Source organism: Lissotriton vulgaris, chromosome 11 (genome assembly GCF_964263255.1).
Source record: "Lissotriton vulgaris chromosome 11, aLisVul1.2, whole genome shotgun sequence".
In the NCBI taxonomy this organism is placed as follows: Eukaryota; Metazoa; Chordata; class Amphibia; order Caudata; family Salamandridae; genus Lissotriton; species Lissotriton vulgaris.
In genome coordinates, this window is record NC_141699.1 from 743,390,258 (window position 1) to 743,521,833 (window position 131,576).

At 46.4% G+C, this 131,576-nt stretch overlaps 1 long non-coding RNA gene across 1 annotated transcript; it reads left to right on the forward strand.

The window, feature by feature from the left end:
• Window positions 1–17,338: 17,338 nt before the first annotated feature.
• LOC147683430 (uncharacterized) lies at window positions 17,339–81,309 on the forward strand. The gene is made up of 4 exons (XR_015301045.1): window positions 17,339–17,809; window positions 17,899–17,961; window positions 18,053–18,249; window positions 80,495–81,309. It is a non-coding gene; the product is annotated as an uncharacterized LOC147683430 (long non-coding RNA).
• The last annotated feature ends 50,267 nt before the right edge of the window (window positions 81,310–131,576 follow it).

Genomic DNA, 131,576 nt, shown 5'->3' on the forward strand with positions numbered 1-131,576 from the left:
TTTATTGCGATTCGCAAATTGTGAATCGCAATTAAGGAATAATGAGGAATCCCTAAATTAATTGCGATCTTTTAATGCATTGCCGTTTGCGATTCCTTAATTGTGATTCCTTAAATTTTCGCAATTAAGGAATCTCAAACGGCCACAATGATGCATGTACCTGTAAATTTGTACAGCGCGTAACTACCCGGAGGCCTCGCAGTGCTTTTAGATGTTACAATGGCGGGCTACAGGGTAGATTAACACGCTTTTGCGAACAGATGAGTTTGCAAAGCTTTTCTGAATGCCATCCGGTTGTTATTCTCTCTAATGTTCAAAGGGAGAGAATTCCAAAGTCTCATTGATAACCTCCCCCCTGCACCTGGCTGTTCGATCCGGTCCCAGGCCATAACCGGCCCCTGCAGATACAGTTTATTGCCTTGTACAGTAAGAACACGCTCCCCATCAAAGGGGTCGGAATCAATCAATGCCACCACCCCCTTAGATCTGACCGATTGCGCATATCTCAGACCCTGCCGGAATGCCCAGCTGCGCGATAACAATCACCTGCTGAGACCGGGGTGGGGGACATTTACTGTTGGGTATGTGTGGGAACTAGCTGGAAGCGGGGATTCTGGGAATGTAATAAACTACTGTCAGGAATGTGTTACCCTGCAATAAAGAGTTGAAACTGTGTATAAAAGGCTACGCCACGGAGATGCAGTTAGAGCACCTCGAGAGGACATTTAGTTTGTCCGAATTGACGTGTTCTCCTCCGGAGAAATAAACCTGATTCCTCGTTTTCCAGAACCCAGCGCCTGCCTCTTTATTTGATTAGCTGATAACTAAGAGAATTAGAGGCGACTAACGCCAAGCAGTGTTTGATGACAACTAGAGAACAACTGCTTTTCTACACTGTAATAGACACGACGGGCACAATTCTGTTGTTGGCTTGAACCATCTGCTAGAGAATGCTCTAGTTGGAAGGGAGCCTACCCTAAACTGGTGGTAAAGCTTCCTATCCATCGTTTTTTAAATAATATCCCATTATGGTTCGAATCCCTGGTCAGAGTTGGCCTTGTAATGGAAGAAAAACGCTTTGTCTTCACCATGTCCATGTAAACAGCCTTACGCTCTTTTTTTGTCTGCAGTGGAATCGTTTCTGGGTTCTCCCACAGTGTACCCATCCCCTTTTTTATCAGGGTTTTTTATATACTGAAGCTACTTGATCTTACTTAGGTACCCTACTCCCTGAAGTCCAAAAGGGCTTTGGCATACAAAGAGAGCTCAGGGGTTGCTCAAAGCCTTCTCTAAAGGGCAATAGGCCTGAATCGGGTCAGATCCTCAATACAGAAACATCCCAGGTCCAGAAATAAGGGCACCAATGGAGTTGATTGCGGCAAACCAATTAATGCCCTCATAAATTTATTTTGAGCAATAACAAGGATAGTAATATCCTGATGGCCCCCCAATTCAGCGCCCTATAGGATTGCGCTAGCAACTTTGGAGTTGTATATTTTAAGGGCGGGAGCTATGCATTTGGTGAAAGAAAGCCTATGCTCTTTTAGAAGAGCCCCAGCCAGCTATGCATGCTTCAGAGCAAGCATGTCGATCTGAGGATTCCAGTTTAGCTTTTCTATTTATGGTTATCCCCAGGTAAGTAAACACTTCAGTCTACTCTAGAAAAACATTATTCATGTAGTCTTTGCCCTTAATAGCTTTGTGCATGTGGAGAACTATGAACTTTGTCTTGTCCACATTGACCACCAGCTCATGATCACGGCAGAACTCCTCAAAATGGGACAGGGCCACCTGTAACCCAGATTGAGGCTTGGATAAAATCAAGGTGTCGTCCTCGAACATGAGTAGGGGGATTTTCAAGCCTCCCAAGGTTGGAGCATCAGTGGGGCATGTGGAATAATACTGTACAACCCTGTCGATAAATAGAGAAAACAGGGTAGGAGCGAGTACACATCCTTGGCGCACACACTATAACACCGGAAATCTATCTGTGACTTCTCTGTGTGTGCCCCATCGAACCTGTGCGTGGTTGGAGTCATGCAATTTGACTAGCATAGCTAGCAGCTCCAACGGCATCCCCACATCCAAAAAAGCTCTCCACATTTATTACGAGGGACCAAGTCGAAAGCAGACTTCAGGTCAATGAAGGCTGCATATAGCGCGCCCCCTCCTACAATAACAACCCGCCAGTAAATCATCACAAACCTGAGCACCTGATCAATTGTGCTGGTGTGGGGGCGGAAACCTGCCTGCACAGGTGATAATATCTTGGATTCCTCTATCCACAACTGGATTCGACTAAGTACTATCCTGGCAACTATTTTCTGAATAGAATCTATAAGGCTCATGGGCCTATAGTCCCCCCTTTTTATATACCGATATAATAACTGCACCAGACCAGGTATCAGGAATGCACGCACCTCTAGCGATGGCGTTAGCATGATAGGTAATATACACCACCCAATTGCCCTTATCATAGACAAATAGATCAGCCGGTTCATAATCGAGGCCCGGGGCCCTTCCTCTCGGGATTAGGGAAAAGGACTGTCTCAACCTCAGAATTGTTAATTTATAGGGTGGGTATCGAGGGAGGGATTTTAAGATCTTCCAAGTTATTAGCGGGGGTAAAGAACTGGGCCATATAATAAGAGGCCTACTGTTCTGGCGGAACGTAATTAATAGGTGTTTAATGTGTCCCACCACTTCACCGCTTCACTAGCTGCCAGAATTTTACCATGCTTTTCTCATTACTGGCTAAAAGCAGGTCATGCCAGCAATTATTATCCCACTCCTTTTCAGCTTTTGATTGGGTTGCTTTGTAATATAACCTGGTATATTTAACTACTCCCATATATTTGGATCTAATAGCCCTCGTCAATAAACGATATGCCTCTCTACAGGTTTTATTGTACCAGGTGGCCATTGGTACACCTGCCTTTACCTTCTTTTTACTGGTCTTAAAAGATATATGTTTTTAGGTTTGAAAACAGGTCTCTATGAACCTGGAGGGCAATTTGGTTAATATCCTCCTGTGAGACACAGCTTTGAAGACAAGTTATTGAATGGGCAACTAGGGCCTTCATCACGCCCAGATCCCCTTCATTCTCAATAAGCCAAGACCATCTTACTCTCCTCGTATCATTTGAAAGCAATACCTCAGATGGTATGTCATCTGCGACCTTTTTAGAGATGTTTAGTAAGCCTGGGGCCTTGATTGTCAAAATTAGCGGGTCGTGGTCACTTTCTGTGAATTCCTGGACAAACATATCAAGAAGGGAGTGCCATGATTCAATATTGAGGAGAATAAAATCGACACGGCTACTCCTTATACCATTGTTAAATGTATGCGCGTCCTTCCTCTCCAAGTGGAACCTCCCGTTCACTGCTCACACACCCCTTTCCAGGCATAGCCCCTTAAGTTGCAGTGCAGCTTCTGTCCATTTTTTAATTGGGCACAGATCTAGGGACGGGATATTCCACTGTGAATCCTCATCGGAACTTAACAGCAATCACTGTACAGTAACTCTGCTATATTTTATCTAAATGATCCCTATGGATGCAGATCAGACGAATGACTGCCAATTCTTTCTGTAAATGATGAAATATCAGATTGAATATATATAATTGAGAATCCTCCCTTGAGAATTAATTGTGAGACTCCATTCGAGAGGCAACAGGATTCAGACATCTTTTGTGTGGCGATCATTCAGATAAAATATAGCAGAGTTACTGAACAGTGATTGCCTTCACTCATCAACGGAAGTCGACTACATAAACTTTGTTGGTCTTCTGGATCGCTTGAAGTATATTTCAGGGGTCAACTGTTTTATACACTATAGTCCAGAAGATGGTCTAATCGACGAATCCTTAGAGACCGAAATGTCGACTTTTACACTTTTTTCTGGATAACAATCTATGATAGAAATAGGGTATACAATTGTGACATTGAAGGATCCAATAACTGTATTTGTTTTCCTCTTGTTACATTGTGTGTCTAATTTTGGAGTACCCTTTATGAACTTTAAAAGATAAAATTATTTTTTATATACACCCGTGTTTCTGTATATCCTTTTTTTGTATATCTTTTGTTGTGATTTGGTCATGGGTTCTTACTTTGTATAAGGAACTGAAAATTCTAAATTATACTCTATAAAAGGCTCTGAAAAGAAATTAATTGGCAGGTGGATGAAAAACTCTTGCATTCAATAATACACAAAAGCAATATAACTAAGTATTGTAAATAAACCCATTGAAGGCACCTTTACCCGTTCATTTGATTTTGCCAAGGCCCTCAAGGGTAAATTGGGTTTTCCATTATATTTAATTACGTTGGGGGAATGGCAGCAGGGTTTGGCAAATTGTGACTCCGGGAAGTGGCGTTTGATCTGTGCAGGTGCCTGGTAGACCCAGTGTAGTATGAAAAACTTGACATTTTTGAAGCGTGAATTCCAGGACACCTTTTTGGGGAATTCTAGAGCTCACTCCCATTCTTGATCGTGGAGCGGCTTCCCAATCTCAGTTTTCCTTTACTTTGGAATAATTAAAATAAAAGAAATATGTATTACCTACTGGCGGTCGCCAGTAGGTATATATAGTTAGGATTTTTTTGAATAGGGATTTCTGAAAATTCTATGTTCAATAACTTTGGCGTTGATGGACGGAATTGGCTGAAATTTTCAGGAAAATGGCACATTTTGTTTCTGAGCGTCCCCTGAAAGTTTGGGGGGTTTCGTCAAGGGGGGGGCAGAGAAAAAAGGGGGTCCCAAAACGTGTTTTTAACATTGAGTTTTCCATAGGGCAGTTGGACTCACTTTTAGCTCGCACGGCTGAATGAATTTCCACAAAACTTGGCAAAATTGTAGGGACTGGTAGCCCAATGTGCCTTTGCTATGTCTCAAGATATATGCTCCAGTGGTTTTTACGAAAATTAACTTTGAAAAATATATATTGGGCTACATTGGGCTATATATATATGTTAGAGCCCAAATGTAGCCCAATGTAGCCCAAAGATGGCCACCAGAGACAAAAAAAAAACAAATGTAGCCCAAATATCAGCCAGATGTAGCCCAACTATAGCCCAGTGACAGAATGTCCCAGAGTGTTCTAAAGAACAACTAGAGCGCTAACAGTCTTACTTATGACAAAAGTATGGCACACCTGAAGTCATCTTGATTGGAATAAAGTGTTAACACTTAAAACATTTAATTTGCAAAGGAACAAAATGAGGGGGTTCATTTTGCCATAGAAATTATGATTAGTGCTGAAGAAAGAAAAATTAGGGCACATTTTGAGTGACTTCTCAAATCCTCGTATATTTCATTAAAAAAATTCTGATATGTAGACTCCCAAGATGGCCACCAGAGACAAAAGAGCCCAAATGTAGCCCAAATATCAGCCAGATGTAGCCCAACTATAGCCCAATGACAGAATGTCCCAGAGTGTTCTAAAGAACAACTAGAACGCTAACAGTCTTACTTATGACAAAAGTATGGCACACCTGAAGTCATCTTGATTGGAATAAAGTGGTAACACTTAATACATTTAATTTGAAAAGGAACAAAATGAGGGGTTTCATTTTGCCATAGAAATGTTATATATTACCTACTGGCGGTCGCCAGTAGGTATATATAGTTAGGATTTTTTTGAATAGGGATTTCTGAAAATTCTATGTTGAATAACTTTGGCGTTGATGGACGGAATTGGCTGAAATTTTCAGGGAAATGGCACATTTTGTTTCTGAGCGTTCCCTGAAAGTTTGGGGGGGTTTCGTCAAGATGGGGGCTGAGAAAAAAGGGGGTTCCCAAAACATGTTTTTAACATTGAGTTTTCCATAGGGCGGTTGGACTCACTTTTAGCCCGAACGGCTGAATGGATTTCCACAAAACTTGGCAAAATTGTAGGGACTGGTAGCCCGATGTGCCTTTGCTATGTCTCAAGATATATGCTCCAGTGGTTTTTACGAAAATTAACTTTGAAAAATATATATTGGGCTACATTGGGCTATATATATGTTAGAGCCCAAATGTAGCCCAATGTAGCCCAATGTAGCCCAAAGATGGCCACCAGAGACAAAAAAAAACAAATGTAGCCCAAATATCAGCCAGATGTAGCCCAACTATAGCCCAGTGACAGAATGTCCCAGAGTGTTCTAAAGAACAACTAGAGCGCTAACAGTCTTACTTATGACAAAAGTATGGCACACTTGAAGTCATCTTGATTGGAATAAAGTGTTAACACTTAAAACATTTAATTTGCAAAGGAACAAAATGAGGGGGTTCATTTTGCCATAGAAATTATGATTAGTGCTGAAGAAAGAAAAATTAGGGCACATTTTGAGTGACTTCTCAAATCCTCTTATATTTCATTAAAAGAATTCTGATATGCAGTCTCCCAAGATGGCCACCACAGACAAATGTAGCCCAAATATCAGCCAGATGTAGCCCAACTATAGCCCAATGACAGAATGTCACAGAGTGTTCTAAAGAACAACTAGAACGCTAACAGTCTTACCTATGACAAAAGTATGGCACACCTGAAGTCATCTTGATTGGAATAAAGTGGTAACACTTAATACATTTAATTTGAAAAGGAACAAAATGAGGGGTTTCATTTTGCCATAGAAATGTTATATATATATATATATATATATTCACTGAAAAAACCATAGGTTTCACACCAGTTATAGTTAGCTGGAAATTTTACTGATATAAAACCATTGAAATTCCCACGTTATAGTTAGATGGACTCACTATAACTTGCGCGTGCAATGCACTGCTGATGACATCACATATTACATCACTCATGACATGGTCAGTGACATCACTCATGACATCACTGATGACACCATCCAGTGAATGTGTGTCTTTCTGAAAAATAAATATATTTTATATATGTATATGTAAAAGTTGATGGAAGAATAAATGTTTAAATAAGTGTCTAAATGGATGGTTTTTAAAAATTGATTGGTTAACTGGCTTAATAAGACATCATCAGCAGTGCATTGCACGCGCAAGTTATAGTGAGTCCATCTAACTATAACGTGGGAATTTCAATGGTTTTATATCAGTAAAATTTCCAGCTAACTATAACTGGTGTGAAACCTATGGTTTTTTCAGTGAATTTAATAGGTTTTTTAAATGCTAATTCCTAACTATAACTGGTGTGAAACCTATGGTTTTTTCAGTGAATTTCATAGGTTTTTTAAATGCTAATTCCTTTGTATATCGAGTTTCTAACCTTTTTTTTTTTTTACAATTTGCTGTTTTTTTTTAAGTATTCATGTTTTTTATATAATTTTTTTCTTTTGCGCTCTGGGTGCGCGCTCCGGGAAGCTTTCAGATAAGCTCTCCGGTAAGCTTTTCCGTGAGCTCATCTGAAAGCGCACCCAGAGCGCAACTGTCGTTCGTGAAAAAAAATATGAATGAAAAGTTAATAATAATGCAAAACATTTCGTACCATACAAATAAAATTAGTTTTTTTTAATAAGGAAAATGATTATGCATTTCTGTAAAAGATTGATGACGTCACTTCGACGCGCAACGTAAGTGCCCTTGGAAGCGCCTACGTTCGCGGCGCATAAACGCACGCAAAAGCGCCTACGATCGCGCCACGTTTGCGCCCCGGAAGCGCCTACGATCGCGCTGCGTAAACGCACCGGAAGTGCACCGGAGCGCGCAGCGTAAACGCGTCGGGTCATGTGACCCTAAAATAACACTTTTCATTGGTTGCTAACAGTTTTTTTTTACAATGAATGAAATCCCCACCCATTTCCTTCACTTCTTCTTTCACTTTTGTGACTGAAAGACCTGCCTTTTTTGCTGCTCCATATTCCTTGATTAATCATGGCTGCCAGACCATCCAGCAGTGAAGATGACTCCAATGATTTCATTGATGAAGAGCCTCCTCAGCCGAAGATCAAAGAACATTTCATCTGGAAATTTTTTAAGTTTCCAGCAGACCAGAAGAAGGTGAATGCACCAAAAGTAGAGTGCAGGATCTGCAAACAGGTCCTGTCACGGGGTAACCCCCCAAAAAAATACTCTTTTGGCAACTTCACCATGATTCGCCATGTGGAGAGGAGGCACCCCCAGAATTTTGCCCGGGAAAGTGTCAGGGCTCTGGCACAAGATGTTCCCAGAGATGGGGCCTCTACATCAACAGGAGGAGCAACTTCTTCTGGAAGAGAACAATCACAGGAGCAGGTAGCAAACATTCAACCTGCATTTAACCATGGGGTCGTCAGATGCAGATACTGCAATCAACTCCTCACCTATGGGGAGCAAAGTGTCCTGCTCATGGTTCGGGCATTGGAGAACCATCGCTGCCCTTCCCACCCCTAATTTTTTTCTTTTCTTTTTGCTCCTGTTGAGCAGTTTCTATTCCCTGTTTTTGTTCCTGTTCAGTTAAAAGAAGAAAACCAAAAGTTCTTTTCAGAACTACCTCCAATTCTCATCAAAGAGCTATATTCTTAAAAAATGAAGAGTAAGTGAAATATAGTGCATTGATAATTGAAAGGAGAATGAGTAAGAAAGAACAGAAAGGTATGAGAGGTGAAAGGAAGTGAAGTAGGAGGAATGAAAGAAGGTGAGTGTTAGAAAAGAAAGTTACGACACAGTGAATAAACTGGAGGCCTCATTTCTGAAAAGTGACGCATCGCTACGTGAAAACAGCGATGCGTCACTTTTCTGGACGCACTCCTTATGACATTCCAGATATGTCATATTTAATATATGACTAATCAATTCGCAAGGAGTTACAGATATGTCAGTATTTCTGACATATCTGTAAACACAAAAGTAACGCATTGCAGGAGTGCGTCACAAAAGTGACGCAACTCCAGTAATGTGTCCTTTCACATGGAAAAAGCACCATGTGAAAGGTTTGCTGTGAAGCAGGCGCAAGATTTTGGCGCAACAGCATCCTAAAAGTGACGCACTGCGTCATTATTACCAAGCTTTTTGCAAGGAACACCCCCTCTGCATGCATTATACCTGACACTATTTTTTAAAAAGTGACGCATCTAGGTACATGGGTCACTTTTTAAAACTCTGCGCCACATTGTATCTACATCAGGTATAATGTATGCAGAGGGGGCAATCCCTCGCAAAAAGCTTGGTAATAACGACGTACTGAAATCTATGAGATTTCTCTGCGTCACTTTTAGGATGCTGTTGCGTCAAAATCTTGCGCCTGCCTCGCGTCACTTTCATGTTTACAGATATGTGAGAAATACTGACGTATCTGTAACTCCTTGCAACATGATTCGTCATACATTAAATATGACACATCTGGAATGTCATAAGGACTGTGGACAGAAAAGTGACGCATCACACCAGCAGTGTAATAAAATGTGCCTCGTTGCACTATATTTAAAGGATGCAACAACATCCTAAAAGTGACGCAGTGAAATCTCAAACATTTCACTGCGTCGCTATTACAAAGCTTTTTGTGGGGGAACACCCCCTCTGCATGCATTATACCTCACGCAGATATAATGTGGCGCTTGATTTTAAAAAGTGACCCATCTACCTAGATACGTCACTTTTTAAATATAACGCAACGAGGCACATTTTTTTACACCACTGGTGCGATGCGTCACTTTTCTGTGCGCACTCCTTATGACATTCCAAGTAACGCATTGCTGGAGTGCGTCACAAAAGTGACGCAACTCCAGTAATGTGTCCTTTCAAATGGGGAAAGCAGCATGTGAAAGGTCTTACCTCAGTCTAACACCTGCTGTAAAGCAGGCACAAGATTTTGACGCAACAGCATCCTAAAACTGACGCAGTGAAATCTCAAAGATTTCACTGCGTCGCTATTACAAAGCTTTTTGCGGGAGAACACCCCCTCTGCATGCATTATACCTGACGCCATTTTTAAAAAGTGACGCATCTAGGTACATGGGTCACTTTTTAAAACTCTGCGCCACATTATATCTGCGTCAGGTATAATGTATGCAAAGGGGGCATTCCCCCGCAAAAAGCTTGGTAATAACGACGTACTGAAATCTATAAGATTTCTCTGCATCACTTTTAGGATGCTGTTGCGTCAAAATCTTGCACCTGCCTCGCATCACTTTTATGTTTACAGATATGTCAGAAATACTGACGTATCTGTAACTCCTTGCAACATGATTCGTCCTACATTAAATATGACACATCTGGAATGTCATAAGGAGTGCGCACAGAAAAGTGACGCATAACACCAGCAGTGTAATAAAATGTGCCTCGTTGCACTATATTTAAAAAGTGACGCATCTAGATAGATGCGTCACTTTTTAAATATTGCATAACAATGCGCATTTTTTTACACCGCTGGTGCGTCACAAAAATTGACGCACAGGAGGCGCAAAACTAACAGCGCAAGGCCTTCATAAATATGGTCCTGGATTTTCCCTGTGCTTCGCCGGTGCGCGTACCATGCGCTTCCCCCGCGCAAAACGAAAAAAATTTTTTAATGCCCTGCAGGACCCTATTTTAGTCCCTACATCAAACCTAGGGGGTTAGAGGGGGTCTACTCTTCCCCCTTATGGTCATTTGCCCCTTTTTTTTTCAAACCCCTTGTGTCTCGATTTTACCGAGACACAAGATGGCGGCCGCTCCGGACTGTTTAGAATGTTTACAGACACCCAAGAGCCAATCAGCTTTCTGCGCGCAAGTCGCGTGTCGCGTGACACATCTGGAATGTCATAAGGAGTGCACACAGAAAAGTGACGCATAACACCAGCAGTGTAATAAAATGTGCCTCGTTGCACTATATTTAAAAAGTGACGCATCTAGATAGATGCGTCACTTTTTAAATATTGCATAACAATGCGCATTTTTTTACACCGCTGGTGCGTCACAAAAATTGACGCACAGGAGGCGCAAAACTAACAGCGCAAGGCCTTCATAAATATGGTCCTGGATTTTCCCCGTGCTTCGCCGGTGCGCGTACCATGCGCTTCCCCCGCGCAAAACGAAAAAAAAATTTTAATGCCCTGCAGGACCCTATTTTAGTCCCTACATCAAACCTAGGGGGTCAGAGGGGGTCTACTCTTCCCCCTTATGGTCATTTGCCCCTTTTTTTTTCAAACCCCTTGTGTCTCGATTTTACCGAGACACAAGATGGCGGCCGCTCCGGACTGTTTAGAATGTTTACAGACACCCAAGAGCCAATCAGCTTTCTGCGCGCAAGTCGCGTGTCGCGCCTGGAGCGCACTCCGGTGCGCGCACCGGAGAGCGCCTATAGATATATATATTTTTTTGAACCTAAATTACTCAAAATCCACTGCAGCACATATCTTGAGACATAGCAAAGGCACATCGGGCTACAAGTCCCTACAATTTTGCCAAGTTTGGTGTAAATCCATTCAGCCGTTCGGGCTAAAAGTGAAATTGACCGCCCAATGGAAATTAACATGGGGAAAATGTGTTTTGGGACCCCCCTTTTATCTCGGCCCCCGCTTGACGTATCCCCCCCAAACTTTCAGGGAAGGACCGGAGCTCGACGAGGCCATTTTCAGGAAATTTTCAGGCAGATTCGTCAACCGGTGCCAAAGTTATTCCAAATAGAATTTTGAGATTTAACATTGAAAAAAATCCTAACTATAACTACCTACTGGCGACCGCCAGTAGGTAATATATATATATTACCTACTGGCGGTCGCCAGTAGGTATATATAGTTAGGATTTTTTTGAATAGGGATTTCTGAAAATTCTATGTTGAATAACTTTGGCGTTGATAGACGGAATTGGCTGAAAATTTCAGGAAAATGGCTCATTTTGTTTCTGAGCATTCCCTGAAAGTTTGGGGGGGTTTCGTCAAGCGGGGGCCGAGAAAAAAGGGGGGTCCCAAAACGTGTTTTTAACATTGAGTTTTCCATAAGGCGGTTGGACTCACTTTTAGCTCGAACGGCTGAATGGATTTCTATGAAACTTGGCAAAATTGTAGAGACTGTTTGCCCGATGTGCCTGTGCTAGGTCTCAAGATATGTGCTCCAGTGGATTTTGAGAAATTAACGTTCAAATAAATATATATATCTGTGACAGCGTCCCTGTTAGCGCCCCGGTTCGCGTACCAGACGCGTAACGGAACTTCGCGAGGCGAAGCGGATTGGCTCTCCGGTGACTGTCAACATTCTAAACAGTCCGGAGCGGCCGCCATCTTGTCTCTCGGTAGGATCGAGAGATAAGAAGTGGAAATAAACGAAGGGGGAAATGAATGAAAGGGGGCAAGGTAGACCCCTCCTGACCCCCTAGGATTGATGTGTGGGCTATTAAAGTGCCCCGCGGGGCAAAAAAATAAAAGAATTTTTTTTTCTCGATTTTTCGCTGTGGAAGCGCTACCCGGTACGCGAATTGGGTAGCTCACTGGTAGCGTAACGGGAGTCTGCCATCTTGTGTTTCGGACGAATTTAGCCACAAGATGGAGGATAAACAATGTTGGGAATGGGTATAAGGGGGCACGGGAGAAATATCCTGACCCCCTAGGTTTTCTGAGGGTGGCTGAGGAGGCCCATATATATAAAAAAAAACTTTTTTGTTCAAATTTTTGCACGGTTAGCGCCCGGTCCGCGCACCGGGTAGCGTTCCGGAAAGCGTAACAAGGGGAAAACCAAGGGAAATAGTAAAATAATATTTTAGAGTGCTTTGAGGTAGGGTAGCTCTGAATAGAGCTGTTGTGTTGTGTGGGTGATGTAAGTACCAACATGTAGGTATCAATGAAGAGTCTAAAATTCAATGTACACCGTCTCCTCTGTTGATATTTTGTATGTTCTAATATGGGTTATTTAAATGTAAATGTGTGGAAAAGCACTTCATGCTTTAAAGCAATTGTATTTTTGAACTGATTGTTCTTTCCTTTTCTTCAGCATGATAGTTGATAAATTTGTTCCCTCAAAAAATTTATATACATAAAAAAACTATATTAAATACATATAAAATATATTTTTCCTTTAAAAGAAGAATACATTTTACAGCTTTTGATATTTGCTATTAAAAAACCATTGAAATTCACTGAAAAAATCATAGGTTATAGACCATATATAGTTAGGAATTAGCATTTACAAAACCTTGAAAATTCACTGAAAAAACCATAGGTTATAGACCATATATAGATAGGAATTAGCATTTACAAAACCTTATTTTACTCACACAAAACCATTGAAATTCGCATATATAGTTAGTTGCACTAACTATATATCGCGCACCCGCAATCCACTGCTGATCATGTCACATATTACATCATTCATGACATGGTCAGTGACATCACAGCCCTAATCGACACAGTAGCCACCATCAACCTCATTGCTGCCAGCGTGTACAGGGCATTGCCGAACCCTCCGATGCTACGCCCCACTAGGGTGCAAGTCTTTGCCTATGGTACCAGGCACCCACTCCGACTATGTGGAGTATTCCATGCAGACCTCTACCATGACACGGCCCGCCAGCGAGCCAAAGTGTATGTCTCCCAGGAAGGGTCAGGGTTTCTACTAGGATGCAGAACAGCGCAAGACCTTAGCATGATCCACTTTGCCCTCAGGGTCAGGGCCAATGACCTCGATCACCTGCTACAAAGATTCGCGAACCTGTTTGATGGTATTGGATGCCTGGGAGGACCCGCTGTCTGCCTCCACATTGACAGGTCGGTCGCCCCGGTCGCCCTCCCACACCGGAGGATCTCCTTCCACCTTCGGCCCAGTCGAGGCAGACCTACACCTCCTTGAGCAAGCGGGGTTTATTGAGAGAGTGAGCGGCCCCACACCCTGGGTGTCACCCATCATTGTGGTGAAGAAACCAAAGAAGCCAGACGCAGTCCGCATGTGCGTGGACATGAGAATCCCCAACCTTGTCATCAAACGGGAGCGCCACCTTACCCAGACAGTGGACAACATCATCGGAGAGCTATCAGGCTCGAGGTGGTTCTCGAAGATGGACCTTCGGTCGGGGTACCACTAAGTTCCGCTCCACCCGGATTCACGCCCAATTACCACATTCTCTACACACGCCGGGCTCTGGCGCTATACACGCCTCAACTTCAGAATATCGAGCGTTGCAGAAGTGTTCCAGAACATCATTAAGAATGTCCTCCAGGGGCTGGATGGCGTCCTAAACGTCAGTGATGACATCCTGGTGCATGCGCCCCCACTGGAAGAGCACATCAGTCGCCTCCAGGCGGTATTCACGCGGCTCCGGGATCACGGCCTCACCCTTCACCATGAGAAGTGTGAATTCCTTCACAAGGACATCAGCTTCTTTGGATACCGCTTCTCCGACCAAAGGATAGGTCCGGACAAGGTCAAGGACATTCAAGATGCCCCCGCACCAACATCTGTGACCAGTGTCTGCAGCTTCCTGGGCATGGTCACTTATTGCGGGCGTTTCACCAAAAACCTATCAGACCTGACAGGCCCCTTGCGGGAACTCACCAAGTCTATCAGCCACTGGGTATGGGAAGCAGAACAGGAAGAAGCCTTCCAGAGAACCAAGGCCGCTCTCTCGGCCGACACCACCCTGGCCTGGCATACTTCGACCCTCGGCACGAATCGCAGCAGGTTGTGGACTCTAGTCCAACAGGACTCGGAGCCGTTCTGGCCCACAACAAGCCTGGGGCGAGTGGGCCCTGGTTGCCTATGCGAGCAGGACACTCACACCCACGGAGCAGCGCTACTCGCAGATAGAAAAGGAAGCCATTGCGATCCTATGTTAGTGGCGCCACTTCCACATCTATCTGTATGGACACCCGTTTGTAGTGATAACTGATCACAAGCTCCTCATCCCGCTGTTCCAAGGATCCGTGTCACGTCCTCCTCCTCGAATAGAAAAGTGGGTACTACAGCTCTAAGAGTTCCAGTTCACGGTGGAGTACCCACCAGGCACCCGAAATCCCACCGACTTCCAGTCGCGACACGCCCGTCCAGCCACCGAGCCAGAAGCAGCGGAAGCCACAGCTACGGAAGAGTACGTCATGATGATCATAGAGAGGTCCCGATCCCTCCCGATTTCCCTGGATGCAGTGGTACCTGCCACAAAAGAAGAAGACTGTCTCCAAATCGTCATTCAAGCACTCGCCTCAGGAGACTCAAAACCCCTCCAAAGCCCAACACCGTTCTGCACCACCGAAGCACAAGCCAGACTGAAAGCTTTGTACCAAGTATGCAACGAACTGTCTGTATCCACTGAAGGTTGCCTCCTGAGAGGATTGCACCTCATATTGCCAGAGCTCCTGACTCCCCAAGCAGCCCTCCTAGTGCATGGGGTGCACCAAGGGATAGTGAAATCGAAGAACCGTCTCCGGAGTAAGGTTTGGTTCCCGGGGTTGGACCTCCAGGTGGAATCCATTGTCCAGTAGTGCCCCGTATGTCTAGCGACCAGCCTCCCGAATCATCACAGAGGATGGCCCCACCTCTCCCTGGGAAAGAGCCAGCGCAGATTTTGGTAGTCTCCCTGGCGGAAGGTACATGCTAGTTGTGGTGGATGACTTCTCACGATTCCCGGAAGTGGAGATCCTGGCGTCAACCGCAGCTGCGGAAGTCATACCCAAACTGGAGAAGGTGATAGCCACCCATGGCCTTATCGGCGAGCTGCGCAAGGATAACGGACCACCGTTCACCAGCACAGAGTTCTCAGAGTACCTGCTGTCCCACCAAATCAAGCACCACCGGGTGACCCCCAGGTGGCCCTAAGCGAACAGAGAGGTGGAACGTTTGATGCGTACACTGAACAAGACACTGAACAAGACAATCCAAATAGCTATAGCAGATGGCCAGGCCCTGGAACTGGCGCTATACCAATTCCTCCTAGAGTATCGTCTAACGTCACACTGCACCACCGGCATCACGCCAAGCCGCCTCTGTTTCGGCAGAGTCGTGACTGATACCATCCCGCACCACCCGGCGTGGACCGCGTCTCCAACCCCTCCCAATCAGTCCTTGGAGTGGCGGACAAAGACCAACCAAGACGCGTCCAGAAGAAGGAGGGCGGAAGACCGCCCCATCGCTGTAGGCGACCAGGTGCTAGTGCGAGACCGCCACCCTGGCGGGAAATTCCGAATGCCATTTGAGTTGGACCCATGGGCTGTGGTCGCAATCAAAGGCACCATGGTCACCGCCTCCCAGGGAGCCGAGAGAGTGACCAGGAACATTTTGTTCTTCAAGAAAGTCCCCCAGGATGACTTCGAGGAATTCCCAACACCAAGTAGGTCTGACCACGAGCTGCCCAGGAACCCACAAGAACCAAGAAACAACCGCGACCACCACCCGGCCCTATGTGGGGCCGACGTCCAGATCACCACAGAGCCGGAAAGATCACCACGCCCGGCAGCACGCAGCGACCAAGAGACCCCCGAGGCGGATGGCTCGGAGGACATGTTCCTGAACCCCTCAACCAGAGACAGTCAGAGCCGATACAGACTTTGGCCCTGTCCGCGGCCGTCCCAGCTATATCGAGACTTTGTTGCCTGCTGCCGGCCGCAGTGAACTGATGGGTGATGAGCACAAGAGTGCCAAGTAAGACTGTTCCTAATGTTAATGCGTAGGAGACTGACCTATGTTTGTTTTGCCCCGTTTGCAATTGTTACCCTGTTTATAATGTTTCACTTCACTGGGTAAAGGAGGAATGTAGTGTTGTCAGCGTTGCCGACGAGCCCACCTGACATGCACACAGAGGGGGGTGGCAGGCAATGACCCCGAGGGCGCTGTTGAAATGGGCTAGCCCAGCGTGAGTACGGCGCACGCATTGTGTTGAATAAAAAGCCCAGGGCTCTGGGCGTGGTTCCAGTTTGGTTTGCTGGCCACTAACCTACTTCATGTGGTCCCGTGTCTGTTTGCGGCAGCCTTGCCCCACAACACTACAGAGACAAACTGCCTTAGCAGTGGTGGACAGAAACAACATAAAAATACACAAAAACTTGTATCTGTGAAGCTGTAAGATATGCTGCAAGTTAGACATTCCATAGCGGATCACTGCAATTGTGCAAAAAAGTGCTGTCATCATCAGTGCACTAGATTCTTATCCTAATTGATGTGTATTAGCATCATGAATGGATTGGTGGGGGTGCGTCCCTGTTGTCTCTGTACATTACGAAGGGCAAGAAACCCAGTGAAAATTATCCTCATGCTGCCGTCTTGTTCGTGAAAAAAGCAAAAATTAGTTATTTACCTTTCCAAGGATTACACCACACCATATTGTCATAACTGCTCCATCCCGGCTGCAGTCAGCGGCAGGGGCAGAGCGCCACCCACATAAATATCCCCATCCGGACAGGAGGCGCGCTTCGCGTTCCAGCTCTTGCGAGCATTTCCTTCCTGTCTGGGTTCACAACAGCACTTCTGGTTCACGGCAGCAGTTCCCGTCTCTCCGACGCCCAGCTCCTTGGGTCGGGCACTCCTTCTTGTCGCTCTCCTCGGCTCAGCCTTTCTGTGGGGCCTCTGCTGTAAAAACAAAAAATGTTTACAAAGGCTGTAACGCGCTTGCGCTTGTGTGTATGAAAGACGCCTGCAAATGATTCTGCAAAGCATATACTCATCTGAAGGAATCTTTGTGGTGTACATGGGCATCTGCATTTCTTTGGTGGCATATTTCTTGATTGTATGAAATCATTGCAGTCTGCATTACGAACTCCTAAAGTAAAGGGGACACATTACAATCAATCCTTCCTGGCTGTATGAATCCCCAGCAGTCAGCATCACAAACTCGTGCATTTTAAGGAGACAAGTTTGGTTTAGCATGCACCTTTTTGCATATTTTTTGTTACCTTATCTCTGCTGATCACTTAGTCAGCCTTGGGTATTTTTGGGCTAAGTGCTATTTTCTTTAGGGTAGCTACACTGGTAAGCACTAATTATTATAAAACCATTACACAACAGAATAGTGTACCCTCAGTGATTTTATCTCTGTTCTTTATTTCTTTATTATGCAGAGTTGTTTGTTGATTCCTGAATACACTTTTCTTGGACACTAGTGGAAGAGGGGAACAAATCAGGTAGACAATATTGATGTATAAATATTGGTTATCTATTGTTATGTTTTCCATTATTCATTAGAATTGTCTATTGACGATATTTTGTTTACAGGATCACAGAAGTCTCCAGTGACGAATCCTTGCTGCCCAGGTCGTGTCAAGGGCCCCTCTTCAGCTTTCTCCTCCCCTTTTTTCCCATTTCCCCCTGTACACTGGTCCTGCTTTGACTCCCTTGGGAGGACTATGTGGTGGTGGGAAGTTGGGACCTATTCTTCAGCCTCCTGTCTCTCGTTCCTGTGGGAACTTCAGGTGAGCCTTGATACATATTACCTACTTTGGCCAATGATTCTGCCGTGCCGATATGAAGATATCTGCTACATGTTGGTTATATGAGTGTTGTTTCCACCAGTGCTGGGCCTTCCAGGCACGGTTGCATGATTACGCACACATACTGACATGACAGGAGCATGTCACATGGCCTGATAGGGAGCTGGAAAATGTAGTTCCCTAACAGCCGTAAATTCAAAATTGCCTCTTTCTTTGGTTCTCGTATGAGTTCACAAATTAAATGTCATTATTTTAGTGATTAGTGAACATTTTATTCATTAGTATTCCATTTGAGTATTGCTGTTATGTTCCACATCCCTCACCTATTAAGGGTAGAGCCTTCTCAAAGGAGATCATGGAAAAAGCAGTGAAGATTGATCGATTTATTGAATTCTACTACAAGAGTGACAGCCAATTGCTGAAAAAGTATAATAGTTAATTATCTGGTCCACCGGTTACTCTAATAAAAACCGACACAGTTCGGTTTTTTCAATTGGGTTTCTATGAGTTCCTTATTTATATTGCACTGATACTTTATCCCAGCGACAGTAAGAAGATGCCGCAGGGTATTCGCTATATTTATGGAGGGACTAAATCAGAATCCATGGGATCTCATCATTTAGCCCATTAATATGAGTCGTGAGTCTATATGCCCCTCAGTGTCTTAATTACATTTAATGTCACTGTCACTTTCTCGATTACTGTCCATGCTATGTCGTTTTCACTATGACCACTGGACAAAAAGTATTTGTAATTTTTGTTGGCTATGACGGCATCTGATAATACTGCAGTGTTCAACAATTTGTAACCTTATCTTTCCGCTCGTCATGCCTATGTACATTAGGTCGCAGGGACATCTTATTAAGTAGATTACATTACTTGATTTGCAGTTAGTGTGACTTTTCTTTTCCCAGAGATATCGGTCTTAGTATGGGTTGTGTATGTGCACGCAGATCAGTGGCCACATGGGAAGTGTCCTTTAACCAGAGGGAGGCCTAAAGCATGTTTTCCTCTCTTCTTTCTTTTTTCCTTGGGTGTGTGTAAACTAACATGTCGCTCAAACTGGTATATTTTTTAAGGAGAACTTGGGTTTCTCCAGATTGAGAGTGTTGCTGTTAAGTATCCTCCAATATTTATTAATTATTCTTTTCACTTGGTTCAAATTGTTTCTTTATGTGCTAAGGCAAATGAGCTATTCCCTATTTCTGTATTTAGCCTTCTGTGTTTTTTAATCAGGTGTTGCAGATAGTTCCTATTATTCAATTTATCAGTTGGTAGTTTTGCCTCAATTTCTACACTCATCAAAATTGGAGCACTTTCATGTTAGACCTAAAATATGACTTATTGGTAAGTTTTCTCTTAAAGCACATGGGTGTGCCTATTAAATTAAATGGGGCTGTTTCTGTCTGTTGGTTTAGTATACAATTTCGTAGTCGACACCCCATTTGATGCCCTCATTAGTAAGTCTAGGAACGAGAGTTCTCAGTTACTTATTGTCATTGAGTGTTATTTAACGCATCCGATAATTATTGAATGCATTAAATACCTCAACCTTCGTAAATTTCGGCAGGTAAAACCTGCCGAAATTTAACTTGGAAAAGCATAAGGTGTTTACAGTATCATGCAGATTTCGGTGTGTTAAAATCCAAAACCTGCATGTTATTCCCCAGAATCTCCTCATAGGTGACTGGCTTTTATGGTCATACTTTTGTATACCGTAAAAAGATTATCTACTACTACTAAAAAAAGGTGCTATTTACAGGGGCGGCTCTAGGCTCATGGCGGCCCTGGGCAGGGAGCGTCGGTAGGGCGGGGCGGAGCACAGAGGCCAGTGAAGAGGGGGGGGGGTCAGGGTGTTTAGAATGGAACAGAGCCAGAGGCCGCCAAATCCCTGCCAGGGGCCGCCACGCAAATATGTATCCATCCTCAGAGGATTATTATATTAAGGATATATATTGGTGTGGTGGCCCCTGGGGTTTGGTGGCCCTGTGCAGGTGCACAGCTTGCACATGCCTAAGGCCGGCCCTGCTATTTATCGCAACCGTATTGTTATTGATCAGGTGCGATAAATAGCAGCTATACTCGTAATTAGGCCTCTAGGCTTTGTTCCCACCAAGAAATCAGACAAGTTCTATCTAACATGCGAACTGGCAACATGTTTTAAAAAACTTCAGGTTAAAGCTTTTCTCCCAGATATCCCTGATGGAAGCCACTAAAAAAAATACCCTAAGGAAGAAATTGTTCTAGAATCCTCCTGCAAACACGGTACCACTAGAGGTTTTAGCTTTTGAACAAGTGGTTATAAAAGATATTGATGCACTAAACGCTAACAAAGTATGTTACCATAATCTCCCTTCCAGTGAATAAAAAGCCCTGAATGACTTGAGGTCCAGGGAATACAAAGCAATCAAGCCCACCGACAGAGATTGGGCTATTGTAATCCAAATAGCTGAAGATTATAGGACAGTGTGTATCGAACTGATGAATGACAGAAAAAACAACAAAACAATGACAGAAAGAGAAAATAAATACTGTTTAAAATGCAAAAGTATAACAATGGATAACCAATAAAGAGGCTGAATTTTTAATCAATGAAACACCTAAAACCCCTTACTTTTCTACCATTCCAAAGATCCACCCTGGCGCTAACATAGATTACAGAGGGGTTGGAAAATAATGACAAACTCGTAATCAGGTCCTAAGCCTTTGTTTATGATGCATATTTATTTTACTGAAAAGTCGATTGATGTCAAATTTACCACCAAATCTAGGTAATTCATGTCCACAGTTGTGGTTGTTGTTCCCTGGTCTTGCTCCTGCTTACTATCACTTCCTGCTCTTCCTATCTGACATCCCGATCTGTTTTTCTTCCCCTCTAGACTCCACGCCCTAAACATGGACGGCTATTCAGGAGAAATGGAGGTTGTGTTGCTGTAGTGGCTGGACTGTAAGGTGTTGGCCAATAGCACATATGTGGAAATGGTGGTTGTGGGGGGGGGAATGGTATTGGACATCTTCCATTAAGCCTTCTACCCCATCTTTGTTTTTCTACTCTTGTTGCCTCCTGCAGAACTATCGCTACTCCATCCTTTGGTGTCTGAGAAGCGCTTTATAGTTTAGATCAGCCAACCTGTGCTGCATCTCCGTGCTATCAGGGACCAGTGCTTCCTGAACTGGTTATCCTCCAGAAATATCCTTGATTCATTACTGACTATAAATCCAGTGGTGCTGTGTTTGATGGCAAATGTTATATCATTATAGCCTTGTGAAAAAGTGCTCTTGTTTGTTATTTCTTTAGGTTGCTGAGGCTATCTCACCATTCAGCCTGTGCTAGAGCCGCTGTTATGTTACCTTCACTCAGCAGTGGAGATTATAATAATATTTGCGCTACCATTTCATCTGTGTACTTAAAATCTGTTTATTCAGTCATTTAAAAAATATTTAAGGAAGTTTTTTCATCTTACACGTTTTCTCAATTTTCTGATAATTACCCACCCAAATTAGTGTGTGGATGCAAACCCCAATTTAGTCCCTAATTTCCTGTGGATATCAGTATTGTGAACCAGCAATTAGACCCTCCAGGTGTGCGTTACACTGTATACCTAAAGTTTATTTCCATATAGCCACGTGGGGGAGGGGAGAAAGAGTCTCTGTATGTCTAGCGTAAGTGCAGGATACTACCTCCCTACCTCATTCTTCTAACACTAAGGTATTCCACCACCCTTAAAACAGAACCTAAAAAGTTTTTATGGACCCTCTCACACCCTATTGGTGTTGTGCTTCATCATTGGGTCACCCACTGGTCCCTATAAACCAGAGTGGGCTCAACCATAATCCAGGGAGCTTTTTGAATATTATGCCAAACAGGGTCTAGAGAGTAAAAATACCGAAAGGACCCCCCCAATATCCCTTTATTTTGACTGCATTTGGCATAGTTAAAAAATAACATATGGGTGATTTAGGGGGATTACTACCCTTACATCCTAACGACTCGCTGACATGTTTTAGACATCTGAATGGCCTGTTTGTTTTATTTTTTCAGACAATAGGCTGTCACCATTGCAGAAGTGTTCAATACAATGATCAATCTTCACTGCTTTTTCTATGATCTCCTATGAGAAGGCTCTATCCCTAATATGTGGGGGATGTGGTAAATGCCAGCAAGTCCCAGCCGGGATACTAATAAATGACATTTTCACTTATCATTTATTGAGTGCTTAACTCTCCCTTGGCCTGCATTAGTTAGATGCAACTGATGAACAGCACAGGAGTCTTGACTCTCCGCTGGATGTCTATGTGCCTCGGAACTGTACAATACAGGGACTAAGCTGTGTTGGGCAGTACATGCATGGTTAGTGCATGTACCGGGTGTAGGCATACCTGCGAGGGATGCCTTACATGATAGTTGTACTGCGGTGCAGTGCAGGCGCAGTGAAACCCTGTACTGGGTGTATGTGTGCCTGTGAAAAGTACAATACATGAAGGGAGAAGTGCTGTGCAGTATCATGCTGAATGTATGTGCTGGCAGTGAGTATGTTTGCAAGTAGCATACTGTGGCACAATTAAAAAAAGCTACAGTACAGAACAGTGCGCACTGCAGGAATGTGTGTGCTAAATGTATGTGTCTGTGAGGGCACAATGCATGGAGGAAACAGCAATGAATGGTGTGTGTGGTGTGTCCACACGATGAGTGCAGATGTGCCTGTATTTGTATATTACTATGCCGATGGAAACCCAGGAGCTCCTCGGATCGCTGTTGGAGCCACCCATGCTGCTCAGGGAGATCCTGCCCCTATTGGGTACTGCCATGCGTTCCTCATGCAGACCAACTCGACTAAGCAGTACTGGAGCATTGCAAGTAACCGTAGGCAGGGCACCCACTGAAATACTGAATGCTTCCTCACTGCTGAAATGCGCAGGACTTGTTACCGGCCTACCGGCCCAGCAGACTCGCTGCTGAAGGTGCTGCGGCACCAAAGACACTTTTGACCATTTTCTAAGAGTCATTATAGACTCTTGAGCAAGGCCTACTAGTGAAAGATCCATGGATGTGCCCTCCAGGGACTGTCGAATAACTTAGACCACATTAAGAGAATCAAGTGGGACAGTGGTTTGCCAGTGGAACACCACACCTCTAAACTCAAAGGGATTTTTTTATTCCTTACGAATGTCTTAAAACTTCTTTTAATGCATATAGGTAAAACTGAAATACTTATTTTTAATATAAAAATAAATATGGAACTGGAGATTGTTGTGCACATTTGAGTTGTGTCTACTAACCTGTATCTACACTTCCCCCCTGAGGGAGCCTGTGACTGCTTGTCCACAGCTACAGTGAGAATCAAGTGCAGACGGGGTACTTGGCCCAGTTGCTCAGGATCCATAGTAGGTCAGGCCCCTGCACATTATGAGTAAAATGCCTCAACCACCACGGTGGGGCCCAGTAGGCCCAGCGTGCTCCTTAGCAGCAAGTAGTGGGGTGTCTTAACGGTTAGGAGCCTGGGTTCACAGGTGGCACTGGCCATTTCCAATTTGCGCCAGTACTGCAATAAGTCCAGTTTTTCTTTCTTCTATGCACAAAGGCTGCACGCATAGGCAGTAGAGAACACAGTTAGGAATTGACCTCAGCACCATGTCCATAGATCAGATAAAGGATTTATGTTGGGACAAAGGTTGGGGGATTCCCAGGAGTGGGGATAGAGAGTTCTTCGCTAATTTCATTAGGGACCAGTACGAGGTAATGGGTGAAAGGGATGAGGCTGTTGTTGACTCTGGGGAGAGAACCAGGAAGAGAGTGCTTTGTATTCAGACTGTAGGATTCCCTTGACAACGATATATCCCAGACACATGGCGAGTATGTCCCCTAATGCATTTTCCAGAGTTTCACTAAGACACTCACCACCTTTAGTTTCTAGAATACCTTAGTACACCACCTCCAATTTCTAGGGTACCACTGTCACCACTTCCAGAAATTAAGTGCTTGGATGGATGGAGTCTAGCAGAGACCCTGAGTTTACAGTTGGCATTTCAGAAAGCTAAGGCTGAGGAAGATGAGAAAGCCAGAGAGTTCAAGAGCAAGAAGCTAAGACTAGCACACTGGGAACAAGAGGAGGAGAGGCAGGAGAAACAGGAAGAATGAGCCCAGGAAGAGAAATTGTGAGAGAGGGAGGAGAAACTGAGAGAAAGGGAGGAAAAACACTTAAAGTGCTCCAATTCCATCGGTTGGTGTTAGCACTATGGCAAGATGAAGGATGGAACAAGCACTCCAATATCATCGGATCGTGCAAAAAAAAAAGAAAAAATTAAAGCACCAGCGACGAGGGAGGAAGTGTGGGGAAGGGTCAAGGAGGGAAGTAGGAGGGAATGGTGAGATGGGCAAGCAACAACGGCAGAGGGCGGGAGGAAGGAACAATGAAAGGGAAAAAATACCTAAATTGAAGCAGGATCAGTGACAAAAATGAATGTGTTGTTGTGGAATGTAACCAGTGATCAATTAAAGTGCTCCAATACCATCTGCTCGTGTTTGTGCTATGGCAAGACGGAGGATGGAGTGAACACTCCAATACCATTGGATCATGCAAAAAAATTAAATAAACAAGTGTTGTTTGTATTTTAACAACTTTTAATGAATGCATTTGTTTATGTACACATGCATGCATTTTAGAGTTATGTGGGTATGTGTACAAGGGAGACTGCCTGAGAACACAAGTACTCCTATGGATTGTTTGAAAACACAGAAAAAAATAGCTCTGCAAACCTGGAGCAGTGTATGGAGACATGTACCTTATCCATGTGCTATCGGAGGGCCAAATACAAGAACAGGGCTTGATGCCCACATGCCATGATGAATGGCCTCGAATAAAATATGAGTGACGCTGAAGTTTACCAATGGTAGGAGATGGGTGGCCTGTAAGCCCACAGATAGAGCACAACACTTCTCTTCCAGACAGTGCCTTCGCTGTCTAGCCAAGACCTAAGATCACAAAAGCATCTTAAAAAGATGGCAAACAGAACTTCACTGAAAATGTAAACAGTGACAAAAGCAAAAAAAGGTTACTTTATTTTATGTGAGCTGAATCATGTTGCTGCTGCTTTTCCAGTTTCATTTGCTTTCTTCTGCTTCCACCAAAGCTCTTAAATATCTCTTCTTTTAATCTACATTATATGACTCAAGAAACAAGTTGTTTAATGCATGCCCATGAACAAAGGTCATATACTGGACAAGCCCAGAAGATTATTTTAGCCTCAAGGCTTTTCTTTTATCTAGATGAGTATGCCTTCTGGGGTGCACTGGAATTCCCCAGAGACTATTTTACATCTGAGTCGCGTATGATAGCACAGGGGAGTAAACACCAACAGAACCATATGAAAAATGGATGCTACTGAAAATAAAGCAACTTTTTTCTGTTGCCTCCATTTTTCAGGTGCTCTTGTCCATACATTACAAAGACTGTGGCCGGAGTTTGCTTCGGACTCCTTCAAGGTCTTAAACCTATGTTGGGCTTCTTTGAGACCAAAATCCGGCATCTCATCATCCAGGCTACCATATTGTCTAGGCTGGACTATGGTAGTGATCTATATTTGGGAGTTAATAGAGCAGAGACACAGTGCCTACAGAGAATACAGAATGCGGCAGCCCGACTGTTGTTTGGGCTCCCCAGGACTTACATATCTCAGAATTCATTAATAGATTCCATTGGCTCCCTGTGGAAAAGTGTGTTTTTTTAAAAGCTCTGTGTATTACTCACCGGATTCTAAATGCCCCATCCCCAGAAATCCTTGCAGACCTTCTTACACCGTACAAACCATTCCGCCTCCTGCGCTCCTTTAACCAGCACTTGGCGGTTATACCGCGGGTTAAGAAAGCCAGAGCCGGAGGACGTTCGTTTCGAGCTTTAGCTCCTAAACTTTGGAACTCCCTCCCGGTGAACATCAGACGCATTTATGACCACATAATTGTTCGTAAGGCTATAAAAGCATATCTGTTCTCTAATTAATTGGTTGGGGCGTTGTCTCTGCCCGTCTTCCTGTTGCTGTTTGTGCTTAGTGCTGGGACGCTCCTTTGCTTGGGCAGCCATGCGCTCTACAAATTGTATAACATAACATAACATACTTTAGTACCACGAGATTGACATGTCCATGCAATGGGCATGCATTGACACTGCATTGGAATACCATATAAATGTCAAACCGATTGGCTTAACCAATGTTGTTTTTAAAGTGAGGTCAGAGAGAGACAGATACGTGCTGGCAAAGCAACATGTAAGAGCCAAGAAGGTAGAGATGTCTGACAATCCACACACAACAAGGCAACACCTAGGTGCTCTCTTTCAGTTCAGTTCAATTAACTTTATTCGATTCAAAGGAGTCATAAAAGTTTACAAGAAATTCAGACGTTCATTTTAAAATACAAGATATTTTAAAGTACAGAAAGTTTTAGCAGGCAATACACAAAACTTAGCACCAAGATAGATAAAAAACAAAACAATTCATAATTCACATTGGTTCCTGATTAAAAGAGCAATTCTAATAAAACTGAGCACAGAGCTACAAATAGTGGCAGTTGATAATGACCTCAAATATTCGAAATCTTCTTTGTAGGTACAGGGGCGAATATCCTGTAAAATTGGTTTAATGAAGCGGGCTCTTGGGTCTTTGTAAAGTGAACAAAAAATTATAAAGTGCATTGTGCTCTGTTGGGCTGCGTTATTACATGGGCATGGGGAAAGTCTCTCACCTTCCCCCCTGTTTCGGAAAAGCCACAAGGAAGTGCAGTGCATTTAAACAAAATATCGTCGTTAAAAAACGCCAATGAACCTGAGTGGTAAAAGACAAGTAGAATTGTTGTTGTTTCAAAACTACATATTCCACTGTGTTACTAACCTGTCTAGACAAACTAAAAACAGTATGATATGCATTCTTAATGAGCATCTTCATATTAGGTTGGATAGACTCCGGGTTTTCATAAAAATTATCAAGGCCTATCTTATAAAAAGTTTCCTTGATATAGCGTAGCCAAGGAACCACCATTGCACTGTCAAGGTTCATGCAATCTCTTAAAATGCCTCTTGAAAATAACAGCTCTTCTGAAGTCCAAATTTTCCCCCATAAAAGCAATGGGGAAATATGGATTCTGTCACTCACATATTCTAAGCCCACCTCGGAATGGCAGAATAATGTTGGAGGACTGCTGTGGATAGATAAGAGGTGTTTTAAAAATGTATTCTCCAGTATTTGATTCTGGGCACCTTTATGATATCCACACAACCCTGCCCCATAGGTGGCTACTGACAGACATTTGGATCTGTACAGTATTTTCATTTCAGCTATCGGCTTATGGCCAAGTTTACTGGCAAATCGGAAAAATCCCTCTATGGTTCAACTAGTTTGTTGCAATCTAGATGTGATCAAGTGATCCCAGCTCAACTTTTTATTAAAAAGATTCCCCAAATAAGTAAAATTTTATACTTTGTCAATAGCTGTGTCGTTAACCATATAATTACACGTTTTAGTTTTATTTGGGCCACACACCATGATAAAAGATTTACTAGAATTGACCTTAAGATCCAATCATGACATGAACTCATTAAAAGCATTCAAACATTTTTTCAAGCTGTTTGCCGTTAGAGTCATCAGCACTGTGTCGTCTGCATAGGACAATAAGGGTACCTGTTTACCATCTATTCAGAAAGTCCAATCTTTGTTGCAATAAAAAATGTTCCAGACTATTTGTATATATTAAGAATAGGAATAGAGCTAATATACAGCCTAGGCATACGCCCTCAGTTGAGGCAATTGGCTTGGTCTTTTCACCACCTGGGCCATACCGAATGACTACAGAGGTAGCTGCATGCAATCTACGCAGCAGGGTGATGAGCGGTTCCCAAGGCCAGACTGGCCAGCCGGGCAAGTGGGCAATTCCCCAGAAGGCTGGAGCCCCAGGAGGCCGTTATTGACACGTGGAGGCCGGGTTCAGCCTCTAGGAATGGTGGTGCTCATTACCGATCCCGGCCGCAACTTGAAAGAATTGCTTTTATTCTCGCGCACATTAGGACGTCTGCCCATGCGGGCTGAATTTTTAATTGTTGGCAGTTGTTTTAAGTTTCCAGTCCGGTTGTGGAAGTTCCTCGAATCCCATAGTGTCCATTAATGCTCTCTTTCAATTAATACATTTTTGCAATGGTTCCATCTACCTCCCTGCTCAGAGGTCTAGCCTGGAGACTCTCTACCCAGCTAGTGCCTGCGCACCACCAATATTTATTCTCACAGAAAGGGTTAAAGTACAGATTGCTGGTGTCTCCCTGCAGACTAGAGGCTGAGTGGAGAGAAGGAATGAAAGCTGCAGGAGGTGAGGCTAGTGAGAGGAGTTGCTTCACCTTCTTACATACATGTAGGAGCTGTAAGAATAAAGATGATTACTTCAAAGAGGCTAAGGTTTTGACAAACAAACTCACAGATAGGGGCTACCCTATAAGATTAAACCGGAAGGCCCTCAAAAGGGAGAGTCTGCTACCATAAAAAAAAGAAGCAACCTCAAAAGAAACATCTGATTATGTGGTCCAAATTCAATCCTGTTAGCAATGAAGTCCAGAAAATAGTGAAAAATATGTTAAAACTTATTGGAGGATGTAAATAAGAAAAACCCATATTTTGCGTTCAAATGCAACAATGTAAGATACTTTGTGGTTTGGGGAAATGGAGAACAACCAAAGACATAGAGCATCACACAATACTGGGACCTAGCACCAATCATTGAACCTTTGAAAAGTTTGAAATTCATATACAATACTAAGGTGTTGGAAGTAGACACAAAGAAAAACTCTACTATGGATCCTGAGTTAATGGGCCAAGTACCCCTTCTGCACTTGACTCTCAGTCATAGCTGTGGAAGAGCAGTCAAAGGCTCCCTTGTGGGGGAAGTATAGATACAGGTCAGTGAGCACAATTCGTAACTCAAAGTGCGCACAGTAATGTCAATAAATCCATACCCAGTCCAATACTTTTAGTATTTCATTTTGAACTCTATACATTCAAAGAAGTTTAATGACATTCATAAGCAATAAAACAATCTCCTTGAAGCCATGGCTCTAGGCTTTCACTGTGAATTCCCTGTCCCACCCTCTCCTCGTAATGTATTCACTATTCACTGTAGGTGACATCTAGGGAATGCTTACTAGTAGACCTTACAACTCCAGCTCTTAGAAAACAGTTCATTGGGGCCCGATACTCACGTAACAATTCTTGCACGCTCCAGCAGTGAGGAAGCATCCAATGTCTCAGCGGGTGCCCCGACCGCGGACACTCGCAGTGCTTCAGTACTGCTCAGTCAAGTCAGTCTGCACACAGGACGAGCAAAAGCACGTGGCATGATCAGGCTCTACTTGAGTTTCCCAGCTGACTCAAACAGCGAACAGAGGTGCTCCTGGGTTTCCATCGGCACTGTAATTTCAGTATTTCCCCAAGCAGAAGGGAGGGTTGATTCTGATGCTCCCACTATGGTCTTAGCAAGGAGAGGATATCCTCTTGTTGCCCCCCTGAGTCCACAGGACAGGTCAAGGGCATGTTTTGATACCTGTTTTCACCTGCAGGCTGCAACTGTCAGTTCTCCGGCCCCAACTTCTCAGTACCTGGTACTGGCTGCCCCTCCTGGCATACAGGGTTGCCACAGTACGCGTATGCAAGGTGGCAGTCTGCGCTGCACAGCAACCTGATTAACACGATGGCCCCTCCTGGCACACGTTGTCGCAACTATAGCCAGCACAGGTTGTTGTGCTTACTTGACAGCAATGACTTCCATGGTAGCCCCTCCTGGCATACGGTTGGCTCAAAGAGGCGGTACAGGTTTCCGGTACAGCACTCAGTTCACATCTGATTTATTGGCAAATGTCTCCTGGTGTATGGGGGTCACCAACCTGATCCTGCACAGAGGCAATGCCTGTTCTTGGCAATCCTCCTCACACCTCACACTCGGACTCCTCTCGGCAGAGCTTCCCACTCGATGTTGCTCCCTCCTATGCTCTCCTCTTCCTTACAGGGCATAATGGTCTTGCCAAGCAGACAGGAACTGGTTCCCCAGGCTCCAGTGCATGTGGTCTTGGGTTCAACGGATGATGCCCTCTCACTGAGTAGGGAGGCTGGAGGTCTTGACCCCCAGTCCGGGTCACAGGCAAACGTCTTGCAGAGCTTCTCCTCTTCACACAGCCCATCTGGCTGCTTGGCAGATTACAATATTTGTGGTCTCAAGCTCCCCGCCTTATAGTCTATTTCCAGGCACCAAATGTGAGTTATGGTCTGGGGTTGTGAACGTTTATATTGGGACTCTGATTCTTTTAAAGTACACCCTTCTCATCTCTCTCTTCCTCTTAAAAGCCTGTCTGTCACAGCAGGAGAAAATCTGAACCTGATTGTCCCACAACCCAGGCCATGGGAGAGACTAGAGTTCACACATGAATATAAGCCACAGTGATATTTGCATGAAAAGGTTATTCCTGAGCTTCAGTCCTAATCATTATGATGATTCTCTTATCAGCTCCATTCCCTTTCTGAAATGTGTTTAATTCCTTGTTATCTCTCACTGAAGCAAAGAGCAACCTTTGAAATGTATTTGGAGAGTCTCTCTCCCCTCTCCAGTGTATCCCACCCAGGCTCACACAAATGCAGCAATACACAAATCTGTCTGGGGATACCTCTACTTCTCATGTCTCCACCAGGCAGGCATGTGCTTCGCATATAGAAACCCAGGGCCTCTATGGAATGAACCAATGAAGACACACTTGCAACTAGTGTAGGGACACATCACACACATAATTCAGTACTGTTACATCCCAGTATTGTTCCCTCACAGAGGCACATACATTCAGAACACACATTCCCTCTGCACACCCTGTTCAGTACTGAATCTTTTCAGTATTGGTCTAAGGTTTGCTATTTGCAAACACACACACTGCCAGCAAACACATTCACCATGCATGTGCTGGACAACACTTAAGCCTTCATATTTGGCACTTTTCGCAAACACGCATACAACCAGCACAAAGTTTCATTGCACACGCACCGCACAGCACCATATTTCTCATGTAATGAATCCCTTAAAGGTATACACAAACCAAGTACACATTCACTTACCATGCATGTACTGTCCATCACTGCTCTATCCTTGCGTTGTGCCCTTCCCAGGCACATATACATCCAGCTTGGAGTCAACACTCCTGAACTGCGCTGCACTTTATATCTAACTGTGTAGGCCAAGAGTGGGATAGGTACACAACAGTGGAACTTTCACTGTGTAGTCCATAAGGAGGCAAGTCTTAAGCCTGTTCATATGGAAAACTATCTTGTGTTCATTGTGGCAACTGTGTCCACCAAGTAGTTCACCTCAGACATCTTCTGAACTACTTTGTATGGCCCACAAAATTTGCTATCCAAAGTCCTGAAACAAATAGGCTTTATCATCAACACCTCCAGACCTTCCTGATACCCAGTCAGCGTAGCTTTCATGTCACACCATTCCGTCAGCAGCCTGGCTAGCTTGAAGGTTTTCCTTTTCCTGACTCATGTTGTGCCATTAACTTCCTGAGGCTAATCACATGGTTCACCACACCCCTTTGTGGTGATTCTGAGGTTTCTTCTTACTCATCTCTGACTAAGGTGAGTGGACCTCACTCAGATGTTCATACAGAAGTTCGAAGGGACTGAACTCTACTCCCTTTTACGGAATCTCTCGGTAGGCAAATAAGAGACATGGCAGGAGAAAATCCCACTTCCTCCTGAGGTTCTCTGGCAGAGTTTCCATCATGCTCTTTTGTGTCTTTTTGAATCGCTCCACCAAACCATTGATTTGTGGGTGGTATGCCGTGGAGAAGTGGTATGTCACACCACCTTGCTCCTACATCTCTCTCATGTAAGAAGAGATAAAGTTGGTTACCTGGTCAGAAATTCATGTGCTTGGAAATCTGACAATAAATAAGATCCCTAAGAGAGCATGTGCTACCACCTTTGTAGTCATGCTTCTCAGAGGCTCAACTTCAGGGTGCCTGGTGTCAAGATCCCACATAACCAAGATACACCTGCTGCCTGACTGTAAGAGGGGGGTCGAATGGCCCGGCTATGTCCATGCCCACCCGCTCCAATAGAACACCTACAACTGGTGGGGGCACTAATGGTGCCTACTCCCTCTTGGCTTTACCACTTAGCAGGCAAGTGGGACAGGTTCAACAGAACCTCTCTGTGTTGCTGCATGCATTACCAGTACAACAGAGAGTCCAATATATCCTTCATTTTTCAAATCTCTCAAGTATCCTGCTACGGGCACTTCATGGCCCAGTGACAACAGGAAGTTCCTGTGCATTAATGAAACCACTAGCCTCCCACTAGTTCCTGGCTAACGATTTATCTGTTCACTATAAAGTAGTCATGCTACCAGCCAACATTGTATTTTCCAACCACTGCTTTACTAACCTGTTCCTGGGCTAACTTCTGAAGTCCCAAAGGGGAAGGGCTCTCTTCCTATGCCTTGCAGAAATCATCCCATGTACACCCTCCACTAGCTAACGAACCCTGCAGCTCTGAATGCCAACAACTGGTCTGCTTCTGGAGCCTCATCCTCCCCTCCCTCTGGAGCAGAAGCAATGGTTTTCCCGGACATTGCCTTCCCAGAACCTGCCTGCAAACTATCTTGTCCTGATCCTTGCAAATCAGAGATGAACCCAGTCCCACTCTGAGACTGATATGCAGCCTATGGGCTAGTTAACACTGCTGACATTGTCCAAGCCATTAATGCTTCTGGTCCTGGCACCCAGCCAGGGGCAATCAAATAATTGCCCAAGAGACATCCAGCTCCTTGTTTTTGCTTTATCCCAGCATCAATCATGGGCACTTTACCATTGAGCTCTATCTCAACTGTGGCAAGTGGATACTCTATAAACTCTTCACTAGCTACCAAACCTGTATCCTTGGTTCTAGGGAGTGTCTCCTCATGCTTAAGGTACTCTCTCTCGACAACCATGTGGAAAGCTCCATGATGCCTTGGTGCAGTCACTTTCCTCCCATTGATACTATCTTCCTGCACAAATCCCATTGTGTTAGGATGAATGTGCTTGAGAGCATCTGGTGCCCTTTCCCAAAGATCCATAGCTACTAGGTAATCGCCCAAACAGACTAATGAGAGCTTCCTACATTCGTTCACAGACCATTGGTCTTCCACAGGCAATCTCCCAATGACAGCTGTCCTTTCCAATGGTGTTCGCCCCATTAAGGTGGCTGCCTTGAACACCTCATTTAAGGCCTGTGCATTACAAGCAATTTCAAAGCTCACCCACCATTCCAAAATATCTTCACCTATCACTTACACATGAACAATATCTTTTAGTACATAGACCACAACCTGGCCTGAAGTGGATGTAGAGTCACTTATCCCACATGGAGTTGTCATTGCTACCATCCTAAGCTTCTCTCTCTCAAGGGCTATCTTTTTTTAAACATTCGCTGTTGTACGCAGGGGGAAGTGTAAGTGATTTGCCAAGAATCACAAAGTGCTCAGCTGACCCGAGATTCAAACCTGGTAGCCAGTTCCGCTGCCAGCAACTCTGGCCTTTATGCCACATCCTTGCTTTACTTTGAAGCTCTTCATCTGTTTTTCGCTATCACTTCCACATTTGCTCAGCAAGCTCCTGTCAACACTGAACAAGTATGGGAAAAGCCAATAGATCTCGGCAAGGCACGAGCCATTGGCCTTGTTTTATGTACATAATCTCTCTGCGGAACTAAAGACACCTCAGTCTTGAACACCACCCACTCCACCCTCTCTTTTCCTAAGTTTGTTATAGCCCTTCAAAGAGCTGATAGCACCAGGCCGCATTGTTATGAAAATAAACATTTTGCTGTGGGAAACATATTAGAGATTTCTTTACATGCATCTGCTTCCAGAATTCGTAAGAAAAAATCTGTCTTTTTTCAGTCTTCATTCACTTCTCCGTGCACAATGGTGATTTATAAAGCATTAGAACTAGTAAAAAAATATTGGGCCCGATTCACAGAATGAACTTAAGACTCAATCCTAAACTTACTACTGTTTTGGTATTCACAGATTGCACTTACTACTTTTGGTATTCACAGAATGAACTTACTACTTTTGGCATTCACAGAATGCACTTACTACTTTTGGTATTCACAGAATGAACTTACTCATTTCGGTATTCACAGAAGTTAGGACTCCTAACTTTAGGACTCCTAAATGCCTTCTGTGAATACCGAAAGTCCTAAAATTATGATTTTTCTCAATTTAGTAGTAGTAAAGTTAGGACTACTAACTTTAGGACTCCTAAATGCCTTCTGTGAATACCGAAATTCTTAAAATTAGGATTTTTCTCAATTTAGTAGTAGTAAAGTTAGGAGTCACTTTACTACTACTAAATCGAGAAAAATCCTAATTTTAAGACTTTCGGTATTCAAAGAAGGCATTTAGGAGTCCTAAAGTTAGTAGTCCTAACTTTACTACTACTAAATTGAGAAAAATCATAATTTTAGGACTTTCGGTATTCACAGAAGGCATTTAGGAGTCCTAAAGTTAGGAGTCCTAACTTTACTACTAATAAATTGAGAAAAATCCTAATTTTAAGACTTTCGGTATTCACAGAAGGCATTTAGGAATCCTAAAGTTAGGAGTCCTAACTTCTGTGAATACCGAAATGAGTATGTTCATTCTGTGAATACCAAAAGTAGTAAGTGCATTCTGTGAATGCCAAAGGTAGTAAGTTCATTCTGTGAATACCAAAAGTAGTAAGTGCAATCTGTGAATACCAAAACAGTAGTAAGTTTAGGATTGAGTCTTAAGTTCATTCTGTGAATCGGGCCCACAGACTCTGGCTTACCGGATAACACTACCTTTTCAATCAATCAATCATTTGAAAAGCGCACTACAAACCTGCGAGGGTCTCAAGGCGCGGGGGGGGGGCGCTACTGATCGAACAGCCAGGTCTTGAGTATCCTAGTGAAGGTCAGCAGGGCTTGGGTCTGTCGTAGGCTCAGTGGGAGGATGTTCCATGTCTTGGCAGCGAGGTGGGAGAAGGATCACCCACCGGTGGCTGTTCTTCAGATGCGCGGGACGGTGGTGAGTGAGAGGTCGGCAGAGCATCGCTGGCGGTTAGGGAAGTAGAAGGAGAGCCGTCTATTGAGGTAGGCTGCGCCGGTCTTGTGGAGTGCCTTGGGTGCGTGGGTGAGGAGCTTGAAGGATATCCTCTTGTTGACGGGGAACCAGTGCAGGTTTCTCAGGTGGGTTCTGATGTGGCCGTGGGGTGGTGCGTCGAGGATCAGTCATGCCGAGGCGTTTTGGATGCGTTGTAGTTGTTTGATGAGCTTGGTCAAGGCTCCCGCGTAGAGGGCATTTCCGTAGTCGAGTCTGCTGCTGACGAGGGCCTGGGTGACTGTCATTCTTGTATCTGTTGGGATCCATCTGTAGATCTTGCAGAGCATGCGGAGGGTGTTGAAGCAGGAGGAGGAGACGGCGTTGACTTGCTTGGCCAATGAGAGTGTTGAGCTGAGGAGGATTCCCAGAATGCGTGCGTGGTCGGTGGGTGTCGGTGCTGCCCCCAGTGTAGTCGGCCACCAGGAGTCATCCCAGGCTGAAGGGTCGGAGCCGAGGATGTGTACCTCCGTCTTGTCTGTGTTCAGCTTCAGACGACTGGTCTTCATCCAGTCAGCGACAGCCTTCATTACTTTGTGGAGGTTGGCCTTGTCGGTGATGGGGTCCTTGGTGAGGGAGAGGATCAGCTGAGTGTCGTAGGCGTAGGAGATTATGTTGAGGTTGTGCTGTCCGGATACGTGTGCAAGTCGGCCAGGTAAATGTTGAACAGCGTCTGGCTGAGGGAGGATCCCTGGGGTACTCCGCAGATGATCTCGTAGGTTTTGGAACGGAATGGAGGGATGCGGACGCTCTGGGTTATGCCGGAGAGGAAGGAGAGGAAGGAGGTGGTCCAATCCAGAGCCTTGTCTCGGATCCCTGCAGCATGGAGGCGTGTGCATAGTGTGCAGTGGCAGACGGTGTCGAAGGCGGCAGAGAGGTCTAGGAGGATGAGTGCTGCGGTCTCGCCGTTGTCCAGCAGGGTCCGGATGTCATCGGTGGCGGCGATGAGGGCAGTCTCGGTGCCTTGGTTGCTGCAGAACCGTGACAGGGAAGGGTCCAGGTTTCTGTTTTCTTTGAAGTATCGGATTAGCTGTCTATTGACGGTTCTCTCAATGACCTTGGCCGGGAAGGGGAGCAGAGAGATAAGCCCGAAGTTCTTGAGGTCTCTTGGGTTTGCCTTAGGTTTTTTTAATAGGGCGTTGATCTCGGCGAGTTTCCAGATCTCTGGGAAGGTTGCGGTCTCGAAGGAGAGAGTGATGACTTTGCACAGGTGGGGTGTGATTGAGCTGCTTGCTCTGTTGAAGACGTGGTGCGGGAATGGGTCTGACGGAGAGCCAGAGTGGATTGCGCGCATGGTCTTGATGGTGTCATCGATGCTCACGCTGGTCCAGGCTAGCAGGTGGTCGTGGTCGATGGTGTGCGGAGGGTCTGTTGTGTTGCTGTCGGTTGGGGCTGTCTGGGTGTTGAAGCTGTCGTGAATATCTGCTATCTTGTGGTGGAAGAAGGTGGCGAGGGAGTCACACAGGGCTTGCGACGGCGGGATGTCGTTGGTGTTGGAGCTGGGATTGGAGAGTTCCTTCATGATGTTGAAGAGCTCCTTGCTATTGTGTGCGTTGTTGTCGAGGCTGTCTTTGAAGGAGGTCCTATTGGCCACCCTGATGAGGTTGTGATGGTTGTGGATCGTGTCCTTGTGTGCTGCATGGCTGTCTGGAGTTTGTTCACTGTGGCATTTCTTCTCTAGTTTCCTGCAGGCTTGCTTGGAGGCTAGGAGTTCAGGGGTGAACCAGCTGGCCCTCTTGCTGGTGTCTCTGTAGGGGGGTTTCTTCAGTGGGGCGAGGGTGTTGGCGCAGTCCTTGATCCAGAGTCTGAGGCTGCGGGCTGCGTAGTCTGTGTTGGAGGGTTCGGTCGGTGGGCTGAGAGCGAGGTTTGCGTGTAGTTGGTCTTCGGTGATTTTTCTCCAGCAGCAGCGGGGGATTTGTTGGGTGCAGTTGTGTGTGGTGGGCTTCTGGAAGGTGAAGTGGATGCAGCGGTGGTTGGTACAGAGGAGTTCAGTGGTGTGGCTGACGGAGACGTGCAGTCGTGCTTGCTCGCGGAACAGGTGTTCAGTAGTATGCATCGGAGGTGGTTGGGGTCTTTCTTGGCGGGTGGTTCGTCAGCTCTGAGGCTGGTGTAGCTGCAGTTCTGGCAGGTGAAGGGGCTGTGTGTGCGTTTCAGGGTGGCCTTGAAGCAGGTGTGGCTCCGTCTGGAGTTGAGAGCATGCAGAATGCTGGCGTCGTAGTGGCGGCGGTCATTGTGGCGGGTGCGGGGGCCAGGGGTTCTGGCGCTGGGCTCGGTCCAGGTGCAGACAGGCGCAGACGGGCTTGCCTTCAGCACGTCAGCGGCGCGGCCGCAAAGCAGCCGGCATATATGGGGAGGTGGGAGGGAGGAGCATCTGGGAGGAGGGAGGCGGGGTCAGCGAATGGGCAGTGGGCCGTCAGGGGGCAGGGCCGCAGGGGACGTAGTGGCGAGGGCAGTGAGGGACAACGAAGGTAACAGAAGTAAAAAAGGGGCACAAAATCAAGGGAACAACAAGTGGCACAGAAGGCAAAAGGGCACAAAAAACAAGTGGAACAGAAGGCAAAAGGGGCACAGAAACTAGGAAAAAATGATTGGCACAGAGGGCAGAAGGGCACAAAAAAAGAGTCGAACAGAGGGCAGAAGGGCACAAAAAACGAGTAGAACAGAAGGCAAAAGGGGCACAAAAACAAGGGGAAAACGAGTGGCACAGAGGGCAGAAGGGCACTAAAAACGAGTGGAACAGAGGGCAGAAGGGCACAAAAAACGAGTGGAACAGAAAGCAAAAGGGGCACGAAAACAAGGGAAAAACGAATGGCACAGAGGGCAGAAGGGCACAAAAAACGAGTGGAACAGAAGGCAAAAGGGGCAAAAAAACGAGGGAAAAAACGAGTGGCACAGAAGGCAGACTTTCACAAAAAATGAGTGGAACAGAAGGCATAAGGGGCACAAAAATGAGGGGAAAACGAGTTGCACAGAAGGCAAAAGGGCACAGAAATACCGGAAAAATTAGGGGCACAGAGGCAAAATACAGAAAACAGATATACAGGGGTAGCTAAGAACAGAAGGCAGGACGGGCAGAGAGGCACGGGGCAGCGAGGGGAACAGAAGGGAAAACCGGGCAGAGACGCAGGGCAGCGAGGGGAACAGAAGGGAAAACCGGGCAGAGACACCGTGGCAGCGAGGGATACAGAAGGAAAACCGGGCAGAGAGAGCACAGATACAGCAAGGGGAACATAGGGAAGAAAAAGGGGCACGGGCCACGTACAGGCTGCGGGGAAGGCTGACAACAGCAGTCACAGACACAACAATGAAAATACAGGCAATACAATAAAAGCAATAAAGCGTAGAATGAACAAACCTACCTACAGCCTACCACTGGCCACCAGGGATGAGACGCAGGTGGTAGCCTGCGTGTGGTGGAGGACCTCGAACTTCTTCAGCAGCAGCAGCTGGGGCAGGGAGACACAGGCGGTGCTGTGCGGAGGGGGAGCGACCTACCTGGTGGGTTCAAGGGTCGCCTTCTGAAATTGAACTATTGCCATGAATTATATTTCTCTCCATTCAATTTTTCCACAAAACCGTCTTTTGATTTATGAAAACTAAATTCCACCTTTCTGTGGAAGTGTGTATCTGTTGAACAGGTTCTTAAATGAATGCGAAATATATAGAATGCAAGTGAAATGGTGAAAGAGTGAAAATGGAGAAAGCAAGTTGGACTGAGATAGTGAGTGTGTTAGGATGTTAGCATAACAAGAGTAGAAGATGGGACCAATAACGAGAAGGATGAGGAGAGATATTAAGACAAAGATTAATAGAGGGCGATAGAGAGATGAAGTATTAGAAGCCGGGTTAGACTGTGAGAAAAAGGAAGTGAGACTGTGATGGATGAAATGGGTGAAAGAATGTGAGCAATAATAACTTAAGTGTGAAATATTGAAAGTAAGTATAGTAAGGAGAATGATGGAGCTAGAGAGCAAGTATGAGGAGTTGTGCTAAGGATGCCAATGTGGGAAAGAAGGAGAGAGTGAAAGGGAGACATGCTGAAAGACCTGTCGAAGTAGAAAGGTAGAAAGAGAACATACATGGCACAATAAATGATAAAGAGATATCCTGTTGGAAGTAACTGATGGGTCAGAAAGATCTGAGTGACACCTATGATATACAGAATACTTTGCGGGTTTACCATCTCCAGGCACAATAGGTGAAGGACAGTAATTCTTTGGTACCCTGTTGATCAGTCGTTCTCCAGCAAAGTAATAGACCACCAAAATAACTGGTGGCATGCTCTGTAGCCATTTTGCCAGGAGAAAAGAGGCAATATAGGATTCAGTTTGACAGAATCTATGATATGGTAATTCTGGTAAACATATTTCCCAACCACATGCATTTAGATGGACATATCAGGCATGTAGGAGAGTAGGATCTGCTTCTTATAGTTACCCCCACTTTTTGCTGATGTTTTACTGTTTTTCCACTTTAGTCTGGCCGGGGCCCTGCTAACCAGGACCCCAGCCTAACTGCTTCCTCTCTAAAATTATTGCATGTACTTTAGGTACACTCCAGATTGGATTCTGCTGTACCCTTGTGAGTCCCTAGTATATGGTATACTATGTACCCAGGGCATAGGTACCCCAGAGGTCTACCAGGGGCTGAAGCATGCATTGTGCCACCCCTGGGAAGCCTTCCAAAATGATACCACAGGTCTGCTACTGCAGCCTGGATAAGGTGGTGTATGCAGCCTTTACTGAGATATAGGTTCACTATATCTCCATATATCACTACACATGTAAAGCTATCAGTCACCCCTATGGCAGGCCTTCATAATCCTGAAGACAGGGTGCTGTGTTTCATGTGAGAGGGTACCCATGCATGAGAAAAGCCCCTCTGCAGCGTTCGAAACCTTGATTCCAGGGTTGTTTGTGATGCAGCCAAAGCATATACTCTTAAGTGCATTATAACCTTGCGGTAAATGATAACTTTGGGATGGCTGCATGGAAACATGTTGTGTTTGGTGTCAAAGACTTTGGAATCATACCCCCACACCAGTAACTGGTGTGGGGGTGATCCCACCCTTCTAGAGGGAGCGACATGACAGCACTGGTATACCCGGTACCAGCTAACCGATCCCTGGCATCACAAAATGGATGCTGCCAGCCACAGACCTGAGTCTAGCCTCCTTCTGCTAGATGAAACTCCGGCAGGGGAGGCCTGGACAATAGGTTTCCAGTCACAGGGAGGTGTAACCACCTCCCAGACAGGCTTCAGTGTACTTGGGCTTGGTGGGTGCACTCCAAGAGTGCTTTGAAGTCTGCACTGGGGGCACATTTGGTGTCCCTGTGCATAGCCCAGTTCAAAACGTTTGCAGGGGCTACCAGCCCCTGCTCTGGTGCGAAACATGACAAACTAAATGGGTGTAGCGACCCCTCTATCCTTTTTTTTTAAAATACAATTTTTATTCAGAACTAGTACAGACAAGAGTCAAAATACATTAATTTTGCGCAAAAAAGAACACAATCAAAAAAAATGCAGATAACAAGAAACATAATCATATATGATATATTCTCACATTATTTGGAAGGGTAAGGTAATTGCCAAAAGAAAAAGCGAGACATCATACGAGTACTTCACTTATGGAAATACATAATGTGATCATGAAGGATACAGCTTATATTTCATTTAAGTCCGTTCTTCCAGTCAGTGATTGGCTGCCAGATCGCCCTACAGAGTCTAGCAGATTTTATCCCTTTTGTAGCATAAATGGCATTTTCTTGATTGAAGACACCATGAAGGCGGGTTAACCACATTTGAAAGCTCGGTGGATCTGAATCTTTCCACCGTGCAGCTAGTATTACCCTAAGCACTGCCGATCCTATGAAGAGCATTGCCTCTTCATCTTGGTTCAGGCTGAGTGTATTATCAGTGCCTAACAAAAACAAGGTAGGGGAGTTGGGTATCTTATGACCAGAATTCAAAAATATTTTTTTTTATTAATGTTAAATGATCGCTCTCACTGAACATGTGTATTAATGTTGCTGGGCCTCTACGGCATCTAGGACAGTGATCGTTCTCCCTTTTGCCCCAAGCATATAACTTGGCAGGGGTATAGTAGAAGGTAAAAATAGTTTTATATGTCTGGGCCTTTAAGCTAGCGGACATAAGTAGTCGTGAAGATAAACGTAGGCCCATATCGATATCTACATCGTGGGTTGTTGAGTTTGTCTGCCCAGGTATTTTCTGTATGTTCTATGTCATCTTGTAGTTTGTCCAGCAATAGGCCGTAGATAATACCTATTCTTGTGTTTTTTCTAGCTATTGTATCAATAATTTCGCTTCTTCCCAAGTTAATGTTTGGTACCTTAAGTTTAATATTGAAAATACCTAGATGTATTTGAGATAGTGTCCATTTGGAAGATTAAATTTATGTTGTAATTCATCAACGGTAGTGGCATGGTTTTCCTCCATAAGGTCTCCTATTGAGGTAATTCCTAAGGATTCCCATTTCCTTGAGATGCATCACTCCCTTGCTCGTGTCATAGGTTAGAGTGCCATAAGGGGGTATATCTATTACATTTTGGGATGTGCATATGCTTAACGGTTTTTAAACAAACTTTACAGGCACTGGAGATAATTTAAAATTTTGTTTTTTTGTAATAACTACCCTCCAGTTCCCTCCAAAAGACACCTTAAGCCTTCTGACATAGGGACAGCTCGTAAATGGAGGGGAGTGGTAGAGCTTCGAGGTCATCCGAAACAGGGCTAGAGTGAAGAAGCGGAGCCATCTGTTGGGGAAATGAGGCCCAGAAGTAGAGCACCAGATTGGGGACTGCCAAACCACCTCTATTATGAGGGAGTGACAGTAGTTTTAACGATCTTCTAATTTTACCCTGTTGCCAAAACGGATGGTGTGTGTATCAACATTTGGGCCCCACACACACCCTCTCCATAAAATCATTCGCAATTCTTGGCACCTAGTGGAAGAGGTCCTTCCTGACGTCGGATCATCCCAATTCGCACTTAAGAAGAATAGGAGCATAGGGGAGCAGATTACATCCACACAACCCCAAAAAAAACGTGATACCCAGAGTAGCATATTTGGTATGAATCCGGTGAAGGGTCATCGTAAATGTGGTACTTGTTCCGTGTTTAACCTAACAGTGGAAGGATCTCTGTTCACAGATGGAACGAAATTCTGGCGACATGAGGAACATACTAATTGCAAAACCAAGTATGTAGTATATGATATTCAATGCCCATGCCAAAAGGTGTATATTGGCAAAACAACACAAGAGGTGCGACAAAGGATCATTCAACATCGGTCCAGAATTAACAACAAAATTCTCACTGCCCCGCTAGTGACGCATTTTTTACAGCATAACAACAAGGTGGAGGAATTAAAATGGACTGTTCTATCAGTGATCAAAATAGGTGGAGGCGGGGACCCAGAAATACGTCTATCCCAGAGGGAAGCATACCTTATACTGAAATTTGATACAGCTAACTCCGGACTGAACGATCTGTCCGAAGTAAACAACCTGTGAGATGTCTTATGCTGACATCAGATGACCCACTCCCTTGCCGGTGTTGACCTGTCTCCATGTTAACTACCCAACACAGCGCTACACAGCGGCATGAATGTCCATTGTAGTTTCGGTTCGAACGTGTTCCTATTTGTCTTGATCAAACCATTGCAGTGCGAGTGCTTGAGACCTCTGGAGTAGACTCATTGTAGCCTCTTTAGTCCGCGGCATGCTTTTCCTGAAACCGCCCGTGATTAGGACTACGTGTACCATCAGTCCCGGTCACACGCGGCCCCTTTAATTAAGTTTTCCTTGCTCGCGGCGTGCTAATGCCAGACCCCGTTTGCGAGCAAACGGAGCAGGTCACCTCAACCAAACAGTAAGCTCAATCGGTGGTGATAGCGCCGGTACATGTCTAATTATGCATTAATAACGAGCCGGTACACTTACAAAAAGTCTCAGCTATTTTCTAGGCAAGTTTGTTTTGAAAACTGTCAACGAACTACGAAGTCTTTGAATTTGTATTGGAGATTCGCGAGCAAACAGAGCAGGTTGCCCCAACCAAACAGTAAGTTTAATCGCTGGTGACAGCGCCGATACAGGTTTATTTATGCAGCAAGAACGAGCAGGTACACTTACAAACACTCTCCACTATTTCTTAGGCAAGCTCGTTTTGAAATCTGTCAACGAACTACGAAGTCTTTGAATTTGAATTGGAGATTCATGGAAACTTCTCCACCGATTGCGTACACGACGCAATTTGATGCGAAGGTATGCTCCTGTCCATGTATAACTTGCCTTAATAAAACGCTGTAGCACCTATTGCATTTAGAGGTCCTGATTATTACTCCTGTCCGGTTACAGAATTCCAGCACCCGCGAGGCCGTCCATCTAACTACAACGACACATGAGTGACATTCAAGTGTCATGTTCAGGTACTTTTTGATACCATTCATTGAGTCTCAAGTCTGAGTTTTTAATTAATTGTTTAACATTCCTATACAAATTTTACACCAACCTCCATCATTATTATCATTTTCAGCTTCGGCTCCATCCAGTCCGTGTCCTGAGGAGAACCCATACTAATATTGTGGTTCGAAACGCGTTGACCCCAAGCCTGGGAAAAAGAAGAAGGGTGCCACTAGGGTCGTTTAAAAATAAATACATTCTGTTATCCCTAGTTCTGCAACCCTATAATTTACTTTCCTATCCCCCGTTTAGTAAGGCAGGCAGGCAGTGGTTATGAATTGTTTGTCCGCCTGTCTTCTTGTACCTAATACAAAGGACTGGTTCCTAGCGTGAAATAATTGTTCGGTATTTGATTAAACTGCTGTTGGTGTTGTTTCTAAGAACTGATAGCATTGATTGTATAGATTTTGAACACTTGTATATTTATGCACACTTTATTTGTCTGTATGTATTTTTCATTGTTCGATGACTGTCTGTTTGATGACATATACAAATCAAATGGTAAAATGTTTTTCTAAAAATATATAAAAAAACTAAAATAAAATAGGTGATCCCCCGGAACTGATAGGATGGGTTATATCGAAAATTTAAAAATAAATCTGTCTGGCTATTTTGTTTGTTGAGTACAATTGAGTGGTCCAAGCCAGTTCAGATACAGGACCCAAACCTTCTTTCTTGCCCTGCCACATAAATTTAGACATGATAGTTTCTAGTATTTTAAAAACCTTCTCGTCCGGAATCAAGGGGATAGCTCGAAATAAATAGAGCACCCTAGGGAGGATATTCATCTTTAAGAAATTTCCCCTGCCAATTATTTATAGATGTAGACTGTTTACTCGTTCTAGGTCTCTTTTAATAGTGTATAATAAGGGGTCATAGTTGAGTTTTGGGATTTGTGTGATATCCGGACTAATGGTTATACCAAGGTATGTAGCTTTTTTTGCTGTCCTGTGGTCATTGCAAATGACGTTATCCGTACACAGCAAGATTGTTTTTTCTTTATTTAATGAATAGCCAGAGTAATGGAATTGCAATGGCTATTAAGCTGTGCTATCCATGCGAGTGGAAGGCCTTAAAACTCCCAGGATGTGAAAGTGCTCTTTTTAAAATTTCGTTCAGCCATCACTTTACCTTCTCTGGCCTATTAATATATCGCCCTCCGGGATGCGATTCTGCTATAAGGGCTGCTCTCCCGGATCTAATTAGCACGGAAGCACTAGGATTTGCTCATTTCAATGTTCTCAGAGACCTTAATCTTCATTTTGACTGCCCGTCCTCGCCCCCTATTAGGAACATTTTGGCTGATTTAGAGGCCTTGCAGCTTTCCCAGCTGGTCATTTCCCCCACTCATAGAGATGGCCATATCCTTGACCCTTTTTTTACTAACTTAGAGGGAGTCAGGGCTCTCTGTCCCACCCAGATGGTCTGGACAGACCATATGCTGGTGAAAATGATATGCCCCATATCTGAACATCTGAACCTCCTTTTATACCTCAGGACAGATTAGTTCTTAGACAACACTGGAACAAACTGAAATTGAAGGACTTTTACCATCTGTTGGAGGAGGCACCACTGGGCCCTTTCACTGATGTTGACCGCCGATATGATTCTTTCTGTGAGTGGATCTCCCGTGCCCTTGATTCTTTGATCCCCTTGGTATGGTCCAAGTGTTGTTCGAAAGAGCCCAGCCCATGGTACGACAGTGCCTTAGCGTCTCTTAAAAGGGCTACGGAGGAAATCGTTTGATCCTGAACTGAAGGCCTGCTACCTTGCTAAAACTAAAATTTACCATAGGGCGGTGTGTAGAACATGAGCAGCCTTCTATGCCCAAGAGTTTCAGAACAGTTCGAATCCTTTGAAACTCATTTTTAAGGTTCTAAAGGATCTGATGGCTAAGAGGACAATGGCGGCGGAAATATGTTCGGACTCCCACTGTGAGGGTCTGGCCTCCTTCTTCCTCAAGAAAGTACAAGCCATCTATCGAACCTTCTCGATGGGCTCTCCAAATTCATAGCGGGTCAGCTGCACCTTGGGAAGCAGTGAGTGTCTTACTACCCTGCCCTCCCTATCTATGGAGGCCTTCGATTCCCTGAGCCTTAAAACTAAGTCAGGATCTCCTGCAGATCCGTTGAAACCGGCTCAGCTTAAGAACATGTCGCCATTATGCCGCACTCCGGTGCTGTCCTTGATCAATCTGTCACTTTCCTCAGGTATAGTTCCCATTAGGTGGAAGCAGGCTGTAGGTGCACCTACTTTGAAGAAGGCTACCCTTGACCCCCTTAAACCTGAGAACTACCGTCCTATTTCCTTGCTTCCTTGGGCTACGAAAGTTGCTGAGGCCCATGTGAACGGCATTCTTGCAGACCATCTTACCAGGGCTAACATTCTTGACCCTACCCAGAATGGGTTCCGTGCGGGCCACAGCACGGAGACGGCCCTACTTTCTATGGTCGAACATCTGCGTTCTGTGCTTGATGCGGGTTGGACGGCGGCACTATTGCTATTAGATCTCAGTGCCGCATTCGACACGGTCTCACACAGGATTTTGCTTCAGCGACTTTGAGGAAGTAGGTGTCACGGGCTCTGCCCTATGCTGGTTTCGATCTTTTCTTGCGGAAAGGTAATTCCAGGTTGCGATCCCACCCGGTAAGTCTAAATCCTATCCGTTGGACCTTGGGGTCCCACAGGGTTCATCATTAAGTCCCACTCTATTTAATCTTTACGTGAGGCCACTGGCTGCGGTCGTCAAGCAATGGGGCTTGACGATGGTTTCATACGCAGATGATTCGCAGCTGGCGGTCACGCTGAGTGGGGGCTCAGACATGGAGGCTCCCAGGTTCCGTGACGGTTTATGGGCAGTGGCCAACTGGATGAATTCCAACTGTCTCTAGTTAAATACCAAGAAGACTGAGGTTATGGTGGTCGGCAAGCAGGCGGTGTTGTGGGGTGACAAGTGATGGCCTTCTGAACTAGGTGTGACCCCTCTCCAGCATCGGAGATAAAAAATCTAGGGGTCTGGCTTGACCCGACCCTAAGCTTCATTTGTCACACCAAGAAGGTGGTGGCTTCTTGCTATGGCATCATTAGAGGACTTAGACCTATCCTTAAATTCTTTGACGCCTCCACCAGACAACTGGTGGTTCAATCATCAGTGTTGTTCCGGCTGGATTATGCCAGCTCGCTTCTGGCTGGGATTAATCAGTCAGAACTTATCCGGCTGCAGCGAGTTCAAAATGCTGCAGCCAGAGTGGTGATAGGTCTGCCTAGGCGGTGCTCGGTCTCCAAATCTTTGCACTCTCTCCATTGGCTTTCCGTAAATCAGAGGATCAAATTCAAGGATCTTTGCCTTGCGTTTAAAATCCTCAAGGGTACGTCTCCCCAAATTCTGGAGAATCTGCTGACACCGTATGTACCCCCGCGAACCCTTAGATCTCTGGGTCAGAATCTGGCACCTCAGGCTGAGTAGAGCTGGTGGCCGCTCTTTTCGAGCGCTAGCGGCGAATTGGTGGAATTCTCTTCCTTCTCATATCCGGGCTATTGATGACCTTCTTCAGTTTAGACGTGCCATCAAGACCTTTCTATTTGTTTAGCTCTCATGCTGTTCCTGTGGCCCTTCTGTTTTTTTATCGGTGTTGTGTTGTGCTTGCCTTGTCAAAGCGCCAGGACGCCCCTTCGCTGGGGCAGCTGTGCGCGGTATAAGTAAAAATAACATAACATAACATAACATGGCCGTAGGCTTGGGTTACTGCCTCTATTTCCAGCAATGTCTCGGAGGGGTTAGGTGTTAGTACCCCAATATCATCGGCACAAGCCAATACTTTAGTTTCAAAATGATTAACCACTATAGGTGTGTCAGTCAAGTAAGTTTTATTTCGACAATCGTCATAAAAGCATGTTCCACATATAAAAGTACATGTATAAACTTCTAGTAATAAAACCCTTTTTAAAATCAGAAAATTATTTTCATGGTTAAATAGTTAAAAAAGAAAAAAGATCATTTAAAAACTGTACAAATGAGCAAAATATTGTTCTTACAAAAGGTATCCGGCCGACAGCATTAAGTACTGTATTATTCCTTCAGAAGACGGGCTCTAATCGTCCATGCCCAACCTAGGTATTTTGCCACCGCACTATACACAGACATATTAGGACTGGTACGGGTGAGTCTAACCGCAGTCATTCCTTCCCTTGTTCCCAATAACCTACACATCGGCTTTAGCCACTTCCGCCTTGGTGCTACATACATTGGGCACTCAAAGAGAAAATGGCCTACGGTTTCAGGAACACTTGGGCAAGTTGGACAGTCCACCATGCCACCACTAGAACATCTATTTGAGAACGACCTTACAGGTAGGCTTCCCACTCTGAACTGAAAATAGAGCTTGCGGTCAAGAGGCTTTGTAATGATATCCCAGAATTCCTCAAGTTTGGGACAATCTTTGATTTCCAAAAATGAACCAGCAAGGGATTGTGAAGGTGTGGTACTAAAAATCTTTGTAGCCACCATGTTCCAGTACAATGCTTTAAGTGTCTTTTTCGGTGGGAACCTGGCATGCGATGGATCCTTCCACAATTCACTTAATCCTAATTCATTCAGAAGATTTTGAATATGACCCAACCATTTGACTTTCCGGGAGCCATCACTTTTAATCACATCCATCAGTCTCTAGTGTATGTTTCCAGTTCCGGTGTGGACCAAATTTGCCGCCAGTATAGTATTGGGCGCAGAGATGCAATTAGGGCTATAGGTGTTATACCCAAGTCATAGAACAGAGGATACAATGGGGTGCTTTGAGGTAGCCTTATAAGTTTTCTAAGAAATGTGTTTTCAGAGACAGTCATCCCCTTAGCTTTTCACTTCCCCACATTTCCACACCATACAAAGTAGAGCTAACTACCTTACCATTGTAAACCTCTAGCACCGGACTTACTGGTCTAGTCAGGGACCTAGAATGCTCTACAGTCAAAGCCCCTGATAATTGACGATGCTTCAGGGTGACCAAATCAATCTGTTGTCTCCAGGAGAGATCCTGTTGAATACAGATACCCAGATAGCTAAATGCCTCAACTTTCTCAAGAGGGCCGGTACTCATATCTACAGTACCCCTGCTTACTTTGGGTGCATTAAAAGTAAGCATGGGCGAATTTTGCGAATCTCGTGTTCGCGAATTTTGCGGATTTGCGAACTCGCAATCCGCAAAATCCGCGAATTCTCGCGAATTTGCTGATTTTTTTTTTGTGTGTTTGCGCGGGTTTCTGCCAGTTCGCGAGGGTTTTGTACAATGTCGCAAATTGCGAATTTACCTGTCGGGTCGCAAGTTTCGCGAACTTGTTGTTTCTACGTGTCCAGCCTGTTTGCGACACTCTTCTTCATCACTGCCACTCTCTGTCACCACTGCCACTCTCTGACTACTCATGTCACCCTCTGGCCCACCCATGCCACCCTCTGTTTCATCACAGCACCCTCTGGTTGTCCAGTCAGTGTACATTATTGTGGCAACGCAAGCACACCTTCCCTGCCTCAAGTGACCTGAATTAATTTGGGGCTGATTAATGTGTCACAGAATATTTTTTTAGCTGGCACCTGCTTCCTTAGTGCTTCCTGATTAGTGATCTTTTGCACTTGCTAAGTGCTTTCATTGTTGCAAAATTAGTTACAACACCTGCCCTGCCCCAACTGACAATAATGAATTAGGGGCTGATTAATGGATTTGAACTTCCAGCCTGGCTCCTGCTTGTCTCCCTTAGCTGTAATTCAGGACCTTTGTGGCATATGTGTAACTATTCTGAGGTTCAGAGCAGGGTCACATAATAGTTTCAACTGGCAACTGAACTCTGGGGAGGCCCCTCAGGAAGCACTACAGGAAATGGCTACTAATGATGAGCCTAAACTTTTGAACCTGGTAAGTAGTTTCAGTTTTGCTAAGATCGTATTTCTGCAATTTTGCACTTATTCGCGGGGCGCGAACTCACGCGAACAGTGCGAACAGTGCGAGCAAAATCCGCTGCTCGCGGATTTGCGGATTTTGCGGGAGATTTGCAAATCTCGCGGATTGCGAATTTACCGAAAATCCGCAAAATCCGCGAGCGAAACGGATTTTCCGCCCATGCTTAATTAAAAGACATGTACTTAGATTTAAGAACATTAACTTCCAGACCACGGGCGGCACAGAAGTCCTCGAAAATTATCAGAGCCTTCTGTAACCCGCTCGGGGTCTTTGAAACTATAAGACAATCGTCTGCAAACATTAATATGGGGATTTTGCCTCCAGCAAGAATAGGAGCGTCAACATTAGAATCAATTAGAATTTTTGCAACGTCGTTTATATATAAAGAAAATAATGTTGGCGCCAGGACACATCCCTGACGGACTCCTGTTTCTACAGGGAACTGTGGTGTAACATTGCCAGGACTACCCCACCTAATCTGGGCAAAGTTCTCCTGGTGGAGCCTAACTATCAAGGACAAAAGATCCCCTGGCATTCCCATCTCAGTGAGTACTTTCCATAATGTATGGCGAGGGACCAAATCAAATGCCGCCCTTAAGTCTATAAAGGCGGTATAGAGGCTGCCTTTGCCAATTAGAACGGTTTTCCAATATAGCATAGTGAAATGCATAATTTGGTTGACCGTGCTAACGCAACTTCTGAAGCCAGCCTGCAAGTGGGACAAGATGCTGTACTCCCTCTCCCAAACCTGGGCCTTATTTAAAATAAGCCTACCTATGATCTTCTGGGTAGTGTCGATCAAACTGATTGGTCGATAGTTTCCAGGCAGGGATCTGTCCCCCTTCTTGTAGACAGGGATTATTTCAGCCCCTGTTCATGAATTAGGGACCGGTGCTCCCCTTGCCACTGCATTTGCCAATAATAATATGTAAGCTCCCCACAAATCTCTATCTTGTAGGAATAGATCAGCTGGGATACCGTCAATTCCTGGCGCTCTACCAGGAACAACGTTATCCAATGCCAACCGAACATCCCCCAAGGTAAAGGGATCCTCCAAAAAGGGTGAGCAAGACACCTCAACAGGAGAGTCTTGCCCTGTTGCCTTCGCAAACTGCGGTTTGAAGTGGGATACCCATTCATCCTGTGGGACCCAATTCTGAGGTTTATCAGAGTTGCTATCCACACCTTTCCTATAGGTGTTCCAGAACTTTCTTGGATCTTTGTGATGTCCTGCTTCCAGCAATTCTGCCCACCTCTGCTCATCCCACAGGCGCTTGGATTTAAAAATGGCTGATTTATACGCTGCCCTGGCTACACAAACGTCTAAACTCAAACCATTTTTAAGGGCTCTGCCTAGCTCCAAGCGAGCCTGCCTGCAGTCTGCTGAATACCAGCTTGTAGAAACTTGTTTACAAGGACCACTTTTTTGGGAGGGCTTTACAAACACTGTTCTTAGGTCCTTAAAAAAAGCCTCATGAATCCTGGTTGCATATTCATTATTAACAGTTGGACGCTCCGCTACCAGTATCTCCTTCATATCATTTGTTGCCTGCGTGAGCTTACCAGCTATAAAATCAACGTTCTCCTGATCGACCGCAACCTTAGCCCAGCGGACGTGACGCATATCGTTAGTGATAACGACGTCAACTGGGATAACAGCATCAGTCGTCCTAATTAAAGCTACTGGTGAATCCCAATAGGATATTTTGGCTGATAGAGGATTATGATCACTCTCTAGTCTATCCATAACATGCATATCCTGCAGATACCTCCACAGACTCAAGCTAACAAGAATATAATCTATTCTACTCTGTCGGGGGCCGGTCTTATAGGTATTTGCCCCACTTTTGTCACCCGCTGTTCTACCATTGGCAGATCTAACTCCTTTGTTTAGATAAAAAGAGTTCAGTTGGATAGCAATTTGCGTCCATCTTTTAATAGGTGTTAAATCCAGTTTAGGGACCCCCCATATCCTATCTTCTTCATCTGAAAGGTCCCAGTTATCATTCAGGAGAGGTTCAAAAGTTACATTAAAATCACCTCCTATAATAATATTATTGGTATGGAGAGAATTGATTTCTAGGAGTTCCTCCAAGAATGTTAAAGTTTCCGAGTTCTTACCCCTGGTACTTCTAGCATATACATTGTATAGACAAATGGGGTCTCGCTTTGGGAACTCAAGCAGGAGTGCCTGTAGATCCCTGTGCCTGGTAGGAATTACCTTAACTGTTACATCGAGATCTTGCCTAATCCAGACCGCCAGGCCGCCTGATGGTCGGCCTTTCCCTTTCTTTTCCACCAGGATTCCATAGTTCAGGAACCCTGGGAAATGTAACTGATCTAGAGCCCAGGTTTCCTGGAATAGACATATTTCATGTCTATTGATAAAGGAAACCCACTCCGGAGAGTCCATTTTCACTCTAAGTCCTGCGATGTTCCAGGAAAGAAGAGCCCCTGTAGTAGCAGGGGAATTTACAGAATTATTAATATCCTGGATGGTACCTGCTACTCTGTTCTGTACACTTATCATCCCTAGGGGCGGTAATTCTGAGAAAGAGAAAGAGGGGTCCGTTACAACAAGTGCAAGGTTTGGAGCCTCATTGCTACTTATCTACCTGGGTAATACTTCTCCAATCCGGAGTCAATCGTTGGTATCCAAACCTGAAGAAACATCACCTAAAATCCTCTCTGACATTACACTAGTTTGTGTCATTCTTTGGTAGGGTTGAGATCTCATTTGAATCCGGGAGTTATCTGGGGAGCAGGTCCTGTATTCCAGGGCTATCAAGCCCTCTGCTATCTTTGGATTTTTTAAAACTACCTCGATACAGTTATAGGTGTCACCAGGAGTTGTAAATCTTGTGGTTTTTGAAATATCCTCCCTGATAACAGACCTACAACCCCTGATATATCTAATCCAATGGATTGTCTTGTCCGGAGATTCATGGTCTCGCCCCTTAGGTATTTTAGGAACATTCACCATATAAACAGCCCTAGTGTGATTAGGGTAGTCATTGTGGTGAAGACTGAAAGGTTTGAGGGAGCTCAATCTTGGATCTTGCAAGAACCCCTCCTTTCTATTCTCACCCCTTCTGCTTCCATCTACTTGTAAAGTTTTAGGTATGGCATTAGGTTTTGTGGGCACGCTTTTGGGCAAGATTGTCGTAGTTTTTCCCTTTGCGTGCAAATTGCCTACCGGTTGTGTATTTCCCCTTTCTTTCCTAATAGTCAAGGAAGGTGTCGGTAGAATAGCAGTTAGCGAGGCAGATGGAACACAGTTCTTCCCTCTAGCTGTGATATTGTTCGTAGGGCCTGTCAGTCTCGCTTTTGTTGGGTTAAGGGTGTCAAGTCCAGGAGTAATCTTTTTGGGATTAGCTAGGGCCGTCAAGTGATCCACTTTTACTTGCAATGCCTCCACCAACCCACACAATTGTTTAATAATTACCCACAGGGGATCAGTTGAATGATCCGGAGACATCGGAACGTCAATAGGACCAGGCAGAGATGTAAGATTTTCACTAACCGTGGGCATCATCAAGTCTCCCACTGAATCCTCACATCCTATCTGAGACAAAACTGAGAACCTGTTATTACTAATTAACGGTTCTAGGTCCACCACGCTACCATCTGGATCTATGGGTGGGGTCGATTGATCTACACATGATTCTTTCTCAACATTTGGTACAGTGTTAACCTCTGACCCCAACGCGGGTTTACACAAGAACATGTCAGGAATTTTCACCGCCCCCTTGTCTAACCTTTTGTGCAGCTCAGACCCTGTTTGCATAGACCCCTCTTCTGGTATCTCAACAGTTTTGGGTGCTTGGGTCAGAATGTCTCCACAGTCTTGTATCAGATCGTCTATTCGGTCCATGACACAGTTTGCTCCAGCGTTAGGCATCCGTTTGGCCAATTGCTTAATTTTACATTTTTTTGCTTTTTTCCCACCCTTAGCTACACCTCCTACTAAATCACCTGATTCTTCAGCCAGCTTCCGTTTTCCCATGGCTCCAGAACAATTGCCAAAACTAGAGAAATAAAAGACTCACAAAGTACCTTAATTAAAGATCCAGGGGGGTTGACCTAGCCCAGTCCCTGCCTGTCCCGGACTGTCACAGACTGTCCGCCCTTTGTCCGGGCTTCGTCCGGTGTTGGTCCAGCGCTGCGTCCACCTGACGTTGTTTTGAACACCAGGGGACGGGTGGGCATGGCTCCGCTCCGAGCTGGACACGCACGGGCTCCTGGGCTATGGAGGCCCCGTGCGGTGCTCTCGCAGGTGGTACAGTGCTCCTAGGGGAGCGGAAACTGCCTCCTGGCGTTGTTCTCTGCTGGCGCTGCGGGACCCGCGCCAGCGGGTCCGGCGAGGTCTTTTACACACCGGAGGGCGGGTGGGCGTGGCTCCGCTCCGAGCTGGACACGCACGGGCTCCTGGGCTATGGAGTTCCCGTGCGGTGCTCTGGCGGGTGGTACAGTGCTCCTCCGGGAGCGGGAACTGCCTCCTGGCGTTGTTCTCTGCTGGCGCTGCGGGACCCGCGCCAGCGGGTCCGGCGAGGTCTTTTACACACCGGAGGGCGGGTGGGCGTGGTTCCGCTCCGAGCTGGACACGCACGGGCTCCTGGGCTATGCAGTCCCCATGCGGTGCTCTAGCGGGTGGTACAGTACCCCTCCGGGAGCGGGAACTGCCTCCTGGCGTTGTTCTCTGCTGGCGCTGCGGGACCCGCACCCGCGGGTCCGGCGAGGTCTTTTACACACCGGAGGGCGGGTGGGCGTGGCTCCGCTCCGAGCTGGACACGCACGGGCTCCTGGGCTATGGAGTCCCCGTGCGGTGCTCTAGCGGGTGGTACAGTACTCCTCCGGGAGCGGGAACTGCCTCCTGGCGTTGTTCTCTGCTGGCGCTGCGGGACCCGCGCCAGCGGGTCCGGCGAGGTCTTTTACACACCGGAGGGCGGGTGGGCGTGGCTCCGCTCCGAGCTGGACACGCACGGGCTCCTGGGCTATGGAGTCCCCGTGCGGTGCTCTAGCGGGTGGTACAGTGCTACTCCGGGAGCGGGAACTGCCTCCTGGCGTTGTTCTCTGCTGGCGCTGCGGGACCCGCGCCAGCGGGTCCGGCGAGGTCTTTTACACACCAGAGGGCGGGTGGGCGTGGCTCCGCTCCGAGCTGGACACGCACGGGCTCCTGGGCTATGGAGTCCCCGTGCGGTGCTCTAGCGGGTGGTACAGTGCTCCTCCGGGAGCGGGAGCTGCCTCCTGGCGTTGTTCTCCGCTGGCGCTGCGGGACCCGCACCAGCGGGTCCGGCGAGGTCTTTTACACACCGGAGGGCGGGTGGGCGTGGCTCCGCTCCGAGCTGGACACGCACGGGCTCCTGGGCTATGGAGTCCCCGTGCGGTGCTCTAGCGGGTGGTACAGTGCTCCTCCGGGAGCGGGAACTGCCTCCTGGCGTTGTTCTCTGCTGGCGCTGCGGGACCTGCGCCAGCGGGTCCGGCGAGGTCTTTTACACACCGGAGGGTGGGTGGGCGTGGTTCTGCTCCGAGCTGGACACGCACGGGCTCCTGGGCTATGCAGTCCCCGTGCGGTGCTCTAGCGGGTGGTACAGTACTCCTCCGGGAGCGGGAACTGCCTCCTGGCGTTGTTCTCTGCTGGCGCTGCGGGACCCGCACCCGCGGGTCCGGCGAGGTCTTTTACACACCGGAGGGTGGGTGGGCGTGGCTCCGCTCCGAGCTGGACACGCACGGGCTCCTGGGCTATGGAGTCCCCGTGCGGTGCTCTAGCGGGTGGTACAGTACTCCTCCGGGAGCGGGAACTGCCTCCTGGCGTTGTTCTCTGCTGGCACTGCGGGACCCGCGCCAGCGGGTCCGGCGAGGTCTTTTACACACCGGAGGGCGGGTGGGCGTGGCTCCGCTCCGAGCTGGACACGCACGGGCTCCTGGGCTATGGAGTCCCCGTGCGGTGCTCTAGCGGGTGGTACAGTGCTACTCCGGGAGCGGGAACTGCCTCCTGGCGTTGTTCTCTGCTGGCGCTGCGGGACCCGCACCAGCGGGTCCGGCGAGGTCTTTTACACACCGGAGGGCGGGTGGGCGTGGTTCCGCTCCGAGCTGGACACGCACGGGCTCCTGGGCTATGCAGTCCCCGTGCGGTGCTCTAGCGGGTGGTACAGTACTCCTCCGGGAGCGGGAACTGCCTCCTGGCGTTGTTCTCTGCTGGCGCTGCGGGACCCGCACCCGCGGGTCTGGTGAGGTCTTTTACACACCGGAGGGCGGGTGGGCGTGGCTCCGCTCCGAGCTGGACACGCACGGGCTCCTGGGCTATGGAGTCCCCGTGCGGTGCTCTAGCGGGTGGTACAGTACTCCTCCGGGAGCGGGAACTGCCTCCTGGCGTTGTTCTCTGCTGGCGCTGCGGGACCCCTATAGGTGTGATTAGTGGGCTTTCTAAAAGTTTCAAAATTAATGGATTTATATATAGGGCAAATAAAATTGGGGAACATGGACACCCTTATCGTGTGCCTCTGAATACCTTAATTGTGCTGGACTCAGAACCCATAATTTGTAATTTAGCCTTAGGGTCTATATACATAGCCAATATGGATTTAACAAATTTGGGGCCGAAATTATACAGAGTGAGTGCTGCCCATAGGAAGTTCCAGGACATGCGGTCAAAGGCCTTCTCGGCATCCAGGAGAATCATCGACATCTGGCCCCCAGTTGCAGACATTGTATCAAATAGGGCGATGGCTCTTCGAGTGTGATCAGTCGTGCCTTTGCCAGGGATAAACCCATGTTGCCACGGGGCGACCAGATGTTCAATGATCCGCCCGAGCCGGATGGTGATTATCTTGGCATATAGGGGCCGATTATGATCGCGGACGGACTTGCGTCCGTCCGCGATCACTGAGGAGGAGGGGACGTCCGCATGGGCTGTGGAGTCCCCTCCTGTGCGATTAGGATGTGACCGCCACCTTGGCGGTCACATCCTCTATTTTTAACATTGCGGCGGGTGCGGCTTCAAGCTGCACCCGCGGCAATGTTAAAAATGCAGTCTTTGCATTTGCATGCAGAAAGAGGCAGGCACCGCTCGGTGCCTGCCGCTTTCTGCATACAAATGTAGGGGGGTACCATAGGTACCCCCTATGTTCACCCCCCACCCCTCCCCTTCACCTAGGGGGCCCGCAACGGGCCCCCGCAGTGAAGATCCGTATGCTTTTCCATGGCGGAAAACCCGCCACGAAAAAGCACTTTTTAAAGCCCATCCTGATATGGCGGACAGTGTCTGAGAGACATCGTCACCATATCAGAGCTTTTCCGCCGCGGTTGTAAGCCGACAGCGGCGGAAAAGCTGCGGACGGAAACCAGGACCCACCAGCCATCCTAATGTGGCATGGGTCCTTGGTCAGTCCGCTGCGGTTTTTCCGCATCCTCTGGGCCGGCGGTGGCTTCCGCCGGCCCCGAGGATGCGGAAAAACAGCAATCATAATCGGCCCCATAATTTGGAGTCAGAATTAATTAGGGAAATTGGGCAATAGGATGATAGTTGATCCTGAGGTTTGCCCTTTTTTGGAAAAATAATAATGTTTGTTTCTCTCCATGACAAAGGAGGAGTCCCACCCCATTGAATTCCCAAAAATAGATCGTGTATAAGCGGACCCAATGTTTGGCTAAGGATTTGGTACAGTTCTAGGGGAATTTCATCCGGGCAAGCAGCCTTTTCCGGAAGCCAATGAGGACAGGGCGAGCTGAAATTCAGCAAATGTAATCTCTTTCTCTAAGTCGTCCCTGATGTTATCTTCTAGGGTAGTGCTTTCCTCAGGATGGTCGAGAAGATTGTTCAAAAACACTTCTACTTCAGCACTACTTGTTCTGTTATCATCCTGATAAAGAGTCTGGTAATATAGCTGGAAGGCCCTAATCATTTTAGGTGTTCGCGTGAATGTCTGCCCTCCTGATTGTATACTTGTGATGGCATTATATGTAGTTTTCTGGCCTGTGTTTAGAGCCAGTTGCTTGCCCACTCTTTCCCCATTTTCATATAGTTCTTTCTGATGTGTTTTATATATTTCTGCTGCCTTCTCAGTCAGTCCGGAATTAAGCTTGGTTTTTAAAACCAGCAGTTGGTACATTGCAAGTTTCCCAACTTCTCCTTCTGCTATTTTCAAAATATGATCTTCCTCGGCTCTAGCAAGTTCATACAATTTCTGATGGTACCCCATACTATTCTGCTTCCGTGTTCTTGCTTGGTAACTCGTAGTTTCACTTCTTAGAGCTGATTTAAAGCAGTCCACCACAGTATTCCTTGAGGCACTGTATCTGTTTATGTCAAAAAATTCCCTAGCCCACCTAGTGATATATTTATTGTAGTCATTGTTGGCTAGCAGTTTCCTATCAAAGGTCCAGCTACTACGTTCTCTCTTAGCAGTTGTAATATTGACTGTAAGGGTTAGAGCGTTATGATCAGAATTGATTTTAGGTTCTTTAGTAGTTGTGACGTGACTGGCCAAATCCTTTGTTGTAAATAAATAGTCAATCCTGACGTATTTACTATGAGACCCAAGGGAGTTAGGTCCTTAACGGGACAGGGGCCGGCTGGACCTTTGTACTCAGAGAAAAACAACAACAAATTGCCCGCCCCTCCTTATTTATTATAATAGGATTAATCTAATCAAGACCAAACAACTACTCAGTTTTGTTCGATCCGGTACTTTGATTTATACCACTTGATTTTTATTTTTTGCAAAATCTCAAAACGTGCTTTAGGCAGAAAAAAGGATACACCTCATCATGTGGCGTTTGTGTGTACATTTCATACATTTATATACATTACATATAGGACAAAGGAATTATTCACAAGATGAAAAACATTTTATGGAAGAAAACATCCAACAAATATTTAAACAAAACAATCAACATTTACAAAAACAACAAGCATCAGCAAATGCAATAGGTTTCGCCTATGTGAATAATAAAACATTTTTTGTAAGTGTGAGCAGTTGGGTGTCTGGGTTAAGGATGAGCGGTGTTTTTGTGCAGTGTCAGTGGTGAAGGAGTGTAAGTGGAGCACTAGTTGAGAGCAGAACTTCAAGAGTGCAAGAGACGCAGTGTGTGAATACAGGGTATATAGTGGGTGAGTCGTGGGTAAGAGGAGAATAAGGGAAGGGTACTAAGTTTGTGATTGCAGGTTGAGAGGCGAGTGGTGTGCCTGTGCTATTGCAGGATGAATAAGTGTTAAGGTGAGAGGTGTACCCATGTGAATTCAGAGTGAGTGGCATCTTTTGTTGAGTGCATTGTGTGGCACATTCAATTCAAACCTATTAGCATTGTCAGTGCTTGTTTTTAATGCACATCCACCACTACTGTATTCCTAGTTATATTTCAATCGCTGTGAAACTAACAGATTGTACATCTGCAAACGGAGAGGCTTTAGTGCGCTTGCAGAGTTGTAATGTGGCTGTTGCTAAGCAACACACATACAGACTCCACATGTTTACTGAGAAAGATGTCATCAAACTCGTTCCAGGTATAATCTCCGAACACCATGCAATGCATGCTAAGTAATTTTAAGACCTGGGCTTTCACATCATCTTTCTTGACAGCGCTACTAATTTCTGATAAACTTTGATGTGAATCTGCATATATTTGGCAACGCCTGTTTCAAACCACGGCCTGCGTCTTCCATGGTTAGTGCAATAGTTGTGTTTGCCGCCGATATAAGTCCCCAATCAAGATCACTTTGCCTGATTGAAATGCAAAACAATTGTTGAGCAGAGGGAGTGAAACTAGCCCATGCTGTATTTCCAGCGGTGACTGACAGGAACAGGTTGATAGGGCGTTTCACTATATTATCCCATGACACAGAGACGTTTTAAGGCAAGGGCAAAGTGGGCTCTGGCCCAGGGCCCCAGCCTTTCAGGGTGCCCCCTGAGAGACTCAGCTCTGTTCTGCAGAGTCTTACCCTGATGACCTTGAATAATTCTTAAACTAATAAGTTTTCCTTTAATTCATTTTTAATGTGGATGATATGTGAGAGCTTTTTACACACATTTTGCAGAGGAATTCTGTTTGTTTCAAGCAACATTCATACAAAAAAGTTTCTTTTAGATCGAAACAGGACTTCAAATATAAGAAATGAGAGGGTGTCACAGAGATTATTTGCAGTAATGTTAGTGAGCTGCTATTGTTGCAATACTGGAAATCCAGGTCACTATTCTTGAATATTAGATGTAAACAATTTTAGAATTTGGACGAGTCTGCCCGTCAGAGACCTGACTGAAAAGACATGAAAGAGTTGAAATTAGATCATATATTCAAAGATGTTCCGAACAGGGGCCCCCAAAATACGTTTGGCCCAGGGCCACCAAAATCCTTAAGATGTCCCTGCCTTGACATGCCAAGAAAAAACAAAAACAAATAAGCGGACATATTATGGGACAGTGCACTTATGCAGTACATACAGTGCGAACACTGCAGGTGGCATTCTTTATGCACTGTGCTAGTGAGAGATCTTGCACCTGTAGAGGAAAACATCCCTGCATACACCCTGCATCAGATACCCAGCAATATATTCATGTAGATTGTTCGGCTATTTCGTCAAATTTAAAAACAAAAGTCTGGAAAATGCAGAAGAGGCCACTGGAGCCCTGAGGAGACACCCCGGGGCCTGTCCACTCACCGGTTGTTAACACCTCTCATATCAATGTCAACTGTGGAATTACCTGGATGCTTTGGTTTGCAGGTGCTAGTGCTGTGTGCCACTCTGTGTGGTTACCCTTTAAGATGCCAAAGAAAAAGTTGGTACAAAAAATGAAGAAAAAAAGCAATAAACAACACCTCCTAGATCGGCCATAATTTCGAAATTGCCCAGTGAATGCTTGAATCACTTCGTTCAAAACTGTTCTTGACTATAACTGTGCTCAGACTCACATTGGTAAAAGACAAATTGCTGGCCTTCACTGTTTTTAAAATCAAACAGCATTGTGATGTAAGTGACAAAGTAAGAAAAAAAAACCTGATATTTACAAAGAAGAACACGCAAACCTCTCAAAGGAGAGACTTTTTCAGTAATGCTGATGGGTATATTTATGTTTGAAACAACGCGTCGTAGCCACCGTCCAACAGCCACACCACCCCACGTCCACATATGTATACATTTTCCTTGTCACCTTACATGCACCTCTCCAAGTCGTTCCATGATTGTACGAAGTACAAACCCACTCATGTACAGTGAAAGCTATGAACTTAATACCACCAAAATCAGATCAAATGTGCGGGGGAGCCTTACCATCCTGCATGGTGCAAGCACAATCGGCGACTGATAGAAATGTTGTGCAGCTGCCGCACAAACGTTTTTACATTTTGGAGAAAGTCTGCGAAAGCCATTTGCTCCAGAGGCGGGTTCCCAATGCCAATACACTTCATGAATATCTTGAATAGTGAAATGTTCCCTAGGCAGCCAGAACCATGCCAAAATAGCTGTCAGAAGAGAGAAATCGTATAATAGGCTCAGCTGTATTTTACCCCGCCAACATGATCATACCATCTTGCATTATGTCGCCTTAAAGCTCTCTGATACCTTTGCATTGAGTTTGTCCTAAAATTGCAAAAACAATAAAAACAAGTTAACATGTGAAGAAGTTCTTTGCTCAGGAGTACCTCTGTGTTTTTTGGCACTTTCTGCTCTGTTCGACTCTGTGTGACCCTGGGCATGAATTGGTTTGCTCTTTGAAAAGTTTCCTCTTCTAGTGCGGCTCGCACCGATTCACTTTGGTGAACCCAGTGAGGGGTCAAACACGAGGATTTATTTGTCTGCCTGTATGAAGGGCAGGTTTTGAAATATGCAACACTGTCGGACAGCGGGCGGGAGGGGGCAAAAACAAAGTCACGGACAGAGGGCGTGAGGGGGCGACAACAATGACACGGACAGTGGGCGGGAGGGGGGGCAAAAACAAAGGCACGGACAGCAGGCGAGAGGGGGGCAAAAACAAAGACACGGACAGCGGGCGGGAGGGGGGCAAAAACAAAGACACGGACAGCGGGCGGGAGGGGGGTGAAAAAGACACTGCACAACTTACCTCATAAAGGAGAGAACAAACAAACAAGTCAGGTCCCGGGCCGGCAGACAATCACAGCGCGGCCCGGGGAATGACGTCACGGGGGTGTCCCGGGCGGCAGCCAATCACAGAGCGGCCCGGGACACACGGCAACAAGGGGGCGGGGCTTAAAAAAGAGTCAGAAACGCCCACGATCGCGTTCTGACCGCGAAAAAGTAATTGACAACAATGTCTTCCAATGGCTAGCCTCCATTTATGGAGCTAGCCAACGGAAGAAGGGGAGTGTTCAAGTCCCCCATACTGTAAACAAAAGCTTTCGCCCTGGGCGTAGCACCTGCACCTGGGCGAAGATTCAATTTAATAATGACCCATCTGCCCTGAGTGTCAACGTGTTTATTGATGGCTTGTCCTAGGAAGGTTTTTGCCAGCACAGCCACTCCCCTAACATTTGACGTTTGCGTGGTACAGGCTAATAAATTATATCCCCTAATTTTAAGAAGTTCCCTCTTATCCCAGGGCAGTTGTGTCTCCTGGAGACAAATAATATCTACTGGATTTTGGTGTATTATCTCGCTCAGACATTTCCGCTTTTCTTAATTCAAGAGACCTGAGACGTTCCAAGTTCGTATAGTTAACTTCCCCATGATAATATGTTTTGTAGCTTGTGATGTGCCTGTATCCTTGCCTCACAATATATTTCAGAGTGTATCTGTTCGGATTTAGCCCTAATAGCGCTGTTTGCTAGGAATAGTTTTGATAGAAAAGAAAATGTTGCTCTTGTCTCCGTTCTAGTTCTGTTTTGTCTTTTTTTATTCTTAGCTCCCCCACCCCTTTCTCTCCCTACACACCCCAGAGGCCCCCACCCCCCTCCCCACACCTCCTATTGAGGCGTCCTGGGTCATAGGGCACCCAGGTGTAGATGTCAATGAGGAAAGTACGTCTCAGCTTGCTTCATGACCTGATCATCAGTAGATGCATATTGGGTAAATTCAATAAGGATATGTTAATTCACTTGTTATAAACCAGCCCAATTATTTACAAAGTGTTTTACCCCCACTGCTTAGATTTTTAGCATTGTACTCCCAGCATCTAGTCCAATAGCATAGGTGTTTTAATGCTTTAATTTATTAGTCATTTTTACTGTTCTTTGCAGCTTCTTTTTTTTATTATTGTTGTTTTTTTTCATTTCCCTTGTTATTTTCCGTTGTTTTGCTTGGCTATCTCTGTAATTTCCTTCAGATAGGATTCAGCCTGGACCTCGCTTATAAAGTTTTTAGTTTTTCCCCTTATAGATGACTTTGAGGCGGGCCGGATTTTGAAGGAACACCGTTGCTCCAATTTGCTCAAATGGTGTGAATAATTGCCGCATTCTCCACCTCCTTTCTACTGTGGCGTGAGCGAAGTCTGGGCGAGCGAAAAAGGAGAAACCTTTGTATTCACTTTTGCTTGTGGGTCTGGCAATGCCGTAGATTGACTCTCTTAAGAGGAAGGTCCTAAAGTTGACCAACATGGCTCTCAGGTATTGTGGGGTTTTATGAGTGCGTTTAGGGGATCCCAAAGGGAAGCGATGAGCACGTTGGATCTCGCTACTCAAGTCCCATGCTTGAAGTTCAGGAAATGTTGTTTTTAAGAGATTGGCCATAAACCCCCTTGGATCAGTTCCCTCCGCGCCTTACGGGATCCCGAGAAAACAAAGGTTATTTCTCCTTCCTCTGTTTTCAAGATCCTCTACTTTTTGCATCAAGTCTTTGATGATGCCTTTGTGCTCTTTCTCTTGACTTTGGAGCTTAGTTACATCAGACTCGAGATTTTCTGAGCGTGTTTCAACGGATGCCAACCGATTAGATATTTCAGAGCAAGTTTGGCCTACTTCTTGAACAGCACCTTGGAGTTTTTGAATGGCAGCTGGGTTTCTGTTGCTGTCCATTTTAACATCTTGATGAAAAAGTTTGATGGAATTAAGGATTTTGCTCAGGGATGGGTCACTTGAGTTGCCCAAGCCACCACAGTGGTCTTCACTGTGTTGTGCATTTTTCTCTTCTGAATCCTCCATGCTGCGCCTGAATGATTCTGATTCTACAGCATATTTTGTGGTAGAGTCATTCCATGTGAGATTTGATTTTTCTTTGACTCGGTCCGCATTGCTTCCAGGGTCCGTGGTTTCATCATAGGATATTTTACGATGTCGTCTGTCTCTAGTTCTCTTTTTTTCCAGTTTTTTCTTTGGAGTGAGTCAAGTCAAGTCAAGTCAAAACATACTTTATTCGATTAAATAAAAATCATAAAAGTATACTATGCAAATACATAAAAACATCATACAGAGCTGTTAAGAACTGTACATTTAAAATTCATTAGCAATACATAGGGGTTGTGTAACACACATGATTTACACCAAATATCAACAATGTTTCACAATTCATTATAGAGCGTATATAAAATTAGGCAGAACCTGGAAATTTAATAATACTATCAGGCATATGGCACACATTCAGCTATACTCGTCTGAAGTCTCTTCCGTCTAGCGCGAATTGATGCAATCAAAAAATTCGCTACACAGAACATGACCCGATGATTTTCCATTAATTGAAGAAACAGCAATGCAGGTTTTAACTGTAAAAAGCCCATTTCTCTTAGAAGGGGCTTGATATATTTTGCCCTTCCTTCCGAAAAGAAGGGGCAAAAGAATACGAAATGTATCAAATCCTGGTCAGAGAAATTGTCACATTCACATGGCACATTATCCATTGGGGCACACCATTTCTTGTAAATACCCAGCAAAAAATGTGCCTGATTAAATCTAAATTTGGTCAGTAACCAGCGATGATATGGGCGTGTGACAATGGTCAGATATGGTTGCACTGATATTGAAGTAATCAGCATAAAATGTGACCTTACTGTGGGTTTAGAGATTTCAGACGATTCTCTCTCCATTTCTCTGATCTTAATAAAGTTCAGTTTTACCCAGTTGATGTCTTCTTTTTTCAAGTTTTTCGGGTCTAAATATAGTTCCGGTCGACCTAAAGTTGCTGAAGATTTTTTAATGTAGGCCAGCCATTTAATATCAGCCCCTTTGTCCCGCCCCAGACAATCAGTAAGAATCTTATGATTCAGTGTAAGTTTGGCGTTAAGCCAAGTTCTAATCCATAATAAAAGCGGTGCCATATTTAGGATGTCCGCGATATATCCCATTCCCAGCTCAGAGTGAACCGCAAAGGATGGTGTGGATTGGGGAAGGCCCAGAAGGGATCGTAAAAATTTGTTTTCCTCTCTCTGTAACACAGTTAAATCTTTGTAGCCCCAGATTGCTGCCCCATACCTGGCTATGGCTATTGTTTTGGCTTTATATATCGCCAGGATTGCCTCTGGGGGTTTCCCACCCAATCTTTTCGCAAAGCCTAGGATAGCGGCCGATGATCTTTTAACTGCCATTCTTTTATTGGTAACTTGGGGGACCCAGCTACCCAGCTCATCAAACACTACCCCCAGGTATGTAAAGATTTTTACTTTTGATATTACTGCGTCATTGCAAGAGAGGGTCTTGATCTTATTTCTACCTTTCCCAACGAACATCACATGCGATTTTTCTACATTAATCACAAGGTCTAGATTTCGCATAAAATTCCCAAAGGAATTTAAAAGACGTTGTAAGCCTATGGGTGTCCTCGCCAGTAGTACTGTATCGTCAGCATACAGTAGGACTGGCAATGGGGTACCCCCCATGCATGGAACATCTACAGATGTTGCAGTCAGATTAGCACCCAAAGAGTTAATATATAATGAAAATAACATTGGGGCCAAAATACAGCCCTGGCGTACTCCCCTTCCGGACTTAAAATCAGCCGTACACTTCCCGTCCTGCGACATGCGTATGGCCGCTGTCAGATCTCTATGCAAGTCAGCCAGGAAGTACACCAATGCCTGGTCTAACCCCATTTCCAGCAGCATGGTCCACAGCCTTGACCTATTGACTAGGTCAAAAGCTGTGGACAAGTCCATAAATGCCAAATAGATTGATCCCTTTTGGGCCACAGTGTACTTGCTGACTATAAGATGTAAATTGAGGCACTGATCTTCAGTGCCTCTGCCAGATCTAAAACCATACTGTGCATCGCACAAAATGTCATTGTTAGTTGCCCATGTAGAGATCTTGGCTAGGATCACCTTCCCTAGTATTTTAAAGGACGAGTCCAACAATGATATCGGCCTATAACATCTTGCGTCCCCTCTCTGGCCCTTCTTAAAAATTGGGACTATTATAGACCTAGACCAGGTTTTAGGCAATCTACTTTTATCCATACTCGCTATATTAAAGATATTTGCGAGGACAATTGACCATGTAGTGGAGTTAGATTTGTACATGTCTGCTGGTACCCCGTCAGGGCCCGGGGCCTTATGAGCAGTTGTGTCCTCTATAGCCTTTTGGACTTCTTTAGTGGTGAATCTCAAAGGTAACACTAATTGTTCACTTACTACTGGTACAAATGATTCTATCTGAAGGTTGCTACCATATATCTTTTCAAAATGGTTCAGCCATTCCTTTTCAGATATGTTCAATTCCAACGGGGAGTTATCCTTATCACTAAACAATGGTGTATTTACAATTTCCCAAAATTTGGTACTATCCCTTAATGTGGCCTTATCATAGAGCGAGACCCAAGCATTTTCCTTGATCTCCTTCTTACGGGATTCTACTGTGAATTTATAATTTTTCCGTAGTCTGGCCACTGCTTGTTTATCCCGGGGAGACCTTTTTAATTCTGCCAGTAGATCTTTATGAGCCTTTGAGCATTTTTTGTCGAACCACCCATACAGCTTTTGCTCCTTGGGATTCGTCTTAGACGTTAAATCCGACGCTACTTGCTGGCAGATAGTTTCAAAGGAAGTAATGATATCGCCCCCGCACCTAAGCGGGTCCATACAGATGTTAATTTCATCTCCCACCTCCTCGGTGAGTTTGGAGAAAAATTCTTCTGGGATAATTTTACTCCACTTAACCCGTCTCCCCTGGTCTTTGGCAACTAACTCCATACGTGGAGCAGTCCTGGTATTTGCAGATAGTATTGCTAGGTTTTTATTACATAATTCCATAACCACTAGGTTATGGTCACTAAAAGTTGTTTGCACAGCATTATAAACCTGTTGATATAAATATAAAGTCTATGATAGTATTTGCGTCCCTTGCACTAAATGTGGCTACCCGGTCATTGATTTCAATGAATTCTGGTTCAGATAGATCAACATCTGCCAACAATTCTTCTAGTGCAGCCCCCTTTATAGAGTGTTCAAAGTGAGAGTGAGGGAGACAATCCATATCTGCATACACCCTATATTGACAGTTTAGCTGACACAAATGTATGTTAAAATCTCCAAACAAAATCAAATGGACGAAAGTAGTTTGACTCTCCTTATAAGTGGTTAAAAAATTTGCTAAATCGCAGATATTTACATTACAATGCGTACCATGAGGGGCATTATAAAAGTTAACGTAAAGGAATTTAACTTTATTAGGTAAGGTTATTTCGCAGGCCAAAATGTTATGAGATGTTGTGCTTACAATTTGCGCGACTCCCCTGTGTTTAACAGAGATCAGAAACATGAGCCCGCCTCGATCTCTCCCTGAACTGGAACCCTGGGCAGCCTTAAAATAAGAAGAATACCCGTCCAGCCAGAAGTTACATTCCCTATCCCAGGTTTCTTGAAGCGCTACTACCTCATAACCCTTTAATTGTTCCAGCCATATTGCATCGTCTCTTTTAGAGCGGAGACCTGCAATATTCCAGCTTGCCATTTTAACAGTCTCCCTATTTTCCCTAGCAATGGTGGTAATACAATTAATCTGTTCTAAATCAACAGCATCACCCGGGAGTCAATCATTTGCCTCTACGTGAGACAGAGCAGTGAATCTATTTGTTAATTCCAAAGTAGCCCCATGAGTGGATCTGGTGGGTACAGTATGACCAGCAATAAAATTTGGTGTTTGCAATGCCCAGGCTGACAGCACAGTACCCCCTCTGATGGTCCCTTGCTGCTTTTCAATGCCTGGTGGTAAGTTGGGGATGATAGGCCGTGGATAAAAATAACCGAGTGGAACAGCTCGTATCCTTCCACCCTTTATATCCGTTGCATCCCAGAATAAACGGGCAGCCTCATGGGGTCTGTTAAAATTAACAATAATACAATCACCAGAAAGATTTTTTGGCGTGTACCCTAACCAGTCAACTCGTCTCCCCATAGTGATGTGGGTGGATATATCCCTTGGCCCTGAACAGTTTTCATCACACCATGCTTTGATATTTGCTAATAGGGTATACTGAGACTCCACCTCCCCTGGGTTCAAGTGTGGAATATTTACAAGGACGGCAACAAAAGGGGTTGCCTCAGGTGGTAGATTGGTACGGGGCTTCCCCCGCAATCTCCTTACTCCCTGCAATTGTTCACTTGAATGTACATTGGCTTGCCCAACTACAGTGTTGACCTTGTCCCCCACAACGGTCAACAACGAAGGGTTAGTGTGCCCGGCCAAATTGATGGTAGTTTTTAGATTTATTGGCTCAGGGGGAATTGGGGGGGGAATTGGGACAGGCAGGGTAACAGACTCAATCCCTTCCATAGATGGGTCATATTGAACAATAGGGGCAAGCGTGGCCGGGAGAGGCGATGTTGCACAATCAGGTACTTTATGACATATCAACGTGCTTAACCTATCACATTTCCCCACTATTTTCGAGACACAATCTTTCAAAGTCTCTACAATGTCATTGGCAATCTGTACAAGGGTACTTTCGATTTTGTCTGTAAACACTTTTTCAATCAAGTCTCTAATACCTTTTTCAAGTCTCCTAGGCGCATAGCGCAATGTGGGAGCCGACTGCGTAAAAAACCTTTTTGCTCTCTTTACGCGCTTTTTAGTACGCTTAGTAACTGTGGTAGCAGCATCTTGTGCACAACTTGGAAGATCAACAGTGCCCACCGTGTTGAGATCATCAGGGGCCATTGCAGAACGTTGGGGTAGTAAAGTCAGATCCTTGGTGGTAATAATCTGGACAGTGGGCTCTATAGGTATAGCTTGTCTCCCCGACAGTGGGGGCACCGGGTTGACCAATAAAGGTGTATCTAACCCCAGTTCACGTTCTGTTGCCGCAATCTCCTGGTTCAATTTCCCCACAGCAGACGTAAGATAGGACAAGATGCTAGATGAACCCAGCGCCTTGCGGGGAACCTTCGATTTGCCAGCCCCACCAGTGAGTGATGTTTGGAGTTTGCGCTTACCCATGTTGCAGTTGGAGGCTTTAGGGGGGTACCCGACCCGTCCCTCTTCGTCCCTAGACGGCCACAGACGGCCCCGCCCTTGTCCCGGGCTTCTCCCGCGCGCGACTCGCGGGGCGAGAGGGCGCTGTGTGTTTTTGTAGCGCCTCCGGGCGCTCTGCTGAGGCGTCTCAGGTGCGCCGCCCCCAAGGTTGGTGGGGCTGCTGGGGATTGTAGGCGGGAGGGAGTCTCCCGGTGTGCGAAGCTCCTGCCGTTTCCCTCACGGCGTGATGCAGCGCCAAGAGCCGATGCCCCTGCGCTGATGTGCTGCGTGCGGCTAGATGTCCCCCTGGGCTCACGGGCGCTGTGTGTTTTTGTAGCGCCTCCGGGCGCTCTGCTGAGGCGTCTCAGGTGCGCCGCCCCCAAGGTTGGTGGGGCTGCTGGGGATTGTAGGCGGGAGGGAGTCTCCCGGTGTGCGAAGCTCCTGCCGTTTCCCTCACGGCGTGATGCAGCGCCAAGAGCCGATGCCCCTGCGCTGATGTGCTGCGTGCGGCTAGATGTCCCCCTGGGCTCACGGGCGCTGTGTGTTTTTGTAGCGCCTCCGGGCGCTCTGCTGAGGCGTCTCAGGTGCGCCGCCCCCAAGGTTGGTGGGGCTGCTGGGGATTGTAGGCGGGAGGGAGTCTCCCGGTGTGCGAAGCTCCTGCTGTTTCCCTCACGGCGTGATGCAGCGCCAAGAGCCGATGCCCCTGCCCTGATGTGCTGCGTGCGGCTAGATGTCCCCCTGGGCTCACGGGCGCTGTGTGTTTTTGTAGCGCCTCCGGGCGCTCTGCTGAGGCGTCTCAGGTGCGCCGCCCCCAAGGTTGGTGGGGCTGCTGGGGATTGTAGGCGGGAGGGAGTCTCCCGGTGTGCGAAGCTCCTGCCGTTTCCCTCACGGCGTGATGCAGCGCCAAGAGCCGATGCCCCTGCGCTGATGTGCTGCGTGCGGCTAGATGTCCCTTTGGAGTGAGTCTTGAGAGGGTGCCCCTGATTTACCTGGGGCTCTGTTGTCGGTGACTGCTAGTTTGTGGCTAGAGATTCTTTCATTTGAAACACATTCCTCGCCTTCCTTATTTGAGTCGCTTGTTGCGCTTGAGCTAGAGACTCCTGTCTCATAAATGTCTGACTCAGACTCGTCGGCAGATGTTTTGGATTCTAGGGGTGGTTGTCTTCCTGGAGAGGATGTTTGTGCCATGCACGAAGGGTGCTCGAATCTCCTGGGTTCACTTGGATGTATAGGGAGGAGTTTGCTTTCCTCGGAAATAATTGTAGGTGATGTAGCGCTTTCAAACTCTTTCCCTTTTGCGTTATTAGCTAGTTTTTTCTGCTCTTCTTTGGAGATCGGTCTAAATATGTTTGAGATCCGGGGCTGAGAATCTACTTGCTGTCCAGTGATTTTTGCAGCCGCTTTCAGGTTTTTAATAGTCTGTAGCCTCTTTGCCTTCTTGGCCAATAACTCCAAGTTTTTATTATCATCGTCATAATCATGATTGTGGTCTTTCCATTACCTCATCCTTTTTATTTACTTTCTCTTTGCCTTTTATTTTTTCCTTGCCTTTTTCCTTGACTTTATCCTTGTCCGTATCTGTGTCCTTTTCTAGTTTCTTATCAGGGATCTTATCTGAGTTTTTCCCTATATTTTTGTTTTTGTTTTGGCCCTTGTTTTTAGGTTTGCCCATCGTGTTGTTGCTGTTTTTCTCCTTGTCATTTTCTTTGGCCTTGGAATCTCTAGTTTCTGGTCGTCGCTGTACATCCCTTGTTTTCTGAGTATTATTATAGTTTGTATCTCAGAGTCTACTTTTGGGGATTCTACGGGTGCTGTGGGCACCTCAGGTATTACCAGATCCGTTAGGTGCCAACAGCCACCCCTATTTCCTGACCCTCCCACAGGTGAGTCCCTAGAGTTTGTCCCACCCCTTCCTTGGGTATAAGGTAGGAACCCCTGGCTACAGGACTTTAGATTTACCTGGATAAAACTCTGATACAGAATCCTGGAACTTCGACGATCTACAACGCGCCAGATGACAGAATAATCTCCCTTGGAGTAAAGGAGTTACTCCCCTCCAAGGTAGGCACCTAAGCTGATCATACCAAGAGGAAAAGATTTGGCCGCCCTTCAGGGGGAACTATGACGCTTATCTCAACAAAAGTACTAAAAAATGTAGTATTGCTAGAAGTGCAATGTAAATGGTTATTGGCATGCAGGTTAAATCTCCTGACCCGGGATAAGAAATATGATTTGATAACTGTCATAAATGTATACATGCAGTGGGACAACTTGGGAGAATATGTAACTGAAATGGGGAATTTTAAAGAGGATGTAGACTCTTTATTAGAAAAGTATGCCTCTGATGTATTGACAATTATGGGGGATTTTAACCATAAGCTGCACCCAATGAAGGCTGACCACTGGAATACAGATCTGTTAGAGGCTTATGGAATTAACAATGCCAGCTTCCCAGTATGTGATCCCTCTAAACAGGATTTGGAATTGGCTAATTATTAAGGGGGAAAGGGTCTTTTCTGCCTCAACTACAGATTTAAAACAGACTGCCCAGACTGGTGGCCGTTGAGCATGTCTCCACCTTCTTCTTCCTCTGTGGTCGCGAAAAACTTGGGGATCAAAATCGACAACACCCTTTCGTTGAAAGTACAGATCACAGGTCTCACCAGCACCTGTTTCGGTCTGCTAAAAATGCTGCGAAAATTCCTTCCTCTGCTTCCTCTAGTTCACAGGAAGCTGACAGTACAGGCTTTGATTTGTTCGAGGATTGACTACTCGAATGTTCTCTACCTGGGTTTACCGGATTATCTCCTGCATAAACTTCAGGTAGTTCAAAACTCCGCGGCTAGGGCTATTTTTGGCCTACCTCGGCAAGCTAGGGCATCAGAGCTGCTTTCTGCCCTTCATTGGCTTCCTGTCAAGAAGCGGATTACTTTCAAGGCTCTCACATTGACACACAAGGCACTCCATTCGGTTGGGGCCTCGTACATTCAAAAACGGCTCGATTTTTACAAACCCACCAGATCTCTCCGATCGGAAAGTCTTGGCCTGGCAACGGTTCCTCCCATTAAGAGGGCCAGGATAGGAGGACGCTCCTTTAAACATCTTGCCCCTAAACTTTGGAACTCCCTTCCTGTTGATCTCCGTCGTACCTCCAATCTTTTTGCCTTCAGAAAAGCTTTGAAAACATGGCTTTATAATCAGTAAGCTGTTATGTTCTGTTTCTCCTTTTCAGCTGCGGGTTAGAAAGCGCCGGGACACTCCTCGGAGTAGCCGTGCGCTATATAAGCAACCCCATTAACATAACATAACAAAAGACCTTTAAAAAAGGTTTACAAAATTGCCCAATTGACTATGTATTCATTTTAGCCTGGAACTTCCCCTTAAAGCGGGAATTTACATTACACCAAAGCAAAGGTAGCGAGCATAATTCGCTACATTTGACGGTACATGGGGGAAGGATGGAACCCAGAGAAAAGGTTATCCCACAAGAAGTTGATTACCCAAAACGGGCGACAACAAGACTAACAGAGGAGCACCAGGAAAAGGTAAAGTCCTTTCAACTAGAGGTTGAATTAGTAAATCTCGGGAGTAAAGATTTGGAATGGTACAAGGAGAAGATAGCTCAAGTAGTACAGTGCCTTAGGATAGAGTTAAAAAAGGATAAAAGAAAAAGTAAAATATTCCCGAGCTAGCCGACTGAAATGGTTTTTCACGGACTGTCAAACTAAAAATGGTAAATAAGGACAGAAGCTAGAAGGCAAAGGAAAAAGTTCAATCAAGAGAGGCAAAATTATCTCATGAAACTGAAATCTGAGTTCAAAAAGATGGTCACCGACGCAAAAAGGGCATATAAAGAGAGATGCTTGGTAAATCTGCTAGAGTCAATTGAGACTAAGAATCTGAGACAATTCTGGAAATTGATAAAAGCAGCATCTGCCCCCTCAGCTGGAGAAATGAAATGTGTAGTAAGCGAGTCAGTCTGGGATAAATACTTATGGGAACTGTATGGAGCCCGAGTACCCCCAGGAGATATAATCCCCCCAAGGTTGGCAGGGACTCTCAGAAGAATTTAAATTAGATTTTACGGAGCAGCAAGTAGAAGATACGATAAAGAAGCTGAATCTAACCCGAGCCGCAGGGCCTGACAATCTCCCAGCGATAATACTAAAGTCGTAAACAAAGTGGTGGGCAAGATTCCTATCCCAGCTGTTTTAAGTAATATTAACAGAAGGTAAAATGCCATTGAATTGGAAGGGTGCTGTAATAAGACCAATCCACAAAAAAGGCAGTATGGTCGAACCTCAAAATGACAGATTGATAAACATACTAGATATAGGGGAAAGGTATTTTCAAAACTTGTCCTAAATAGATTAAATGCATGGGTTGATGAGTTATCAATCGTACCCATTGAACAGGGAGGATTTAGATAGGGGCACTCCACAATTGACCACTGTTTTTCATTATGGGCAATGGCAAGGAAGTCAACGGAACAGAATGGAAAGCTCTGCTGCTTCATTGACTTTCGTGCTGCCTTCGATTCAGTGGATCGGGATTGCCTCTGGAAAACACTTATTAATAGAAATATTCCAAAAGACCTGTTGAATAAAAGAATTACACCGAGGCAATTGGGCTCAAGTAATTAGGGACACCGAGGGTGCATTAACGCCATAAGTACCTATTGAAAATGGCCTGAGACAGGGCTGCGTATTGGCCCCCCCAGCTATTTTCTATATTTCTGTCAGATTTACCAGCTTGTATAAAAGTGGAGGGTAGTGCCAGCCCAAGAATGAATGGTAATAAGGTGCAGTGTCTTTTATACGCGGACAACCTCGTAATAGTAGACCAGACTGAAATAGGCCTTCAAAGGAAGCTGAAATCTTTTAACGAATACTGTGTAAAGAAATTTTTAACGGTACAGTTAGACAAGACAAAAATCCTATGCTTTGGAAAGAAAGCGGTTAAGTTAAATTGGTTTTTAGGTGATCTTAAATTGGAATCCGTTAATGAATACCGCTACCTAGGGGTGTGGTTCGACAAAACATTAAACTGGCATACATATTTAGAAGCCCAAAAAGCGAAGGCACACACATCAATCGCTGGTTTAAAAATGTTTAATCGTGATTATGGGGATATGTCTCACCGACCATTACTAAAGGCTTTCAGTGCAATGATACCCCCGCAAGTACTCTATGGAGCAGAGATCCTTTATTTGAGCGGTAAAGGAGTCTGGGACTTGGAGGAAGGGAAATGCCTGAAAAACCTTTTATCACTGCCCCCATCATCAATGGTCCAAGCAATAAGAACAGAATTAGGAACAACGGCTTGAGAGGTACAATCACAAATAGCAGTGATTAGATTTTGGAAACGCTTGGAAAATGAAAAAGGAAAAAAAGTTGCACAATGGTGTCGTAAAGAGATACAATTAAGTAACTTAAACTGGGAAAAAATGTGTAGGAAGAAAGTGGTACAGGCCTGTGAGAACATAAATGTGGTCATATGCCGAGATTCGCTGAGGATAGAGTGTACAAAAAATCCTTAAAATTTAATGGAGAAGAAGTCTCTAGAAGATCTGATATATAATACCTTGGCAAGAAAAAATCAGCAGAGTTCACGATGAACTCTTGGGTAAAGGAAAACTGGTTCCTTATTTGGTCACCCAACCAAACCCTTGGTATAGACAGGAGATCCTAAGGATGCAAATTGGTATTAACCCGTGGCTAATAAATAAAGAAATTTAAGCTAAAATGTTGGATCCCAAAGAGTTTTGTAAGTGTGGGCTGGGCACAAAAGAGGATTCTGTGCACGTCCTGCTGGATTGTATAACCATTTTAGAACTGCGTAAACTGTGGCTGCGTCCAATATTTTTAAAATATGGTATAAGAACACGGGCGCAAGCGACCGATCTCCTTACAGAAATGCCCTGTATTGAAATCGCAATAGCGCTAGGGAAGTTCATAAAGATAGTACAGAGATTCCTAACAAGTCAGAAATAATATTTTAGAATTTTATATTGAATGAATTTATATCTTTTCTATGTGAAATTGGTGGTTTTTATTAACCCGCAAGGGATAAGGATTTTACTAAGAAAGTGTTATTCTATGAGTATCCCCTTTTAAATGATATGTATCCAGGGTGAGAAATTTTTTATAAATTGTTGAACAATATTTTAACTTGTAACTATTCTGTGTTTTACTGTGGAATATATAAATTAGTATTTACTGCAATGCATTTGTTTAAAGATTACGATCTAAATAAACATACTTTTTGACTTGACTTGACTTGGCATCTGACCGGTTTGCACCTCCGAAGCTCCCGCCGGACTCCGAAGAATTTTGCAACACAGAAGGTGGGTGTCTGTGGTCTCTGAGGTTGATCTGTGCACTCAGCAATTCTGAGGCTCAGATCCCTCGTGGAAGACTGTGCAATCCGAACCCCTGGACACCACAACCATTTGCAGAAGCATCAGCTTTGAGGCAACCTCTGGAGCTGAGCTTTGGGTTTCTTGTAGCCCTGACTCCAAGCAGTATTTGCACTGAAGATTGCCAGCCTACACTTTACGAGTGTTCTGTGAGTTTGCCCTTTGTGTTTTCTCTTGATGTCCTGTTTCGATCCCTAATCCATCAACTGGTGGGTCCCTGTGAAGACAACAGTAACTCTGATTGGATTTCCTGGTTTCTCCAGACCTGCCCTGACTCTTCACCACTTGAGGAGTCCCTCAGACCTTGCTGGGCCGCACCGAAGCATCTTTTCTCTTCCTGCATGGGTTGCAGTTGCCAAAGCTTGTTAGGTTCAATCCAAGCACCAACACCACAGCATTCTACATCCTTAGTGGGACAGTTCGAATCCAGCTCCTGCTTATTGTCGACACCTCCTGGTGCTCGTGGCTGCAGAGTCAAGCTTCACCTCTTCATCCCTGAAACACCTGACATCGGTGGGCATTCGTCTATCATGCCCCTGGTCACTGGCAAGTGACCCAGACTCTGTCCCCTCTGCTTTCAGGTTCTTCACATCTTCGCTCCAGGCTTGGATCACACTGGACACTTTCCTTCTCCACAGCAGCAGCACTTTGCAGCAGATCGTCATTGAAATCAACGACGATTCCTGACACCATTTGACACCTAGGCACCCAGCTTCCCAGGGTGAGGTAACTCGAGTACTATGGTGCCCCCATGGGTGTTGGCCCTAGAACCCCCTAAGTCTAAAGGGGTTTGCTCAAATTCCTTCCCTAAGTGTCCTTTAACTTTAAAATTCCAACAACGACTTTCCCAATAGAAACTAACGGAGAACGCAGCTGTGTTCTCACACTGCACACTTCCCCTGTGGGTCCCCTGTGGTACTACCTTGGGTGGTTACTTGGGGTCCCGTTGATTCTACAGGCTCTAGGCCTTGCGTCTATTCAAGTCGTGGTTCTTCTACCACTTTCTTAATATATGGTTTGGTTCGCTCCTGGGGCCCATTGTATATTATGATAATTACTGTCGTTTTAGAACTGTGTTATTGTGCATCTTGAACTCTAATCTCATAAAGAGATTAATAGTGAGTATTTAGAAATAAATAAATACATTTTATATATACCTTGTGTGGTTTCCTTTCATTTGGTCAATCAAGAGGTTATAATCTGGTAAAACAAGCTGCTTTACACTCCTTAAAGACTTAGCCTGAAGGCTGCTCTCCATAGCTACCACTAGGATAGTTTTCAATAAAGGTTGTCTTAAACCTATCATCAATAAAGGTTGTTTGGACTGGTGCAAGGTGCCCACTAGAACTAGTGGACAGCATATGCCAGGCCAACTTCTCACAAGGCAAAGTTAAAGTAATGTTATTGTGTTATCTATCACAGAAAGTATAATAAGTAGAGTTTCTACTGGCACGTGAGTTCAGGTTGCCAGAATTTATGCTGTTTCTTAAGATTGCCTTGACATCAACTGTGGTGCCACAAATGTGTTCTGTGGTCTCTAAAATGCAGTATGGCTACATCGCTTGCACATCATTATGAAGACTGTCCCAGTCGTGGACTTTTGTGTATGTGGTCGTGTGACCCCGGGACGGACCTTCCACCCCCATTCTGGTAGGTATTTCCAACACACTAAGGTACTCTTTGTTGTCCTTCTTTATTACTCAGTGTATGTTAACAACACATACATCAAAATCAGTTTGTAGCCTTAACAGGGTAAAAGGGGTGTTGTAGCTTGTGGGGTCCTTGACTTGGGCTCCTCTGGTCTCTTTACTCCGGGCTTCTTCTTAAAGTGTCAGGCAAGCGTTGACCCAGAAAACAAAATAGACAAAAGAAAGGCTCAGGCTACTGTTTGTACCTCTCAGGCAGAAATAGTGGAGGGGGAAGCGTGTACCGCCACCAGAGCCCTAACGTTTGTGGGGTGCTTAGTGTGTAAGGAAAATATGTGCTCATTCACTGGTGCCCTTTAAGCGTGCCCACAGCCCCTTAACTAATACAGTGCATGCGCTCGGCACTTGCCTGCTCCCACAACCCTCCTGGGCCATGGTGATGGGAGACCCAGCCTCCTCGCCGTTGGGGAGAACAGTGGTCCCTTGGGCAGTGCTCCTCGAGCGGTCACTATCCTTTCCGTCTTCCACCCGATTGGTAGGAAGGCGACGCGTTGTTCCTCCTCTGCTACAGATGCCGGCTTCTTCCTCCTCGTGGCTCATGGCAATCGCTCTCCGCTCTTCCTCAGCTCCTGGTCTTGTGGCGTCCTCTCCTTCTTCGGAACTCCAGTCCAACACACCTGACGACCCACTCGCCTCCCACCAGTCCTCTTCAATGGGCCCGTCCACCCTACGTCACGAGTCAGCTAGACCGCTGACTTCATTTCCTGGTTTCTCAGCGGCGGCGGCCATATTGGATTGTTTGTCGCAGTCTGATGGTCACAAACCATCACAGGGTGATATCCTAATACATTCTGGGGGCTGAGGTCTTATTTTGCCTTCATTGAACTGTACTATACTCAAGTGATGAGCTGTGTTATTATTTGGGGGTTGGGGCCGGTCTCCATCTCAACAAATAATCACAACTCTTGTCAGCGTGAACCTTCCAAGTCACTAATTTAAACTGAGCTCAACCACCTGGTAGCTAAGGCACAGAGCAGACAGGCTTAACTTAGGGCAATGTGTAAAATATTTATGCAATACCAAAACAGTAATAAAATTGAAATGCAAAACAATAAAAATCCCAAGCTGAATTAGGAAAATAGAGTACAACTTAATAAACAAATTGACAGAAATCAAATAAGGGGCACTGGAGATATGATTTTATAGTTTAAGTAAGAATAAGGCCTAGAAGCATAAAGTTCCAATGATAGTCAAGTGTTGCAGTAGAACGAGATCTAGGCACGGTTTGACACGGACAGTGTTAAAGCACAAATTCGGTGCACCAAACAGGTTTGTCCTGGTCAAACATTTTACCTTCAAAATTGAGTCCTTAAAGTTCAATCTACCACAGGTGTACACTTCTAAATCACCATACCCCAGGACATCAGGGGGGGGGGTGCTTAAAGATTCACAGGATGTCAGGCAGATCCAATAGCAGGTTCCAGTCCAGGTCCAGTTGCTACTAACTAGCTGTGCAGGTGCAGATAAAAGGCCTCTTGTAGCTTATTGTTTCCCCATTAGCTTTAACAGGAGGTCAGTTGTATGGCCCTTTTAGCACACTTCTGTATCCTGGGTACAAGTGAGAAGAGGTCCAGTCGTGCAGGGCTTTTCTCAGGTTATAGGCAGCAGTTTCAGTCAGTGGTGTAGTGAAACTAGAGCCTCCCCCTGCAAAGGGCATGCAGGGGGCCCTCCACACTCCAGACCCAGCCCGGAGCTCTCAGGCCAGGGACCTGCCAGTGCCCGAAGGGGCCCCCCACACTGTGATGGCTGCTGGGGCTTTTGTTACACCACTGGGTTCAGTCCCCTCTGATCTTCATCAGGTCAGGAGTGTTCTGAAGTGAGTATTTCAGCAAAACTACAGCTGGTAGATGCAACTGGATAATCCTTCTGCTTTTGAGAAAGCTGTTGATTGAACCTATTATGAGATCAAAGTGTGCTTGCTGAGCAAGAATGGCATTGACACAACGTTTAAAATAATATGCATTGCAGCAACAGCAGGAGTCGCTAACCGACACCTGACTCCAGACATGTATTTTCTGGTCAAGAAATGTGTATTGAGATTATGATTGTCCACAGAATGAGTATTCATGTGCCTTATGCAATCTATCTTCACCCTTTACCACTCATTGCTGTGACTGTTTGCTGTGAAAAAAAAACGTCTGCTGCTGTATCCCATGTTGTATCTATCCTGTGGGTGAGAGAAATTTCTGTTTATGATATCTATCTAAGACTTGTCATGCATAGTGCCCAATGGGTGCAATAGACATGTGTGCTCACACGCCCCCAGGACACTATGGTATTACAGAAGGATAGTAGATCCTGGTTCAGCAAGTACAGTAATATATATTGCACATGCGCAACGTTTTCTCCCAGAGCGATCCTAGGGGGTGTTCCCTCATTTGCATTTGGATGTGGACCCGTGAAAATGAGGGAATGCCTTTGACATTGCACCCATGCAATACGTTTCCAACAAAATATGGCATCTCTTTAGTGCCCCGAGAGCCAAGGTAAATGATAAATACAAAATAATTTTGTGCTTCTCAGAGCCTCTGTACTATATAAGGGATAAAGTACCCTCTGCCGTACATTATAAGGGTATTGCAAGTCACCAAGGAACTCCTTACCATGAGTTCTTTGTAAGTTTATGGAACTCAGATGTGACTTCCAATATCCTTATCATGTATGCCAGGGGATACTTTATCACTTATAATACATTACAACAACATCACCTTTCCTACAAACCACTTAAAACCTTGGTGCGTAGCTCTTTTATATGAAAGAGCAAGCATGTTTGCAAACATGAATAATAAAAATGATACATCTAGTGCAAAATTGAATGCATAAACAAAAAGGCTTTATTTGTTACAAACAGATATCAGAACCAGTTCAATACAAGTCAGTTAAAAAAGCTGCTCTAGCTCAAATGTATAGAAACATTTTCTATAACTAAGTAGTGCAAAAAACAAATATGTTTTCTGTACCTGCCATTGTAAGCTAAAACATGGAGCAAGAAAGAAAAGCAATGTCTGTTTTTGTTGCTTTAAAAAGCTGCTCCAATTATGTGCTTAGACCTGACCTGCCTTTTACGTCAGCTATTGACTCTGGCACCAGGCTGTAACGGTGCGAGGCGGAGCGCTACCGAGGAATGGTGGTCTCCCATTACTGATCCTGTCATACCTCCTTCCTTACAGACTGACCCCTGGGATACAGGACTGGACGACGTGGAAGAAGAGCGCGGCGCCTTTAATTGGGCGTACTCTGAGGAGGAGGTGACCCCTCCTCCTGTATTTGTCTGCGAGGCCAGATTGGATAAAGAGCAGGAAGTACGGACAGAAGCGTGTGACATCACCCCGGAGGAGGAGCAGGCGAGGAGCGGCGTCGGAGAGCGGTTGGAGAGACGCGGAGAAGTCGGTAAAGAAGGACACCGAAGGAATTCCGAAGAGCAGGCCGAAAGAGACGACCCCCACGGAGAGCCAGGAGACCAACGACCCTGTGAGCCGCCGTGCCACTCTCCCGGGGGAGGAGCGTGGCTATCCCAGGTACGGGACCGTATGGCGGTGTGGGTGGGAAGACGGCGTGCGTGTAAATAGTGTATAGAAAACCCCCTCTGTGTTTCCTCGTACCCCCCCTCCTCTTGTGTTCATTACCCCGCGCTTATCCCTCACTGTCTGTACCCTCCTCACGTCACCGGACACATAGTAAAAAGTTTATCACTGGTGACCTTCCCCACTGCACACGGCCCCAAGGTGCAAGCCCCCAAAAGACTGTCGAACTAACGGCTCCCTCTCTGTTGGTCTTCCTTTGCATGGGCTCCGGAACACCGAAACACCCCATTGACCAGACCTGGAGGACAAGACCAGAAGACCACAGACCCCGGAGAAGGAGAACGCCACGGTTCAAAGACGGATCCCAGTCAATTTGCTAGGGAGAGACTAACGTTTAGGACCAGGAGAACTTTGCAACCAAACCCTAAACGTCCTATACCAATAAAACCCTCCTTACTCCCAAGACCTGTTGTCCATTCAGTTTCTGATTCTATACCGGGTTTGCCTGTCAGCCCTGTCCCAGAGCCTAATTTCGGTCCTACGGTTAACCCCTCACCCCTACACCCGGTCACACAGGCATTGTGACATCAGAACTCAACTTTAATAACTTATAATTGACGAGTTATGACATCTATTCTTTATAATCGGTGACTGGTGGTGTCACAAGTCATCTATTATAAAGAAATTAGAGAGTGGTGTTTATACAGGGATTACATAATCCCATGTGTTATATGACATTAATTCAGAAAATATGTGAAATGTAAAGAATAGTTTGATAGGAAAGGATAAAACATAAGGGCTTTAAAAACTGCATGCAAATATTTTAGTATCACTTTCAAGTACCGTGCTCAGAATGTTATTAAAATTCTAAATCATGTATATACACAGTGGAAAATATTTCACAAGAAACAAATACAGTGAGGTGAAAGTTACAAACAATATTGGCAAAATCACAGTAGAATTTCACAATATAAATAAACACATATATATAGATGTAATTGAAAGGCTGTACACATAGCAGAAAAAGACTAATAAGCAGTTGAATTTAACTTCAATATAATATTATACAAAGATAACATAAAACAATCAAAGAATCATGAAATGTCAGTCCTTTTTACTGTATCTTACGAAACTATCATCAGGACAGGACGTGTGAACTCCTAAAAGGTTATTCTTCAAAGTTTATTGGAACTCAGTGTTCGTAGAGAAATATTAGATTGTCTCTGAAATAATTGATCCAAACAACTCTAATCGCCAAGCAAAAAACCTAGCACCAAATACCTATGGTGTGTCTTACAGTGTAGCAGTACCCTCAGAATAGGCTGGTGATACATCGATTTGTGGGCAGGAGTCTATTGTTTGTCAGTGACTGAGGTTTTCTTAGAGAGTTCGCCATTGGTTGTCATGGTCAAATTTTTGGTGAAATGGATTTACATTTAGTTTGTGGAGTTGATATTTGCTTTAGATGAATTAATAAAAGTGGTGATTAGCACTTCCCATTTGTCCTGCTAACGATCCTGCAGGGAACGTGAAGAGCACTGAAGCATAGACTTTCTACAACTGTTTCATGTTATCTTTGTTGATTGCTATAAGGAGTTTATTTTCAGCTTTTTGTAAAACATTGTGTTATATTTTTTTATATATGTTTATTTATTTGAAATTCTACAGTGATTCTGCCAAAATTATGTATGATTCCCTCCTGTCTATGCTTCTTGTGAAAGATTGTACACTGTGTGTGGGTAGATAGATAGATAGATAGATAGATAGATAGATAGATAGATAGATAGATAGATAGATAGATAGATAGATAGATAGATAGATAGATAGATAGATAGATAGATAGATAGATAGATAGATTGATAGATTGATTGATTCACTGAAAAAACAAAGGTTACAGGGACGGTATAGTTAGGTTTACATTTTACCCACACAAAACCATAGACATTCGGCAGTTATAGCTATACTTGTGGCTATACTTATGTTAAGAAACTATAATTTGCAGCCTAATGCCAGGAGTTCTAGTTTCTTAACATAAGTATAACTATAGGTATAAATATAACTGCTGAATTTCAATGGTTTTGTGTGAGTAAAACCTGAACCCAACTATATCGTCCCCATTGTTGGTTTTAGGGTCTTTCTTACCAGGCTTGAGGCATTAGGACTGTTCCCGGCTTCAATTCTTGTAAGTCCTGGTTTGGCCGAGATAGAGACAACCCCTTCCGGTGGCCAGGGTGCTGCCGATAATGAAAGCCTAAGCAGCCAGTGCCTTCCAGAGGAGTCCCAAGAGGAAACCCCGAAGGGAAAAAACCTCTGATGTTGATGATGAGACTCTAGGAATGAAGGGGAAGACAAAGCCATAAAACACTGGAAGACCAGGGGTCCACAAGGAACCAGGAGAAGGCTGGAAGAAAAGATGGAGCAAAAGGAGCAAGGGGAAAAGAAACGCCAACAGAAGGAAGGAATCACCAAAAGAGGAACCACGGAACCAACAGGAGCGAGGACACACCAGCAGGAACAAGGAGTGTTGCAACACAAGGAAGGAAAGGTTCTGATCCCTTCTATACAGGAAAACAGGTAGTGACAAAGAGGAACAGGAAGTGACAAAACAGGAAGGAGAGGTGTTGCCACCTTGGATAGGGAAAAGAATGAAGTGCAATACAGAAAGATCATGTTAGGAAGGTAAGGTACTCTCCCTTATTGCCTTCGGGGAGCAAGGTGAGGAGGAGAGCACCAATATGGCCCCCAAGGAAGGGGCTCACCAGACGCCCACACCAGGTGAGTGTAATGTCCCAAGGTGCCTCTGGAAGCAGATGGGCCACTGTGCAAGTGCTGCATTCCAGATAACAAACAGGCGTCACAGGTGCTTTCTACAACACCTGTGAAATTGCCACAGCGGGTCGCAATGCTGTTCCGTGGTGCCCCCGAAGACGAGGGAGGGGCGCCGTGGGTTGCACCATGAAAGGCGAAGAGGAAACAGGTAGCACCCCAGGTCGCAAATCGGCCCGACGCGTAAAAGTAGGTGCCCCTCCCGAAGCCCCAGGCTTGCCAGGAAAAAGCCGAAAAATCCACCAGACAAGACCAGGAACGTGGACAGAGTCAGCATCCTCCCAAGTATTATCACTTAGGGGATACCCTTTCCAGTGGACAAGGAACTACAAACGGCCCCTAAAAAACCAGAGAGTCAGAGATAGCTTGGACCTCGCATTCAGGTACCTCATTGACCAAAACAGGAGGTGGACGAGAAAAAAAAAACACCTATAGGGATCCGAGACATAGGGTTTCAAATGAGAGGCATGAAAAACAGGATGTATCCTCCAAGCACATGGCAGTTGAAGTCAAAACGACACAGGATTTACCACTTGAGTAACTTTGAATGGACCATAAAAGCGAGGCTTAAATTTACTATATGATAACTGAGAAGGTAGAAACTTTGAGGACAGCCAGACTTTTTCATTGACTTGGTATAATGGAGATTGGCGGCAATAGACATCAGCAGTGTCCTTCATTTTCTCTTTAGCTTCTTGGAGAAGGACATGAACTTTTGATCATATGGCTCGGAGGTGGTGAATAAAGGAGGATGCTGCTGGAACACAAAGGGCCGTCTTGCAGAACTGAAGGAAAGGTCCTAGGATGGAAACTGTATAACAAAAGAAGGGGGTAGTCTCGGATGCACTATGGACTGAGTTGTTGTAGGAGTATTCTGCCAACGGTAGGTAGGAGGACCAGTCGCTCTGAGTCGCATTGCAATAATAGCGGAGGTATTGCTCTAGCCCTTGATTTAAGCGTTCCGTTTGGCCTTGGTCTGGGGATGAAACCCGGAGGACAAGGCCACCTCAATATGAAGAGCTTTACAAAAATGTTTCCAGAAATGTGATACATACTGTGGGCCTTGATCCAATACAATCACCCGTGACAGGCCACGGAGGCGGCATATCTTCTGTATGAAGATGCTTTCGAGTTCTCTTGCAGTAGGTAGTTTGGTAAGGGCGGTGAAATGAGCCATCTTGATGAAATAATCAATTGTTGCCATTATAACCCAAGGCAGAGAGGAAATTAAGTCGGTGGATTTCGAATGCCATAGAGCAGGTGGAACAGGTGGGGGTGAAGCAATCCCATGGGTTTAGTATGCAATGTTTTGGCTTGGACACAGACAGGACAAGATGACACATAGACTTGAGTCTCTTTTCTTATCGACGGCCACCAGAAATAATTAAGTATCAGTTCTAGGGTAGTATTGAAACCACGATGACTGGCCACGGGATAATCGTGACACATTTGGAGGGGTTTTAGCTGCACCTTTTGTGTGGTAAGAAATAAAGCTGTACCATCGTTGTAGTGTGTTTAGTATTAGAACAGTGGTCCTTAAAAGAGCCAGTAATGTAATTAGGATAAATATAGACTTGAATCAGCACTATATTACGAGTGTCCAGCCGGACAATCAATTTAATTAATCAAAAAATGTCAAGGAGCAAAAAAGCGGTGCAGTTACTGTTTCTCTAAGCTTGTCAGAAATTGTGCTCAATATTCCACAAGCTACCCCGTCTCGCCTGAAATGTTTTTGTCTTAAATATATTTGTAATGTGTTCATGTAGGATGCAGGATTGTGTCCTACGTTATTGCTGTGTATTGCATTTTCGCTCCTTGACATTTTTTTGATTTATTAAATTGATTGTCCGGCTGGACACTTGTAATATAGTACCGATTCAAGTCTATATTTATCCTAGCTACATTGTTGCGCTTCAACGACAAGCAATGCTGCAGCGATGGGAAATGCGGCAAAGTTCAGATACAAAGAAATGAAGACGTGAAGATCTTCCAGATGCAGCACGCTTCTCGGGGATGCTAGAAGTTCTTGGTTCGATGCGTGGACTGCAGCGGCAACACCCTTACGATGCTACGGCAACAGCTCGAGCGGCGACGCTCTTCTCCCACGATGGGTGAAGCTTCCACTCGATGCGACAACTACAGCGGCGACATCCAAGATGCGATGGCAGAAACTCCAACGGCGGCGTCGATGTGGTGCAATGCAACAGTTTCAGCGGCGACAATCTCCTTCGGAGTTTCGACTGCAGGCACAGTGACGGCGACATGCTCCTACCTCGTTATGAGATTCTTCTCCTGATGCGGTGCAGTGCGACAACTACAGCGGCGACACCCTCCTTTGGAGTTGCGACAGCAGCAGCATGTTCACGCTTCCTCTTCATTGCGGCACGCTTCTCTTCGAGGCGGTGCAGTGTGACATTCCCAGCGGTGACACCCTGCTTCGGAGTTGCGACGGCAGGCACAGCGACGGCGACCCGCTTCTTCTTGTTGGGTCGCGGTTCCAGCTCCTTGCGACATGCAGTCCCTCAGAAGGCCCAAAAAGCAGCAGGCACTTCAAAATAACTCTGGGGAGCTGGGGGAGGTGTAGTCTGTCTTCCCTGAGACTTCGGCAGGAGGCAACCTCTTTTCCAAGCCCTTGGAGATCCTACACAAGATGAAAGCAAAGTACACATAGTTCCTTTCTCCTTCCTTTGGCAGTAAGGCAACCACTGCAGGTCAATCCCCCAAGCAGCACTTCAGCTTGGGAATAGTCTCTCCTCAGTTTCTTCAGGTTCCTCTCCTCAGTAAAGGTTTCTTCTTGTAGTCCAAAGGGATCTAATTTCTTGGGATCAGGGTCCCAATATTTATACCTCAAAATCCTTTGTTCTCTGAGGGGAGAGAGGCCTTTGCCCAGTCCAAACCAGTTCTAAAGCACTCTGTTTACCAGACTTCTCCTTTCCTTTCACAGTGCAGGGCAGGCACATCAGACGCCCCACAGGAGGTGGAGCCAGCATTGTGGAAGGCAAGTACAGTCCTGGAGCACTTTGTTTACAGGACTCCTTCTCTTCTTTCAGTGTGCAGGGCAGAGACATCAGCCATTCCCCAGGGGGTGGAGCCAGTATTGTGGAAGGCAGGCACAGCCCTATTCAAGGTTCAGGTGCAACTCCTCCCTCCCATCTAGATGCAGATCTTTCTATTCACCACTGGGAGACTCAGTCTGTCTCCTGGAATTCCCCAGCCCTGTCACTCACAAAACCAGACATAGGAATACACAACCTAGCAGAGGCAGGTTTGAATGGTTAGACAAGCAAATATCTACTTTCTAAAAGTGGTATTTACGAACACAGAATATTAAAATAAACTTTACTAAAAGATGTATTTTATTTTTCTGAGTTCAGGCATACTAAACTCGAATTTCTACCATGTTCTCTGAAACAGTTAGAATTGTAGAATGTAATAACTCTAACAGCCCATTCTGGCCTATGGAGAACAGGTAGCCTTGCAATAGTGAAACACGAAAATGGCTGTAATTCACTATTAGGACATGCCACACACATCAGAGCTTGTCCTACCTTATACTTACAATGCACCCTGCCCTTGGGCCTACCATAGGGCTGACTGATATGAAGAGAAGGGAAGGCTTAGGGACTGGGAAGTGGGTGCACTTGTCTAGTCAGCATGACAGTACCAGACTGCGTGCAGGCTCTGCAATAGCACACCTTAGACACATTTTACAAGGCTGCTTCTGTGGGTGGCACAACCAGTGCTGCAGGCCCACCAGCAGCATTTGAATTTACACGCCCTGGGCACACTCAGTGCACTAGACTAGGGTCTGACAAGTAAACCAAATAGACAAACATAGAACCACTGATTAGTACATCAATTTACAATAGGGAGCACTTGCACTGTGGCACTGAATAGCAGTGGCACAGTGCACATGTGGCCTGCTCAATATTACAGCAGAGCGGGCTTTGCCGAAGAGGAAAAATCATGATTATATGATTATAACAGCAGACATATAAATGAAGCATATTTTATCTAAGTTAACGTACTGAACAACAAAACTAAAGCTAAAGATCTGCTATCTGAAAAGAATATATTAACCATTGCTTTACTGAGTGCTGGACCGGTTGTGACATGAATAACTATGTGGAGAATCTTTGGGAATCAACTTGGGCTCATGTGAATGTAGAAGACTAATGCCGCAGCGCTAAGTGTCGGGCCAAGAAAGAGCAGGACCCTCAGTACATCAGACTGCCCCCAAGGGGTATCGTCCAGTGGACTGTAACAGATATCCACTGCCATCTCTCTCCCGCCACCCAGGAACTTCAAGTAGTATATCATGTAGCCTTTTACTAAGTGTCACTGTCCTCCCCACCTACTTCATTACTGAGGGCCACAAGCATGGCGTCCTATTGTGCGCAATGGGGTACTTGCGGAGCCCCACCGTCTCCTCCCTGTGCAGCGCCGTACTCTCTGCCTGCACCCTTATCTTGAGCGAGCTCTTCCAGCAGTTTATGTCTGGGAGATCAGCCTGTTTCCATTGTTTGGTAATTAAGCGCTTGGCAGCTATTAAACCCAGGTCCCTGAATCTCGATGTGACGCTATTTTTCTTTGATCTGACATACACCCCTAAAATGCAAATTTTCCATGTGGGTTGAAAGGAGGTGTCGGTACAATGCGTCAGGGCTGTAGCGACCTTCCTCCAATAACTGTGAAGCGAGGTGCAAGACCAAAGCATGTGGAGCAGGTCCGTGTCATTCTGCCGACAGCGTGGGCATTCTGCCGTGGTTGTGTGGAAATATCTATTCATTTTGTCTGAGATAAATACACCCTGTGTATTATATATGTTTGTATTAATTTTAATGTGGAATTTCTGGGTATGTAGGTAGCACCAGCTAAGACTGTGGACCCTTCCTTAGCCGACCAGGGCCGGCCCCTGTCCATCTCCCAGAGGATGCAAAGTTGGTTTCAGGGTATGCGTGAGCAGGGCTGTCACCAGCCAGTGTACGATGTGAGAACCCGCCCCCATTACGTGCAGATACTGCAACAGTAGATGGGTCGGAGGTTCCATCGTTATATCTCCCAGGAAAGCAGATAACGCATGCGTAATGGAGGTATGTAATAGGAATTGTCCAGCCGGTAAGTCAGTGTTCTCCGCCAGTGCCTCAAATGTCAAAAGTGCACCTTCCTCGTATAAATCTCCCAGAGTGTCTATACCTGCTGCATGCCAATGCAATAGAGTGGACTCAGAGGTGCCTGATCGCCCTCTAAGGGTCCCCAGGAGTGGCAATATTGGGGCATAGGGGTGTGTCGCTCGGGTAAGAGACAGACTTCTCTTGTAGCACCTATACACCAAATTCAAATGTAATTGAGACGGGCGTGGGAGTCTAGCCGCTGGATGGAACAGGTGACATATTTGGGTGTGAGTCCACGGTTGCTGCAGGATCGCCGTTTCTTCCAGGTTAGTGCCATTGAGCCATTTCGTTACCCACTGCAGCTGAGCTGTTATGTAATACAGTTCCAGATTAGGAACCGCTAGCCCTCCCTGCGAGGTGGGGGCATACAACTTCCACAACGCGACTCTGGGTCTGCTTTTGTTCCAAATGAGATCCCGTAACATACTTTCCAGTTCACAGAAAGTCTTAGTGGGGACATAAACCGAGAGGTTCGAGAAATAGTATAAAAGCTTAGGAAGGACTATCATCTTCAGCAGTACCACGCGACTCATGACATTCAACAGGAGTGATTTCCAAAATTGTATTTTGGTCTTCACCGCCGAAATTGCCCTCTTTAAGTTGCCCTCTAGTGACTCATCTGGCGTCCTATATATGAGGACTCCAAGATAGCGAAAGGTAGTGGGGTACCATGGGAGGGGCGAACCGTTGATGGTTACGTCTGTTTCCGCCGTATCCGCACTAAATGGGTACACTCCTGACTTGGCTCAATTTACCCAGAGACCGAATACCTCTTCCAACGCCTTCATCACCTCTGCTATAGAGGTGGGGATGTCCGTTATATTGCGTACATATAGTAATAAGTCATCAGCGTACTGAGACACTGCATGCGTCCCGTCACCCAGTCGTATGCCCCAATCCTCGCCACCTCTATGAAGTAACAGTGCCAATGGCTCCATAGCTAGTGAGAAAAGCAGCAGGGACAGTGGGCACCCTTGGCGTGTTCTCCTCCACAATCTAATTGGATATGATGTAAGCCTACCAGTGCGAACACGGACAGTAGGATGTTGATACAGCAGCTGTACCATACTCAGAAAAAGGTCACCTAGTTCGTATTTGTTTAGCACCGCCGCCAGATAAGGCCACTCAAGCGAGTAAAAGGCTTTCTCCAGATCCAACACTAAGCACCCCGAACAGGGCCATCTGTGTGTCACATACTGCTGTACCCTAAAAAATCTACGGAGATTGAGTGAGGTGTTCCTGGTCGGCACAAAACCATTCTGGTCTAGGTGCACCAATGACTTCACTGAGGGATATATACGCCTGGCGAGTAATCACGAGGGGTCGGTAGGAGCCCAACAACTCCGAATTTTTGTCTGGCTTAAGGAGGGATACTAATAAAGCTTCATTTTGCATGTCAGTAAGCGTGGATTCTTCCAACGCCGTCTCGTATACCTTCAGCAGCTGTGGAACTAAAATATGTGCATACACTTTGTAGAATTCAGCCGGTAAGCCATCTGGGGCCAGATGTAGGTCGCCAATTACCGGTCAGTAACGGCCAATTTCGGCCGTTACCGACCGGTAATTGGTTTTTGAGATGTAGGGGCCATTATTTTACAGAATCGGTACATTTACCGAATCTACAAATTTACCGATTCTGTAAAATACCGAATCAGTAATTTTACCGATTTGGTAAATCCCAGATGTAGGTAGCACTGTTTACAGTGCTACAGGCCCTCAGAATTCGGTATTTTATCACCCAATTCATTTGGGTGGTAAAATACCGAATTCAGGTGTACATGCACATCTGTGCATGTACACCTGTGCCATGGGACACACAGACATGCCCTTAGGGCATGCATGTGTGCCACATGGCACACAAGCCTGGAATTGGGGTGCTACAGGGTGTCAAAGTGACACCCCATTCACCCTTGCAGGATTCGGTATTTACCGATTCGGTAAATACCGAATCGGTATTTCCCATTGATACCTATGGGCTTCAAGGCCCATAGGAATCAATAGGAAATACCGATTCGGTATTTACCGAATCGGTAAATACCGAATCATACCGATTCGGTAATTCTAAAATAAGAATTTCCTACATCTACCCCCTTCCTATTTACCTACTCTTAAATACCGAATCGGTATGATTCGGTATTTAAGAGTAGGTAAATAGAAAGTACCTACATCTGGCCCTATGTCTCAGCGACTTCCCATTCGCTAAGGAGTATATACTGTCCCGAATTTCCTCCTCAAGAAGGGGAGCATTTAGTCCCTCCATCTGTGTACGTGTAGGTGCCGCTAGATTTATCCCGTCCAGGTAAAGCTGTAGCTCCAGACCCTTACCTCGTCCGCTAGATATGTATAAGCCCCCATAGTGGGCTACAAAGACATCGTGTATATCCCGCCGAGTGTAGGCAATGCTCCCTGCCGCTGTACTTATAGACGTATTAGGGGCTGAAGAGTCGTCTTGATGCGTAAGCCATGTGAACAGTTTTCCCGCTTTGTCTCCCATATGATGCGTCCTCACTGAGTGCGCTGCATAATTGAGACATCGCAGCCACTCTAACAATTTTGCATGTTCCTCCCTGTAGCCAGCAAGTGAGCCCTGGGATCTCTCTATGCGTCTTGTTCCCCGGCTGCCAGTTTCTCCTGCAACACGGTCAGCTCCTTTTTGAGCTGCACCCTGAGATCCGCTCATGTACCTAAACAGTGACCTCTTACTACCACCTTGAGGGCATCCCATTCAAGCAAGGGTGAGGAAGTTGTGCCTGAATTTTCATCAAAATATTGCTCTACGTTTTGGCCAACAAGTCTCGGAAGTGAGCGTCAAGTAGAGCATATGGCTGTAATCGCCATACAGGTATTGGAGGCACTGTGTCTTCCCATTGTATTTCTATCATATGCGGATTATGATCCGAGTGCATCTGCCCCATATAATAGGAATTAAATACACTTGACTGAAGGTCATTTGATATCATGAAGCGATCCAAACGCACATGGAGACCATGTGCACCCAAGCAGTACGAGTATACAATGTCATGTGGGTTGCAGTGGCGGCAGGTGTCAATTAAGCGCCAATGCACGGCCCATTGATTCAGCACCTTCGCAGCCGCATGTGTAGCTGTGCGAGGTAAAGGAGGAAAGGAGCGATCCAACGACACATCCATCACACTATTATAATCGCCTCCCAGAATCATCGGAAATTCGTGCCATTAGGCTAACCTAAGGGAGACTGCATCTAAGAAAACTGCTTGTTCCGTGTTGGGTACGTATATTGATGCAAGGATAACCCGTCTCCTGTCTATAATACCCCTCACTATCACATATCTACCCTCCGCGTCTATGCAGGAATCTACCACTCGAAAGGGGGTCCATGGTCTAACCCACACCAGCACTCCACACGCATACTCCAACCAACCAGTGGCATACAATTGTGACCCCTCCAGCTCCTATGTAGCCGCGTTACTTCTGATGATTGCAAGTGTGTTTCCTGTAATAGGGCTACTTGTAAGTGATGTTGTTTGAGATAGGAATAAATGAGATAGCACGTGATGGACTATGTATGCCCCTTACATTCCAGGTCTCAACCTTAATAGATGCTATAGGAGTAGGAAGGGTAGCAGCATGATCAATCCAAGCGGGGCAGAAGGCAGGATTGGGCGGCGTATGCGTGCAGATGTGAGTCCAGAGTCTACCTCTCCATATCAACCTATGTCACCGGTTACCCAGCCCAGCAAGCAGAACATTGCATTGTAAAAATCAGAGCAAATAGCAGCCATAACAACCAAAGAAACAAAGCAATACAAATGACAATGCAATTGGCAGCCATAAAAACGTAAAAGAAATGCCAAAAGGGTGAATATGCAACAGGCAATCGTCCAAACGATACATCATGTAATCTCTATCTAGGGGGGATGATCTCCGTGTCGCAACCTTTAAATGGCTAGTGAAAAAAAGAAAAAAGGGGGAAGAGTATCCCCCGAGGCCCCCAATGTAGGTCAGTCCATCATGAACCCACCCGGGCAATGCCCACCAATAGCGCCCCACCCATCCATCATGAAAGAGACCACAAAACATCTCACACCATGTTACATCTCCTGTATACAACACGCAGAGCGACCTCATAAAACAACGAGGCAGTGAAACATCACATTATGCAACTATCCTCGTCACAGGCATTCCACTATGGCATACATCTCACAATCATATACTTGTGTGCGAATACATCGGGTCAGAAGGAATCAGGCGAAACAGAAGATGACAGCAATCAAACAATATTATCAGCAGACTGTGGAGTGACAACCAGCAGATCGTAAGACTCCTGCGTGGTGAGTAGATCGTCCGAGAGGTCTTCAGCATCGCTGCCTTGATCTTGCTGGCTAGTGACAGATTCATTATCTTCCATGTGTGACCCGCTGATGGTCGCCACGGCCTGCAGAGCGTCTCGTTGACCACACAGTACTTGGTCCAGGTCTGGACCCGCTACTTGTGCAGATTGCAATTTCTTCAGCTTTTTCCCCCTTGAGCGCCGGCGACGTGATGTTTTGAAGTACCGAAAAATATTTACCACCACCCAATTAGAGTTATACTTACAACCAGTCCCATTCCCATTACCAATAATCAGTCGGTTGGCAGTCCAATCGTTTATTATAACAAACAAACTCTGCCAGAGGAGCTCCTTGCGACCTAACCCCACGAGGTTCGCCAAGAAGACTGCTGGCACATTGTCAGAACATCATATATATACTGTTACATTTCGAAACCGTTACCTAAGATGGAAAAATACAAGTTGGTACAGGTTGGTGCAGAGGGAAAGACCATATATGGGAAACAAAGCACTCTTGGTTTAGCTCATCCTAGATTAGCAAGGTCATATGGGTGACTCCCTTCTGCTGACTCCGAGAGAGTCCGTCCCGCACCCCCCGGAATGTGCCTATCGAGCCTCCTTCTTCTACCTATAATAACCTTGACAGGCCTAACGAGCAGAGACAGCAGTTTTGTAACAGTTGGGCTATTTCTCAGGGGAACGGCTTCGGTGCAATAATTGAACAAGGTCTGCTAATGTAGGATTTCGAGCGAGGCCACAAAATGGCGTCGGTTAAGTCAAGCAAGTGTAAAACGTGCAATGCAGTGTATGTTAGAACCCTAAATCACCGCAATTCGGGTGTATACTAGTGTTTGCGTACTTGCGGTAAGTAATCTAGATACATCATGCTAATTCTTAAACAACAATTGTATGCTTCATAGAACCGAAAATCAATTCCGGTTCCTCAAACCCTCCTTTTAGCGTGATGTAGCTAAGGAAAAAAGGGACGCTAATTTTGGAAGACCTCCTCGTCAATAGCCATTAATTCATGAATCTCCTGTTGGAGCATCTGAATCTTGGCGGGAACTGGGGCAGGGACACACATGGTCGTTACCCTGGAAGCACAATAGGAGCAACAAGCCGGACCACATTGTATTAGGACGCAACAGGTGAAAATGACACCGGCCGCTCCACCCAATATTAACAACAATTTCCATCCCCAAGTGGTCAGAAGCCCCCAGAACCAGCCGGACAGTGAACAGGATCCATTTTTGGTATGCATTTCAGCCGCTATGCGATGCAGCTTCTGGATAGCCAAATGAACAGTGGGGGCGGAGTCTGGAATATATACGCAGCAAGAACTGCCGATCACTCGGCATGCTCCACCTCGATCAGCCAAGATAACGTCCAAAACCATACAGTTTTGGAGCGAAACGAGCCTGGTCGCCTGAAGCTCTACTGTAATATTATATAGAAAAGACAATGTCCCAATAGGTAACAAATTGATAGGCAATTTCGTTATGTATGCAAAAAACATTACATAGGAAGGAAACAAGGAGTCTTAGTTTGTCAGTACTTAGCTTGTAATTCACAAATTAGTTGAAAAGTTGAAATATTTACACATGGGAAAACAGTTGAAAGCAGCACTGTACAAGAAAAATCATGTGACAGCCCAAAGGGCACTTGGTGACAAAGTGATATGTACAAGTGAAAGAGTGACGACGCAAGTGATTGAGGTGAACAGCGTCGATGGCGCAATGTGAAAAGTGTAAGCATTTTCCCCAAATTCGAAATACACATTGGGTGGCGTTAACAATGGTGGACTGCTAAATATCTTCATACGATAGGTATAATTACAGACACTGTCACCAACCTGTACATGCCCCATCCCCTGTACACATAAATCGGAGGAGGTATTTAAAATAGGAATGGGTACAATGCGTTCGCTGGTAACATTTCTATCAACAAAATGCTGGAAGTATTGGGAATCATTAAAATGGGCAAAATCATAAAGTTCATCCTGCAACCAGGTACTATTCTCAGCCTCAGTATACATATTCGTACAGGCTTCTGAATCTAACGATCCCCGTCCCTCATTACCTTCTGGGTCAAATCCCTGATGCTTTTCGATATATGCTAAGATCATATTATAATCTTTCTCGGTGTACTGTTTGGGATTTTCTACATAATGATTGTACATAGCGGAAAACATTTTAAACCTTGCTTCACAACTTCCTAAATAGGACAGGGGTAGCGAGAGGAACAGATCACATTTGTGCATAACAGAAGGCAGAAGCCCACAAACCCAGCAGTCAGTAATGTTGGTAGCACTGTGCGTCTGATGAAGCATTTCTACAAATACATTTTTCGCATAGGTCTGGCGATGTCGTTCTTTGTGGGGTGCTAAGGTGAACATGACATGCTCAGATGGTGCAACAGTAGAGGGTAAAAGAGTTTGCAAAGGGTATTTATGCTCTAAATATATGAATAAGCCCATAAAAATAGCTATTACGACAGTTATAACCAACACAAAGGCTACCTTGACCCTTGTGGTCCAGGTTGAAAACATTGGTTCATAGAACGGCACGTATCGAGGTGCAATGGGAAGTTCTTCTTCAAGTATAATGCGACCAAAAGGTTACATTCCTAGCTAAAAGTCCAAAAAATAAACTCGGGCCTAGCAGTCCGTTCTGCCAGAGGCTTCTTCTCCCTGTGTCCGTCAGAGTCTCACAGGCAGACTCCTATCGTTCATCACAAGAAAATAAAGAGTTGTGGTCAGAATGATCCCGTTGTACAACCTGGCCGTTCACAGGAGTCAGTCTTTCTTTCTGAACAGAGCACAGTGATCAAAGTTCCAGCTCTCAACGGGTTCAGTCCAGTGTCTCGCTCAGTACCTCAGACCTGCAAGCTAGCAAACCCTATCTATTCAATTGAGTTTTTCCTTATCTCCTGGTGGTGGGGTCTGAGGCACCGTGATGTTTTCTCAGCCACAGGTTGTATCGCACATGACCCGGAACTTCCTGATCAGAAAACAGCACTGAAGGTATCTCTCTCTCATTAGAACTTTCGCTTGCCGGGGTATTCAAAACAGGATTTAGAGCAATTTCAGATTCAGCAGAAACCGGTTCACCCATTCTCGTCACTCCCTCCTCTTGCCTTTGTTCGGTCTCGCAGGCGTTGGAAAAGGGTACGAATGCAGTAGCTCTCTCGGTCTCCTGTGTCAGAATTCCCCCTGGGCGTTGCTGATCATGTGGAAGTGGAAGCGGCAGCTTTTTCAGATGGGAGACGTGGATCCAATGCTTTCTCCCATCCACTTTGACAGCCGTCCGGGTGGCGAGCAGGATCTGACGTGGCTCGGACCACCTTGGAGCCAGGCTGGTGTCTCGTTCAAACTTCTTTACCAAAACCCACTGGCCGGGCTGTAGTCGATGTCCGGGGCCCTCTGGCAGAGGCTGCAGTACAGATGCTACCTGCTGATGAATAGAACAGAGATCTTTAGTCAGGGCATACAGATAATCGATCAACATAGGATATTCTATATCAGAAAAGGATCGTGGTCTGGGCACCCCCATATATTAGCGGGCCGGCCGAATGTTATCTCATAAGGAGAGAGACCAGAGCGAGAATGTGGGGTAACCCGTAGTGACATGAGGGCCAAGGGCAAGGTGTCAGGCCATTTCAACCCTGTGCTTTCCTGAATCTTAGCCATTTTAAGTTTTAAAATCCAGTTGTTTTTTTCCATGAGCCCTGCTGATTGTGGATGTCGGGCCGCGTGGAACTTTTGTTTTATTTGTAAGTCATCACAAATATGCTTAACAAGGGCCCCATGGAAGTTTCCCCCATTGTCTGACCAGATCAAACGGGGCAAACCATATCGTGGTACAAACTCCTTGAGAAGGGCCTTTGCTGTGGCCAGAGCAGTATTCTCCTTTGTGGGGTAGGCCTCAACCCATTTGCTAAAAGCACAAATTACCACCAAAACATACTTCAAATTGTTGACACGCTCCATGTGGATGTAATCCATCTGGAGTACTTCAAAGGGTAACGTTGGAGGTGCAAAGTTCCCACTCAGGACATTTTCTCCCTTCCCCGGATTGTGTTGCAAACAGACCATGCAGTATTGGACTAACCGGACAGCTGTCCTTTGTATGTTAGGGTTATTCCATACTGGGTCTAGGAGTCCACAAATACCTTTGGCTCCTACGCTGGCAGGGCCGTGGGCCATAGTTACAACGGCCTGCACTAATGCATTGGGTAGCAACCACCTCTGTTTTTCTGTCAGATCAACCCAACAATTATTCTCGTCCAATCTCCCTACTTCTCTTTCCCACTTCTCTAATTCCGCTGGGGTGGCTTCCTTCTGTAATTCTCTCACACTTTCCATAGTATTATCAAACAATTCAGATTCCTCCACGCATCTTGCGGAGGACATCACAAACATAGCTGACATTGGGGATTGAGCTGTCTGTTTGGCCACCTGATCTGCGAAAGCATTCCCTTCCCCCACTTCATCCACTATTGCCTTGTGTGCACTGCATTTGATTATGGCTAATTTCTTGGGCAGAGTGAGGGCATCTAACAACCGTAATACCAGGGGGCCGTTCTGTATTTTCTGACCATGGGAAGTAAGAAACCCCGCTCCCTCCACAGCCGCCCAAAGCTATGGGCCACGCCGAAGGCGTATTGGCTGTCTGTGTAGATGTTAACTTCGAGTCCTTCACTTAATTCACAGGCTCGTAGTAAAGCCACTAGTTCAGCAGCCTCGGCTGACGGGTGGGGTACTCGAAATGTTTCGACTACTGTCTTCAAAGTCGTAATTGCGTATGCAGCTGTTGTTGTTCCATCTGCTAATTTAAAACAGGACCCATCCACAAATAACTCCCCCTGAGGGTCAGATAGAGGAATGTCGGTAAGGTCAATTCTTCCCTTTGTTTCTTCTTCGGTACGATAAATGCAATCATGTGTGTCATTGGTAGTTTCACTCGGAGGGAGTGGTAACAGTGTAGCTGGATTTAGTGTTGCACATCGTGTGATTCAATGTGTGGGGCAAACAGTGTCAATTCATATCCAGTAAGACGTGCACTTGTGAGATGCTGTGTTTTTGTTTTATTTAGCAATGTGTCTACAGCATGCGGCACCATCACTGTCAGGTTGAAATTTAGAACGAGTCCTTCCGACTGCCGGATGGCCACAGCAACAGCTGCTGTGGCCCTCAGACAGCTAGGAAGTGCTCTGGCGACATTATCCAATGTGGCTGACAAATAAGCGCAAGGTCTTTGCTTACCACCAAATTCCTGCGTTAACACTGGGAGTGAGCAACCGTCGACCTCATGCACGTATGGTACAAAAGGTTTACGGTAGTCAGGAGTGCTCAAGACAGGAGCAGAACATAAAGCAGTTTTTAAAGAGTCAAAAGAGTGCTAACATTCATCCGTCCAGGGGAGGGGTTCATGCACGTCCTTAGTAGTCAGATGCAACAAAGGTTTAGCGAGAAGAGAAAAATTAGGTATCCATTGGCGACAGTAAGAAGTGATGCCAAGAAAAGCACGAACTTCGCGCTGAGTGCAAGGAACAGACATATTAGAGATGGTAGTAATACGTTCAGGGGTTAGTCGCCTACCCTCCTTCGACAGTAGATGACCTAGTAAGGTTACCTCCTGTCAACAGAATTGGAACTTAGACAAGGATACCTTATTCCCCTTTGCTGCCAAATGGTGTAATAATTTAACAGTGGCAGCCTTGCAGCCTTCTTCTGTGTCTGAAGCTATTAACAAGTCATCCACGTATTGCAACAGCACATTGCCTTCCGGCAAGGCCAGGTCGTCCAACAGAGCCTTAAGGGCCTGGCTATAGATGCTCGGACTTTCAGTATAGCCTTGAGGTGCGCAACAGAATCGGAAGCTTCGGCCAGATAACGAGAATCCGAAGATCTGCCTGCTATCGGGATGGATAGGGATACTGAAGAAAGCATTCTTCAGGTCTATGACCGAAAAATACTGGGCAGTTGGTGGAATCATCGTGATGATAGTGGTGATGTCCGTTACCACGGGATACTGTGGCACAACAATTTTATTAACGGCTCTGAGATCAATCACAAAACAGTAAGCATCACCATGTCCCTGTGTACCGGAATCAGAATTCTTTTTCAAAATTGGGAGAATCGGGCTATTACAAATATTGGCAGCCGTTTCTTCCACTACCCCTTTGTCAATGAGATCTTGAATAATGGACAGCAGAGCCCGTTCACCGGCTGGTGCAATTTTATACTGCGGGATGCGTGGTAATTTCGCGCCATTCTTCAACGTAATATAAACCGGGGGGATATCCAACTTACCCACGTCCGCATCCCCGGTTGCCCATAAGGCAGCGGGGATGCCGTCAAACTAGGGGGGAAGAGGTTCATTTTTAGCAAAACATTGTTTCATGCAGTCAGTGTGGGGTTGTATAGTTAAATAAAACCCATCAGGGGAGCAATGTATTTTGGCATTCAACTTTTTCAGCATATCCAAGCCCAGCAAATTCTCCCCACAATGCGAAGTTAGCAGAAAAGGTGATTCAACAGTGGCGGGACCGATCGTAAAGGGAAGGGGTTTGGAGATGGGACTGACAACTGGGACTCCCGAGAATCCCACGGAAACATTATTTTGCCCGGACAGAGCCGCCCCTGGAACCAATGATCGAGCAACTGAACTATTCATTGCTCCTGTGTCAATTAGGAAATTCTCAGAAGTCCCCATCAATTCCCCTTTTACATAAGGTCCCTGTTGATTGACTGGGATCGACACTTGGCCCCTACTCTGTCCCTGGCTGTCCTATGCGTGGACATACGCATCCTGATCCTCAAATGCGTAATCATCATGATAATATTGCCTGCCTTGGTGATCATCGAAATGATTTTATTCAGACTTGCCTGATCCTTCCTCTCTGCGCATATCACTCCGATCGGAGCCGCCTCGTCCTCGTCCCCGCCCTCGGACTGCGCTGTTCTGGGCAAGCAATAACGGGCACTGCGCTTTCCAATGTTCCTCTCTACAATATGAACATTGGTTTATCCCTACCGTCGGAGCCCCGCCCGTGCCTCGGCCTGTGCCCGCCCCTCTGGACATGGGCCCTCTGGCTCCTCTCCCCTCTCCTTGTCCTCGGACAACTTGCTGAAACAGCACCCGAGTTTTGAGGTCTTTGGCCTTTTTCTCTGCTTTATCCTTACTTTCATTCTCTCTATGTTCGTAGTACTGAGCCATACTCAAGATCACGGAGGGAGTGGAGGCAGTCCAGGTACTTTTTGCAGCCTGTAACCGTGCAGAAATTTCCGGGGCCAAGTTGGTTACAAATCTGTTCACAAACAACCTAATTCCACCCTCCATGGCCAAATCCTGTCCACTAAAGTCTATAAAGGCTCCTTCGAATCTATTTAAGAAGTCGGATACACTTTCATCCTTTTTCTGCCGACAAGCTGTCAGTTTATCCCAGTCAACTTTTCGCGGAGGTATCAAGGTATGCATGTATGCTATTATCTTTGCCGGCAAGGAAGTTAGTTCATTCCTAGGCTTATCCCCGGGTTTACGATCTCGGTCCCAACCTCTCAATTCTTCCCAGGTCCCCCCTAGTTCAGCATGTTCAGTGTTGTGTACCTGCCGCCATATATCAACAGGAACTAGTAACCCAAAGAATAACTCGACATCTGCCAGAGTCATTACGGCAGAGGCCGCAGCCTCGGTCAGTTCTTTGTAGTAGGCGGTGGGATTTTTACGGGGATCAGGTAGTTGGGATTTTAGAGCAAGAACCTCGCTCCTTTTCCACGGAGTGTACACCCATTGCTCCTGGAATCAGGCATCTACCCGAGCCCGTATTACTTGCTGGGCAGCATCGCGTGCTTCAGGAATTTCGGGATGGTAAATAGGGTGTACCTCTCGCATGGGATGTTGAGTAGACAAATTGGGACTTTTTAAAAACATCCTGCCTCGATACTTAACCAATGTGTCTACCTTCTTATATACCTCCTGTAGATCCATATTGAATTTATGGGTCCAATCTCGGATGTTATATAGTATCTGAGGGGCACTTCCATCTCGGAAGCTTACTTCCCAAGCTCCTATGAGGAAATTAGACATTTGGTACAGTGCGTGTTGCTGGATCACTGGCTCTAAATCCTTAAGAGTACTCCATATGTCCGCTACAGTATATACATTGTTCCGCATTCATTGGGCTGCCTGATCTGCTAATGCTTCCTTTTCGCCATACTCCACAGATGCTCTAGTGAATAGTCGCTTACTGCCTAAACCTCCCGGTTCCCCTTTTGGTGTCTTCCCAGAATCTCCGGGTATTGTGCCGGCTGACTGGGAAGTCCATACGGGGCTTGGGATGTTTAACAGTACATGGGGTGATTCCAGGGTATGCCTGGAGTCAGGGACGAGGGTGGCCAGGTCTCTCACTGAGGTAGGTGGGGCACTGATATTCCCCTGAGGGGTGAGAGACCTGTGTTCCTCCGGTGCGGAGGCTTGGGGCGCAGCTGCTACTTGTAGGGGTACCGCAGGATATATGCGCTGTGGAGCATACGGTGGGGGAGGTCTTTTATCTAACAAATCCTCTATCTCATCTTCTGTCTCATTCCGTGTTACATATTTTTCTCGGTCTTATTTTTGTCATGTGCAATGGCTTTCTGGGTTACAGTCTGTCCTTGCTGTATTTTCAGAAGTTTCTCGGACCGAATGCGTCTCCTCTTTGCCTCATTCTGCCATTTGTTAAGGGTGTCAAACATAGCCTGTCTACTGCGCTTAGCAAAGAGAGGTTCTTGCAAATACTGAATCTTTTTCTCGTCAAAAGACCCAGTTTTCGGCCACTGTAGTTCCACATTGTCTTTGGTGTATTTGTGCCATAAGGTATTGAAGAGAAGGGGACCTATCCCTTGCTTGCAATACATATCTTGGCTGGGTGTTCCTTCCGGAGGGGCTGGCTGGCTTTCGTCCAACCTCGTGCTCCCTCGGTGAACACAGCCAAAGCATAATTTACTAAAGCACGGCATTGCCCCTTTCTACCTAATTTGAGCTGAAAAAGAATCGAGAGTTATTGTTCATAAAACAAAAGAATCAATGATCATTAATCATAACACTCTCATACAAATGGCCATGTTTTCATTCAAAGTCACTTTTACATTGAAAAACAAATCTTCAATTTGACATCAACAAATGAAAACAGATATTTGCAAACAAGAGGTGGAGCCCGTCGACTTCCACCTATGGAGAACCCTTTCCAAATCTTCAAAGCTGCAAAACGTCTTCTTATAATAGTCTTGTTCTTAGACTGCCTAGAGATAGCTACACAGGTTTCTAAACCACAGACCGATCTACGGGCCATCCAACAGCATTCATGGTTCACCTCCCGAACTATTCTGGCTAAGCCCGCTTTTTCAAGCGCCGCTCCAGATCTGTACGAGTGCTACCCAATCTCACTGCCGGCGTTCCCGAGAGCAGTCCAGCCTGGTGAAAACCGCAATTCCCACAGAGGCGTCTAGTCTCTATCCCTAGTTATCCCTCACAGACGAAACCAGAGGCATCTGCATGTGCAATTTCAATGTTGCCCCGCCAGACCCCCTATCTCCAAAGTTTCTCCGTGACCACAGGTCACCAAATGCCAAGTTCCAAGTCCAAAATTGCAAAGCGATATCCAACACAAGACAAGACAAGACACTCACCTGGTGCACGCAGGTCATATTGTACTTTCTTCACTGCTAACTCCTGCCAATGCCAACGTGGCTGGTTCTCGGGTTACACCCGAAGGACTCCGGCGTGGGGCCACTAGCAGCTGGGGTTCTCGCGAACGGGAGAGCGAAGCAGACCCCGAATTCTTTTTGGTCTATTCTTCACCCCCCTGGATCAAAATCACTCCTTTCAATGTCCCGCTTCTCTTCTGATTACAGAGGGACGACCCCAACGCGGAGTCCCGGCGGAGTCGCCAACTGAAGTACCGAAAAATATTTACCACCACCCAAATAGAGTTATACATACAACCAGTCCCATTCCCATAACCAATAATCAATCGGTTGGCAGTGTAGAAGGTCCAATCATTTATTATAACAAACAAACTCTGCCAGAGGAGCTCCTTGCGACCTAACCCCACGAGGTTCGCCAAGAAGACTGCTGGCACATTGTCACAACATCACATATATACTGTTACATTTCGAAACCGTTACCTAAGATGGAAAAATACAAGTTGGTACAGGTTGGTGCAGAGGGAAAGACCATATATGGGAGACATGCGCTCTTGGGTTAGCTCATCCTAGATTAGCAAGGTCAAATGGGTAACTCCCTTCTGCTGACTCCGAGAGAGTCCGTCCCGCACCCCCCGGAATGTGCCTATCGGGCCTCCTCCTTCTACCTATAACCTTGGCAGCCCTAACGAGCAGACAGCAGTTTTACAACAGTTGGGCTATTTCTCAGGGGAACGGCTTCGGTGCAATAATTGAACAAGGTCTGCTAATGTAGGATTTCGAGCGAGGCCACAAAATGGGGTTGGTTAAGTCAAGCAAGTGTAAAACGTGCAATGCAGTGTATGTTAGAACCCTTAATTACCGCATTTCGGGTGTATACTAGTGTTTGCGTACTTGCGGTAAGTAATCTAGATACATCACGCTAATTCTTACACACTGATTGTATGCTTCATAGAACCGAAAATCAATTTCGGTTCCTCAGTTTCACTGACAGGATTATTTCTAGCACGAATCGTTAGAGATGAAGTCCCCGAGGGGGAGTAGGTGTCAAGCCAGCCTTCAGCTTCCTCAGAGGTGGTGAAAAAATGCATCTTGCCATTGGCCACAACTCTCAAACGTGCCGGAAAGAGGAGCGCATACTTTAAATCCTATTGTCTGAGGCGCCTCTTCACTGCCATGTAAGAGCGTCTCTGTTTCTGAACTTATATTGTGTAGTTAGGAAAAACCATCACCTTTTGGTTGTCCAATTGAATGTCAAGCAGTTTCTGGGTTTCCTGCAAAATCACGTTTCTGTCACTATAATTCAGTAGCCTGATCAAGAGCGGTCTAGGATTAGATCCTAACGGCAAGGGCCTGGTCGGCACCCGGTGCGCCCTCTCCACCACAAAATGTGGGGATAGGGATCCTTTCAGCTACAGGGTGCGCAGCCAAGATTCAACAAAGGCTACAGGTTGCCTCCCCTCCGGCAGCCCCACCACTCTCATGTTGTTGCATTAGGCCCGGCCTTCGGCATCCTCCGCCCTGTCCTCAAGGAAGTCCACCCTGTTGAAGAGCTGCTGTATGTGCCTATCCGCCGCCAGCAACCATGGAGTCATCTCTGCTGTTGTGGTCTCCAGCGCCTCCCTGCAGTCCGTCAATTTGCGATGGTCAGCGTGTAGAAGGGTCAGATCAATGATCGCCTTATCAATTTTACCTTCCAATGCTGCACGGGTGTGATTTCGTGATTCCCCTAGCTTCTCCACTGCCTCTAGGACCGTATCCAACTTGCTGGCGATTCTGCTTCCACCATTTTCCCTGCTGCTGCTCTCGTCTCAGGAGGTGAGGCAGGAGTGTCAGGAACGTCCGTTTTGAGGCGCCTGCCTCGCGACATCCAGTCCAGCATAACTACGGGCCTGGCTGGGCGCACCCCAGTCAAAGAGTCAGGAGGAGCTAACAATGCACACCCGGGTTTGTGCACCATGCTCCAAGGATCAATGCCAATACCCCCAAAGTCGGTGGCCGCCACCATATCACCACCCCCATTTCTCCTCTCTGCCCTGTCCACATACTGCTTGAGCCTGTTCACTTGGAGCTCCCTATGGGGGCTCCTGGGAGATTCAGGGTCCACCAGGTAGGTAACCTCTCCCTTTTGCTCAAGTATGGTATGGGTCCCACTCCACTTGTCTTGGAGAGCTGCTGAGGCCTCAGGCTCCAACACCTATACCTTCTGTCCTGGCTGATACACAGTCAAAACAGCCTTTTGGTCATGCCAGGCTTCCTGTAATTCCTGGCTAGCCTCAAGGTATTTGGATTCCTTCTTCATGTACTCAGCCATCCCAGAGCGGAGACCAAGTGCATAGTCCACTATGTCTTGTTTAGGTGGTTTGAGAGGTAACTCCCATTCCTCCTCTACCAAGCATAAGGGACCCCTAACTGGATGTCCAAACAGAAGTGCAAATGCGCTGTAACCAACCCCCTTCTGAGGAACCTCTCTGTAGGCAAAGAGAAGGCAGGGCAAAAGGATATCCCATTTATACCTAAGCTTTTCTGGGAGACCCTTTATCATGCCCTTGAGGGTTTTGTTAAATCTCCCAACCAACCCATTGCATTGTGGGTGATAGAGTGTGGTCCATGCTCCATCCACATACCAGTCAGATAACCAGACATAAAGTTGCACCTCAGTCTGATTCTACCTCTTTGGGGAAACCTACTCTGGAAAAGGTTCCCAGGTGGGCTCTAGCCATAGCAGGGGCTGTGGTAGTCCTAAGAGTATTGCCTCTGGATACCTAGTGGCATGGTCCACCGCCAAAAGTATAACTCTATTCCCAGATGCAGTTGGAGGATCCATGGGACCAACAATGTCAATCCCATCCCTCTCAAAGGGAACCCCCCACCATGGGTAGTAGTATCAGTGGGGCCGCTGTAGTACCACCTGCCTTACCACTGGCTTGGCAAGTAGTACAAGAGCCACAAAACTCCTTTTTGCCTTAAGACATGTGAGGCCAGTGAAAGTGAGGGACAAGCCTGTCTCAGGTCTTACATTGGCCTAAGTGTCCTGCAAATGGGATGTCATGTGCCAGCGTTAATAGGAAGCCTCTAAACTTCAGAGGAATAACCAATGTCCTGGCAGCACCAAGTTTGAGGTCTCTACCCTTTGAATATAGAAGTCCATCATCCCAGTAGATCCTGTGAGACCCACTGGCACTCCCGGCAGCCTCAACAGCAGCTTGCTGTCTAAGGGGTTCAGGAGAGGGATAGCTCAGCCAGCTCCTGGCTCAGATCTGCCCTGGAAGGGCCCCTGTCCCCAAGAACTCAACCTGATCAGGTTCAAGTCCCTCTGAGACAGTACCTTCACAGCGACTGAGACCCTCTCTCTCAAGAGACTGATCCTCCTCTGAGGCAGGGGGGGAAGATACTGCCTTACCCCGGCTACTCCTTCTCTTGGAAGACACCTGGTCCATTGCTCCAGGATCCAGGGCCTGTTCAGTGTAAGACATTTGTGCCTGTGACCTAGTCACTGCAAACACATCTGCAGAGATGGCCAACATTTCAGCATGTGTCCAGAGTTCCACTTCAGCCCAAGCTGAAGTCTCCAAATAATTGCTCACCAAGCATTCCCCAGGGATGTCTGAGCTAACCACAACCTTGTTAGGGCCAGTTACCCCTCCCCAGCTGAACTTAACAACTGCCAAGGAATTGTCTGACCAGACATTGCTAGCATTGGTCACTTGCTACATTTCCCCAAGTATGATCTGGTCAGGGTCCACAAGATCTTTTGTCACCATTGTGACACTTGCTCCTGTGTCCCTATATGCCATGGCATCTTTGCCATTTATCATGGGCTGTTTCCTGTATTTGCCCAGACTACTGGGACTGACAAACAAGGAAGTAATATCCATGCCTCCATCTCAGACTAAAACAGCCTGAGCTGGAATTCTGACTAGGCCTGAATCCATCTCAGATCCTAGTATCAACCCTACTATATCCTTGTTCTGTGTACCACCACTTGAAACTGAGTTATGGCGAACAGCTGCCTTAGGGGCAGTGGTGGCTGGAGTAGAATCCATGGCCCTTGTACAATTGGCACCCTTTGTCTAATGGGTCTTCGCTTTACAGATATGACACCAAGGTTTCTTTTTGCCTTTTCCCTTGTTAAATTATGACTCCCTCACCGATGCAGGTTTTTAGGACCCATGTGAATATTTCTGGTCTTTACTCTTTTCCCCACCCTTATCTGAAGGTTTAGCATTTTGCTTCTTTGAGTCACCACCTTGATTCTGAGCTTTCTGCTTCACCCTGGTTCTGACCCATTTGTCTGCCTGCTTTTCCATTTCTTGGGGAGAGGTCAGATCAGAGTCAGCCAAGTACTGATGCAACAACTGATTTAGGCAAATATTAAGGATCTGCTCCCTCATAATGAAATTGTACAATCATTTAAAATCATTCACTTTACTGCCAAGTAACCAGCCTTCCAGAGCCTTAGTACGTCACCCTAACGCGCTAAGGCAATTCAGCGATCAGGTCACCTTATCGGCCCCTTCCCTCACCAAGTCCCATTTTTTCCAGACTTGGGATCGAGCGCGGTGCCCCGGCCAACAAGCCCCCGGGGCGCCTCATCCAGAACACGCATACCGGTTACCAGAAACGGACCCGGTTTTCATGTGATAACAATTGATAGACCACCGATCCCATCCAACTATCGATGCTACATACAACGCTGCCTGCAACTGATTTTTATATACCCACATCTGTGGGCCATTAATTTCATGTACAGCTCATAATGAGATTCATTCTCCCGGCGAGTGACTTGTGACCTACCACAGCCCATCGCTGTTCCACATCGCGAGCCACATCGGCCACGATTCCATGGACTGCCCCACACTCCCCTCACCCCCTTAGTCCTGATGAAGACCCCACTTAAGGACTGAACTGAGCCTACTCATAGGGGTCGAAACGTCGACGGTGTCTTCCACTCTACTTCCGGCACTTGTCCTCTACAGTCCAGCACTGACTCAGTGTCCGTCGAAAGTTTTGTTATGATAATTATCCATCATCCTATGCCTTTATAAATTATTTGGCTTTTGTTGATGTAATTGTGTTGATTTTGCCTATACTGTGTGTACTTATCACTCACAACTGTGTTCATCCATCCCTCACCAACCTTCCCCCGAGCACTCCCTCCTTTTCCTTCCTTCCCTATCGGGGCACAACAATTTTGAGATAATTGTATGAAATTCCTTTGAAATTGTCAATATGTATTGTGAATAATTGACAATACACACTTTTCAAAAGTATGGAATGTTATTTTAGTTTTTCTTTCTAATGTGGTTCTAACTACTTTTTGTTGGTCGTGTATTATAACCTTCTCCCAGACGGGGACCCCCCTTTACATGTACTTCCAGAGCCTTAGTAGCACAATCTACAAAGTCTTTCCAGTCCTGAGTCTGTGTCTTCTGGGTGTCTCTGAACTTACGCCTGTACTGTTATTATTATTATTATTATTATTGCATTTATTGAGCGCACAGCTACCCGGAGGTTTCCCGGCGCTTGCCTTGGGAACCCGTCCTGGCTTTTCCCTGTGAGATAGCCCCTACAGGGCATCCCCAAGGTGAAAGCCAGGCATCCCGCCGCAGGGGGGCCGTTGTGGAGATTAAGCAAGCTTAATGCCCAGAGTTGCAGAGTGAGAACCCATGATTAGAGCAGGCACCGAAGCGAGAATTATCGAGTCCGTGGACATTTGAGCTCAAGACCCTGTCGCGTCGGGAATTGAACCCTGGTCCCGGGTCTGACCTCAGCTTCCGGGTCTGCCTGCTCTACACCGTGAGCCACACTTCTCCACTTCTGTTCAGTGGTTAAGCCAAACCGTTCAATGAGAGAACTCTTCAGGACTGAATAATTGTCAGCATCCTCTTCTCTAACAGTAAGGAGCTTATCTCTACCTTTGTCAGCAAAGAAGAGCCGCAAGATAGCTGTCCACTGCTCCTGAGGGAACCTCTGTACCTTACAGGCCCTCTCTAGTGAAGTTATCCATTTGTGGATGTCATCCCCACTCTGGTAGGGAGGGACTATCTTGTTCAGGTTCTTCTGATCATGAGTATACTCCTTAACCCTAGGGACACTGTTGCTGTCACCATGGGGCTCTAGTCCCAATTTCTTACTAGCTCTCTGGAGCTCTAAGGATTCCTTATTTAGTCAGACCCTCCAGGATATCGCGATTTCGCGATGTTGCGATTTGGCGCGAAATCGGCACTTTTGAAAAAATGCCACGATTTTTGCGAAAGTGCCCGCGAAATCGGCACTTTTGTAGAAATCGCGGCATTTTGACAAAAGCCGCTATATCCTGAGGGGTCTGACTATCTGCACCCTGTGCCTGATACCCCTCCCCCTCCACCACTGGGCCTGAGGCCCAGGATATAAATAAAAAGGTGGCACTTGTTACATCTGTCTGTGGCCGTCAGGAGCTTCCTTCGGAACAGCTGTGCTAAAAAGAGCAGCCAGTGCTGCCTAAATGTGCTCTGAGCCGAAATCCAGAGTTCTGTCCAGGTCAAGAAGTCATACACTGATTGGATTGCACTTTTAAACCAGCGGCTTTGACAAGGTGAGGAGACGCAAGTGTACGTGCGTGATGACCTAGGGGCGCACGGACACACCGTAAGACTCCGGCTGCAGGCAAAGGGAAAGACTGGCAGTGGTGGACAGCAGTGACTAACCAGTGGCGCAGCAAGGAGGGGCGACACGAGTTTTAGGGGCGGCGGCCTACCCCCGTACCCACCCTCCTCCGCTCTTACATTCGGCCGTGCAGCATACGCATTGACCCCCACGGTGGCAACATTTTAGATGAGAAAAGTGGGAGATTAAAAATTAAATTATAGGGAAAATGTACTTCTGCCATGGATTTATATTGAAGGAGAGGTAAATTCATGGGCCTGAATCGGTAACGCTATTGGCCTTTATGCTTAAAGTATGAACATGAAAACCTGGATGCTACACTTGGAAAGAGGCAGGCACTGACACCAGAGTGCACCTGGGGGGTCTGGGGCCACTTACGTTGTTCATTGGGGCGGGCGGGAAGGACACAGAAGCACTAAAGAATAACTTTCCGTGCTTAATGGGGCATTAGCAGCTCACTGTCACGGGCTTTGAAGTGCCCCTCACGCCTTTGGCTCCCCGCTGGAAACCCTCCCGGTGACTGGGGAGAGGCGCCGCCCTCTCCCCTGGAGCCGAGGGCCGATATGGTAAAGAAAGGGTGATTGTTCGCTGACCTGTGTGAGGAAGTCCCGGGAATACAACATGTGCAGCCAATTCGAACACAGGGCTTTTTTTTAAAAAATAGTGACATCTATCTTCGGCTCCACAAAAGCAATGCGTTTTTTTAAACCGTATCCTCATGGCCAGAATACAGCAGGTTGAAACTATGACCTCTGCAGACACAAACACTAACTCAAATCGAAGGTTTCATAGTGACTGGACCAAACTTTTTCCTCACTGGCAGGATGCAGCAACAGCTTGGAGTGGACAAGCATGGACAGATGAAACTCTGGGAGTCGGTGGATTTGTGCTTTCTTTGGCAGGCAAAATACACCAAAGGGAAGAGCAAAATAATAGTCAAAGTTGATAATCCCAAAAACAGAAAATGTAAAAAAATAATTTCTTGAAAAAAACGCATCTTGTGCGGTTAATTCTGTCATTTTTTGTCTTCCAAAAATTCCCAATATATGCAAGTAGGAGTTCAGGAGGTTTTAACAAAAAGTAACCCCTAAACCAGAGCTTTACCACTACATTGTGGACATTCATTTCGTGTAACTGTCAAGCTGTAGGAAAAGGGAATTACTTAAACCCACAATCAAGAGTGTTTCTATGGAGGAATGCTTACATTAGTATACATACACAGCTTCATGTTGTTAAATAACTAAAACAACTAAGATATCTGTGTTTGTTGTAGGAAAAATGGCCAAATAAAATGCCGCAAAATTGCCGCTAAATTTCCATATTTGTGCCGCTAAATTTCCATTTTTGTGCCGCTAAATTTGCTAATCCATGCCGCTATATCCTGGGGGGTCTGTCTAGTGCCAATTGCTCTCTCTTGAGCCTAAGCTTGACTTTCTCATGCTCTAATAATTGGCACTGTCTATCGTAAGAAGTGTCTTTCTTATGGGATATGGAGGTCCCTACAGAAGTTTCTGAGTGTCTAGATTTTTCAGAGGGAGGCCTAGGTCTCCAAGGTAAACTCTGAATTCTACCAGGAGGATTAAAGAGAGGGCCCTCAAGGCCTTTTCAATTCTCTTACTGATCCTGATTCGCCAGGTTAGAATCATCTTGATCCTCCTGGACAGGGTTTGATTCTAGGTCAAAAAGTTGAGTCCTCCTAGCCTATCCTCATTCCCTGCCCACCCACTCTTTCTACCTCATCAGACCCTGGAGTCTTCCTAAGGTCATCTAAGAGTAACACCTCAATGAGATTTTGAGTGTTGGTACTTCTCCCTGTCATCAACTTCCTAGACACACACATGGCTTTCAATTCTTGAAATGAGAGGCTATTGTACCTAGTTGGCAGAGAACGACTGGCTTCTCCTCTATAAGACATACTACTGTTATGTGGTGTAGGCACCTACCTAACCTAGAGGAGACTAAACTCCCTTGAGTTGGAAAAAAGGTGGGCCAGACCCTTGGCTTACCCAACTCAAAGTTCAGTAGAACTTACTTATTCAAAGCTTGATGTATTATGTGTATCTAATACTTAGTGGTTTTCAGTTCATCACTCAATGAGATTTATCTGGTAATACAATAGCAAGCTTGAATCTCAACCACTGCACACCAATATGATAAGGTGGCCTGGTATATGCTGTCCACTAATTAAAGTTGGCACCCTGTACCAGTCCACATGACCCTTATGATGTGTGAGGTCAAAGATAACCTTTAGAAAGCTATCCTGGTGGTAGCTGTGGAGAGCAGCCTTCAGGCTTAATCTTGAAGGAATGTAAAGCAGCTTGTTTTACCAGAATATCACCACCTGAATGACTAAATGAAAGGAGAACCACACAGTAGTTATATAAAAATATACATTTATTACTATAACACTCTCTATTAATCTCTACACGAGATTAGAACATAAAACACACAATACTGAATCAATAGCACATTCGTAAGTAGCACAATACACAGCGGGCTTCAGGGGGTGGCCGAACCATATACTAAACAAAATTGTATAACAATCATGACTTGACTAGACACAGTGCCTAGACTACGTGTTCAGGAACCACCCAAGGCAGTGACACATGGCACCCACGGAGGAAACACAACTGCATGCTCCGTACAACTCTATGGAAAAGCTGCGGTTGTAAAGTTACAGTTTAATGACACTTCTAAGAGGACTTCAAACAAACCCTTTGGAACATAGGAGATTCAAGAGCCAACCCACCAGTGAGTACCGAAGTACCCGCGTTACCTATCCCAGAGGAGCTGGGTGCATAGGGGTCAAGTGGTGTCGGAAACCTTCCTTGTTTTTAATGGAGCACTTCAAAGAAGTTCTGCTGCCAGGAAGGCGAAGAGTGTCTGGGGGAATCCAAGCCTGGATTCTAGGTGAGAGGAACCTAAAAGCAGAAGGGACAGAATATGGGTCACGTCAGGTGACCAGGGGCTCAGTAGTCGAATGCCAACCGATGTTGGGTGCTTCAGGTGAGAAGAAGGGATGCTTGACTCTGCAGCCACGGGGACCAGGAGAAGTCGAGGATGACCAGGATCTGCAGGTGAGCTGTCCCACAAAGGATATCAAGTGCTGAGGGGTCAGTGTCTGGCTGGAGCACCAACAAGCCTTGGCAAATGCAACCCACACAGGCAGAGTAAACAGGTTGCGGTGTGGACCAGAAAGGTCCAGGGGACTCTCCAAGCAATGGAGAGTCAGGGAACATCTGGAGCAACCAGGTAAGCCCAATAACAAACAAGGTGACCCTTGCCAGGACCCACAGGCCAATCGTGAGGAGACTCAGTGTGTGGAGGATGGATTTCTTCAGTGCAAGTACTGCTCGGGGTTAGGACTACACAGAGTCCAATGCACAAGCTCGAGGGTTGCCAACAAGCATATGCACTTGCAAATATACGCGTGCACAGGGGTTTGGGTCCCACGGTCCCCAAGAGGGATACTGGTCTCAGAAGCGCTGAGAGATGAGAGCTACCTCAGGGACCTTCAGAAAGCCACCTCCTACGTTGCTGAAATCTTTGGAGTCCTCAGGAGCTCTGGTGAAGCAAGCCTGTCAGATGCACTTAGGTGCCTGCTACTGCAGGGGACTACCTCCTTTACTCCAAAGGAGATTCTTCAGTCATGCATTCCAAGTGCAGGCAGTCGAAGAACTTGGTTTCTTCTTAGTAGAATCTTGTCCAGGTAAAGTCCTTTCAGGGTTGTATGTGAAAAAGCTATGTCGTGAAGAGATGATGCCCATCATGGGCTTTATATAGTGTGGTATCGCGCCGCATACGATATGCTGTTCCTTTTTGCCATGCGGAATATTACGAGGCACCAGAGAACTAGTAATCAAGTTGGACTTACCAATCTATGGGTTAAATGCATTCATAGACAAAAAGTGAAACATTGATGCATTGGGAGTGAACTAACATGTTTAAAGATGGCGCATATATGTATGTCAACATAGTTCTCTTTTTATGTTTATGTACCTGTTGTAAATGAAATGACGTATATAAAAATGGCCGTTTCGGGCGAGCCAAATTACCATCGACAAAGGCGACTGCCGAAACACGTCTGGCTACTGGGAGTTCGAAATAAAGCTTAGAACTCGCCCCTGAGAGTGCTTTCCTTTCTTTAAAACGAGTCAAGGTTGGAGCATCGAGATATATATATATATATATATATATATATATATATATATATATATATATATATATATATATATATATATATATATATATATATATATATACATATATATATATATATATCCACACACTCTCCTTTGAAGAAAAGAGACAGAAATCCTGGAGGAAACGGTAGGAAGCCTTCCTTTAATTACATAGTGGCGAATGCATTTCGGCAGCCCTCTGCCTTTTTCAGCGCCCAAAGCATCCTGTAGTCACACGCGGTGGATAAGTCCCTCCTCTTAATCACTTGCTGTTGCAAGCCCGCTCCACCCCTTGATGTTAAGTTCACGCACCTGTGTGAAGTCCCGAAAGTAGGGCAAGACTTCATATCCCAGAATGCAGCGTGATGAAGTCTGGGAACTGCGGTGCAGGGGTGAGACACAGAATATCACAATTGTCATCGCGGGGGAACAGGGAACAGCATGCGCCCCACAAAACACTCAGTTGGATCTTCCTGATTAGGTGTGCAATTTGCAGAGTGCCTCCTCCGGTCCCCCAATACTACCTCAGCCACGATATCCAAAGAGTCTGTGCAACAGGGGCTGATCCACAATGTGCTCCGCCCGGCATGGGATTAATAATCCCAAAACTGCTTGCTTGCTCCCCGGTATTCGTGGCGGGTTACTGGCCAATCCAACTAACGCTGGTAAAACAAAAGCGAACTGCAACAGTTCATGTCCCAGTGACGCCAGTGCCCAAACGAGGTAGGGGTTTCTGAAAGGCGTCTCTGGGTGACCCTATTATTGATCCACACACTCTCCTTTGAAGAAAAGAGACAGAAACCCTGGAGGAAACGGTAGGAAGCCTTTGTTTAATTACATAGTGGCGAATGCATTTCGGCAGCCCTCTGCCTTCTTCAGCGCCCAAAGCATCCTGTAGTCACACGCGGTGGATAAGTCCCTCCTCTTAATCACTTGCTGTTGCAAGCCCGCTCCACCCCTTGATGTTAAGTTCACGCACCTGTGTGAAGTCCCGAAAGTAGGGCAAGACTTCATATCCCAGAATGCAGCGTGATGAAGTCTGGGAACTGCGGTGCAGAGGTGAGACACAGAATATCACAATTGTCATTGCAGGGGAACAGGAAACAGCATGCGCCCCACAAAACACTCAGTTGGATCTTCCTGATTAGGTGTGCAATTTGCAGAGTGCTTCCTCCGGTCCCCCAATACTACCTCAGCCACGATATCCAAAGAGTCTGTGCAACAGGGGCTGATCCACAATGTGCTCCGCCCGGCATGGGATTAATAATCCCAAAACTGCTTGCTTGCTCCCCGGTATTCGTGGCGGGATACTGGCCAATCCAACTAACGCTGGTAAAACAAAAGCGAACTGCAACAGTTCAGGTCCCAGTGACGCCAGTGCCCAAACGAGGTAGGGATTTCTGAAAGGCGTCTCTGGGTGACGCTATTATTGATCCACACACTCTCCTTTGAAGAAAAGAGACAGAAACCCTGGAGGAAACGGTAGGAAGCCTTCGTTTAATTATATAGTGGCAAATGCATTTCGGCAGCCCTCTGCATTCTTCAGCGCCCAAAGCATCCTGTAGTCACAATCGGTGGATAAGTCCCTCCTCTTAATCACTTGCTGTTGCAAGCCCGCTCCACCCCTTGATGTTAAGTTCACGCACCTGTGTGAAGTCCCGAAAGTAGGGCAAGACTTCATATCCCAGAATGCAGCGTGATGAATTCTGGGAACTGCGGTGCAGGGGTGAGACACAGAATATCACAATTGTCATTGCGGGGGAACAGGGAACAGCATGCGCCCCAAAAAACACTCAGTTGGATCTTCCTGATTAGGTGTGCAATTTGCAGAGTGCCTCCTCGGGTCTCCCAATACTACCTCAGCCACGATATCCAAAGAGTCTGTGCAACAGGGGCTGATCCACAATGTGCTCCGCCCGGCATGGGATTAATAATCCCAAAACTGCTTGCTTGCTCCCCGGTATTCGTGGCGGGATACTGGCCAATCCAACTAACGCTGGTAAAACAAAAGCGAACTGCAACAGTTCAGGTCCCAGTGACGCCAGTGCCCAAACGAGGTAGGGATTTCTGAAAGGCGTCTCTGGGTGACGCCTTTTATTGATCCACACACTCTCCTTTGAAGAAAAGAGACAGAAATCCTGGAGGAAACGGTAGGAAGCCTTCGTTTAATTACATAGTGGCGAATGCATTTCGGCAGCCCTCTGCCTTCTTCAGCGCCCAAAGCATCCTGTAGTCACATGCGGTGGATAAGTCCCTCCTCTTAATCACTTGCTGTTGCAAGCCCGCTCCACCCCTTGATGTTAAGTTCACGCACCTGTGTGAAGTCCCGAAAGTAGGGCAAGACTTCATATCCCAGAATGCAGCGTGATGAAGTCTGGGAACTGAGGTGCAGGGGTGAGACACAGAATATCACAATTGTCATCGCGGGGGAACAGGGAACAGCATGCGCCCCACAAAACAGTCAGTTGGATCTTCCTGATTAGGTGTGCAATTTGCAGAGTGCCTCCTCCGGTCCCCCAATACTACCTCAGCCACGATATCCAAAGAGTCTGTGCAACAGGGGCTGATCCACAATGTGCTCCGCCCGGCATGGGATTAATAATCCCAAAACTGCTTGCTTGCTCTCCGGTATTCGTGGCGGGATACTGACCAATCCAACTAACGCTGGTAAAACAAAAGCGAACTGCAACAGTTCAGGTCCCAGTGACGCCAGTGCCCAAACGAGGTAGGGATTTCTGAAAGGCGTCCCTGGGTGACGCTATTATTGATCCACACACTCTCCTTTGAAGAAAAGAGACAGAAACCCTGGAGGAAACGGTAGGAAGCCTTCGTTTAATTACATAGTGGCAAATGCATTTCGGCAGCCCTCTGCATTCTTCAGCGCCCAAAGCATCCTGTAGTCACACGCGGTGGATAAGTCCCTCCTCTTAATCACTTGCTGTTGCAAGCCCGCTCCACCGCTTGATGTTAAGTTCACGCACCTGTGTGAAGTCCCGAAAGTAGGGCAAGACTTCAAATCCCAGAATGCAGCGTGATGAATTCTGGGAACTGTGGTGCAGGGGTGAGACACAGAATATCACAATTGTCATTGCGGGGGAACAGGGAACAGCATGCGCCCCACAAAACACTCAGTTGGATCTTCCTGATTAGGTGTGCAATTTGCAGAGTGCCTCCTCGGGTCCCCCAATACTACCTCAGCCACGATATCCAAAGAGTCTGTGCAACAGGGGCTGATCCACAATGTGCTCCGCCCGGCATGGGATTAATAATCCCAAAACTGCTTGCTTGCTCCCCGGTATTCATGGCGGGATACTGGCCAATCCAACTAACGCTGGTAAAACAAAAGCGAACTGCAACAGTTCAGGTCCCAGTGACGCCATTGCCCAAACGAGGTAGGGATTTCTGAAAGGCGTCTCTGGGTGACGCTATTATTGATCCACACACTCTCCTTTGAAGAAAAGAGACAGAAACCCTGGAGGAAACGGTAGGAAGCCTTCGTTTAATTACATAGTGACTAATGCATTCCGGCAGCCCTCTATCTTCTTCAGCGCCCAAAGCATCCTGTAGTCACACGCGGTGGATAAGTCCCTCCTCTTAATCACTTGCTGTTGCAAGCCCACTCCACCCCTTGATGTTAAGTTCACGCACCTGTGTGAAGTCCCGAAAGTAGGGCAAGACTTCATATCCCAGAATGCAGCGAGATGAAGTCTGGGAACTGCGGTGCAGGGGTGAGACACAGAATATCACAATTGCCATTGCGGGGGAACAGGGAACAGCATGCACCCCACAAAACACTCAGTTGGATCTTCCTGATTAGGTGTGCAATTTGCAGAGTGCCTCCTCCGGTCCCCCAGTACTACCTCAGCCACGATATCCAAAGAGTCTGTGCAACAGGGGCTGATCCACAATGTGCTCTGCCAGGCATGGGATTAATAATCCCAAAACTGCTTGCTTGCTCCCCGGTATTCGTGGCGGGATACTGGCCAATCAAACTAACGCTGGTAAAACAAAAGCGAACTGCAACAGTTCAGGTCCCAGTGACGCCAGTGCCCAAACGAGGTAAGGATTTCTGAAAGGCGTCTCTGGGTGACGCTATTATTGATCCACACACTCCCCTTTGAAGAAAAGAGACAGAAACCCTGGAGGAAACGGTAGGAAGCCTTTGTTTAATTACATAGTGGCAAATGCATTTCGGCAGCCCTCTGCCTTCTTCAGCGCCCAAAGCATCCTGTAGTCACACGCGGTGGATAAGTCCCTCCTCTTAATCACTTGCTGTTGCAAGCCCGCTCCACCCCTTGATGTTAAGTTCACGCACCTGTGTGAAGTCCCGAAAGTAGGGCAAGACTTCATATCCCAGAATGCAGCGTGATGAAGTCTGGGAACTGCGGTGCAGGGGTGAGACACATAATATCACAATTGTCATTGCGGGGGAACAGGGAACAGCATGCGCCCCACAAAACACTCAGTTGGATCTTCCTGATTAGGTGTGCAATTTGCAGAGTGCCTCCTCCGGTCCCCAATACTACCTCAGCCACGATATCCAAAGAGTCTGTGCAACAGGGGCTGATCCACAATGTGCTCGGCCCGGCATGGGATTAATAATCCCAAAACTGCTTGCTTGCTCCCCGGTATTCGTGGCGGGATACTGGCCAATCCAACTAACGCTGGTAAAACAAAAGCGAACTGCAACAGTTCAGGTCCCAGTGACGCCAGTGCCCAAACGAGGTAGGGATTTCTGATAGGCGTCTCTGGGTGACGCTATTATTGATCCACACACTCTCCTTTGAAGAAAAGAGACAGAAACCCTGGAGGAAACGGTAGGAAGCCTTCGTTTAATTACATAGTGGCGAATGCATTTCGGCAGCCCTCTGCCTTCTTCAGCGCTCAAAGCATCCTGTAGTCACACGCGGTGGATAAGTCCCTCCTCTTAATCACTTGCTGTTGCAAGCCCGCTCCACCCCTTGATGTTAAGTTCACGCACCTGTGTGAAGTCCTGAAAAAAGGGCAACTTCATATCCCAGAATGCAGCGTGATGAAGTCTGGGAACTGCGGTGCAGAGGTGAGCCACAGAATATCACAATTGTCATTGCGGGGGAACAGGGAACAGCATGCGCCCCACAAAACACTCAGTTGGATCTTCCTGATTAGGTGTGCAATTTGCAGAGTGCCTCCTCCGGTCCCCCAATACTACCTCAGCCACGATATCCAAAGAGTCTGTGCAACAGGGGCTGATCCACAATGTGCTCCGCCCGGCATGGGATTAATAATCCCAAAACTGCTTGCTTGCTCCCCGGTATTCGTGGTGGGATACTGGTCAATCCAACTAACGCTGGTAAAACAAAAGCGAACTGCAACAGTTCAGGTCCCAGTGACGCCAGTGCCCAAACGAGGTAGGGATTTCTGAAAGGCGTCTCTGGGTGACGCTATTATTGATCCACACACTCTCCTTTGAAGAAAAGAGACAGAAACCCTGGAGGAAACGCTAGGAAGCCTTCGTTTAATTACATAGTGGCGAATGTATTTCGGCAGCCCTCTGCCTTCTTCAGCGCCCAAAGCATCCTGTAGTCACATGCGGTGGATAAGTCCCTCCTCTTAATCACTTGCTGTTGCAAGCCCGCTCCACCCCTTGATGTTAAGTTCTCGCACCTGTGTGAAGTCCCGAAAGTAGGGCAAGACTTCATATCCCAGAATGCAGCGTGATGAAGTCTGGGAACTGCGGTGCAGGGGTGAGACACAGAATATCACAATTGTCATTGCGGGGGAACAAGGAACAGCATGCGCCCCACAAAACACTCAGTTGGATCTTCCTGATTAGGTGTGTAATTTGCAGAGTGCCTCCTCCGGTCCCCCAATACTACCTCAGCCACGATATCCAAAGAGTCTGTCCAACAGGGGCTGATCCACAATGTGCTCCGCCCGGCATGGGATTAATAATCCCAAAACTGCTTGCTTGCTCCCCGGTATTCGTGGCGGGATACTGGCCAATCCAACTAACGCTGGTAAAACAAAAGCGAACTGCAACAGTTCAGGTCCCAGTGACGCCAGTGCCCAAACGAGGTAGGGATTTCTGAAAGGCGTCTCTGGGTGACGCTATTATTGATCCACACAATCTTCTTTGAAGAAAAGAGACAGAAACCCTGGAGGAAACGGTAGGAAGCCTTCGTTTAATTACATAGTGGCGAATGCATTTCGGCAGCCCTCTGCCTTCTTCAGCGCCCAAAGCATCCTGTAGTCACACGCGGTGGATAAGTCCCTCCTCTTAATCACTTGCTGTTGCAAGCCCGCTCCACCCCTTGATGTTAAGTTCACGCACCTGTGTGAAGTCCCGAAAGTAGGGCAAGACTTCATATCCCAGAATGCAGCGTGATGAAGTCTGGGAACTGCGGTGCAGGGGTGAGACACATAATATCACAATTGTCATTGCGGGGGAACAGGGAACAGCATGCGCCCCACAAAACACTCAGTTGGATCTTCCTGATTAGGTGTGCAATTTGCAGAGTGCCTCCTCCGGTCCCCAATACTACCTCAGCCACGATATCCAAAGAGTCTGTGCAACAGGGGCTGATCCACAATGTGCTCGGCCCGGCATGGGATTAATAATCCCAAAACTGCTTGCTTGCTCCCCGGTATTCGTGGCGGGATACTGGCCAATCCAACTAACGCTGGTAAAACAAAAGCGAACTGCAACAGTTCAGGTCCCAGTGACGCCAGTGCCCAAACGAGGTAGGGATTTCTGATAGGCGTCTCTGGGTGACGCTATTATTGATCCACACACTCTCCTTTGAAGAAAAGAGACAGAAACCCTGGAGGAAACGGTAGGAAGCCTTCGTTTAATTACATAGTGGCGAATGCATTTCGGCAGCCCTCTGCCTTCTTCAGCGCTCAAAGCATCCTGTAGTCACACGCGGTGGATAAGTCCCTCCTCTTAATCACTTGCTGTTGCAAGCCCGCTCCACCCCTTGATGTTAAGTTCACGCACCTGTGTGAAGTCCTGAAAAAAGGGCAACTTCATATCCCAGAATGCAGCGTGATGAAGTCTGGGAACTGCGGTGCAGAGGTGAGCCACAGAATATCACAATTGTCATTGCGGGGGAACAGGGAACAGCATGCGCCCCACAAAACACTCAGTTGGATCTTCCTGATTAGGTGTGCAATTTGCAGAGTGCCTCCTCCGGTCCCCCAATACTACCTCAGCCACGATATCCAAAGAGTCTGTGCAACAGGGGCTGATCCACAATGTGCTCCGCCCGGCATGGGATTAATAATCCCAAAACTGCTTGCTTGCTCCCCGGTATTCGTGGTGGGATACTGGTCAATCCAACTAACGCTGGTAAAACAAAAGCGAACTGCAACAGTTCAGGTCCCAGTGACGCCAGTGCCCAAACGAGGTAGGGATTTCTGAAAGGCGTCTCTGGGTGACGCTATTATTGATCCACACACTCTCCTTTGAAGAAAAGAGACAGAAACCCTGGAGGAAACGCTAGGAAGCCTTCGTTTAATTACATAGTGGCGAATGCATTTCGGCAGCCCTCTGCCTTCTTCAGCGCCCAAAGCATCCTGTAGTCACATGCGGTGGATAAGTCCCTCCTCTTAATCACTTGCTGTTGCAAGCCCGCTCCACCCCTTGATGTTAAGTTCTCGCACCTGTGTGAAGTCCCGAAAGTAGGGCAAGACTTCATATCCCAGAATGCAGCGTGATGAAGTCTGGGAACTGCGGTGCAGGGGTGAGACACAGAATATCACAATTGTCATTGCGGGGGAACAAGGAACAGCATGCGCCCCACAAAACACTCAGTTGGATCTTCCTGATTAGGTGTGTAATTTGCAGAGTGCCTCCTCCGGTCCCCCAATACTACCTCAGCCACGATATCCAAAGAGTCTGTCCAACAGGGGCTGATCCACAATGTGCTCCGCCCGGCATGGGATTAATAATCCCAAAACTGCTTGCTTGCTCCCCGGTATTCGTGGCGGGATACTGGCCAATCCAACTAACGCTGGTAAAACAAAAGCGAACTGCAACAGTTCAGGTCCCAGTGACGCCAGTGCCCAAACGAGGTAGGGATTTCTGAAAGGCGTCTCTGGGTGACGCTATTATTGATCCACACAATCTTCTTTGAAGAAAAGAGACAGAAACCCTGGAGGAAACGGTAGGAAGCCTTCGTTTAATTACATAGTGGCGAATGCATTTCGGCAGCCCTCTGCCTTCTTCAGCGCCCAAAGCATCCTGTAGTCACACGCGGTGGATAAGTCCCTCCTCTTAATCACTTGCTGTTGCAAGCCCGCTCCACCCCTTGATGTTAAGTTCACGCACCTGTGTGAAGTCCCGAAAGTAGGGCAAGACTTCATATCCCAGAATGCAGCGTGATGAAGTCTGGGAACTGCGGTGCAGGGGTGAGACACAGAATATCACAATTGTCATTGCGGGGGAACAGGGAACAGCATGCGCCCCACAAAACACTCAGTTGGATCTTCCTGATTAGGTGTGCAATTTGCAGAGTGCCTCCTCCGGTCCCCCAATACTACCTCAGCCACGATATCCAAAGAGTCTGTGCAACAGGGGCTGATCCACAATGTGCTCCGCCCGGCATGGGATTAATAATCCCAAAACTGCTTGCTTGCTCCCCGGTATTCGTGGCGGGATACTGGCCAATCCAACTAACGCTGGTAAAACAAAAGCGAACTGCAACAGTTCAGGTCCCAGTGACGCCAGTGCCCAAACGAGGTAGGGATTTCTGAAAGGCGTCTCTGGGTGACGCTATTATTGATCCACACACTCTCCTTTGAAGAAAAGAGACAGAAACCCTGGAGGAAACGGTAGGAAGCCTTCGTTTAATTACATAGTCGCGAATGCATTTCGGCAGCCCTCTGCCTTCTTCAGCGCCCAAAGCATCCTGTAGTCACATGCGGTGGATAAGTCCCTCCTCTTAATCACTTGCTGTTGCAAGCCCGCTCCACCCCTTGACATTAACTTCACGCACCTGTGTGAAGTCCCGAAAGTAGGGCAAGACTTCATATCCCAGAATGCAGCGTGATGAAGTCTGGGAACTGCGGTGTAGGGGTGAGACACAGAATATCACAATTGTCATTGTGGGGGAACAGGGAACAGCATGCGCCCCACAAAACACTCAGTTGGATCTTCCTGATTAGGTGTGCAATTTGCAGAGTGCCTCCTCCGGTCCCCCAATACTACCTCAGCCACGATATCCAAAGAGTCTGTGCAACAGGGGCTGATCCACAATGTGCTCCGCCCGGCATGGGATTAATAATCTCAAAACTGCTTGCTTGCTCCCCGGTATTCATGGCGGGATACTGGCCAATCCAACTAACGCTGGTAAAACAAAAGCGAACTGCAACGGTTCAGGTCCCAGTGACGCCAGTGCCCAAACGAGAAAGGGATTTCTGAAAGGCGTTCCTGGGTGAGGCTATTATTGATCCACACACTCTCCTTTGAAGAAAAGAGACAGAAACCCTGGAGGAAACGGTAGGAAGCCTTCGTTTAATCACATAGTGGCAAATGCATTTCGGCAGCCCTCTATCTTCTTCAGCGCCCAAAGCATCCTGTAGTCACACGCGATGGATAAGTCCTTCCTCTTAATCACTTGCTGTTGCAAGCCCACTCCACCCCTTGATGTTAAGTTCACGCACCTGTGTGAAGTCCCGAAAGTAGGGCAAGACTTCATATCCCAGAATGCAGCGTGATGAAGTCTGGGAACTGTGGTGCAGGGGTGAGACACAGAATATTACAATTGTCATTGCGGGGGAACAGGGAACAGCATGCGCCCCACAAAACACTCAGTTGGATCTTCCTGATTAGGTGTGCAATTTGCAAAGTGCCTCCTCCGGTCCCCCAATACTACCTCAGCCACGATATCCAAAGAGTCTGTGCAACAGGGGCTGATCCACAATGTGCTCCGCCCGGCATGGAATTAATAATCCCAAAACTGCTTGCTTGCTCCACGGTATTCGTGGCGGGATACTGGCCAATCCAACTAACGCTGGTAAAACAAAAGCGAACTGCAACAGTTCAGGTCCCAGTGACGCCAGTGCCCAAACGAGGTAGGGATTTCTGAAAGGCGTCTCTGGGTGACGCTTATTGATCCACACACTCTCCTTTGAAGAAAAGAGACAGAAACCCTGGAGGAAACGGTAGGAAGCCTTTGTTTAATTACATAGTGGCAAATGCATTTCGGCAGCCCTCTGCATTCTTCAGCACCCAAAGCATCCTGTAGTCACACGTGGTGGATAAGTCCCCCCTCTTAATCACTTGCTGTTGCAAGCCCGCTCCACCCCTTGATGTTAAGTTCACGCACCTGTGTGAAGTCCCGAAAGTAGGGCAAGACTTCATATCCCAGAATGCAGCGTGATGAAGTCTGGGAACTGCGGTGCAGGATTGAGACACAGAATATCACAATTGTCATTGCGGGGGAACAGGGAACAGCATGCGCCCCACTAAACACTCAGTTGGATCTTCCTGATTAGGTGTGCAATTTGCAGAGTGCCTCCTCCGGTCCCCCAATACTACCTCAGCCACGATATCCATATATATATATATATATATATATGCCACAGAAACTCGAATCAAAATCACCAGCAATTCTTAGTACTCAAAGACACCACCGGAACAAGAGACGAGACCCGTCCCAGGATATGCAGGTGAGAATTATTTTATTGTAATTTTCAGCAGCCTGCCAGCATGACGTTTCGGCCTGCCCAGAGACCTTGATCACATATATAGATAGATAGATAGATAGATAGATAGATAGATAGATAGATAGATAGATAGATAGATAGATAGATAGATAGATAGATAGATAGATAGATAGATAGATAGATAGATATGTTTACTTTAAAAAAACAACGCTCACAGGTACGTTATAGTTAGGGTCAAATTTTACTCATACAAAATCAGGGGGCCACTATAGTTACCTGAGTTAACTATAACTCACGCCCTTGCAATGCACTGCTTATGACCTTACATATCACATCTCTCATCATAACATGGTCAGTGACATCACTGATGACATCTCAAATGACATCACTGATGATACATCGGAGTACTTGTTTGCTATGGGATGGCAGGAGTGGTCAATCCAGGAAGTGTTGGCAGCCATCTTGGGCTTCAGCTTGAGGCGAGTCGGAGAAAAAATATTTAAAAAAAGAAAATGGGGCAGTATAGAAACACCCTGACCCCGCAGGGCCAAAAAAGCATTTTTTCTTTTTTAATTTTCAGATCCCGCTGAAAATGTAAACAAAACAAAAACAAAGCACAGTCTCCTATGTTTTGTTAATTATCAGTCCGTGGGGATTCTTGATAAATTAATGTGGGGGAGGCCCGCATGACCCCCCTGCTAGCCCGGGAACCACCAACACTCAGGGGCTTATTTACTTTTTAAATCTTGAACACCGCCAGCGCCGGGACAGCCATCTGCCTGGGGCTTTAGCTGATAAATGTTGGGGTGCTGCGAGAACCCCCCACGCAGCCCCGAGGCAGCCACCTTCCTTGGGCTTTATTTTCAATTAATGCGGGGTTCTAGATGCCCCCAAAGCCCCAGGAACCATCACCTTCCTAGGAAAAAAATCAATAAAGGAGGGGATCCCACGGGCCCACCTCCTGGAGCAAATAATGTCCCTGGACACCACCACCCCCCAGGGCCTGCTCCTGCTATGTCCCAGGGTACCCTCTCCCGGGACATAGCTGTTTGCTCTGACTTGGCGGGAGCTTTACCACTTCCACCAAGTCAGAGCAAACACTCGGCTGCCAGCAAGAGGGAACTCTTCTCCTTCTTGTTGAGCACTGAGGTGTCCTCTGTTTTCCTGACCAGAGAAATGCGGGCAGGGAAACAGAGGACAATTGCTTTGACAGGCCCTCCTTTTACCTCCAGCAAATCCCACACCGCGGAATTGCTTAGAGGTCTTCGGAGGCCATGCCCCCTTTCTCCTCTACTCTGTAAACGTGCCTCCTGGTAAACTGCTGCTTGGGGATGAAGTCCGTCTGGATGCTGAGGGTTCTTGGCGGCCCAGAAGCCCCCCTGTTACCTCCAGTAAGTCCGGCACAGTAGGATTCCTGAGAGCTGATCAGAGGCCCTACCCTCTTTTTCCACCACTCTCCAAACTTGAATACTAGTTATAAAACCAAATAAATTCACCTAAAAATATCAAAGGTCACAGGAAGGAAATAGAACTAAAAACCTTCGAAATTAACTGAAAAAAACAAAGGTTACAGGGACGTAACTTGAAATGTCATCGGTAAGGTCACTGACCATGTCATGAGTGATGTAATATGTGAGGTCATACTAGTGCATTGCAGAAGTGTACGTTGTAGTAAGATCAGGTAACTATAACTGCTGAATTTCACTGGTTTTGAATTAGTGAAATCTGAGCCTAACTACAACATCCCTGTAACCGTCGTGTTTTTTCAGTGACTTTCTAAGTTTTTTTAAATTCTATTTCCTAACTATAATGACCCTGTAACCTTTGGTTTTTCAAGTGAATCTGGCGGTCGCCATTAGATAGTTATTGTTAGGAGCATGTTTCCATAGGAAAATCGTTTTCTGACTTGACTATATCTTTGGCGCTGATTAACTAATCTTTATGAAATCATCCTAACCAAAGTTGCCCTCTGGAAAGTTTTAGGGTGATTCGTGTAGTGGGGTCAGAGAAAAAGAAGGGCCCCAAAACGCATTTTCCCCATGTTAAGTCCCATAGGGCTTTTGAACACGACTACAGCCCAACTATTGGACGGAATTACACCAAATTTGGCTTAAAGCCAACTCTTGGTCCTGAAAGTATGCTTTTTGTAATTTGGTGTAAATCTGTTCAGTAGTTTTAGAGGTAATAACCAAAATACAACTTTGTATATCTAGGGGCTTGGACTCTATGGATCCGCCCACAGTGGATCCGCCGCTTCAAGTGCCACAGCAGGGCTTTGATTGGCTAGTCGCAAACTGAGAGAAAAGTTGTGGCCACCATTTTATATCTTAGGGAAACAGTCCTCGGGTTGAAATGATCCTTGAATACTAAGTGAAGGGGTCAGTAGAGAGCTTTCCTGACCCCTAGTGTGTCTAAAAAAAAGAGGGTAATGCATGGGTACTGGGATTGGAAATGCTAAAAAATTGGGGGGTTTGTCTACACCCGAGATCCGCAGACCCATCGCTGGGCTCAGCATGGCCTTCCATGTATCTCTATGAGGGAAGCACAGATCGTGCATGACTCAAAAAATTTTAAACAAATATATATACTTTTACACTCATTTTTACACCTAGAGAGACACTGTCACACCCACACTTAGAACCATACAATCACTGTCTCACCCAGTCACATATCTGTATAGACACTCACACCCACTCTTACACACATACAGTCACTGGCACATCAACTCAAATACCCATACATACACTCTCACACCCACTCAAACACACATACAGACACTCTCACACCCACTCACACACCCATACAGATGCTCTCACAACCAGTCACACACAGAGATGCTCTTACATCTACTTACACACCCATACAGACATTGAAACACCTATTCACAAACCCTAAAGACACTGTTACACTCAGTTCAGTTCAAGAAACTTTATTCGGTTAAAAACAAATAACCATAAAAGTAACAGACATAAAAACAAATTACAATGATTACAATGATTGCAGCTCATAATTGTGAGTTCAGTGAGGGAGAACAATAGAAAATTTAAACCATTTCAGTTACCATTTGTTTCCTTTGTTTAAAAACACTTTTTAAATAATTTAAAACCACAGTAACAGTTAAAACCGTATCCATTTTCTGGACTTCTAAAAAAGCTGAGCGGCATCTGGTTAAATTCATTTCTTTTAAAAAAGGGACAATAATTTTTCTACGGGAGGCACTATAAAATCTGCAAAAGAAAAGGTGATGGATATCTGATTGTTGTGACATACCATCACACAAGCAAGTGGGCAATATACGCTTCCATGAGTTCATGCTAGGAAAAGACACTAATCTAAAAAATATACAAAATCTAAAACGAGTTAAAAGAAAGTGATCATAGTTTGTCATGGGCAGGGATAAATATGGCTGTACAGAGTTAGTCTCACAAAGAGTAAGGAGGTGGGAATGTACTGAATGTTTCAAGATTTCAACTGTTACACTCATTCACAAACCCAGTGACTTTCACATCCACACACACCCATACAGACACTCACACCCACTCACACACCCATACAGATGCTCTTGCATCCAGTCGCACACAGAGAAATGCTCTTACATCTACTTACACCCCATACAGACACTGTCATACCCATTCACATACCCTACAGACACTGTTACACCCATTCACAAACCCATACAGAGATTCTCACATCCACACTTACACCCATACACTTTCACACCCACTCACTTACCTGTGCAGGCCCTCTCACACCCACTCTTACACCCATACAGACACTGTCACACCCATTCACAAACCCATAGATGCCTGGGACGACTCCGGGTGGCCACCTGCCCTGGGCACCGCCCCCAAACCCACAGACCGCGCGCGCAACCTAGGCTTCATCCTTGACTCCTCCCTCACGATGACCAAGCAAGTCAAAGCCATCTCATCGTCCTGTTTCAACACCCTGCGCATGCTCCAGAAAGTCTTCAGTTGGATCCCCACCACAACCAGGAAGACTGTCAATCAGGCCCTCGTCACCAGCCGCCTAGACTACGGGAACACCCTCTACGCTGGAACCACAGCCAAGCTCCAGAAAAGACTACAGCGCATTCAGAACGCCTCGGCAAGACTCATCCTGGACATCCCCGCCACAGCCACACCTCTGCCCATCTGAAGAATCTGCACTGGCTCCCCCTCAGCAAGAGAATCACATTCCGACTTCTCACCCACGCACACAAGGCTCTCCATGACGCGGGCCCCATTTACCTCAACAACCGACTTGAATTCTACACGTCAACCCGCCAGCTCCGCTCCGCCAGCCCCGCCCTTGCCACCATCCCATGTATTCGCAAAGCCACCGCCGGAGGAAGATCCTTCTCCTACCTGGCAGCCAAGACATGGAACTCCCTCCCCACCCACCTCCGGCTGACACAGGACCATCTCGCCTTCAGGAAGCAACTCAAGACCTGGCTCTTCGAGCAGTAGCGACCCCCCCAGCGCCTTGAGACTCTAACGGGTGAGCAGCGCGCTCTACAAATCCCCTGATTGAGTGATTGTTAGAGACTCTGCGCACCTATTCACAAACCTACACAGAGACTCTCACAACCACACGAACAGCTATACAGACACTTTTACACCAAAACACATGCCCATACAGACACTGTCACACCCATTCACATACCCTACAGGCTCTGTTACACCCAAAACTTGCACGAACAAACTCTTACACCGGGCATCACACCACAGGTGGTTGTGTCACATACTGCATCCACTTGCATGGGGATCTGCCCCTTATTTTTTTTTTAAATTAGGCCAATCCGCTTCGAGTGAATGAAGGGGGGACCCGGGGAGAGCCGTGCCTGAGCCGGTCTCTCCCCGGGTAGGTTCGCGCAGGTCAATGGCCACGGCAGGTGGGGTTTGATTAGTGAGGGCCAGGTGGGGGAATTAGGGCCAGCGCAGGGCAAGGGAGCATTGCGCACTAGGGAGGCGGGCGGCGAGGTTCGTTTTTGTGATGACGGACTCTGAGGAAGTGCGGTCGGCGGTCCGGGACCTTTGCCAGGCGGGGCGCGAAGATTTGTTGTGCCCTGGAGTCCCTGGTGCGGCCTGGGTGGGACTTGCTCGCCCCATTTGTAAGGCGGCTGGGGGATTCGCGAGGGCCGTGTCTGCATGCCTTTTCACTCCGGCTGAGATCGAGGACGACGGCGAGGCGGCAATGCCGGAGGCGGAGCCTTCCGGAGAGGCGGTTCACGCGGAGCAGCTGCCAGCCCCCTCCGGAGTGTCGGGCCCCCTGCTGCAGGTATGTCCTGCCCCTCGTGGGGCTGCTGGCTTGCGTGGGGTGTCTGGCAGGAGGCGGAGGCGCTCTGGAGGGGAGGCCCCTGAAACAGGGGAGTGGCGTTTTCTCTAACAAGGCCCTTAAGACTGCCTTGAATGTTAGACATAGGCGGGGGTGGAGTTTGCTGCACAGAGGCTCGTCCTGTGAGCCCCGGGTGAGGTCTTCTTCTTTTCCTGCCCCCACTGCAGGGGTGGAGTCCCCCAAGCCTGGTTTAGAGCCCTTCTTAGTGTGGAATGGGCAGCACATTTTTCGCTTGCACCATGTGCTGCCACTGGGGTTCCTGCGATTTCTGCTGTGTTACCAGGTCCTGTTGAGGATTTTGGTGGGGCAGGTGGCCTGTTTGCCCAAGGTTTCTTCGACCTTTGCCCAGGGTTGTCAGGTTGACAGTGCGGAGCTCCCTCCACATGCTGTTCACGTGAGTGGAGTTGCGCAGGGGCCTCCAAGGGGGGATGTTGGTTCCCCTTTGCTTTAGGTTGTTTTTCCCAGCCTTCCGGGGGTGTGCATCTCGTTGGGGATGCCTCGCTGCCCACATTAAACCCCCCCCTGTGTCCTTCCCCAAGCCTAGGGGGGCGCCCCTTGATTTTACTGACCAGCGGCGTGGGACTTTGGGCGGCGACCGTTGGATGTGGTTGGGCGCTGGTGGGGATTCGGCGGTGGCTCCTCTGGGTGTGGATGGGGGGTTAGGTGCTTCAGTGACGGCGCGGTCCGGTCTGAGCGGCCGTAGGCGTAAGGCTCCTACTACCGCATGTCTTCCTGTTTCAATACCGAGTGGTTTGCGGGCTGCCCCGACTGCGGTTTCTGGGGAGGGGAGAGCGGAAGGGGTTTCTGGAGCGGATTCCTCTTTTCAGCGGCAGGGCGCAGTGCGCAGTGATGGTATCCAATGGGAGTCTTATGATGGAGGTGTGGGAGATGGGGAGATTCCTGGTGGAAGTGGAAATCATGTTGAGGATGATGTCTTGCATTTGGACATTGATGATGATGATTGGGAGGAGGGAGAGGTATGTGATGGGGAGGTTGGTAATGTTGCACAGGTTTGGGCACACCTTTTTTCCCTTGTAACACAAAGTATGCTTCCTCTCACATTTTGTTTTCCTTTGATACTTGCACAGGTGCCCCCATTGCCTACGTTACGTTTACGCTGGTGCCTGGTTGTCTAGCTTATATTGCAGTATTATACCTCTACTTGTTCTTGGTTTTCCTTTGTAACCTGCACATTTGTCACTTTTTCCTTCTGGCGCTTTTGCTACCCATGTCTTTTGTTTTCTCACAATTGTCGCTTTTACCTCCTGTTACTTAACATCTGTTTTTGTAATCTGTTCACCTGTAATGTTCTCCTCATGTATCAGTCTGTTCTTTTTGGGGAGCGCTCTGGCGCCTTCAGGTGGGGTTTGCGCTTTCTGGGAACGCGTGAATGGCTGACTAACTACATACATATATAACTTTAAGTTTTGCATGAGTTGCAGGGGGGATGCACAGAGGGAACTTGTGAGGGTGCAGGCTGTAGCGTCGCACAATGAGGAGGCTGGTGCTTATAGTTATCTCTGTATACCTGGGATGGGATACGCATGGGTATACTCTACGTGTTACTTAGGAATTGTAGAGTACAGAGGGCTAATGCATATACTAGTGCTTAGAGTTATCTCTATATACATAGGGAGGGGATACGAATGGATATCCTCTAAGCGTCACATCGGCATGGTTCTGGGTACAATGGCCCCTCCTCGTGCACCTGTTTCTCCGGTGTGCCGTGGGGCTGGCCAGGTTTTCGCTACGTCTACCCATTTAATTGGCAGGGTTTATGTGTGAACCCCTCTCCCAGCAGGTTCGGCCTGGGGCCCTTGGTTCACTTGTTTCCTCCGTCGGTTTGTTTGTGGGGCATGGGGTGTGTTGCCACCGAGCTACGCTCCTTTTCCTTTGGGAAGCAAGGTGATTGGGCCTG